Source organism: Delphinus delphis, chromosome 4 (genome assembly GCF_949987515.2).
Source record: "Delphinus delphis chromosome 4, mDelDel1.2, whole genome shotgun sequence".
NCBI classification, from domain to species: domain Eukaryota; kingdom Metazoa; phylum Chordata; class Mammalia; order Artiodactyla; family Delphinidae; genus Delphinus; species Delphinus delphis.
This window is the reverse complement of record NC_082686.1, coordinates 121,827,626-121,971,804: the sequence shown is the minus strand read 5'-3', so window position 1 is coordinate 121,971,804 and position 144,179 is coordinate 121,827,626.

Here is a 144,179-nt window from a genome sequence, read left to right as displayed (position 1 = left end):
TGTTATTTTAAAAATTTGCTGTATTGTTGGTACTGCCTTTCATTCTGGTGATCGTATTTTTTCTTATTAGCTCCTCTCATCCATTAATTATTCTTCTTTCTGAAATTGTATTATGCAGATGTTCTATCTCTTGGTTCTATCTCCATGTGTCTCTTTATGTTTCTCTTACACTTTTTATCTCTTGCTATGCACAGCTGCATGAAAACTTCTTTTTCTTTCATTAATAGACACCTCCAATTTCACTTGCTTCGCTAATTCAGATTAGTCCATCATTTTCATGTTGTTTGATTTCTTCTAGTGTCTGGTATTAGGATGGTCTGGTTTTATTTAAGACTCTAAGACTACAGTATTTGTAGCTGGTGTGGATTTTCTTTGCAATTGTGTTGATTTGTTTCCCTTGAATGGGGATGACTCATTTTGGAATCTTGGACAGACACACATCCCTGCATGAAAAGCAGGCAGGTAGACAGAGTTCCTCAAAATTTCCAAGTAAAGAAAATTTAATATGCAGGTTACACTTCACTGATGCTGACATAGCTTAAATTTGGTTTGTCCTAGAAAAGATGAGGAACTAAGAAGACAAATTTTTCCCAGGCTTTGTCTTACAAAACAACTTGCCAATAGTTCAATGAAGAGGAGTGCAGGGAAATATGCATCCCTGGCAGTGACAGCAATGTGTGCAAAGGCATAGAGGCAAGGAGAATGTGGAACATGTATGGAGTTGAAGTACCTCAGTGTAGAGGAGCAGGGGGTGTGTTCTAGAGTGTTCCACATAACTAGCTTCACGATGGAGCAGAGATTTCTAAACCACATTCAGCCTTTTCCTCCCCTTTTAAATGGACTTCAATTTTTAAGAGCAGTTTTAGGTTCAAAGAAAAACTGAGCAGAAAGTACAGAGAGTTCTCATATATACCCTGTCTAAACTGAGCAGAAAGTACAGAGAGTTCTCATATATACCCTGTCTCCTTATGAGCACAGCCTCCCTACTGTCAACATCCCTCATTAGAGTGATGTTACAATTGACGAACCTACACTGACACATCATTATCATCTAAAGCCCATAGTTTACATTAGGGTTCACTCGATGTTGAACAGTCTATGGGTTTTAAGAAGTATATAGCAACATGTATCCAGAATTGTAGTATCATACAAAATAGTTTCATTATCCTAAAAATTTGCTTTGCTCTGGCTATTAACTTCTCCCTCCCCATAGCCCCTGCACTAATCTTTTTACTGTCTCAGTAGTTTTTTTTGTTTTGTTTTTTTTATCTCAGTAGTTTTGTCTTCTCCAGAATATCATATATTTGGAATCATATTTTTTTTTTACATCTTTATTGGAGTATAATTGCTTTACAATGGTGTGTTAGTTTCTGCTTTATAACAAAGTGAATCAGTTATACATATACATATGTTCCCATATCTCTTCCCTCTTGCGTCTCCCTCCCTCCCACCCTCCCTATCCCAGAATCCTATGTTTTATATTGGCTTCTTTCACTTAATAATATGAGTAATATGTATTTATGGGTCCTCCATTATAGCTTACTAGCTCATTTATTTTTAGCACTGAAGAATATCCCGTTGTCTGGGTGTACCACAGTTTATTTATCTATTCACCTAGTGAAGAATATCTTGGTTGATTCCTAGTTTTGGTGATGAGAAGTAAAGCTGATATGAAAATCCATGCATGGGCTCTTTGTGGACATTTTTTTTTTCTTTTAAGTCAGAAACAACCCATTATTTTCAGAAAGTGTGAGTTTTGGTGATTTTTTTGTTGTGCAGGCAGAAATAATTACCTCTGTTATTACAACTGACCATTAATTATGTTGAAAAATCTTTCCTAGGTACCTCAGTTTTTACTAAGGATTTCAATCTTACCAACTAATTAAATCTCCAACGTACAGGAACTTGATAATCATAGAGTTTTCTAATTATAAAATTCAATGATTTTATAAATTACCAAATTAAATAACTGCATTAGCAAAAGGTTTCTGAGATACAATAAAAACAAACTGTATGTACTTATTGTTTATAAACTGAATGATAAGATGGTCTCTACTCACCAAGTGGGTGGTTTGGATTCAGTTGAATTGACTTATTTTTATTGTAATAATGCAAAAAGTTATATATTTGTGTGTGTGTGTGAAAATGTTCAATAAGGTATGAGAACAGAGTTTAAAAAATACATTAGAAAATTATGCCAGTTACCAAACATAAAACATGAAGTTGTGTGACCTTCTACATTTGTAATGTAGTTAGTATCATTTTTTTGATAGCTGCTCCATATTCAAAAAATTAAACTCCTTCAGTATTGTCAGTCATTGTGCTTGATGTTAGAAGATAAGGATGAAAAACCTTGGACTCTGCATTCAAGTAATTCAATCTTGTAGGGAAAGCCCATATAAACAAAAAACACGGTGCTTGGTTACAAGGGCATCAATAAATGTCTTAAACATATTACAGCAACAGCACAGAGGAGAAATACAGGGTTACCAAGTGTATAATTCTTTCTAGTGATTGGAAGGCCAGGTGAAGATTCAAGGAAGCTAGGATATCTGATGAAAGGTTTGAATGATGAGAAGTAAAGGCCTTACATCCATAAGTATTTACAATTTAAGACATTACAACTTGCATGCTTACCTTGCCAAACCTTCCAAATATACACAGATAGATATTTTATTTATCAGGTGGATAAAATTATGAAGTTTTTGAGAAATGTACAATTTATAGCTGATATCTTTGGAATAGCAGTGTCTTCAAAATACCAACTAAGCAGAAGTACATGCTCCAGTTTCAATAATACCTGTAATAGCCTCTCCGATGGCTTGCTTCTCCATTTCTGATAATATGCCTTTAAAAACAATGTCCTTTAGGGTTCAGTGGACCATGAAATAGTCTCTGCTGAAGTAACCCTGGTGCCAGCACTGAGACAAACATTCATTTTGGCTGTCAGCTAAAAGAACTTGGAAGAAATGAAGCACATTTATTATGTACTGATATATTCTGACTAGATAATCCTTTTTAGTTGGAGGCACTATAAAAGCAAGTGCAGATTACTGTTGGCAAAATAGTAAAAAATAAAATTCAGTTGAGCTGCAAAAGTTTTGCCTCCAATTTCACAGGTGGGTAATTTTCTTTATAAATTTCTATTAAAAAGTTTTGCTGGGAATGAATATATTATTAAATAAACAATTTATAAAATAGTAAAGTCAGATGAATCAATAGACCTGCAGAATGATCATTTTTTTATATTTTAAAAATTTGATGCTTTTTTCATTGTTATAGGACCAGTGGTTCAGTTAAGTAACTCTGCTAATAAGAACTGGCATTATTATTAGCATGAAAATGTAGTTATAGTAGAATTTTTATAAACCTTTTTATTTTAGGAAATGATAAATAATATCCTTTGTGTTTATAACTGTGGAAAATTAATCTTAAATATTGGCTTCTTCATATTCTGAAATATTAAAATAATAAGCTGGTTCCTGTTTAGCCATAACCTTAAAAAAGTGGTAGCAAATATTTCTAGAAGGTAAATAAAACAAGATTAAATTACCTTTCAAGAGTAAAGAATAGGTATCTTAAACATGGTACAGCAACAGGTTGACCTGTTAGCCATCTTTCAAAGGAAAGAGACACATTTAATTGTATATTGCACCGTTAAGACGTCCCTTAGACCAGAGGTCCCCAATCTTTTTGGCACCAGGGACCAGTTTTGTGGAAGACAATTTTTTCACAGACCGGTGGGGGGAGGGTATGGTTTCGGGATGATTCAAGTACATTATGTTTATTGTGCGCTTTATTTCTATTATTATTACATTGTAATATATAATGAAATAATTATACAACTCACCATAACGCAGAATCAGTGGGAGCCCTGAGCTTGTTTTCACTTGCTACTCACTGATAGGGTTTTGATGTGAGTCTGCAAGCAATTGATCTATTATGGTGTCTGTGCAGTCAAACCTCTCTGCTAATGATACTCTGTATTTGCAGCCACTCCCCAGCGCTAGCATCACTGCGTCAGCTCCACCTCAGATAATCAGGCATTAAATTATCATAAGAAGCCTGCAACCAAGATCCCTCGCTGGCACAGTTCACGGTAGGGTTCCATCTCCTAAAAGAATCTAACGCAGCGGATCTGACAGGAGGTGGAGCCCAGGCGGTAATGCGAGCGACGGGGAACGCCTGTAAATACAGATGAAGCTTCGTTCGCTCACCTGCCGCTCACCTCCTGCTGTGCAGTACAGGTCCATGGCCCGGGGGTTGGGGACCCCTGCTTTAGACGGTTATCTAAAGTGTTATCTTTTTAAATGGCAACTTACTTCTTTGTAAGTGATTTAATCAAAGCCAGTATTTTGCCATCCCTTTCTGTGATTTAAAGCGTTTTAGAATCTCACCTTGTCCTACATTTATTCCAGTCATGAGTGAAATAGCAACAGCATTAATCTAAATCCAGTTGTTCTGATCTGGAATAAGTGAGGTGGATTTTCACACCTAGTGGTTCTGCCATTTTGATAGCAACTATCTCAGACTAGTTCTCAATTCACAATAGCCAGACTTACCCCTCATCCTGGTATATATCCTAAAGCACAGGGCAGTGATAATAGGTTCAGGGAGCAATGATGGCTTTATAGAACACGTCAAAATATTTTACCAGTTACAGTCAATAGAAAAATAATCTGTATGAGTAAAAGGACCTTTTTTTTTTTTTTTCTGATTGTCTTTATTTGTTATCACATTTTGGGAAAATTGCTGGATAAATTTTTACCAAATTTTGGAGAGTAAGTTTTGAGTAGTCCATTTGGAATACATGTTATGTGACACATTCAAAATTTACTTTGGAGGTTAAGATTGTACCTCAAAAATATAATTATTCCTCAAAGAAGCCTATTTTCACAGTCACAAGCATAGGTGTAAGAAGCTCCTCCAACGAGTAGTGGCAAAGATCTATTTATTTCAGAGGCTAACGATTTCCCCAGGCAGTGACAGTGAGGCCCAGTAGCCCAAATGAATTCACTTGCCATCATTTTCATAAACTATTTCATATCCTACAATTAATCTTATATAGGTTAAGCTTTTTGAACTAAGGAATGGGTTCTAATGGAAGAAAATAAATACACTTTCATTATGTTCATTATACAAAATCCAGCCACTACAGAAATACATTCCATATTTCACCAAAGGTAAGCTAATACAACTATTTTTACCTATCACTAAGTAAAAAGTGACTTTTAATTAATCAATAATATAATATTGTCTTATTTAAAAATTTAGTTTTATGTTTTTGGAAAAAAGATCTTTACAACTCAGTCAGACCTAGGTTTTTGTTTTTTTAATGCAGAGGAGGAAAAATTTCTCCTCTACTGTCTTAGCATTTCTGGCTGTGCCTAAGAATTACACGGACATAGGACAGATTAACAGGAGAAAAGCATACATGTTTTAGTATTTTTTTAACACGTATACAGGAGTCTTCATAAGAAAAATGAAAACCCAAAGTTTCAGTTAGAGTCAAATGTTTATATACAGAGTTTATATAAAGAGTAGTAAATTATGAAACCTTGACAAGTCAAAGGGGGGTGGGCTAGGGTAGTTAATCATGAAAAAGGGACTAAAAGGATAAGAATTGGTTTAACAAGCTTTATTTGTACAGATTTCTCTCCACCTCAACTTCCCATCTCTGGTGAGAATGTTTCTTTCCTCATGGTATAAAGAAAACATCTTTCCCATGACAGTGTTATCTCTTGCTTTCAGGGAAGAAAAAAAAAAAATAGAAGGTCAGAGTGTCCTTCTTGCATCTGCTCTTTTTCAAATGCCTTTAACTTAAAATAGTCAGTGTGTCCAGTGGCATATTTTGGGGTGACATGTTCTGAACTCCTTCATAAATCACCACCATTTTGCATATTATATTAATTTCCTATTGTTGTTGTAATAAATTACCACAAACTTAATGGTTTAAAACAATGCAGATTTATTGTCTTACAGATCTGGATATCAGAAGTCCAAAATGGGTCAGCAGGGGTGTGTTTCTTGTGGAGCAACAGGAGAAAATCCTTTTCGTTACTTCTTCCAGCTTCTAGAGGCTGCCTATCCTATATTCCTTGGCTAAGCCCACTTCTCCATCTTCAAAGTCAGCAGCAGAGTATCTTCAGATTTCTTTCCCTGTCCCTCCTTCCCTCCATTCTTCTCTTCTTTCTTCCCTCTCTCCATCCCCTGCCATCTCTCCCCAATTCTCACATCTGCTTCTGTAATCACATTAACTTCTCTGACTGTGAGCCTCCTGTTTCTCTCTTATAAGGACCTTTGTCCAGGGTAATCTTCCTATCTCAAAATCTTTAATTTAGTCACATTTGTAAAATCCCCTTTAGCATATAAGGTAACATAATCACAAATTTTGGGGATTTTAGGATGTGGATATCTCTGGAGGCCATTATTCTGCCTGCCATACATACATAAAAGAAAAAGAAATACAAGTGAAATAAATTAATTGTGGCTTATCTAAATTTTCATATCCAGAGTTCACTTTTAAAAATATTTATCTATAGAAATATAAAACTTACTAAGGAAGTATAAAAATCAAATATATAGAATTCAATAAAATATTGCAAAGTGAACACATGAAGCATGACAGATAAAAATAGAATATTGCTTGTACTCAAGAAGCTCGTGCCATCTCTGAATCTCTCCTTCCTCCCTCCATTCCAAAAGTAACCACTCTTATTCATGACACTTTTTTTTTTCTTAGTTTTGTCTATTCTGAACTTTATACAAATTGAATAACATAGCAAGGCTCTGTGGGTGTGTGTTAGCATGCATGCCCGTGTGTGTGTATGTAGCTTGTTTTGCTTAATATTTTACTTTTAAAATTAATACATTTTATTGTGTGGACTGTAGCTAATTATTTTCATCACTCTATAGTATTCCACTGATAGAATATACGGCAATTTACTTATTCATTGTGTAGTTGATGGACATTTTGGTTGTTTGTAGTTTAAGAATATTCTGAATAATGCTTTTTTGAATAATCAATTACTTGTGTCTTGGGGAATACAAGTACATGTTTTCATTGAAAATATACCTGGGTGTTAAATAGCATAGGCATTGGACATGTATGTATTCAGTTTTGGATGACATCACTATGCTAATCTCCAGAGTGATTAAGCTATGTTTTACTGTCATGAGTTCTGGTTGCTTGCTTTACATCCTTGCCAACAGTTTATTAGTGTTTCTCACTTGAAGCGTCCTGGTGAATATGCACCAGGATTTCACATTACACTCGTGTTATATCTTAAGTTGGCATTCTCTTGATTATTAATGAGGTTGAGCACTTAAGCATATTTTCATAATGCCTACTGGGCTTTTGGATATCTTCTTTTATGAAGTGTCTACTTAAGTATTTTGCTCATTTTTTCTGTTTGATTATCTGTCTTTTTCCTTATTATTTGCGAGAGTTCTTTATTCTGGATCCTAGCCCTTTGTTGATATTATGTTTCAAGCATCTTACACCATACTGTGGTTTGCCTTTGTATACTTTTAAGGGAATTTTTGATTAATAAATTTTTTATTTTTAAGGTCCAATTTATCAATATTTTTCTTTATGGAAAGTGATTTTGAGTTCCATTTGAGATTTTTTTCTTGCTACCTTTTTAGTAACAATATTCTCTACTGGGCTTATAATATATATGTAATGAATAAACATTTAAAGAATGAATGAATGAATAAAAGAATGATTGCTGAATGATTATCCCACCACCCTTTTACACTTATGTCTGTTATTAATTTACTTAAGCCCAATATATAAAGGACTTCTTTCTGTAGCGACTTCCTTTCAAAACTTCTCTGTCATATGTTTCTATGCTTCCCTCTAATAGAGAAAGAGAGCTAGGTAATCCATTTGCTCAGGCTGCTACAAAATTAAGATTTTTTAAAACTTCCTCATCAGGGGCTTCTTTAATATTTATGTATATATAATATAAAGAATATATATATTTTTTTCCTCTTTCTCTTTCTCTTCCCCCCCATGGCTTAACTGATTTGTCCTTTATGCAATATCAATGACTATTAGATTTTTGAGGTCACACATGTGGCATATATTATCTCCTGGTTCTGTTTACCCCTCTAGGTGATCACCTCTCTAGCATCAAGACAGTGACAGGGAGACCTGATTTGCAGCCTGATTTGCAGCCTGATTTGCTGCAATCCAAGTCCACTCTCAGGAGACATAAGGAAAGTGAATCTCCACCTTTTCCCAGGTATGGTTTGTATGAGGCAAAGATGTCAACTAGTTGATAGAACATGTGAGGGACCACATATATCACTATGTGGTTATCAGACCATAGGATTTACTGATTATGTTGACTGACCATGTGGGATAGACAGTAAGTGCGCTACTTCCCACAAGTTCTCAAATATATATTTTATATTTACATATTTACACAATAATTTTCCTTTGTTTTCATTCTGACAAGGTATTTTCCTGAAGTAATTTTACTTCCCAAGGAACCCAATAATGCAGCCTACTTCTATATTCAAACTGGGCATGTATATCCATCTCCTTAAGTGGCCAAATCACAATGATTTTGGGAGTGTATGCCCTTCTGGTCTACCTTGTTTGACATTAACATCATCTGTTCTAGTTTGTTTTCTTCTAAGCATGTGTTATCCATATAATGTTTAATGATCAAAAATATGCAAAGAAACAGACATTTACTAATGATTGTAATAGGCACCAGCTGGAGTTAACATCACATGTTTAAAAACTGTCTTTGCTCCTGTGTTTTGGTGAAACCATTTTGCTCGCCTTACTGAAGCACTCTTAGACTTATTTTTATAATTTATTTTACTACTAGCATAGTAATTTCCCTCAAATCAGTTTTGCAAATAATAAAGGTGCATAAAAACAAACAAACAAAATAACTGAATCATCCTTCCCAAACCATCTACTGATTTTTGTCTGAAATTAAATATACCAAAAGTTTTTCAGTTACCCAGATTAGAAAAGCCATACCCACATTGAATTCTCTATTTGGGAAGCTGTCAAACCTTGTAGATTCCGTTTCTGCAATACTTCCTCTTTTCCATTCTCTTTTCTGGGACCCAAATTCAAGATTGTAGTGTTCTTAAAGCACTTTCAAGTCAACTAACACACTGTTGCTAGATTGTCCTGCCTATTACATACATTTAATCGTAACTCCTTAGTTCTCAGAACACTAATAACTCCCCATCGCTAAAAAATTAATGACCATTGAGAACAATGTTGGCTGTGGGTTTGTCATATATGGCCTTTATTATGTTGAGGTAAGTTCTCTCTATGCCTACTTTCTGGAGAGTTGTTTATTATAAATCGGTGTTGAATTTTGTCAAAAGCTTTTTCTGCATCTATTGAGATTATCATATGTTTTTTATTCATCAATTTGTTAATATGGTTTATCACATTGACTGATTTGCATATATTGAAGAATACTTACATTCCTCCGATAGACCCCACTTTTTTTTTTTTTTTTGATAGACCCCACTTGATCATGGTGCATGATCCTTTTAATGTACTGTTGGATCTTGTTTGCTAGTATTTTGTTGAGGATTTTTGCAATATGTTCATCAGTGATATTGGCCTGTAGTTTTCTCTTGTTTTGATATCTTTGTCTGGTTTTGGTGTCAGTGTAATGGTGGCCTCGTAGAATGAGTTTGGGAGTGTTCCTCCCTCTGCTATATTTTGGAAGAGTTTGAGAACGATAGGTGTAAGCTCTTCTCTAAACGTTTGAAAGAATTTGCCTGTGAAGCCATCTGGTGCTGGACTTCTGTTTGTTACATTTCCAGCAAGATCAGGAACAAGACAAGGTTGCCCACTCTCACCAATATAATTCAACATAGTTTTGGAAGTTTTAGCCACAGCAGTCAGGGAAGAAAAAGAAATAAAAGGAATCCAAATTGGAAAAGAAGAAATAAAACTGTCACTTTTTGCAGATGACAGGATACTATACGTAGAGAATCCTAAAGATGCCACCAAAAAACTACTAGAGCTAATCAATGAATTTGGTAAAGTAGCAGGATACAAAATTAATGCACAGAAACCTCCTGCATTCCTATACACAAATGATGAAAAATCTGAAAGAGAAATTAAGGAAACACTCCCATTTACCATTGCAACAAAAAGAATAAAGTACCTAGGAGAATAAATAAACCTACATAAGGAGACAAAAGATCTGTATGCAGAAAACTATAAGGCACTGATGAAAGGAATTAAAGATGATACCAACAGATGGAGAGAAATACCATGTTCTTGGATTGGAAGAATTAACATTGTGAAAATGACTATACTACCCAAAGCAATCTACAGATTCAATGCAATCCCTATCAAACTACCACTGGCATTTTTCACAGAACTAGAACAAAAATTTTCACAATTTTTATGGAAACACAAAAGACCCTGAATAGCCAAAGCAATATTGAGAAAGAAAAACAGAGCTAGAGGAGTCAGGCTCCCTGACTTCAGACTATACTACAAAGCTACAGTAATCAACACAGTATGCTACTGGAACAAAAACAGAAACATAGATCAATGGAACAGAATAGCAAGCCCAGAGATAAACCCACACACATATGGCCACCTTATCTTTGATAAAGGAGGCAAGAATATACAATGGAGAAAAGACAGCCTCTTCAATATGTGATGCTGGGAAAACTGGACAGCTACATGGAAAAGAATGAAATTAGAACACTCCCTAACACCATACACAAAAATAAGCTCAAAATGGATTAAAGACCTAAATGTAAGGCTAGACACTATCAAACTCTTAGAGGAAAACATAGGCAGAACACTCTATGACAAAAATCACAGCAAGATCCTTTTTGACCCACCTCCTAGAGAAATGGAAATAAAAACAAAATAAACAAATGGGACCTAATGAAACTTAAAAGCTTTTGCACAGCAGAAGAAACCATAAACAAGACAAAAAGGCAACCCTCAGAATGGGAGAAAATGTTGCAAACGAAGCAGTTGACAAAGGATGAATCTCCAAAATATACAAGCAGCTCTGCAGCTCAATATCAAAAAACAAACAACCCAAACTAAAAATAGGCAGAAGACCTAAACTGACATTTCTCCAAAGAAGATATACAGATTGCCAACAAACACATGAAAGGATGCTCAACATCACTAATCATTAGAGAAATGCAAATCAAAACTGCAATGATGTATCACCTCACACCAGTCAGAATGGCCATCATCAAAAAATCTACAAACAATAAATGCTGGAGAGGGTGTGGAGAAAGTGGAACCTTCTTGCACTGTTGTTGGGAATGTAAATTGATACAGCCACTATGGAGAACAGTATGGAGTTTCCTTAAAAAACTAAAAATAGAACTACCATATGACCCAGCAATCCCACTACTGGGCACATACCCTGAGAAAACCAAAATTCAAAAAGAGTCATGTACCACAATGTTCATTGCAGCTCTATTTACAATAGCCAGGACATGGAAGCAACCTAAGTGTCCATTGACAGACGAATGGATAAAGAAGATGTGGCACATGTATACAGTGGAATATTACTCAGCCATAAAAAGAAATGAAATTGAGTTATTTGTAGTGAGGTGGATGGATCTAGAGTCTGTCATACAGAGTGAAGTAAGTCAGAAAGAGAAAAACAAATACTGTATGCTAACACATATATATGGAATCTGAAAAAAGAAAAAAGGTTCTGAAGAATCTAGGGGGAGAGGAATAAAGACGCAGAAGTAGAGAATGGACTTGAGGACACAGGGAGGGGGGAAGGGTAAGGTGGGACAAAGTGAGAGAGTGGCATTGACATATATACACTACCAAATGTAAAATAGATAGCTAGGGCTTCCCTGGTGGCGCAGTGGTTGAGAGTCCGCCTGCCGATGCAGGGGACACGGGTTCGTGTCCCGGTCTGGGAACATCCCACATGCCGTAGAGCAGCTGGGCCTGTGTGCCATGGCCGCTGGGCCTGCGCGTCCGGAGCCTGTGCTCTGCAACGGGAGAGGCCACAACAGTGAGAGGCCCGCGTACCGCAAAAAAAAAAAAAAAAGATAGCTAGTGGGAAGCAGCCACATAGCACAGGGAGATCAGTTTGGTGCTTTGTGACCACCTAGAGAGGTGCAATAGGGAGGGTGGGAGGGACACACAAGAGGGAGGAGATATAGGGATATATGTATATGTATAGCTGATTCACTTTGTTATACAGCAGAAACTAACACAACAATATAAAGCAATTATACTCCAATAAAGATGTTAAAAAAATAATAGAAAAAGCAATTATACTCCAATAAAGATGTTAAAAAAATAGAAAATAATTAATGACCATTGATTTTGATTAAAAAGTTTTCATAAAAAGGCTTATTCGGGCTTACCTGGTGGCGCAGTGGTTGGGAGTCCACTTGCCGATGTGGGGGACGCGGGTTCGTGCCCCGGTCCGGGACGATCCCACGTGCCGTGGAGCGGCTGGGCCCGTGAGCCATGGCCATTGGGCCTGCGAGTCCGGAGCCTGTGCTCCGCGACGGGAGAGGCCACAACGGTGAGAGGCCCGTGTACAGCAAGAAAAAAAATAAAAGGCTTATTCACTTTCCAAAGTCTATCACTCCCTACCTCCAATAGATAAGCCAGAATGCCTTATTCAGTGTATCTCAGGATTACCCTATATATTTTTAGTTCTGCAGTTTTGTTCATCCTACTTTTATTTCTAGAAGGCTATGTGACATATGCTCTTTTGAAAAAACACGTTCATCCTTCAGATGTCTCCTCTGTAATGAGAATTTTTCTGCCTGGGCTGTGCCTCAACTGGATATTGGTGCTCCTTTCTTCGGCTTTTCTCTTTGTGTCCCTCTTATAGTTTGAGTCTGTATGTTCCTGTAACAAAGTGGTGCAGCTATGCTGTACAACCATCCTTAAGGAATGGCCCCTATAGTGAAAACTGTTGATGTTCTCCTCACATTTCCTTGGATCGTTTTTACTGTTTCTTGTCCTCCCTTCTTTCCTCCCCTACTCCCACCTGGTACAGTTTCCCTTCCAACAGCCAGAGCCTGCATATCTTTATCAGAAGAAAACCCTTGGGCTACTGGAGCCTGCTGGCCCTAAGGTATAAGCCGTAAGACCTATAAGGTCCTGGGAGTTGTAGTTCCTGGGGGAAGCCTTTAGCCAATGACCAAACTGGTGCTAGAATGTAAGAGCCAAGCTCCCCTGCTCAGGATGACTCAGCAGTGACTTACCTTGCAGCTTCCCCCTGGGATCGGGCTGATGCTGCCTGCGATGGCAGGACTTTGCCTGAGATGGCATCTTGCTTGGCCACCACTTCTCTTCTCTTCTTCTTCCTCTGCTCCCTTACTAGTTTTTCCTGGGAGCCCTTCCTTCATATCGTGTACCCAAATGCTTATTTCAGGGTCTGCTTCTAGGGAATCTGATCTAAGACTGCATTCCAAATACCTCCAGTAGTTGTCCAGTTTAACTAGACATAACTTAGAGGGATAAGTCAAATTGCTTAAGTCCTCAAATAGCAAGTGCAGAATGCTGCCAGTATTCTGAACAGGTTCTAATGCATGGTTGCTTCTGGTCTAGCTTTTAAACCCCATGGGTGTTTAAGAGGAGGTGTTGAAGGAGAGAAGGTTAGCATTTATCATTATGTTTGTGAGGGAAGACATGCTTACCATATAAACATATTGTTACAATGACTCTGATGGAATTGGCTGTAGTTTGTGCCGCTGGCTTGAAGAGTTTGAACTCCCTTGGGCTATTAGAGTCTGGGATTTGATTAGTGTTGGCTGCAGTCTAGTCCCTTATCAGCTGTTTCTGCAACACATCAGTTCTCTGTCATTCAGCAATGTTTTTGCTGGGAAATAATTCTGACAATCTGGTCTATTTAAATTTATCAGATAATTGTATGCAGCCTAGTCTTAGTGGATTTTCCACTAAAATACTCCATATTTTCTTCTTGACAAACTTCATCTCACTGTTAAGCTATGATAAGCAGCCAGTGTCTGGCTAAGAGGCCACGGATTGCTGTATTTTCAGTTCTGAGGGCTGTATTGAAATAGCCAAAATAAGGGATGGGATTTATAGACCTTTAAACTCTGTCATTCTCAGAGATCATATAGATATTGCTAAATTGGCCTCTATCATTTTTAATAACCTTGAAATCAAGTATTTGCTACATCTGCTACATTTTTCTTTGAAATTCTTATCTTTTTGAAAATGTTTGGCTATAAGACATTTATGCAACATAGGAGAGCCATAATTCCAGGCATATCATTTTATCAGTTCTCTGTGTTACATTATATATTCACAGCACTGCAGTTTTTTGCCTCACAATTGTCATTTTATAGCATGCTTGGCAGATGGAGAGTTACTGTAGCTACTTTTTGTTATTTTTTAATTTCCAAATGATTTGAGCTCCTTTTCACTGTAGGAAATTATCTTCACTTCCAATAGGGATTCTACTTATGTTTAGAAACTGGCATTTTGAACTAGAAAAGTCAAGTACATGAATCAAAATCTTTACTCTTCATAAAAATACAAAATATACTGAAACGGAATATACCGAGTTGTGAACTTTCTGATTTATTGTAATTTATAAAAAATATGTTTTTAGGTACAAAAATGTACATCTGCCAGTTAAGAATCCTTTTTTTTGATAAATATTTTGATATATATTAGGGATAAATTTTGTATTCCTAATAAGGCATAACTGTTGAGCAAATATAATAATAAGAGTTCTCAGGGCTTTGTTTAGTCTTGGGAAGATGTAACCTAGAGAGAGATAAACTCTTGCTTCTGATATAGTGGCCTTGAGAGAAAGACGATAGATCAGTGAAAATCTGGTTTTGCTATAAAAGATCAGAGTGAGGGAAACACTTTAAACATTGAGCTCTGCTTATAGAGCTATATAGATACATAGTTCTGAGTAGACATTTCCACTAGGATGGCACACTGAAATCTGATCACATTGCTGTAGCTCTACCAATAGGAAGAGGATGAGAAGGATGAAGATCCATACAGTCCACTCAGAAGCTACAAGTGCCTCCAGGGAAGAAGGCCCAGACTCCTAAGATCCTTCTTCTGCATGCCAAGTGTGCCATTGCTACATTTCTGTGCCTTGTTTTTGAAGCTTCTCGCCCTGAGACCTTGCAACTTGTATTATTTCTGTCCGTATAAAACCTGAATGAAACTTGGCCCCCTTTACTATATTCCCTGAGAGATACAATCGTGCTCAGCAGTGTGGATATAGTGCCCTATTCTTAACGCTCAGTGTATAGAGCAGAATCATAGAGTACCCTGTGCAGCCTCAGTCACATCCACATCAATGCTATTGACCTTGATATTCCCCTGCCTTCTGAAGCCTACCCACTCCCTTCTAGTTATCCACCTGCCACATGGAGCAGCCTGGACAGTGGCTCCTTGTTCTCTACTCTACTTGCTGTTCTCATGAGACCCATCCTGCTACCCTACTCCCCCTTCTCCAGTGCCTCAGGAAGTCTGCCTGTCTAAAACCCTCTGAAATCCTGGTAAATATAATTTTTCTCTTACTTAATAATAATTCACTACCTAATAGTATGACACATGCTGGAAAAAGGTTATGAACAGAGTGGTATGGTAACACAACGGAAGCAACAGCTCCTTCTCAAGGATGGGAAAGATCAGGTGAGGTCTTCTAAGAGGAGATTACTTTTGAACTGGTACTAAAATAATTAGTAGCATATAGGAGGTCCAATTGGTGAACAGAGGGTAAGAGAGAGCATTTTATAAATTAAAAAAAAAACTTTCTAGATGTAAAGTGTTCTTAAAAATGAGACATTGTGACTCATTATCTTGGGTAGATTGCCATGAGAAACAGATTCTGAGTTGGAGATTTGCTGCAGAAGGTTGATTGGGAAGACATCTCGGGAACAACAGCACTAAAGGGGGAAGCAGGACTGGGCAGAGGGGAAAGTTTAACCATGATGCTATTGGAACAGAAGCCTTGGGAGATCTTCGGAAGCTCCAGAGCTGGACAGTCCCACAGAGTCGTCTCCAGTCAAGGTGAAAGGCTGAGCCTTACTCTCCCAACATTGCCCAGCTATTATATGTGGGCTGCCTCTGAGAAGAGTGCATAAATAGGAGCAGGTAGCTCTCTTCTGGAGGACAATGACCAGAGGCAGCTGGGGGAGTTAGTGCCAGACTCCTGAAAGGAATCTGGGAGGCACACCACACCAGGTACTGCACTCGTGAAATTTATGGATTCCTTAGTTATCGGCTTTGAGAGTAGATACCAGCTGTTCTCTTTTTGCACTGACTGGACAAGACGTAGCGTATAATGTAACTGTATACATTAGTAGAACTGATGGTCAGTTTTACTGAGTACTAGAAAATTAATCATTTTCTATTGTGTTAACTTTCCTGAGACATGTAGGCATAAATAATGTCTAAACCTTTTCTTGAAGTGTTTACCATGTTTGCCCTGGCTGACAATTATAGCATGTTTACCTTGGGTGACAATTTTGAAAGTTTATGACAGTTGGCTTGAGGATTTTAGACCCCCTGATTAGGCAGAGTTAGGATTAATCCTGTAGGGGTAGAAAAAATGATCTAGATGACTTATTTGGGACTAAGTAAGCCTAATTTTATTCTGATGTATAGTTAAATCTTATGATAATTGATTCAGTTCCTCATGAGAAATTCTAAATGCTAAATGTTGCTTTTCAAATATGCATGTTATATATGTTTAACATGGTAAGGTCACAGGTCTAAAATTATAGATAGGCCTATAATGGATTTATTAATGATGTGACACTATCAAAAGTTTAATATTTCTAAATACCTTGTATCACCACTTAATTTTTTATATCACTAAGCAGTAGATTGTTTTACATTAAAGATTTTCTATTACAGTGATTGCAGTAATTAAAATCATTGAAGCCTGACTCAGTATAAACTGTAAAGATGTATATTGGATTCATATATACATAGTCTTGTCATCTTTGTCACAGGAAGAATGCATGCACTTTATTTTCAAAGACTGGGACAGTTTATTAGAAATGATTTCATTTTTAAATGTGTATTTTTGATAGGCAGAAAAAGTAAAAGAGAGTTAACTGGTTGAATTGCAGTAGAAAATTACATTCATGATTCAAGAAAATTTGTATTATATGTATCTACATAAAGTAAGTTAGCAGGTGGCCTAAGGAGAATGTCAAGTATCATGTCATTAACTAGGAAATAAAGCATTTGGCAAAATGCAGCACCCATTAATGATAAAAACTGAGCAAACTAGGGCTTCCCTGGTGGTGCAGTGGTTGAGAGTCTGCCTGCCGATGCAGGGGACACGGGTTCGTGCCCCGGTCTGGGGAGATCCCGCATGCCGCGGAGCGGCTGGGCGCGTGAGCCATGGCTGCTGAGCCTGCGCATCCAGAGCCTGTGCTCCACAATGGAAAAACTGAGCAACCTAAGAGGGAAATGGAAGTTTCTCCATCTTTTTTTTTTTTTTTTGCGGTACGTGGGCCTCTCACTGCTGTGGCCTCTCCCGCTGCGGAGCACAGGCCCGGGACGCACAGGGTCAGCGGCCATGGCTCACGGGCCCAGCCGCTCCGCGGCATGTGGGATCTTCCCGGACCGGGGCACGAACCCGTGTCCCCTGCATCGGCAGGCGGACTCTCAACCACTGCGCCGCCAGGGAAGCCCAGTTTCTCCATCTTATAAAGGACAACTAAGGAAATCCTACATCAAATATAGTACTTAATAGTTATATGTTAAATGCTTCATCCAAGATGAGAAATCAGAAAAGGGTGACCATTCTCTTATCTTTTACTTAACATTGTACTGGAAGTCCTAGTCAGAGCAATAATGCAAGAAAATGAAATAGTGGCATATATCCTGGAACGGTAACTACTCAAATTAGCAAGTGAATTTAGTAAGGTAGGGCATATGGTCAATATATAAAAATCAAGTAAATATTAATATTCTAGCAATAGATAATTAGAAAATGAAAATAAAAAAAAATCCCTAAAACATATCAAGAAACAAAACAACTTAAGCTATGAAAAATCTCTTTATACTAAAAACTACGAAATGTTTCAGAGTCATTAAAGAAAACCTAAGTAAATAGGGTAACAATAACAGATTTATGAACTTATTGAGAAGACTGAATACTGTTAAGATGTCCTTTCTTTTTGTATTAGTTTTCTGAAGCTGCCATTGAAAAGTACCACAAACTGAGTAGTTAAATAATAGAAATTGACTGCTCACATTCTAGAGGCTAGAAGGCTGAGATTAAGATCTTTCTGTTGGCTGTGAGGGAACATCTATTCCATGCCTCTCTCTTATATTATGTTGTCTTGCTGGTAATCTTTTGTGTTCCTTGGCTTGTACAGGCATCACCCTAACTTCTAGTTTCATGTCACATGGCGTTCTTCTGGTGTGTATGTCTGTATCTAAATTTCCCCTTTTAATAAGGACACCAATCATGTTGGATTAGAAGGCCACTCTACTCCAGTATGGCTCCTTTTTAACTAATTACATCTGCAATGACCCTATTTTCAAATAAGAGTACATTCTTAAGTATTAGGGGTTATGAGGTCAACACATGAATTTTGGGGGGGGGGGGACACAATTCAATACATAATACCCTACAAATTTATTTATAGTTTTAATATGATTTCAACAGAAATCCCTAGTAGCGTTTTTTGTTCATTTGTTTTGGTAAAATTAACAATCTGATTCTAAACTTATGTGGACATTTCAAGGACCTAGAATATCCAAAACTTCTTGAACTGAAGATGAATATTAGAAGGCACATGCAACCTGCCTTCGAGACAATATAAATCTATAATACTCAAGATATGTGGTATTGGTTTAATCTTAGAAGAATAGATCAATAGGACAAAATAGAGGGTCTAGAAATAGCCCAAACATTTAAGGTCAATTGATTTTTTTCATAAAGTTGCTAAGGTAATTCAATGGGGGAAAGGATTGTCTTTTTAATGCAAAAGTGCTGAAACAACCAGAAAAATATTTGTTAAAAAAAAAAAACAAAACATCAACTCCTCCCTCATGCCATACATGAAAATTAATTTTTGGATCATACACCTAAAACAAAAAGTTAAAAATTTTTCTAGAAGAAAACAGAAGACAACATTTCTACACCACTGAGTAGAAAATATTTTTTAGGACACACAAATCACTAAGCATAAAAGCAAAACAAAACAAGAAATTACATGTGTGAGTACACATGCACACATACACACTACAAAAAATGGTAATATGAACATCATCAAAATTACAACTGCTTTTCAAGAGACTCTGAGAACACCAAGGTGTTAGGTGACACTAGCATGGGAAACCCTACAACAAGCAGTTCAACCTTGGAAATCTTTTTGTCCCTAGGCACCTGAGACTCCTTTCTCCTACCAAGAGACACTGGCCTGGACTGGGGGAACCCTTCTGCTCCCTCTGATACCATCAGCAGCTAGGTTTGGGCACCCCACTGGCATCAGATAAACCAAATAAACCGAAGTCTCTGAAAATTAAATTTATGGAGCCACAGAACAACAAGGTAGAATAGCAACAGTGCACATAACCTAAACAGAGTGACTGCTTGCTAAAATAAAAAATTTAAATAGGACTTAGGCTCTCCTAACACAGACAACATGTTCATCATACAAACCAACATCACCCATCTTACCAAGAATCAGAAAATAACACTTGAATGAGAATAGAAAATCAACTGATTCCAACATTGAGATGCTGGAGTTATCTGACAAAGACTTTAAGGCAGCCACCATAAAAATGTTTCAAAATCAATGAAAAATTCATTTAAGAAAAATGAAAATATAAAAGTTCTCAACAGTGAATAGAAGTAATAGTAAAGAATCAAATGAAGCTGATATAACTGAAAAATATTATAATGGAAATAAAAAATTAAAAACGAATCACTAGATGGACTCAATAGTAGAGTGAAAATGACAGAGAACAGATTCAGTGAATTTGAGAATGTATCAGTAGAATTTACCTAATCTAAACAGTAGAGAAAAAACAGAAATGAACAGAGTTTCAGGGACCTGTGAGACAATAACAAAAGATTCATGTTCATCTCCTCAGAGATAATTATTAAATATACAATAAGATCAAAGGATTCTCTATCTACCCCTATCTTCACCATATTTCTGAGGTGAAGTAAGTTATTTGAAAGTAGATATGTTTTCAACTTTCATATTCATTGAAATTCATAATTCATTAATTCAAGAAATAGTGAATATTTGCTCTGGGAAAGAGAGTTACTGTTAAGCACTTAGCAACATGGAGGATGTAGGGACCATCTGGAGATCCAGACCATATTAAATACACATCAAGAAAGAGCTGTAAACCTTTTAAATTATAAATTATAATTATTTGTTTTGGTAAAATTAACAATCTGAGGACAGGGTGAGGAACCAAAGGGTGGAACAGGGTGAGGACAGCGTGAGGGAACCAAAGGACAGGGTGAGGAACCAAAGGACAGGGTGAGGAACCAAAATGTCAAATATTTATTGTGTCTTTATGGCCCGTTATTACTGACTCTGTGAAGTGTGTTCTCCTTTAGTAGTTGTAAGCAAATGAATTGTGATGCATTTGTGATTATCATAGCTAATTGGCTTATTTAGATTTCTTCGTTTCTGGGTACAAGCACAAAGCTTGGCCTATAAGTGCATTTTCCTTTTCACTGTTAGTAAAAAACAATATTGAAAGCAACCAGATAACTTGCTATTTTCTGTCTTGACAAGATTGAATTCATCGCTTACATATTTTAATAGAAGCATTTTTCTGATTTGTCATTTTGTACAACAGCCTGCTTGAGAGTAACAGTGTCTTCCTGTGTAAAAAGTAAATAAATAAAAGATACTCTGAAGTATAACTTTCTCTGGACTGGGGCTAACCTAGGTCTGAATCAGAAACCAGAAGTGGGGGAAGAACACTTCCCCCACTTCACTATAAGGTCATTATACATTTGATTAGATTCCTTTGATTAGTTTCCTTCTACATGATCCGTTTAGGCTTGTCATTTTGTTTTTTCCTCACTTACACCTCTCTTCTGAAATGCACACGCACGCACACACACACACACACACACACACACACACACACACTGTTAAATAGAATTAAAACTATCTTTGACCCTGACTGGGAAAGAGTATTCACAATCAGTTTCATTGAGGTATTGATGAATAGGCTTTGAGAAAACAGTCTCTATTTTAAATTATTCTGACTTGATTATTTAGTAACTTTTTAGGTGACACTCTTCAAGTTCCATTAGCAAATGAGAGCTTTGCTCAGCAAGATTTAATTCCCAAATTCTAGAAAAAACACACTTATTTTCATATTTGAAAAAGAAAAACTCTTTTCAAAATGTTTCTGGAGGGCACTAATGGAAAATAAACCAGTTTAAATGCATAGTTAATCCCATTTGTAAATCTGGACCTACCTATTCTATTAAGTCACTAAATGCGATGCATTCCCCTTCACATTCAATTTGCCAATCACACTTGTCTCAATATTTCAATGAAGATAAATTATAACTGTTGGTAATTAGTTAATTGGTAATTTGCTCATTCATCTTCATATTGTGTTTTTTTTTCTCATCTTGTTTATTACATTATTCTTTCCTCTTTTTCATTTCTGAAGATAGGGAATAAATTAGAATAAATATCAGCCCTGAAATTCCCAAGTAACATAAACCAAGCAGCTTTTAGTGTTTAGGAAATTAGATTTAATTTAGAAGTGGGTAAGGAAAGACAGGAGGACATGAAATAAGATCCATCCAAAGTATAATGTAAAACTGCAATTCTGAAATAGTGCAAAAGTAAGAGTGAAAGTTATAGGAGCAGAATACATTTTGGCGTTAGAAGAATTATGTTCTTTCTGACCCTTCCTTCCACTATGGAGTGACCATGGGCAAGTAAGTTTGTGTCTCTAAATTTCTGCTACATTGTACCAGTTAAGGTTCCTAAATTCAAGCAGTGAAATCAGTGGTTAGTTAAAGAAGAAAAAACATTCATAATAGGATATCACACAGTCAATCAACACTCAGGAGGACCAGAGAATCTGATCTGGTGACTTTCCTGCAAGAACAAATGCCCATATCACACTGCACTCTCTGCTGTTAAGAAAGCCCACATGGCTGCTTCCCTAGGGCACAGACAACACAGCTCACACCATGATGCTGTGCATCAGATGTCAAAATCTCCACTCTGCAAAGCATGACACATCCTTTACCTCTCAATCAGATATTAGTTCCTGCAGGATACCTCCCTCCTCATGTAGCTTTTACAAATCAAGGTCTGAAGCAGTTACACTTCATTAGTAGAGCCTAGGTTACCTGCCCATGCGTTATGTTCAAGAAAGTTGAGAAAATAAATTTCTAGCTTTTCCCTTGGGCAAGTAGGACTTACTAATATAAATATCTTAATATGGGGTAGAGGAGTGTTCAAAAATTCTGGGTGACCACAAAATTCAATAAATGTACACTATCGTCTCCTCAATGTCAATATATAGCTTTTTTCTATCCTTAAATTTTCCAACAGAAAAGTAATCTCATACAAGCTGATGCAACTTTCCTCTGGAAAAAAAAAAAAAAAAAAAGAAGAAGATACATACTCACCTCCTGAAAAGGTTGACACCCTACGTCCCAGTAGTCAAGGCACATTGTACCAAGTCCAAGATACCTAGGTGATGTGCATCCCTACACCACCTCCTCAAAGCCCCTTCTTGACACTCCGTAACCTAGCATAATATGTAAAGTAAATCTCCAAAAGTTTACCTTGTATAAAATAGTACAGCAAATGTTAGAAGAGTAAGAAAAGAAGAATCAGTTAAAATATGAATATATATATATGTGTATATATATATATATATATATATATATATATATATATATATATATATATATAAAGAGAGAGAGAGAGAGAGAGAGAGACAGAGGGAAAGAAGATAGTATGTTTGCTATAAGAATAAATATATGTTCAGATGTTAGAGTCATTTTTGCAAATGGTCCTGAGATTGTAGGACCATTCTTCACTGTCTGCTCTATGTTCTGTTTACCTTCAGTCAGAACTTCAGCTTGTCCAGAACTTTTATGTGGCACCATATCCCAAACACTAATTCCATATCAAGTTGATGTCTCAGTCATCTTGCCTGTCAAAGTTTGCTGTAGTCTTCTCTTAATGTTTACATGGAAGCACTCACAGATCCCAAAGAACACCCTAAATTCCAAACATACCTCTCTCAGCAACCATTGGAAATCAATAACATTATTCCGTGTGATAATCAAGATCAATCTATACAGTCAACATCATAACTCATTTTTTTGTCCATTCTTCTGTGCCACAAGGAGTCCATTAATGGCATATTTTCAGCAATTTTGGCTTCCAGTTTAAAGGAATCAATGTTTTTTCACCATGTAGAAATATCCCTTTCTTGGGTTCTGTGATAGGAACTCTGCTACGTCTCTACCACATTGCTTTCTCTTTCAAGACCCAGAGGAAAACTTTTCCCATCCGTTTCTGCAGTTTGTTTGGGGCCGTGTGACTAAAGTTTAGTTAATGTGATATGGTCAGAAACAACATTAGCTGTTTCCAGATGTGGTCCTTAAAAGAACCCCATTTGAACCTATCGCCCTTTCTCCCCTTCTGCAATGGAATTGGAGGTCACATGTCCTAGTTGTTGTAGCTACCAGGTGGGAAATACTGACCAGTCTGCATCAGACTGTGAAAAGTATATGTGGAAAGAATGGTTTTTGTCATGCCAAAGAGATTTGTTTGCTTATTTCCTTATTTGCCATAGCATAACCTACCTTATCCCTACTTTTACTGGTACTAAGTCTTCCAACCCAGCAGAATTCAAAAGAATAAGAATGAAACATGTAGCTTTCAAATGTGCCAAACAAGTGACATTCCAATTTCAACTCCTTTGTTCCTAGACTCACAAATTTTGGCTATAGGGAAAAAAGTGGTACACTGTTCATTAGTTACTGTTCTCCCAGTAAGATGGTGGACATGGGGTGGGGATTACTTCTGCTGTTTTCTGTACATTCGAATAAAAAAAAGTAATCTAGCTCAGTTCTGACAGCTCAATCTCTAAGTTTTTAATGCTAAGAAAAGTAATGTTGTAGCTAGAGGGAAAAAAAAGTAACCTGAAATTAAATTATCTGAAGGTAAAGGTTTAAAATAATATTTTTGGTTATAATAAGTGGATTAGAGAAAGTGATGGTTTGATGTAGAAAGAATTAGAGTAATCAAGTTTAATCTAACGTCATCGAATGCTCACTTATGACTGCCCATGCATGTTATTTAAATTCTCCAAAAATGCAACCGTCTTATTTGTAAAATGGTTTTAATGCTAACAAATATTATAAATATTAAACGGTTCACTTATTTAAAAGTTATTGCACAATATGAGAGGTAAATGTTGACAGTCTTAACAATATTATCACTTTTGCTGTGTTTCTTCATTAATTTATATATTTTGAATATATAATGAGATTTTTTTCTCTTCCTTGACCCTAGCTAATATTCCTTGTGAGTAATATGTTAGTATATCCATTTATAGCTAAGCATGAAAGTAATGTTTCAGAAATTTCAGTATCCTGTTTCTTCACCTGTAATGCCAAGGTAGTAAATTGTTATGATAGCCAGAAACTAAGAATCTGATTGAACAAATTATTATTTTTAACATTTTTTAGAGGCTGAAACTGAAATAGTGGAGATGCAGGCAGTGAAGATGAGCCAGAAGTATTTCGTAATGAAAGATCAAAACATGTTTCTAGGGTTTCCCTGGTGGCACAATGGTTGAGAGTCCGCCTGCCGATGCAGGAGACACGGGTTTGTGCCCCGGTCCGGGAGGATCCCACATGCCGCGGAGCGGCTGGGCCCATGAGCCATGGCCGCTGAGCCTGCGCGTCCGGAGCCTGGGCTCTGCAATGGGAGAGGCCACAACAGTGAGAGGCCTGCGTACCGCAAAAAAAAACAAAAACAAAAACAAAAAAACATGTTTCTATCAGTTGGTACAAAAGAATAATAAAGAAGGTAAGCAATTACACAGGAAATAGCCACTCTCCAGATACATATACCTTGAAATCAGTGTGCAATTCCCTCTGTCCCAACTCTTCTCCTTAAGCCACATAAAATTCCTGTCAGCTTCAACTTCAAAATTATTTTAAATCTGGCATTTCTTTTCATCTGAAACTGTTGCCGTTTCAGACCATCATAATTTCTTGCTTGGATATACAATCAATGCTATTTTCTTCTCCTTTTATACTGAGGCACATGTGAAGTACAATGAACTGGCATTTTTAAGGTGTATAATTTGACTGGATTGGATATAAGTATACAACCATTAAACCATCACCTCAATCAAGGTAATGAACATATCTATCACCTCTGAGAATTTTCTCATGCACCTTTATAAATCTCTCTCCCTTCTCTCCACCCCTAGGCAGATTTGCTTCATGACACTAAAAGTTTGTTTGAATTTTCTGTATATAAAATGTATACCTTATCTCATCTTTTTTTCTGACTTCTTTCGCTTGACAATTATTTCGAGATTTTATTTGTTGCCTGCTAATATTGCATTTCATAGATACACTACAAAATTTTCTTTATCCATTCACTTGTTGATGGATATTTGATCGTTTCTAGTATTTTGGTTATTATAATTAAAGTTGCCATGAATATTTGTGTACAAGTGCTTATGTGGATATATGTTTTCTTTTCTCTTTGCTAAATGCCTACGAGTGTAATGGCAGTGTATGAGAGTTTCATTTACACCATCCTCGCCAACCTTTGATAAAGTGAGTCTTAATTTTAGCCATCATAACAGTATATGGACTAAGGATGTTGAACACCTTTTCATGTACTTATTCATCGTTCATAGGAGAATGAACTTGTCATTTTTCTTTTGCTATGCTTATTCAAACCTTCTGCCCGTTTTTAAAAGGGTTTGTCTGTTGAGTTGTAAAATTTCTTGACAGTCTTTTGTCTGTATGGCCAATATTTTCTGCCAGTTTTTTGTGCCGTGGACTCTTGACTGTCTTCCTGCTTTACTCTTATTATATTCTCAAAATATCAATAATTTCAGCTCTCATTCCTGCTTAAGACCCTCAAAAGTTTTCACTTTGCACTTAAAATAAATTCCAACCTCCTCACCATTCTCTCTAAGGCTTTATGTTATCTGACTTCTGGCCATGTTTCTGTTTTCATCTCCCCCTACTTTCTTCCTCACTCTCTGCCTCACCTACCGTCTTTTTTCTGTACCTGGTACACCACACTAGCTCCTGCCATTACTGTTCTCTCTGTCTGAAATTCTCAGTTCAGAGCTTTCCCTGCTTCCATCTTATCGTTCAGCATCGGCTTGAATGTGAGTATTCCCTACTTGCTTTAAACTAATGCAACTGTACCCTTGGTCACTCTATTCTACTGATTCTCAACATTTATAAAAAATCTGATATTATATACCTTTAAATTTTTGTTTTTTGCTTGCTCTATCTAGAATGTAAATCTCATAAAAATTAGAACCATTTCTGCTATGTTCAGTACATATCTTTAACACCTGAAACAATATCTGGTATAGGAAGACCTCACTAAACATTTTCTGAGGGAATGAAAATCGGTACCCTGTTGTATTAACAGTCATCAGTGTGCTGGAGCTGACTCAGACTGGCCCAGGGAGCTGTTCGTGTGCCTTTCTCCCCAACTCCATTCAGTGACATGACATTGTTAGCTTGAAGGAGATCTTGGTGGAAATATTCACGCCATATTAATCATCAATGCCACAAATAACGGCTTTTTTCCTTCTTTCTTAAGAGTTGGTTATTAAACATTTACTAGCATACCCTATGTTGTAAATATTCTACTGCATGGCTGTTAACTCATTTTTGATGAGTTCTACTCTGACTGTTGAGGGTGCTGGTTTTGATGGTAGGGGCTTGGAGTTTGTCACCAGTGACAATATGAGGACAGAGCTGCAAAGCTAGTGACAGTTCCTGTTCTATCAACTTCTGGTAGGTTTACCTCTAGTTCTGCGGGTTATGGTAGCTATCTGGGTGCAGAGCCTTTCTTTTTATGTCTCAGGGCTCACACTCACTGATTTAGCCTATGAGTAGGCAGGTGGTAATGGTTATCACAAACAAGAATGAAAGACAAAACAGTAGAATGAAACCTTTCTCCTAAATAGAAAATACAGTTGTATCTAGAGGGTGTCCTAAAATCATAGTTCAGTTTTGAGTCTCAACAACCTTGGAACTATAACGGCACAAACATAAAAAAGAATCATCTGAAAATTTAATTACTCTGACTTATTTCCTTTTGAATGTTTTGAATTTTATATATAACTTTAATAATTTTAAGCAGGCAAATCAAGGGTATAATAGTCAAATATAAGAAAACTATTTATATAATGAACAAACTTTATAGCATCCCCAAAGATGAGACAACCAAATCAGAGGTTAAGATAAACCTAGTAATTGTCTGATTTAAATATAGTCCCTCTAGGTCACTTTTATGCTATTGTTTACTTATTCTCAATGAGGAAAACTAATTAATTTTAAGCAATAGGTGTAAAACTTATAGGATTGGAATAAAATATTACCTGATTCAATTCAAGTATTCATATTTCTTCGAATTATTATTGTTTGAATCATATTTAAAATGAGCATTCTAGTGTTAAAATTCAACAGTTAAGACTAGATTTCATGTTTTATAATTTAACGCAATCAAAATTTAAAAAAATATATTATTAAAGCTTGCTGCACTGAATTTTAGTTAATCATTGAAAGATTAATCAGAAGTATATGAATTTATAATCAAGCACTACCTGCTCTTTGGGAACAGAATTAACAGATTTTGAAGAACTTGATAAAATTAAATGTCCACATGGCCAAACAAAAGAAAATATTCTTGAATGCCTTAGTTTATGAAAATTAAAAACAAAACCAATAAAACATTTCTGATATATTTTATATTTTTTGCTTAATAACTCAGTTAAATTAATAATGTAAAATGTATGGAATTTAGGGATCAGCTGATCCAAGTTTGAATGTAGGTTTCTGTTACTTTCTGGCTGAATGATCTCTATCAAATTAATTGAACATTCTGGCATTTATATAATTCACCTATTTTTCCTCACTTAGTGTCAAGAATGAAGACAAAAATCAAAAACAAAACAGGTTATATAAAAAAACCAACAGGATTAAACATGCCTCTTGTGCATCTCATCTCACTGTAATTGCATTATGTAAGATTTATTATCAGAATACCTAGTAAATAGTAAATGATCAGTATGTTAGAGTTGTTACAGGATTATTACTATTTCTGGTGCTTTGAGTACTGAAGACAGAGAATTTTCCTTATTCTGGACCTACTGAATTTCTTTAAAGCTTGAAGTTAATGTCTTAGCAGATACTTTGCCAAAGTAAAAACCCTTTACGAGAGTGCTTTTGCTACAAACTAGGAGGAAAATGGGGTATCACAATGACATTGCTAAAACACAGTCCAGCATAGCCTAGACTAGCAGCCTGCTCAAAGGAAAGAAACAATTCACTGGCTAAAAGGATAGTGCCTGGGTTTTCAATTATTTGATTGTAATGTGTCTTTTTCTGTCAGATCTTGGATTAACACCAAAACATTTATTTCACTGTCATCACAAAGTGACCCAAAAATTACTTTTTATTAAGTTGCTGCTTAATTACAGGGCCTCTAGTTACCTACCATTATCAGCAGAAACAGTCCATTCAATAGACAGAGTATCTTGCTTCCTCTGGCAAGGTAATCTGTATGTATGTTTAGTTGCTTAGGTAGATGTTTGCCCACAATAAATATCCTCACTATAAACCTTATTAAGGATTAATATCTCAACTTTTCCTGGTGTCCATTTGCTCTTTTTTTTCTTCTAGTTTAACCTTCATATTTGAAATGTTTAAAGTTATTTTCTGAGAACTGTAAGATCTCTTTCTATGTGTTTCTATTGTCTACCCATCTCATTTAAGAGCTTTTATAATTCTAGTTTATGTTCTTCTAACTTCTAACATTTTCGTCACATCTTTCAGCTCATTTGCTATAGTCTTTCTCTGCTTTTTGGTCATTGTTTTATGATGTATCTTAATTTTCTGTAAGTGCCTTTTCAGATGTTTATTACTCTCCATTATCCTCCTTTTCTTGCATTATATTCATATAAGGGTCAAAATAAAATCCCTTAGGGGATAGAGTGGGCCAGCTCCATGGTACTGGTTCTCTCTCTTCTCAACCAAGACCACTTCAGTTCTTTCTAAGTTCCAATAGTCTATTAGTCTGGGTTCTCCAGGGGATTGGGGTGTGCAGTGTGAGATGAGGTTGGAAGGAGTGACAGAAATCAGTCCTGCTTGGCTCTTTGGGCCTAAGAAAGACAACTATGTCGTCCTAACTACAGTGGGGAATGTTGGCAGATGTTCAGGTAGGTCAGTGAGATTATTCAATTTAAAATTTACTATTGAGTTTACATGTATTTAGAAATGCATTTTTAAACATGCCTATATTTCAGAATGTATAATCTAATAGCACCCAAAAAGAGAAAAAAAAAGTGCTAGGAGTAAAACACCAATTTTGAGGGATCTCTAAAAGATGGAATTGCCCATATATCAAAAAACCTCAGTCCAAAAGACAGAGGAAAAGTCTTTTTGAAAATGCTAGAAATGGTTCCACAGTGCTTGAAACTCAAAGACAAATGGTGGGTCCTGGAGCAATGGAACCGGTGACTGGTTGTAGAATAGTGATCAGCACATCTGTGAGTGATAAACCACTGTATCCCATATGCACGCCAAGTTCACCTTTTCTCTGTACTCTCCTCATTCTTTTCTTTTTGCCAAATTGAACTATGAGAAACAGAGGTTCTTAGGGCTTGGGGGGGGAACAGAGTGAGAGACAGAGAAACAGAAATACAGGTGACCCTTCAGCCAGATAGATGTGGTAGAACCTGAGTGAGGTTTTAACCATGAAGAGCAGGGACTCTCGAATCTCAGATGGGATACTAATTTATAATTCTCCCTTGGCATTCCTTGTGACTCCCTCATCATCAACAGATACACCTTAAAGTAGATAGGAAGGGGCTTCCCTGGTGGCGCAGTGGTTAGACAGAGATTTTAAAAACATTTTTATTGAAGCGATTTTATTTTTTGCAGAAATTTCAGAAAATATGCAAGATGTTTTATGTTCCTATCTTACTGAGTTTAGACTATCCAATGAAATGGGTGCATTTGTAATTGAGATTCCCTTTCAGCTTTCTAAGACTGTTCTTCCTATCTACTTTTTTTTTGCAGTACGCGGGCCTCTCATGGCTGTGGCCTCTGCCGTTGCGGAGCACAGGCTCCGGATGCGCAGGCTCAGCGGCCGTGGCTCACGGGTCCAGCTGCTCCACGGCATGTGGGATCTTCCCGGACCGGGGCACGAACCCGTGTCCCCTGCATCTGCAGGTGGACTCTCAACCACTGCGCCACCAGGGAAGCCCTTCTGCAAGATCTTTATACTGAATAACGGTCCAGTTTTTGCTTGGCCATCCTGTATTCTGTCTTGATAGATCTTGGTATATAAGTTCCACATAGTTCTTTTTTTAATTGAAGTATAGTTGATTTACAGTGTTGTGTTTGTTTCGTGTGTAAGCATAGGGATTTGGGTTTTTTTTTTTTTTTTTGCAGATTATATTCCATTATAGGTTATTACAAAATATTGGGTATAATTCCCTGTGCTGTGCAGTAGATCCTTGTTGCTTAAAAAAATAAACAAATAAAACAACATACACACACATAAGAGATAGAAGTTATCAACACTTATCGCCATGTTAAACTGAAAGCTAAGGAACTTGAAGAGTTATTATATGAGAAAGTAAAGGGCACTTCATAGGCTGTAGAGTGTGGGTTCTAGAATCAGGTTGCCCGAATTTTAACTTAAAAATGTTAAAGTAAATTTCTGAAGTTTCTGTAATCATGAGAAGTTTAGCATGTTCATCACTCAATTATTTCAACAAAAAAACTGGATAATTACAATAACTATATTATCAGATTAAATGTCATAATGCCTCTAAAGAGCTTAAAGCAGTGCCTTACACAGGGTAATCCCTCTGTACATGGTCCTACTGTCATTATTTATGTTCATATGAAATGTGTGGCAGAGTTTAGACATAGTGCTCATTAAAAAATGGTGAATGGATAACTTTCTCAATGATAATATGGTGTTACAATATGATACTGAATACCAGAAGGAAAAAATTACTATGCATTCATTAATTTTCAAATAGCATCCAATGTTCACTTCTCCTCGGGGTTCATCCTACATTGACTTTTTTTTGAGAGCAAGAATTACGTTTTTACTATTTTAAAAAATCATTATTTAAAAAATTCTAGATTAGAGGCTCCTTATACATAGTAGGTACTCTGCTCAAGTTTGCTAAAAACTTCCATGCCGTTAACTTTAAATAGAGTTGTCTTTCATCAAAGTAAATGAGACTTACTATGAAAAATTATTTTTTATAACTAAAGAAACACGACACATTTGATTCAAATTTCTTTTAAAGTAGCTGGATGTAATCAGGAGGAAAAATGGAAAAGTTAACGCTAATTCAGAATTCGCATTTACAACTATTTTATCCTGAGAAGAAAGTTCTTTGGTATTTATTAAGGAGCTTAAAGCTCCTTTGCCTGATTTATCTCTACCAAAGGAAAAATGCATAAGCTCAGGCATTACATGAAATAATAGTTTTATTTGACAGAACTAATTAATCTAGACAAAACTTAAAGTGATTATAAAATAAAATTTCCCCCTCTCCCCAGTACATTATGTGATGAAGTTGTAGATTTTTCAGTTCCAAGAGGATATGGAAACGCTGTCACTGGATTCAAAAAAAGATTAAACGATTGCTAAAAATAGCTCTAGTTTGTAAAGTAAGCATGGTAAAGATGTAGATAATTAAATTTGTGGCTTAGGGCATGAAATAACTACCTTTGGGGAATAAGGAAAAATAAGCTACATCCTCACTGCAGTTTCCTACTTCATCATTTAAAAAAAAAATCAGATATTTGATGTGCCTTAGGAGGTTACCTGTAGTAACAATACAAAAAATAGTTCTAACCAAATATATACATATATACATATGTGTGTGTACATATAAATAGTATGAGTATATATACTGTGCATGTATTGTGTATATGTGTTAGTGTATGAGCACTGAACCTTTAAATATGTATTCCTTAAAGTAAATTTTGAAAAGAGGCATTGACAGATATTGAGACCAAATCTATCTGTCATTTAAGCACAGAAAATTTCTATGAAAAAATTTCAGGTACACTGAATAATATATGACTACTCTGAAGACAGATTGAGCTTAAAAGTAAGTTTATGGAAAAAGCTATTTAGGAGTCAAATTCCTTATTTGCCATGTAGGTAAAATGTGGTAAATACTGGGTGAAACATCAGGAATAGAAAGCTAGAGTTCTCCCCTAAGTCTTCTGGTAACAGTGGAAGGAAATAATGATGCTGCTCCAGGATTTGATTCTGTCTGTTTAGGGAAAATGCTTTTGCCCTCCAGAGGAGGATTGTTTAGTGTGGAACAGAGGCTCTGCTGAAAACAGAGTAAATAGAATTTGATGGAATTATTTTGTTCTCTGTGTTCTCACTACTTAGACCATATTATCAACCCATACTGGGACAAACATTATATGAAAATGTAGTTTAAAATTGAATAGAGTAACATTCTAATCCCACTAATCTATTTTATATCTCAAATTCATTCTTTTGGCATGAGGAAAGCAATAAAAAACAAACCCACAGTTCTCCACCAAGCACAAATATCCTTGATTTTCTAATGAAGAAGCTGATGAAAAAGGCAGAAATGAAACAATATGATTTTTATTGTAAAACATACCCAAAATATTTGCTTCAAACCACTTTTCCTGTTACCTACCTGTGTCTATCTATATGTCTGTCTCTCTAAGGAGAGAGATTGATTTTCATTAATTATTTTTTGATTTTCAGTTGTTTATATAGTTGTCCGTCAGTATCCTTGAGGGATTTGTTCCAAGACTCCCCCGCCTTTCCCCATGGATACCAAAATCCAGGATGCTCAAGTCCCTTATATAAAACAGTGTAGTATTTGCATAAAACCTACACACATCTTCCTGTATATTTTAAATCATCTCTAGGTTACTTACAGTGCCAAATGCAATATAAATGCTAAGTATAATAAATTGTTGACAGTGCACAGCAAATTGTTTTGCTTTTTGGAATGTTCTGGAATTTTTTTCCCCAGAATATTTTTGATCAGCAGTTGATTGAATCCACAGATGTAGATCCAGTGGTACTGGGTAAGACTCAGTCATATGTACTTTTTAAAACTACTTCTTGAAAAGTCAACTTGAGGTAAGAAGTTATTTTTAGATTAAATTTTAAATATGTGAAAATGTATAATATAGTAAACCTAGCTCAGAGCTTGAGGCAATTGGCTATTTGAACTAGTGAGCATTTTCTACTTAAATAATGCTTGACTGTGCATATAAATTGACTGAGTATATGTCTGAAAAGATACATTAATTTTATGTTGAGTAATTTAAAATAAATTACTATCCTCCCCTACCTCTGTGGATGCAACACCTACCCAGTAGGATTTGCCCTGATGTAACTCTGCACAGTCAAGCTGAGTCTCAGAATTTCCACGAGCTCCAGATTTTGGTCCTCTGCGTTTGTGTCAGTCATCTGACCAATCGATCAAAAAAATAAAATCTGAAAAAGAGTCAAGGTTTAGTAATATATGTTTATAAATAAAGCAAAACTAGACAGTTTTAAATTTCACACACCTTAGAAGTGAAAACAATATTCTCACAATTCTGGAGGCTGGAAGTCCTAGATCAGGGTGCCAGCATAGTTGGGTGAAGCCTCTCTTCTGGGTTACAGACTTCTCTTGGGATCCTCATATGTTGAAAGGGGCTAGGGAGCTCTGTGGGATCTCTTTTACAAGAACGTTAATTCCACTCATGGGGGCTCCACCCTCACGATCTACTCACTTCCCAAAGCACCCACACCCTCCTAGCACCATCAGATCGAGAATTACGATCTCTACACATGAATTTTGGAGGGGATACAGACATTCAGACCATATCAGGCATATTTCATGTTTCTAAGAAAACTTTTCTGCATATTCAATATTGTATGATATATATCAATTTTTTATACATAATAGTCAAAATATATTTAAAAATCCAATAGCCAATTTAATGAATTCAGATATTCCCTATTATTGGTCATTTGTTTGGTTTCCAATGCTGCTTCTATAAATAATACAATGATTAAACTATTTTGTATGCATTTTTCCTCATTTTGGATTAATTTCTTAAGGAGATTTCTAGAATGAGAATGATTGGAACTAATATGCAAAAGCACTTATTATAGATTGTTAAATTATTTTCCAAAAATTTTTTGATCAGCATATTCACTAACAGTACTTGGTAATACCAATACCATCGGACAATCTCCAGTATTATATACAATTTAATTTTTAATAACTTAAATACACAAAATCGATATTTTACCAACTTTGTATTGTTTTGATGACTAATAAAGTTTAAGTTTTGAAATATATGTATTAGACATTTATATATTTTAATATATTTCTTGTGAAATAACACATACAGAGAATTCCAAAAGACAATTATAAGATTTAAGAAATTATTATAAAGAGAATACCCCATAACTACCAGTCAGGTCAAGAAAGAGAAATCACCAGTCCTCCAGAAGTTATCCTCCACAGCTCCCTCCGTACCACGTAACAACTTATCTGACTGTGAGGGCAATTAATTTTTTCCAGTTTTCTTCATATTGTTTTTACTATTGCATGGTGTGATATGTATCACAAAACCTAATGTTTAATTTATTATGTTTTGGATAGAACTCAGCGAACTGAGATTATATAGTATGTACTCTTTTGTATTTGAGCTTCTTTCATAATCATTGTGTTTGTGGGATTCATCCATGTTGTGTAATGCTGTAGTTTATTTTTATTTTTGTGTATTATTCTATTACATGTATACATTCTTTTTATCCCTTTCTACTGTTGATAATTATCTTTATAGTTCCCAGTTTTTGTCTGTTACAAATCATTGAGCTATGATTAGTCTTGTAAATGCCTCTTGGTATGGAAGCATACACGTTTTATTGATTTTATACCTAGGTGCAGCGTTGCTGAGTAGGAGTAGTTGTGTATGTTCATCTTTAGTAGATAATGCCAAACTTTACAAATTTCTCTGCCTCCTGCAATGTATAAGAGCTTTGCTTGGGCTACATCCTTACCATGCCTCGTCTTCTCAGCCTTTTTCTTTTACAACCATTCTTTGGCTATTAATGGTATTACATTGTTGCCCTAATATAGATTTCATGGCCTTATATTTATTGGTCACTTGGATATCCTTTTTATCCTCTTTTATGAAAACTGATATGTCGTTTTCTTATTTTTTTGTTGTTGACTGGTAAGAGCTTTTTATATAAAGTAAATATAAAATCTTTGTTGTATGTGATGCTGAGCTCTTCTCACATTCCACAACTTTTATTTTCTCTCTCTGCATGATGTCTTTTCATGTTATAACAGATCAAAAATACCAGATTTTCCCCTTAGGATCAGTATTTATTGTCTTGTCTTAAAAAAATATCCTACCAAAGATCATTTTCATATAAAATTGCACAAGTCTTATTGTTTTGCCATTCTGACTTATTTAAGAAAGTCTTTAAGTATTACACAGGCTATCTAGAGCCTGAATGCACTAATAGAACATTGGATTGCCTTATTTTGTACAAACCTTCTGCTAGTTCATTATTTGACAGCAATACATCAATCCATTAATTTTCAATTTCTACAATTAATTAATAAAAGTCCCTGCAGTGAACTTTGTTTTTTTTTTGAAGGGTGTGGTTAAATCTGAAACAGGAAGGGTTGATAGGATTTTATTTATGAAAAATTTTCTTAAGCAATAAGGACACACTGAGGTAAGCTAGACTACTTCACTTGTGCTATGGTCCCATGGAGGAATAAACCACTCAGTTATGTTGACACTCCTGCTGCATAATCAATGCAATCCATAATGAGCAGAGACAGCAGTGTAAATATCACACTGCAACACATGTCAGGGAAAACAATTCTTAAAAAAAACACCCATTTTCTCTAATGTGTTTCTATAGGAACTGAAACCGAGTGTCAGTCGAATGCCTGTAAATAAATTATTTTTGAATCTGAATTTCTACGCTGGAAGAAGCCATTTGTTCTCAATCCTGAACCAATCATGCTGGATCATGAATAGTGATCTCCTGATAAATTGATCTGTTTATTGTATTTTAGAGTCTAAAAACTATTGAAGCAATAGTTGTGATCAAGTTTGTAATTAAACATCTTTTTATTCAAGCACGTGGTGAAGAAGTCACTTTAGTTTTCAGGCAAGAATATAGATATGAATTCATTCATCATCAAACATTTATTGAATGCCAAGCCTGCATTTACTCACTGTGCTGTCCACAAGTGTTCCAGAAACACCTATTCCCAACCTTGAGTTCCTCTTAGTTTTCCATAAACGTATCTTCTATGCCAGAAAAATTGCATTCTCAATAATCTGCCAGCAATTGTGAGTGTGTGTGTGTGTGTGTCCTTCCTGATTGTGTGTGTTTCTCAAGATAACAACAAAAATTGAATGAATAACTGATTTTAAGGCTATGATGAACTTACAAAATGGAAGTCACTATAGGACTTCATTTATTTTGAAAGTAATTTTATAATATTTCAATTGTACAAGATAAACCACTAGCTGTCTGAAAACATATATGGAAAGACTATATTAAGTATTTTAGCAATTAGACAAACTGAGTATTTAAAACTTATCAAGGCATCATTTTCTAAACAGGCAAACTTATTCTTTCATATTTTTATAACACAATTATATTATACTAAATGACCTCTTGATAATCTGAAATATAAATTTTTTGTGAATTTGTGTGTGTGTATATAGCAGTAGTAGTAATTGTAGTAGTTGTGTAGTAGTAGTAAATCACCAGCAAAAGTGAAGAACATTAAATATAGATGTTCATTCAGATGATTGGTATTTAAAATATTGGTATTTAAAATTTTAAATACCAATATTTTATTTTTTTTCTAAAAGTGTTAATTCAATAAAAGGCTAGTAAGTAAAACTTTAAGTCAAGAAGTGACAGTTGGTTTAAAACAGTTGCAAATGTGTAATTTATACCAGGTACATATTAAGAGAACTTGGCTTGGAATCTTGGCTCTGTGAGCCTCACCTTTGGTTTCTAGTTTGCAAGAAACTCTTCTCTAAAAGAATAAGTAAACAGGGACCCCTTATGTTTGGTGAGATTATAGGCTTATGCAGTGTTTGGGATCATCACAAATTGAGGTACAAAGCCCTGGAAGAGGCAAATGAAAATGAGGGTCTCTGCAGTTTATCCTTCATGATCTTTATGGTAATCCTCTGATTATACATAAATGTATAGAGGGTGGTAAGCCTGGAAAGACAGAATCTGATTGTCCTTGTACTCGATTTCTAAGTATATCAGAGTATAAACTGGATGAATAAGAATTTGTTCATCATACCTTACGACATTAGCAAATGAGTGACCGACTTTCAGGTTATGTGTAAATTACCTGGGCTGTTGATTAAAACCGTTTTGTCTCATATACAGAGATTCTGATTCATTGCATCTGCAGTGAAGCTCAGAAATCTGCAGTATTAATAAGCAAGCCAAGTGACTGTTATAAATAGACAAGTTTTGGAGACAGTGCTTTACAGGAGGTTAGGAACTATCAGTAGAGACAGGCCAATAAATCCATTTGTAAAAGGCTTAAGCAAATTCTGTGATTATAGATTTGTTCTTGGCAACATAAGAAATTTAAGAAAAACATGACCAACAAGCTAAATTTTTAACATCAGCAACAACTAATCCTAAAAACTAACTGTCAGGGGTCAACACGAACTCATACAAAATCCTTTCTTTGAATACGGGCAATGAACAACAGTCTAATTTAGAAAATTGCTTTCCTTAAAATTTTTTGCAATTATTACAACTACCCTACTACTGCCTTCCAACTACCACCTCTACCCTGGGCCAAGCCATCAGCATATTTTGATGGATTATTGAAATATTCTATTGTTTTTCCTAGTTTTTTGTATTTATCTTCATCTTACATAATATATATTTCCTTACTTTTTTGATTTACTGTCAGCCTCCTAGTTCCCCCGATAGAATGTAAGCTTCACTGAAGTAGAGACTATTGTCTCTTAGTACACAGTTTTGTACTTATAAAATGTTTTTGTACTTATAAAAATACCTGGTATACAGTGAGAGCTTAAGCATGTTTGAATAAATACTTCTCAATGAATGTTTTTTTTTAAACAATGAATATTTTTAAGTGACTGAATAAAACAACCTAGAAAACATTTCCAGGGCAACAATAATTTTCTGATAGAGACACTGAATGTTTGCATGACAGTCATAATTTATTATTTAAAAATATCAATAAATAATTAACACCATGTGCTAAAGAGTAGACTCCTTCTCATCCTTGGGTCTGTTGTCCACTTCTCCCCACTACCAAGCTCCCTAGTTTCCCTCTTGTTTGACTCCTGCCTGACATTAGAAAACCCTATATCTTTATATTTTCTGGTTTGCACATAGACACACTGCAGCCTAAGTCCTGTTTCTACCATAAGTTATCTTCCTAGCTGTCTTGTGTAGTAGGAAGCAGGATAGGAATAACAGCTTTTTGGCAGTTTCCCCAACATTTTAGAGGGGCATACTCACTGTTACCGAATTATCCACAGGGTAAATAAAATGTATAGATCAAATAGAGAGGGATAAGTAATCTGGCCAAAGCTTTACCAAAGAAGCAAGCCAAGGAGCTATTTTATTGGCTACTACAATTTTTGACACATATACCAGAAATATTTGGTATAAATAAACTTTCTCATTCTAAGCATGGTCTATCATTCTATAGATAATTCAAGTGACAATATTTGAAGAGATAGAAGCCATCTGAGGCTCATGTCAGTCAGGATCCACTCTAGATTGGTGTGTCTTCAAATAATTACTACTTTGGGGTAACTAAGGCAGCATAAAACTGTCTTAGCCCCTGCTGTCACTTCTATCTTGCTCGTCTTTTAAAAATAGACTCATCAATTTTCTGCTTGATTTCCTTGGTAGGACCTACTATTAATTACCTTTTCATCATTGCACTAAAAGTCACCTATATTTTAATCATTAAGCTTGTGATTAACTGACAAAATTATTTTCACCAAGTTTGTATAATGTTTGGAACCAAAGAACCTAGATCTATGAAAAGCATTACGTAGCATGTGTCATCTTATGGTACTCATGTGACTAAATGACTTGGGAGTAGCTTTCAGAAGTGTGGTAAATTGTATACCTTCAGGAAATATGTTTTATTGACTTTTTGTTTTAGAGAGTATACGAATCTTTGTGCTTTTTTCCCCCCACCATTTTCTTTTTTTTTTAAATTGGGGTATAGTTGTTTTACAATGTTGTGTTAGTTGCTGCTGTACAGTGAAGTGGAGTTCCCTGTGCTATACAACAAGTTCTTATTAGTTATCTATTTTATGCATAGTGTGTATATGTCAATCCCAATCTCCCAATTCATCCCACCACAACTTCCCCCCCTTGGTGTCCATACATTTTTTCTCTACATCTGTGTCTCTATTTCTGCCTTACAAACCAGTTCATCTGTACCTTTTTTCTAGAATCCACATATATGCATTAATATATGATATTTGTTTTTCTCTTTCTGACTTACTTCACTCTATATGACAGTCTCTAGGTCCATCCATGTCTCTACAAATGACCCAACTTGATTCCTTTTTATGGCTGAGTAATATTCCATTGTATATATGTACCACATCTTACATATCCATTCGTCTGTCAATGGGCATTTAGGTGCTTCCATGACCTAGCTATTGTAAACAGTGCTTCAGTGAACATTGGGGTGCATGTATCTTTTTGAATTATGGTTTTCTCTGGGTATATGCCCAGTAGTGATATTCCTGGGTTATATGGTAATTCTATGTTTAGTTTTTTAAGGAACCTCCATAATGTTCTCCACAGTGGCTGTATCAATTTATGTTCCCACAAACAGTGCAAACAGCCTTTTCTCCACATCCTCTCCAGCATTTATTGTTTAAAGATTTTCTAATGATGCCCATTCTAACTAGTGTGAGGTGATACTTCATTGTAGTTTTGATTTGCATTTCTCTAATACTTAGTGATGTTGAGCAGCTTTGCATGTGCTTCTTGGCCATCTGTATGTCTTCTTTGGAAAAATGTCTATTTAGGTATTCTGCCCATTTTTTGATTGGGTTGTTTGTTTTTTTAATATTGAGCTTCATGAGCCGTTTATATATTTTGAAGATTAATCCTTTGTGGATTCGTTTGCAAATATTTTCTCCCATTCTGAGGGTTATCTTTTTGTCTTGTTTATAGTTTCCTTTGCTGTGCAGAACTTTGTGCTTTTCTAACTGCTTTGTTAGCATTATTTTGTTCAAGTAATTAAAGTCACAGTTAAACAAATGTTTTATCCAAACTGCACAAATCAATTCCAAAAGTTGATTGGAATTCTATGGCTCCAATTTATATAACATTTACTTGTGTTCCTTATTTTATTAAGAGGGGTAATTGGATTGTGTAGTACTCTGTGGAATTTTTATTTTGTTTAACTTTTATGTTTACCAAAGTATTGTCTGTACCTAGTTTAAAAACGCAGAATACTCAAAAGCCCAAAACAAAAAAACACAATCCTTTACATGAAATATAACACACTTATATCCTAAGCTCCTGAGGAAACCACTTTCAATTCTTTACCTCTTCTGATGCAAACATAGCAGTTTATAATTCTGTTTTTTCACTGCATACATTACCTATCGTCTTCTTCCGTGGAAGAGATAAATTCTCTTACATTTATTGCTGAGAATAGATGCTTTGGAGATAAGTTTTCCAGATCTTGCAAATCTGAAAACATGCTCTTTTTACTTTCACATTTGATTGGTAAATTGTTAGAATTCTCAGTTGCAAAGAAATTTTCCTGAGTTTTTTTTTAAGGCATTACTCATTGCTCTTATAGCACCTTGTACTGCTTTTGAGAAGTACAATGTCATTCTCATTCTGGTCCTTCATTTGAGGACTTGAACTTTTTTTTCCCTCACTTTGGAAGCCTTTAGGATATTCCTTTTATCTCTATTGTTTTACAGTCTCACAAATGTGAGATTTTGTGTGTGTGTATCTATCATGCTGAACATTTTGCACATTTTTCAATGTGAAAACTCATATTCCTTAGTTGTGGAATTTTATTTCTTGTGTAATTTTTAAGTAATTTCCTCAGTTCCATTTTTCTTCCTTTTTTTCCCTTTCGGTAACTTTTGTTGCTTGTATAAACTGTTGTCTCTAATTTTTTAATCATTTCTCTCTTATTCTCTGATTTTTATTCTTTTATATGTGATATTTTCTCAAATTTATTGTCATCTTTCTAATAATTTTTGTCTGTAATATTATTATTTTAATTTCCAAAGGCTTTTTGTTATCATCTAAATGTTTCTTTTTAAAAATAAACTGTTTTTAGGTTAGGGACAAAATCTTTTTTTCCTTCTCTGAGTTTATTAACTATAGTTTTTCTTATTGTTTATTCTTTGTTATCTTTTTTCTTTTGGTTTCTTCCTCCCATATTAGAAAATTTTGTCAAATATTTCTTGATCTTTTGTTTACTGAGGCATCTCAGTGTCTGGAATAGTACTTTTTGTTGGAAGAATGGATGATCATTTGGCAGTCTTTATTTTAAAAGCAGATACTGAAAATCTGTTATGAATGCCTGTGAGCAGGTTTGAGCTTGTCAGCATCTCAGTTTTACTGTGAAGTGGTCACAGGGAGAGAGCTGGACCATTTTCCTTGGTGACCTTCAAACATGGGTATCTATGGATTTTTTTCTCTTAGGCCTGTTCTTAAAAGGGTTCTCTAATTTCTGGCTTGATCCATTTGGGAGTAGGTAATTCTGTCTTCTAGAATCTATAACCTGAGTGGGGAAAGGATGCTAGAGGGTCTCACTCTTCCTTATCTAGACTTTTACTTAATACCAGTGTTTTCAGAATGATGACTCACCCTGATCTGCTGTACAGAGTACTTGCCCCTAAACCCAGTTTCTCTGGCTCATTTTCTGCAGAGAGCAAAGCCAATGTCTACCGGGCTTCAGGAGGTATCTTGTCCTCCATGGATGGGTGGGGTGGTGGGAGGAAATCTAGAGATGACACTGCTTCTTATACCTACTTTCAACTAATCCATATACAGCAACACTTCTCACCTACTCTCAGAGTAGGTGGAAAGATATATAAAATTAAAGGATTCTTAGTTACATTTGAATTTCAGAAAAACAGTAAATATATATTTTTGAATAAGTAGGGCCCGTGCATTGTTTGGGACATATTATGCTTCCAAAAGTTATAATTTTCAGGTTTAACTGAGTTTTCTATTTTACCTGGTAAGTCTACCAGAGATACCTGTTGCCATCAATTCCTAATCTTTTCTTGAGTATTTTGCTGTGCGTTGAATTAAGTTTTAGCTTTCTCTTCACTTGGCATCTAGATTTCAGGTTTTCTACCCTGAAAGTCAGGTAGTACTCATCCATACACTTTTCATCCTCCTAAACTGTGGTTGGTATATTTCACTTCTTTTCTTTCCCTCTCTTTTCTCTATGTATTAGAGAATATATCCCTTTTATTCATTTGCTGTCTTTTGTTGGAATTTTTAGAGAGAGTGGCAAGAAACAAATGTGTTTCATATGACGAGTTTAGCTGGAAGTCTCTGTGATTATTTTAAAATTTTGAGATTTAGTTTCTGAGATATGCTTTCACATAATATTTTGTATTTTTCTAAAATAATTGTCTAGGAGTGAATGAATAAACAGAACAACATTTTTGATGTTTTAAGAGATTTCTCTTGATTTTAAATACAAAATGTAAAATAACAAAAGCCTATAGAAAACTTTTGCTTTCATATTCAATTAAACTAATTAAGGTGAATAATTAAATACTTTGACTTGATGCTGTTATTTAAATAAATCTGATATGGATCACAATTATATGTTGTACGTGCGTGGAAAATAAGAATAACTTTGGTAGGCTTGCTTCTTGTCACACAAACACAGATGTGATCAGTAGTTTCAACCTTAAACAATAAAGTCAGGATCAAGCTCACACTGTTAAAGAAATCTTTAACAACAGAAAATGATTTTCCTATATTTGCATTTAGTAAACTCCAACATACATGAACATTTTTAGTAAATTAAATGGAAAGATTCTTTTATTTGCCTTAAGGAGACATTACTGTATATGCTCCAAAAGATAAATGAAGAGAGTCTAAATTCAGCACAAGATTGAGCATTTGTCAAATCAAAATTGAAGGCAGCAGGCAGTAAATTGGATTTTCTTTTACAATAACATGTGGTTCACCTTCTATCACTGTAACAAATATTATAATATATACTTTATGACATCATATCTTTCATCTATTGTTGTTGCTAAAATTTTAAGAATAAGGTGGGTCTTTACTGTTGCTGTGCCACAACTCACTGTTAAGCTTGCAAAATTTGTTTCCTTAAGGATGTTTTTCACACAGAGAAAATATTAGCCGCAATTGTCATCTCAGATATAGAATAGATAGAAATATCAGTACTCAATTCAGGTTCAAAGGAATCTGTGAATCGTGGTGTTGAGGCTGCTCAAGGTACTAATCATCTCTCAGAATCCAGCTGTTGTCAACTGCCAGGAAAAACACAACTTGGGTATTTTGTTGTCTTCTTTTTCCAGATGCTAAAGAATAAATGTAAGAATGAGGAAGAGAATAGCACTGCCTCTTTCATCAAATCACAGAAAGTATCTCCCAACCCAGGTGATGGGTAAGAATACATCACAACTAAGTGAAAAATCACTTTCCCCAGGAAGTTTATAAAATGTATGTTGTTATTTTTTTTCTGTTTGATAAAGAGATGCTAAGTGGTTTATAATCAGTGGTGGAAAATAGCTGAGGATTCTCACCTGCCCTTCAAGAGAGAGAAAATGCAGTTTCCTTGATACTGCATTCTTAAGCAAATATGAGTTGTTTGATGTGAAGAATTCTAAACCTTGAAATAGCACCCAGCGCTAAAAGCACAAATTTATATGGGGTTACTTGCCTTTTTAAAGAAGAGGCATAGTATATTTGTTGAGCTGGCACTATGCTCTGTCTAATCTGCTAGTTATTTCATATCGTTTTATGTAACTCTCACAATTCTCCACACATGGTATGTTTACTGCCATTTCACAGACCAGAACAATGAGTTTGAGAGAGGATAATTAACCTTTCAATGTTTACCGGTTAATAAATGCTGTAGAAGGAATTTGGGCCAAGACAGACTGATTTGAAATCCATGCTTGTCCACTACAATACCCTCATTCACACGCAGAACTCTGTTCTATCAATCATCCATTTATCCATTTTTGAAAAGGACAAATACTTGTAAGTATTTAAACACCCAACTGCCTGGTGATTGATAAGGATAGTTTTGTATTTATCTGAAGGTTTTGGGGGGATTATTTATTATAATTGGAATATTGCAGTATTTTAAATGACTCTAAAGAGACTAAATTTATCCATTCATTGAGGAGCTAAGTCACAACATGGAGGAGATAGATAGATAGATGATAGGTAGATAGATAGGTAGGTAGACAGGCAGGCATATATAGATAAATACAGAGAGAAATGATATTTGAAGTGATTGCCATGAGAACTCAAGAGACAGATGTATTCATGAAAATGAATTGCCCATATGGTGCCTCTTCCAAAGACTTCAGTAAAGATTTCAATTACTTTACAGTATTAGTTACTTATAACATTGCTTTTGACACCACTCTGTGATGAACTATAAGGAGGCACAGATTTCATTAGGGTAATATTGAGTGCTTATTAGATGCTAAGCACGATTTTAGATGTTAGGAATACAAAGATGAGAAAAACAACAAAAATAATGTAATCCCTGCCTTCATGAAGATTTCAGTTTAGTAAGGGAGAGGTATGTACAATAAACACATGATCATGCAAATAACAGTAGAGTCACAATTTTCATAAGGTTGTGGAGGAAAAATAATAGTATATTTCAAGTACAGGTGATGGAAGGAAAGATATTTTAGGTTAAGGAAGCAAATACCATGTTGAGGAAATGACATTTAAACGCAAAACTTAAAGAGTATAAAGAGTTAAAGATTCTGGGCAGAGAAAATTGCCTGTGAGAATGTCCCTGAAACAGGAGACTGAAGGGAAGGCAAATGTGGATAGACAGTGAAGGAGCAAGGGGGAGTGAGTCAATAAATGAGGCTGCTTAGATAGGTAGGAGTGAAATCCAGCAAAGCCTGGAATTTAATATCACAGCCTTTCCTCTTCTACCTACTATTTGCCAAGCACTGCTCTAGGTGCTAGAAATATAACACTGAACTTAAGAAGTCCCTGCTCTTACATGATAAGTGGTGTGATGAAAAGTAGAGCCAGGGCATGGACCGGACCTAAGCAGGGGTGGCCAAATTATAGCCAATGGGTCAAAAGTGGCCCGTGGCCTGACTTTGTACAGCCTGCAAGCTAAGAATGGTTTCTATATTTTAAAATTTTATATTGTAAAAATAAACCAAAAAAAGCAACAGAGACTATATGTGGCTTGTGATACCTAAAATATTTACTACATTGCTGTTTACAGAAAATATTTACCAACCCGACCCCTGAATTAGAGAAAGGAAGGGGATGATATTTTTGTTCCACGGGAGGGGAAGTCCTCCCTGATGTTTGAGCAAAGACCTCTTTGAGGTGAGAGAGTATCCTTTCTCCTAAGTGGGGTGATCTGTTTTAGAGTCAGAAAGCAGTGCAAAGATGCTGAGATGGAGGGCTGTGTGTACCAGAAAAATTAATAAACCAATGCTATTGGAGCAGTGAATGATAGATGATTTCAGAGATGAAGCCAGGAGCAATATTGTTTGGGGCTTTATCAGGATTTTGGATATTATTCCAAGTGTGAGGGGAAGCCTTTGGATGGTTGACGACAGGGAAGTCATATGATCTAATTAAAGTTTTAAATGAATAACTGTGTGGAAAGAGGATCTAGGGGCCAGGGTAGAAGTAAGGAGAGTGGCCATGAGGCTATTATGATTGTGGAGAGAGAGGTGATGGTGGCTGGTCCTAAGGTGGTGACAGTAGAAGTTGGGAAGTGAGAAGTGGTTGGATTCATGATATATATTTTAATTAGACCTGATAGAATTTTATTATGAATTAAATGTGGGGCATGAGAAAAAGTGTAGTAAACATCAAAGGAGTTTTTGTTGTTAAAGGGAACAGAAAAAATATGGTAGTAGCTATAAGGAGATGTGTGATCATGGGTAATTTTTTATTTTATTTTATTTTAATTTTAGAAGAAAGCTACTACATATGTTTGAAACTGGTGAGAATGATTCTGATTAATTAAAGAAAAAATTATTTTAAGGAGAGAGGGGAGATAATTATTGAGAGTTGAATTCTTCCAGAAGCAGGAGGAGATAGGACCTATTAAAAAATTGGTGAAGTTTATCTTAAATAATGACACAGGCAGTTCCTTTTAATTGAAGAGAAGTAGGATGCATATGTACATGTGCTTATTGATAGTAGGAGGATGGAGAACATATTGATTATTTCATTTCTGTGAATTTCTAAGCAATGTCATTAGCTGAATGAGGGAGTACATGAGGTGTTAGCAGTAAAGAGCAAGAGAATTCATGGCCCGTGAGCCATGGCCGCTGAGCCTGTGCATCCAGAGCCTGTGCTCTGCAACGGGAGAGGCCACAACGGTGAGAGGCCCGCGTACCGCTAAAAAAAAAAAAAAAGCACAAGAAAACTTCACTTAAGGAGCATACAACCAATAAAGTGGCAAATCCAAGATTCAAAACCCGTGTGCCTTGCTGTAAAGACTGTACGCCTTACAACTATTTCATACCACAACATTATTATTTTCCATAAAGACAAGTGTTTCTAGAAGCAGAGTCTCCCCCAAATCCAGGGTCTCCCATCCATCAGGAGCATTGGTCTCACATGGGTCCCCCAAAGTCTTGCTTGTATTACTCAATCCCACTTTTTCTTATGACCTCTACTAAAAAGTTAAGAAAATGCAAGACCTAATTTCAGAGTTGATACACGTGCAAAACAAATGAATAGCATTGAGGGCAGAGGGGAAAAGTCTTGTTAGAACTATTCTGATTTCTTGGGTGTGGGCTTCCTTGGATGACTGGATCATGGACTAGGCCAAGCCCACACACTGAGTTCAAAACAACTGTTCCTTGAAGCTGTGTGTTTTCAGAAACATTTCTTTCTTCCTTTATAAGTCTACAGGGATGAAAATCTGTTGACAACGTAACCTGCCCTTTCAAAACTCCTCAAGGACTTTGGGGATTTTGCAACCATCTAGAATTTGCTGTCATCCTGTGATTTCTGCAGGTTTAACTTTTAATATCTCCAGTCACATCTTTTATTATTCGTGCTATGCATAATTTTTGCATTATCTAGTCTTTTTTAAAAAAAAAAAACAGTGAGCTGAAATTGCTCAATTTACTCACAAATATGACTCTGAAAGAACTCAGAGTCTTAAAAGTTATTTCCCTCGTTCTTTACATTTAAAAAAAAGTATTCTGGCTGCAACAGACTTTTGGGTTCAGAGATTAAATCCATCCTCCTCCAAAGGTATGCAGTATAGAGCAGGCTCGAATGAGGGCTAGATATTTTTAGGATTCATTATGAGCAACTAAGAGAACGTTAATTTCTCTGTTTACTTGGTGTTAATGCTTGGATTTCAGCTGTTTCTCCTGTTTCTAAACCATAGAATGTTAATACCAAAAGGGAATTGCTGATTATATAATTACAGACAGGACATGTACCCTAAAAATGAGTTTGCTAAAGATTAATTCACAACCACATAATCTGTTTGACTAAAACTCATCGGTTTTTGAATGCTGTGGCATCTTTTTTCTTTTTTCTTCATAATTTTCACTTTAATAATTTTAATTCTAAAGGTACTTTCCATTTTTTTTTCACAGAGGTCCCAGTGGTCCCTTGACAACCCCACTACCATTTGGGGGGCCCTGCATGTAATACAGCTAATTTTTGCTCTTTTGTTTTACTTTTGTTGTTGTATTTTGTATCCTATTATATAAATACATCACAAAATATATAGCACTCTATTTTGGATGGACATTTGGGCTATTTCTAGTTTATACTATTGTGAAAACTGATGCCATGAACTATGGTATATATTCTGGTTCATATGTGAAGTTTCTCTAGGATGTAGTCCTTCCAGTGGAGTTGGGACATGTGTGTCTTCAACATATCAACTAATGCCCGTTTCCCCAAATGGGTGGAACCAGTTACATTTTGGTGCATGTGCATCAGATTTAAAACACTCCCACCATCAGTGTCAAAATTTCTCATGTTTCCCATCCTCATCAATACTTGGAACCGTTAAACTTCAAAATTTTTATCCAATCAGTGTGTCTCTAGAGGCGTTTCATTGTCATTTTAGTTTGCACTTCTGTGATTACTAATGAGGTTGAATACAATTTTGTATGTTTTTCGGCTGTTTGGGTCATCCTGTTCGTGAACTAGGTATTTTTTTTGAGATTTTGCCGGTGTTTTTTAGGTTATTCTGTCTTCTTTTATCAAGTGGAATCAAAAGCAAAATGTGAAAAGTAACACTTAAATTTTTAGAAGAAAACGTAGAAGCATGTCCTCCTGACCTAAGGGAAGGGAAGACTTGCTGAACAATATACAAAATATTTGATGTAAAGGAAAAGACTGATCCATTAAACTTAAAATTAGAAATTTTACCAAAGGCACTTTAAGTGGGGTGTGATATTTGTAACTCAAATAACAAATAAATGAAGAACTCCCGCTTTTAGTAATTTAGCGGGCTACCTCCAACCAATTGAAAAATGTCAAAGTCCAAGAGATGTTAGATTTTCTGGGGTGGGAGAAGGAGAAAGAAGGAGGATAGGGGCTGTGACTCTGCCTGATGACCCTCATGGAAATGAGACTGACCTTGGGTGGCCTCAGCCTGCAGGGGCTTTAAGCAGGATATCTGATTCCTGGCCAGAGATTGAAGTCAGGCCATAGCAGTGAGAGCGCTGAATCCTAGCCACTCGACCAGTGGCCAGTGACAAGGCCCTGGCCTGTCAGCTGTGTAGAAATGAATTTCCACATAGAGATGGAAAGTAGTGAAGCAAGTAAAGTGTTTATTAGGAGGAAAAAGGGTACATGTGGATAGACACATGGGCTGGCTCAGAGAGTCATGCCCTCGTGGTAGTTCGAATCACTTTTACTGGGCATTTCTTCTGGGTTTCTTTTGGCCGGTCATCTTGCTTTGCCTGGTTCTGAGTCCGTATTTGGTATATCTCAGGGTCCTCCCATGTGTGTGTGTGCATCTCTTAGCCAAGATGGATTCTAGCAAAGAGGCCTACGGGAAGGTTGGCATCACTTACTATAGGTGACGCCCCCTCGCTTTTGACCTCTGAGGAGCCTTTCTGTGCATGTGTAGTCGGGGAGGTCTCCTTGACTTCAAGAATGAGGGATATTTGGTCTTTTATCTCTTTTCTGGGCAGAGCTCAGCTTCTCCTCTCTCCTGCTATTTTGGAGCATCTGTCCATAGGGGACAAATTCCGGCTGTTCAGACTGGGGCCTATCTCCTGCCTGAAGACCAGAGGGATAGAAGTTATTTTCTAAGGTTCCCTGGGTTCTTTTCTTTTCTTTCCTTTCTTTTTTTCTATCAGCCAATTGGATTTAACCTTTACTTCTCTAGTTATCCTTGAAAATCACAGCCTTTTTTGGGGGAGGAGATGACTGATCTATTAGGAAATCTCGACTTCCGCTTTCATGAAGGTAGTCCACGAAAGTTTCTCTTTTCCTTTTCCGTTTTCTTTAGTTTGTATGCATTTTGAGTCATAACTAGAAATATTTCCCCATTATTTATGTTTTTCATTCATACGTGTATGATTTGTATTTTACATCTAGAATTGAGATATTTATCACGGTACATAGTAAATAATGAATCTAATTCTATCTTGTTTCCCATACAAAATCCAGGTGTCCTAGCATCACTCGTTACATTGTTTTAATTACAGGTATCTTATAACATGTCTAACAGAGCTGTTTAGCACCTGATGTCCCTTAAAAGCCAAAATCCCTGGTTGCCATTGCCTCAGGCCCATAGATTCGGCACTGCTCATTTTTGTTCCAATGGTATTTCATAGAGATGGTGTGATAGGCGCTACGGACTGAATGCCTGTGTCACCCCCAAATTCATGTGTCAAACCTCCAATGGCCAATGTGATGGTATTTGGTGGTGGGGCCTTTGAAAGGTAATTAGGTCATGATGGTAGAACTCTCGTGATACGATTAATGCCTTTGTAAGCAGAGACACAGATGATCTCTCTCTGCCATGTGAGGATATAGCAAGAAGACAGCTGTCTGTAAACCAGGAAGAGAGCCCTCACCAAGGGCCTGGATGTGCTAACACCCTGATCTCAGATTTTCAGCCGCCAGAACTATGAGAAGTTAATGTATGTTGTTTAAGCCACCCAGTCTATGGTGTTTTGTTAGAATAGTCTGAATTGAACTAAGTCCACCGAAGATGTCCACATTCTAATCCCTGGAATTTGTTAATATGTTATAATATATGGCAAAGGGAAATTAAGGTTGCAGATATTATTAAAATTGCCAATCATCTGAACTTGTAATGGAGAAATTATCCTAAATTTTCTAAGTGGGCCCAATGCAATGACAAGGGTACTTAAAAGTGGAAGAGGGAAGCAGAAGAGAAGGTGAGAGCAATGCGAGGTGAGAAAGACTCAACTCACTACAGATGGATATGAAGCTTGAAGAAGGAGCTAGAAGTTTGAAAGGGCAAAGAAATGGATTTTCCCTGAGAACATCCAGAAAGAAACACAAGACTTCTGACACCTTGATTTTTATGCCAGTGAGACTTGTGTTGGACTTCTTAACATACAAAAAGTAAGAAAATAAATTTATGTTATTTCAAGCAATTAGGTTGTGGTAATTTGTTACAATAGCAATAGAAAACAAATACAGATAGTCCTTTCTTTTTGAGCTGGATATCTCTTTCTGTTTTTTCCTTTCATTGTTCCACTAAATCTTCTGCAGTTGTGAGATATGTAACTAGGGTGTTTTCCCCTCGGATGCACTCCTTGCAAAAAGGCATACATCTGCATTTTTAACACGTGACTTGACTGTTATGTTGGGCTTTTTGCTTCTGTGCAACTAGCATTGGGTGGAAGGTCTTCCCTCCTTCCTTTAACTTTGCTTTTGCTTTCAGGCTCAGACATTTATTTTCTGACATCTTCTCTAGATTGTTTTTCTTTTGAGTTCACTCTGAGTAAGAAACCTGAGTTCGGTCACTTCTAAGTGAGCAAAACATACCTGCTATTTAAAATTAATCTTGTCTCCATTTACTTCCCTGAGCTGTACAGTAGCACACAGGCGGTGTTTTGTAATTAGGCTAACAAGTAATCCAAGAAACCATTCAATCTATTATGGTCCTGCCAAAATCCAAATTTTAGTGTATCTTATATTCCATATTCAGTATATATTACTTCCCTTAGAGTTGTGTTTTTAAAATTTATATTGTATGTTCCCTTGGGGTACAGGTAATACCTGCATCTCCAACCACAGTAATTATGTTGTGTGAAACTCTCTTAATAGCATTTGAATACTTTTTTTTTGATATTCCTATTTTTGGCCACTTAAATTTGTCCATCTTTAATGAAACCACTTGGCAAAGCTGTCTCAGTCTACAAGGGCTTGTTCCCCAATTGCTCTCATTACAGAGTCTATGCATGAACAATATGACTCCAAACACTGAATTGGATCTGGGATCCCTCTGAATGACTCTCTTCATTTTTCTTTAAGTAATCATTTCTCTCCTGGCTCTAGCAACACCTAAAACATCTTCCTTTTGAAGTTTTCGCTTCAAAAGCAGCTAGACTCAGGCTCATTTCTTTTTCTCTTTCTACTCAGTTTTCTAAGCTCTCAAATATTCTCCTAAGGAGTTTGCTCTCTTCTTCCAGTTTAACAAGCTTGTTTTCCTTTATATTTCTTTTATACTATTTCACACTTCTGTTTTAAAGGTAAAACTAAAGAAGCATGTCTTTAAAGCAAATTCAGTTATTCTTTGATTTATGAAAATCTGCTTTATGGAAAGAGAGTCAACCAGGCACATATGTTTCAAATTCTTTTATAGCCTTTGGTTTGCAATAGCTTCAAGAATTTTTTTTTCTTTACTGTATTCAAGAAATTGGCATGTTCCCTTCATAATTAGGACCCCTGTACTACTCTCCTGTTTTCTTTTATACATTCTACCATTGTACATGGTAGCCACAGTCTAGGTCTCTGACATCTAAACCCAAAGGTAGAGCTTATCTGATTACTACATTCAGAGCCAACTGAGATCCATGTGGTGGATGGCAAATATTTAGTCATGGACCAGCTACATGAATCCCACAGTTTAGTCCACACAGTTTAGTTTCCTTACGCTGCCATGAATGGAGTAAAAACAGGCAAAAAGAAAGTGTAAATTTAGACAGTGAACCTAACGTGTCTTACTAATCATAGCACCTTTTATTTAGAGACATGGGCATTATTAATTCATAGCACTTTCTATTTCAAGGCATTAAATCCATGCGGAATTTAGATTGTGTAAAGTCCTGATCTCCTACCTGGCTGAAAAAATGCAATGAAGACATCAAAAAATCATTCTCCTTGCCAATGTCTAAGAAGCCTGAGGTGAATGAAAACAGAAATTAACCAGAGGTTAGGAAAGCTGAATATAAGATTGTGTTTGCATCAGAGAAATGGCATGTGCCAAGTTGCTGAATGTGAAGAAGCATAATTCCTCCAACAGTGCAGCATAACTGCCCCATGGGTTACATGTGAGGAAACGAAGTTGAGCAAGGAGAGAAGACAGCAGAGGAAACCTCCCATAGGTTTTATTAATCAAGTTAAAGAATTTGTTCTTTGCTCCAGTATTAATGGGATGGCCACTGAAATACTTTAAACAAGGAAGTGCTGCACCATGAGAAGTGGATTCAACACATGCAATCCACGAGTCAGGAAGTTTCACTAAGGAAATGTCAGAGTCATCCGGGCAAGAGATGCCTGTGGTCAACTCCTTAAAACATGGAGGAAAGATGGAAAATAAAGGGATGAATTTGGGAGATAGTAAGTGAGTAGAATCCACAGGATCTGAGAAAGTGCTGGCGGCCGATCACAGCACTAAACCACACTGTAATCTAATTATTTCCCATCCTGTGTCCCTCACTCGACTGAACACTATGACAGGAAAGGAGCAGTTAGCAAAGGGCGATTTTGTCTGAATGAAATTTAAGAACAGATTTAATGTAAGTAAAGTCAGTGAGAGAGGTAGCTTGTGGTCAGAGTATGCAATATTTCTGATTTCAGAGATGGGATCTTTTTTTTTGTGATAAATTCTAGATTAGGATCCTCTTTATAGTTTATTGATACCAACTATAGTCGAGAATTATTGGAGTTAAGAAGCTAAATAATTTTGATTGTTTTGCTGGATAACGTGTACAGATTGAGATATATATATGTATGTGTATATATATATATATATATACACACCAATATATGTATATGTATGTCTTTTATGGTAATGGCAAGAATTAGTGTGACGTGGAGAACTTCAAGTTCATCACACAATTCCTCAGTGAATGAACAGTTAGACTGAGAGTTGGTGAGTCGGCAGCAATGAAGAGTACTGTGATATGCATGGTACGAGAAATAAAGATCCACAATATTGGAAAAGTAATGGTATAAAGTGGAATGGTATGAAGTGGAAAAGTAATGGTATAAAAATCACAAGAAACACTGAAACAACAGACTATGATAGATGATCTTGGGAGAATAACCAATCAGTACATTAGAGAATTTCTGGGGAGAGGTTTTCTCAGTATAGAACTAGATATCAGATAGAACCTTAACAATTTTTCAGATAAAGCTCTGAAGACTCTGAAGATGTTGCTGCAGATAAATGAAGGACCACGGATAAGCAAGCAGTATTACTTGGATTAGCAAAATAGTAATAGACAGTAACAGTTAAGAGGCATGAAAGTATAAAGAAAAGGAGCTATAAAGCTGGACCAGAGAAAAATGTTATTAGAAACAGTTCATATCTCCAGGGAATAATTCTTGCTGGATTTATCTAAAAATATTTCAAGTAGAAACTCTGATTGAAGACCTTCCAAGAGCAGTAAAATACATATGGATATTTATCTTATAGAATGTGTACCTGAAACAATAGACTAAATGTTTCCAAGTTTGTTCTGTCCCCACACAAACCAACCACCGGAGACACAGACAAGCATGCATACAAGCACAGACAGAACCAAATGATACACAAGTACCTCAGAATAAGGAAGGCTAGTTTCCTCTCATTCAAGTTCTTTGAATAATTACTTTAAGAACATTTAATAAAATGAAAAATACTCTTTTACTTCCAACTTTATCATGAAGCATTTAGTTCTTATGATACTATTTTGGTCATTTGAATATAATTTACCTATGCTAATTGAGGAAACAGTCCTTCTGCCAACAGTCTAGGGGTACACTTATTCATTTTTATTTTTGCACCATTTCTGATGACAGCCGACATCAAGCTTGCTTTAGTTTAAAGAGGACCCAAGATAGAGTCTATTTCCACAAGCAAATGAACTAGCTTCCCTGGTATGTGTCAAAGTGTGCTTCTTCTAAATGACTTTTAAAAACTAGTTCATTAACTTGTTTTTGGAAATTGTGTGCTGAATGAAGTGACATCAACCAATGCTCACATGGTTCATTAGCATATCATCTGGGAAAGCTGAATTGTCTTAAATGAAATGACTTTTTGTTCAGCTATCCTCAGGGCTCAGTATGTGAGTGTCGGTGTCTGTGTGTGTATGTGAACGTATATGCGTGTGTGTGTGTGAAAGTGTATGTTTGTGTAAGCACATTCATTTTAATCTTGCCAATATCTTGAGACAATGGTATTGTGTTTCTTCTCATATGATTTTTTGATACAGTATTTTTGGTTGGCTACAATGATTCTAAAGGACAAGGGAGACATAAATAAAAGCAATTCCTGAAGTATGGAAGATAAGAAGAAGGGGTAATTAAGCAGGGAATGAGTGGAATTGTTTAGTACTATATTCATGATGGGTCTCAGCAGATAAGTGTCAGAATTATTCTTGGATAAACTCTTTAGTTTTATTCATAATGAGTAAAAATGAGTGCTATAGTCTGAATGTTTGTGCCCACTCCTCCCCAAAATACATATGTTGAAACCCTAATACCCAAGGTGATGTTATTAGGAGGTGAAGCCTTTGGGGAGGGTGAATATGCAGCCCTCAAGATTGGGATTAGTGCCCTTATGAAAAAAGCTCCATAGAGCTCTCTAGCCCTTCTGCAACATGAGGGCACGGTGAGAAGACAGCTCTCAATGAAGAAGCAGGCCCTCACCAGACACCTAATTTGATGCTGTGTTCTTGGACTTCCCATACTCCAGAACTGTGAGGGATTTGGCTTATGGAGACACATCCTTTTTGTTCTAATCAGGCCCTTAACAATTGGATGATGCCCACACACATTGGGGAAGACTATCGACTTCACTGAATCCGCTGATCTAAAGGCTAATTTCATCCAGAAACACTCTCATAGACATAACCAGAAATAATATTTAATCATGGCCCAGTCAAATTGACACATACAATTAATCATTACAGACAGCTTCTGTATTATTTGCTAAATAGATATGCTTAATTGCTATCTTCATTTTAGAATGTGGCTTTTAACATTATAAAGTATTTTTTTTTTGTCTCATTTAATGCCTTTTGGCTTGAAGTCTACCTTGGTATCAGATTTGCAAGCTCTGTTTTCTTTCTGTTTGGTAAATCTTTATGCATTTTGTTATCTTCAACCTATTTGAATTATGCATTTTAAGTGTGTCTCTCTTACACAGCATAGAGTTTGATTTTGTTTCAGGAGCCAGTTTTAAAATCGTTTTCTTTAAATAGGCATGCAGAATGGTGACTCTCAAGAAGAAAGTCAGAACATTGGAATAGAAATAATACTTAAAAGAGTAAAAGGAAAAATTCCAGAAATAAAAGACAATGTGAATTTCCACTTTGGAAGAGCCTACTGGTTACCAGGGGAAATTGACCAAGAACAAACAACTATAAGATATATTCTAGTAAAATTATAAAACTATAAAGTCCACAGGGCCTCAAGCAAAGAGATAAAATAGAATAAAATCATTAAAGAATCAGAATATCGTCAAATTCCTCTATAAAAAAAAACATGTAATGAAAGGCAATATGAAGTGGAATTTTCAAGAAACTTAAGGAAACAAAATGAAAACCAAAAAATCTTAAAGTGCAGACCAAGCTGTCGCAATTTCAAGAGCCTAGGAAAACAGTTTTGAATGTGCCAGAATTCAGGCAGCCCTTTACAAGTGTTTCCAAGGACTTGACTTAAGGATGAGCTTCAGCTGTCTTCCTTTCCACCCGTTTTTTCTTTGGATTGTTTTCTTTCTTTACCTCATTTTTATTTTCAAATATCTGATTTCCTATTCTTCTTCTCCCTTAGGAACTTTGTAATTTAGTCTTTATTTCTGATATGATTTTGCCTGGTTCTCATATTCCTTTGCTAAACCCATTCAACTCTCATTTTAATTGTTTCTAGATTTTGCCCATGTTTTTTTTAACTTTTATATTTCTGATTTGAAGTTCTTTTTTTCATATTCTCAAAACTTTAAATATTCTCAAAATCTTACTTAAGATAGTTATTTTACCTTGGAATGTTGAGTTACAGTTATCTTCAGCTCCATAGATTGCATTTGGCCAAGACTTTTCATCAACAGGGAAACTTTCATTTGTATTTTAAGGCTTTTTTTTTTTCAGGATTGTTTGTTAAAGGATGTGGTCTGCTTTTTTTCTACTTCTATTCATTTTGAGGTCAGGATCTCTGGTTTGGGAGTGCTCTTTTCTATTAGCTCCATGCTCTTCTGTGCAGGTTCTTTTTGGAAAGTGTTATTGCTTGTGGGAGGGGATGAGAACAGGTTGGTATATCTTGTTTCGCTTTCATTTCTGCCAGATCTTTAATTTCCCCCTCTGATTTCCTTCTTTACCTCATCTTTAAGAAGTACTGCTTTCTGTTTTCTATTAGCCTCTTTACATCTCATTCTTTTCCAGAGCTATAATTCTCTGAGGCTGACACTTCAGTCCCACACACTTTCATGCTTTCCTTTAGTCAATTTGGACCAAATTACAAGGCCTAATCATCATTCATTTGCAGTTTGCCATCTCTTGTTGTGGTGGTTTTGGCTATGCTTTCTACAGGTCCTTTCTTTCAGCATTATTTCACAGAGTTTTATAAAAGTCTTCTCTCCCTTGCTCTCTGAACTCACAGGTTTACAATGAAGAGCAGACAAAGGGGTGTAGGGTATGCTGGAATTTATTTCGTTCTATATTTACAATTAATCTGAAGATTATGATGTTCTCTAGCTCCTGGCAATGATGAAGTTGTTGCCTAGGATGTAATTTGTTCTAGATTTTACATTTTGGGGGAGAGAGTGTAAAGAGGATATTGAAAATTGGATTTTAACCGATTTTATTCAAACCCACAAGTCCTTGTAATATAAATGTTTAAACATTACAAAGAAGGCAGTTTCATTTGTGTCCCCATTGTTAATTCTTTTCCCTTGCACTCCCTAAGCAGATGTAACTGCTGTAATTAGGTTTGTACATTCTAGACCATAACTATGTTTTAAAATGTAGAAAAATATGTACTATTTCAAAATACATAATATGCTATACTTGAAATATGTTTATACCATTAGCTTTTTTCACTAAACAATATCTCTTGAAGAACTCTGCTGTTAATATATATGGATCTATATCAGTCTTTCAAAATGTGCCATGCTATTCCATTGTGTTTAATAGTATAATCTAGATATGTTCCTATAAGTTGGCATTTAATTTTTTTCAAAAATTTCACTACTACAAAAATTCAGTAAAGATTATCTAAATATTTAAGAGCATAATACAAATGGTTCAGATATATGAGTAAGTCTCTGGGGTACATAATAAAAACAGTAGGATTGCTGAGGTATAAAGAACGTCTCTTCCTAAATTTAACAGATGTAACCAAATTGCACTAGGAAGTAGCTGTATCAGTGTGCAGTCTCTCTATCAGTACACTTGCCACACACTTGCAAACATCTGATATTATTCATTTAGAATTATTCATCAATCTGATGGGTGATATCTGACCTACACGTTGTTTAATTTTTATCTCCCAGATTACTACTTTAGATATGTTCTTTTTGTATGTTATTTCCAATTTTATCTCCTTTCTGTAGTATTGCTGTTGTATTCTTTTCCACTTTCTATTTTTAAAATCTTTTGCTTTGGTTTGAAAGTATTCCGTATATATTCAGAGTAGTAATTCTTTGTTATATCAGTTGACATATTTCCTCATTCTGCTATTTGTCTTTCAACTTTGTTTACATTGCTTTCATCATAGATCAGTTTAAAATACAGTGTTAATGAAGTTTATCAAATTTTCCTATTTTTATATTTATTGTGTGTGTATATGTGTGTGTATGTGTGGGGTCCTCAAGGAGACCTTTCAGTATTGAAGTTCATAAGCATAGAATCCTATTTAAAAAAATAATTTCTTAGCCTTGTTTTACATATAGAAGTCTTTAGTCCAGGTAGATACTTATTATTAATGTGTAATTGATATGAAATAATGGTTCTGAGATTTCTTTCTTCCCTTTTGTTTTTGGTGGCCAAATTCTCCTCTTTCTTCTCCAACATACTTTGAATATCCTTACTCCTTCATTTTTCTATATTAGTATTACAAATTTCAAGACTAATTTTGTTGAGATTTTGATTCAGATGCATCAAATTTATAGATTATTTTAAGGGGAAAACTGACTTCTTTATAATATTTATTCTATTTTTGAACATAAATCTTTATTACATTCTTATATACCATTTCTTAAATGTATACACTTGCTTTTTGATGTTTTATGTATTTTATTAGGTTTAATGATAAATATTTAATAGTTTTGTTGTTACCTTGAATGCATTTTTCTCCTATGGCAAGTTATGTTTGTTCCTTTGCTGGTGTGTAGGAAAACTGTTGATTTTTATGAACTATTATATTTAAATGCAATTACCAAATTCTTTTAAAATTTCTAATACTTTGACAATTGAATCTCTTAAAATTTATATGTATTTTCTATTATATCTTCAGCCAGGAACATCAATCTTGTCTCTTCTTTTTCAATTGTATTTCTTTAATTGATACATAATAGGCATGGTTCTCGAATTATTTTGTCATGCCAATAGATGAGGAGAACACAAGGATTTTTTTCTCTGTTCTACTCTTAGTAAATATTGAAAGATGTGATTGAGGTTCGTTACATCTCAACTTATATAGCCTAGGAGTAATTATACTTATTTTTCCATCTTATGTTAGGAGTAATTCGTATCAAACATGGCCCCAAAGCATCCATGTTTTCTGACCTGGATCTCAACCACTAGCGACTTAATCTGTCAATAAATTTAACATGGGTTAAATGAATACAAAGCATTTAGTGGATGTAAAATATAATATAAAAAGACTAATTACACAATGTCCTTGATCTCAAGGAAATCACAGGCTTAATTATTTTGATTTTTTTTTTCTCTTTGATTTCTTTACCATTCCATCTATTTGAAACCAGTGTCATGTACAGTAATCAGAGGACTCTGGTGAGAATGCACTGAAAATTACCTCATTTAATTTCCCCTGCCAATACATAATCAAGAATGTAAAGTTATTATAAGTTACTCTTCCTAGGTTAAATTTATTATTTCCATAGATAAGAACCCAAAATATAATATTCCCTCTCAGAAAGCAGCAGCATTTTACCCTCTAGATTAACCCTTAGATGAACATGTTAAAGAGGTTTCCTTTGAATACTCCTGCAAGTAAAACAGCTGCTTTTCTCTCCTATTTTGAGATTCTTTGATGATTTCTTGCTGTCTTCTTAGGACACTATACATTATAAGTTGTTGGAAAAATTATAATAATGGTTGTATATAGATTATGTTAAAATGTAGCCTTTAAAAATAACCTGGTCCATGTAGCTCCCTTTTTTCTGACTTAAAAGTTTAATTTCATAGCACTTAGGAAAATAGGGCAAACTTTTCCCCTAGAAGAAAAAAAAAGTTCTGCCACTTTCATATTTATCCAAAAGTACTTAAATAATGGTCATTCAATTCCCAGAAAAGTAGCAATCTTAACTTTCAATAATCATTGCACAGAACAAGACTTGTATTTTTTTAATGAGGAATCTTTAGAAAGTACCACTATATGTGGAAACTGATGAGTATTTTTCCCCTAATATTTCATGAAAGTGGATTACAGATGTGAGAAAATCAGATAGTACATAGTGACTTTTCAAGGTGAATTATTGGAGTTCAAGTACAGAGGCAGAAAGAAATTTTTAAATGAATAATATTCTTTAAAACAACACAAAGTTTGAGCCTGGAGATTCCTTGAAATTGTGTCTTGATACCTTGGGACCTTAAGTGACTCTATAAATGAGTTAGAATTATCTTTAAAGCAAATGCCATTTTACAATCAGAAGTGACACTGACAGAGCGGCACTTATAAGAATAAATGTCCCAAAGAAGGGCACATACAGGAAAATCTTAGTATGCCATCTGTTTTATCAATTAGATCATGGTCTTCACTTGTCAAGGACAAATATGAGACTTTATGAAATAGCAAACCTGCAACTCTACATCATATAATGATTTTTCCTAGTGAAAATAACAACCAATCATTCATCAAACATATCAGGCAAGATAAATTCACTATAATTGTCTTGTGAGTAGAAAGTGCTTCTCCCAAACATCTGACCTTTATAATCATGAGAATATCTACAAAGTGAAGAAAATCCATGACTCTGGCAAGTGTAGTAATGGTTTCATCTAGAGTTTAAATCTTCATATTCAGTGGAGAAACCACATAGGAGAAGAATCTTTTTGTAAATGGTACCAGCTTCAGAAACACCATGGCTTAATAGGCACAAAAGAATTCCTGAAGGAGAGAAACTTTATACATATTAGGTCCTATAGGCTTCATATGTTCACGTTCATTTGAGAGTTCAAAGGGTAAGCCCACTAATTAGCAATTGTAATAATGTCTTCTACTATAGCTTAACACTTTGTTGTACCACCAGAGTCCACCCAAGAAGAAAACTGTGCCAAAATTATGAATATGATAAGGTGTTCCAGGAGAGATCAACATTTGGATCCATTGGAGTGTCTATATACTTTAGATGAAAATTAGTTATAAAAGTAAAAACTTCAAATATATCAGTGCACAGGAAAGAAATATTGTACATAACCCTTAGTGTGCTAAGAAAAATTTACCACCATCTCTTCTAAAGAGTTTACTTTTAGATCAGTAAGCTATTCTGCCTTCTTGTCACTGAATAGAAAATCCTTTTAAACATATGTCAACAGCTAAATGTCAGATTTTATTCATGGAGGTTTATATTTCTCGTTATACCTTCCTATGTCTTTCTAATTGAAAATGTCACTTGTAGAGTCTGAGGTTCTGAGTCTCCTTTTATATAAACTTTTATTGCATAGTTTTCTGTAAAAGACAGTAAAACTTGAAATATAGTTAGTGGATTGATTGATTTGGTAAAGATGGGTTTCAGACTTCTGTTGATATCTATGAATGTCAAAAATTTACATTTTTCCTTTTGATCTGAGAATAGTAGCCTATGGATTTGAAAAGAGAGAGTTTACTTTTTGACATAACTCATATTTATTTCAACTCCTGTTGAGCTTTCCATTTAACCTGCAAGTGTTTCTGAGATCAGTCTGCTTGAATGGTCTCGGAATTCCACCCCAGATAGTATTAAAAGTCCTTTATGTCTAGAATCGTATAAAAATCTGATAGCCAAAAGATAAATCTTTCATGGTGATACACAGTTAGAAAGATCTCATGAACACAATTTTTAAGCAAAATGTGCAGTGCTTTGTGCCTTTCAGATTTACCATCTAATGGCTGTAATGTACATAGTAAAAAATATTTCTTGGGAATTTGAAAGTGGCTAAATGTACATAGTAGGAGTTGATAATAAATAAAGTTTTCTCTATACAATACTGCTTATTATATTAGTGCACAAAAGATTGAAATGGATCATGACATTTAGTCATTAGCATACCAAGATTTTGTTGATAAGTTCATCAAAAGAACTGAATTTTAGTACAGACCTCCCTGTTAAAAAGTTTATTTTACATGTGATTTAATATGCAAACTCTTGATTTTGATTGCCTTCCATAAAACTGCAAAGGATAAAAATAAATATCAAGTTTTAAAGCCCAATTTACAAATTGTCTTTCATATCATTATTCTGGAACACTGCAGAAAGATTTTCTACATTTTAGTAGAAAAGAAATTGAAATATAAGTAGTAGATTTGTTGATTCAGTAAAGATAGGTTTCACTGACGGCCCTGTTCATATCTGTGGGTGCCAGTATTGGCCAACCCCTTGACAACTCTGAGCCTCAGTTTCCTTTTTTTTTTTCTTTATTGGGGTATAGTTGCTTTACAACGTTGTGTTAGTTTATGTTGTACAACGAAGTGAATCAGCTATATGTATACAGATATCCCCTCCCTCCTCCCATCCCTAAGTTTTCTATTTATAAAATTGTGATTTTGTGATTTAATATAATCAGAAACCACCCAGGGTTCTTGGCTCACAGCTCCTAAAACCCTTAGAATTTCCTAAGTAATGAGATCTCAAAGGTGTCTATTATGTTATGCTAATGAGGTGACTTTTGGAAAGCACCTAAGGATGGGTTCTGGTTGGCAGTGGAGCCGACCATGAGATTAAAGGATTGGAACTTTCAGTCCCACCTGCACCCCCCTAACTCTGGGGAGGAGAGAGGCACAGGAGAAGGGAAAATGACTTAATCAGTCATGCCTATGTAATGAAGCCTCCATAAACCCTCCCAAAAAAGGAAACGGTTTGGAGAGTTGGTGAACACCTGGAGATGCTGGGAGAATGTCATGCCTGGAGAGGGCATGGAAGCTCCATGTCTTTTCCCCATACATTGCCCTGTGCATCTCTTCCATTTGGCTGTTTCTGAATTATATCTTTTTATAATAAATTGGTAATCTACTAAGTAAAATGTTTCTCTGAGTTCTATGATCCACTCTAGCAAATTAGTCAGCCTCAAGAAGGAGGTCATGGGAACCTCTGATTTATAGCCAGTCTGTCAGAAGTAGAAATAACAACTTAGATTTGTGATGGAAATCCTGGGGTTTAGAGGGGGTCATTGAAACCTCCAATTTGTAGCTGGTGGGTCAGAAGCACAGGTAACAGCCTGGGCTTGTAATTGGTGGCTGAGGTGGCGGGGGGGAGTGGTAAATTGTCTTGTAGGACTGAATCATCAACCTGTGGAATATGATGCTGTCTCCTGACAGTGTCAGAACTGAGTCCAATTCTTGGACACAGGTGTCCAAGAACTCCTTGCTGGTATGTGGAGAAGTCCCCCCCTCCTCCACACACACATGCATACACCTTGGAATCAGGTCTAAGAACTTAAAAAAGAAAAATTAAGTCATTACACATAATAATCTCCCAATATTCTTTCCAGTTCTATCATTCAACTTTCTTTAGAAAAAGAAGTATCATTTTATCATATTCCTTTGGGAAAATAAGACTAATACTCATATGACTATATTACTATTGTCATGAGTGAATGGTATGGGATTGTCTTAGAAAAATTCCACAAAGTGTGTCTCCTTGGGGATGCAGATTGACTTTTCCCCCCAGGAAATAAAATTATTATTATTTAGTGCTTGATGATTACTGGAGAAAGGAGTGAAGGATGGAACTTACGATGGTCAGGATACTTGCAGAGAGATAACTGTCTAAGACTTCAACCATGTTCTCCATTATATTTTAAATTACATAATTTTACTGCTTTTGTTGGATAGGCCATTTGAGTGGCATAAAAGGGCGAGAAACAGCAATTAAAACCCTGAATAAAATCTCCATGGATGGAGAGGGCAAAACCTGGCTTTGACACCTATTTCAGAGTATGAATGTTTCTATAAAGTGTCAGGCTTCCTCCTTGAGGGAATAATTGCAAATTAATTAAAAGAAGTGCCTTAACTGGTATAATATTTGGATTTGAAAGTAGTGCGTTGTCTAATGGTGCCATACAAGGGTACCTAAGATATCAGATCATAGTCATCTTTATTGTTTTGAATATTTATATGCATAGATTATATATATGTAAATATGTATTTAAAGTTGTTAATTCCAAAGATAAACAATTTTACAGTTCTCTGATAGATGACAATAACAGGTTTTAAAAAGGTCAATTTACTATGACAATCTTCCAACAGATTATAAAGTACAGTTTAATCTGTTCTGACGTAATGAGGAAGAAGAAAGGTGATAATCCAACATCCTTGTTGATTTATATCTAAAATAAACTATTCTTGGGGTAATGTATACAAAATCCTAATGTGCTCAGGAATTCCTAGTGCATAGTAAATGTTATGTCTTCCTATTTATTAGGAGATGAATTTTGGACAGATTATCTGATGGTTGACTATCTCTAAATTAAGGGAAAAAATCTGTTGGCAATAATACACTGGTTAAATTTGATACTCATATTGTCTGCCATTTGTTAAAAATAACAACACAACTGTTTTCAGTTTAAAACAATAAGTTCTTTATGACACAATTTACTGTGAATAATAAATATTCATTTATCACTAATAATTCACCCAGTAAGTATTACATGTGTGCATAATGGACCCACTTCTTTCCTTGTAGGTATATAATCTTTTTAGCTTGTGGATTACCCTTGCTGTAATTCTTTTTTTACCAATGATTAGATATATCTCTGTTTTTCTCTATCCCCATCATTTTTATATGACAAATAGTATTTTACAGTTTTTTTCTCATTTTAGTTGCTTCATTTAACAGTATATTCTGAAAATCACTTCAAATCAATGCAGAGAGATTGTTCTCATTTTTTTTTAAGTCTACATACTACTCCATTATGAGGATGTAGGATACTTTCTTCAATATTCTTCTACTTCAGGGTATTTAAGCTAGACAGAATATTTTGCAATTATATACAGTGCTAAATAAATAACTTGGTTCATATGTATTTTTGTACTCTTGGAGGTGTGTCTTTAGGGTAGAGTCTTAGAAGTGTGATTGCTGGGTCAAAAGATAAGCACATATATAGATTTGTTACTGACAAATTCTCCTCCAAAAAAGTTGTATTGATTTGTATTCCCACCTGCACTGTATAAGAATGACTGTTTCCTCATTGCTTTGCCAACAGAATTTACCGTAATACTTTTTGTTTTCACAATCTGATGATGAGAAAGGGTATTTCAGAGTTATTTTAATTTGCATCTCTTTAACTATGAGTGAGATTGAATGTTTTTTGTATGCTTTATATATACGCGCGCACGTGTGTGTACACATACATACATACACATATATGACTGTTCACATATTTTTCCCATTGTTCTATTGGGAAATGGTAGAAATTTGGGAAAAAGAGATGAAATTAGAGCTACGCATCATACCATACATACTAATAAATTCCAAATTGATTGTAGACCTAAATTTAAAAAAATAAAGCTGTAACAAATACTAGAAAAAAGTATGACTAAATTCTTTAATCTTGTTGTAGGAAAAGGCATTCTGATTCAAAATTCAGAGGAAATAAAATATTTGATAAATTTGACTACATAAAAAAACACTTTTGCATAGCAATAGCAAATAAAAAAAATCAAAGGACAACTGATAAAGTAGGAGAACATATTTGCAAAATATATCCGATAATTTTGCAGGTTTGTTTGCTTTTCTGTTTGTTTTGATGGTGAAGAAGAGTTGTGAATCCTCCTACTTAATGGTTCCCTTTTGCCTTGTAGGACCCTAAGATTTTCCCCTCTTTTTACCTTCACCACCCAATTGCCAAACACTTTTCCCCTCTTTATGTCAAATGGACATAAAGCTTCTCCACCAAAAGCTATGCATTTCAAAAACTGCTCCTTTATATGTGCTTGTCCCTTTAAGTCATGCCTGTCTTTACATTGCGTCTGCTTCTTTAAATAGCACCTGCTCCTTTAAACCACACATACTTTGAAATACTCTGATCTGTCTGAAAACATTTCCAACAATTATAGGAAGGGGATGGATTTACTATTTCTGACAATCATGCCATATCACTCTTAGGCCCCTTTGCTAGTTTTCATCTTCCATCTTCCCCATAGTTTTTCTCATTATGGTTTTGCTCTCCATGTAGCCTTGTGGCTGGGTAAGGCTAAGGCAGTAGCATGAGAGATTTCATGCTGAGACTGGTGTTTCTCTCTTCACTCACAGTTAGTTTGTATTTTCAGCTTTCTCTTTCTTACAGTTGTGCCAAAGGCATGATTTTGTGTAGAAGCTATTTATGCCTTCTTATTTTCTCATGTCTTCGGAGAGGAAATTTAGGGATGTAGATAGCTATGCTGCTGTGTTTATCCTCAGCTACCTCTATGCCTGATAATTCTTATTGGTTTTTAATCAAAGAAAACCAGAGCAGACAGAAATTAAAGGGATGAAGATAACTTTTATTATATATTAAAAATGATTGTTGGCTCGGTGCTTTGTGACAGCCTGGAGGGGTGGGATGGGGAGGGTGGGAGGGAGGGAGACGCAACAGGGAAGACATATGGGAACATATGTTTATGTATGACTAATTCACTTTGTTATAAAGCAGAAACTAACACACCATTGTAAAGCAATTATACCCCAATAAAGATGTTAAAAAAAAAAAATGATTGTAATGGGAAAAAAGAGAGCTCATTGTAGAACTGGGCTCAATTCTGAAAACAAAAAGGAAAAGTGGATGTCAGTGGATAGAAAATTACTAGAGGAAAAACTAAGGGTGTGTGGGGAATTCTGGATAAACCAATTTGACAAAATTCTTGCTGAAGTCAGGCCAGGATAATCAGGTACCAAAGGTATGGGGTGAGGAATTTCATATATCAAGGGGGCAGGTAAGGGTTCTTGCTAGACTGACTTAGCAGGATTCTTATTAGAACTGAACTCTATAAGGAAGGACACAGAAGCTCTGAATTTAAATGAGAACTCAGATGAGCCTGATCAAAGTTTGGTCAGGGAGAGAATTTTGTCGGTTTCCAAATATTACTAAAAAGGGGAAAATTTTGTTATATTCCTTTAAATAATGTGGAACTTTGTTCTTTCATGCAGGTAAGTTATTTGGGATCAGTTTGATCCTTTAAAAGCTTGCTTGATTAGTCTATGATTAATTTTTTACCCTCTAGTAAAGGTGAGGCTATTCCGAAACCTCTACGCTATATCTTGTGTATAACTAGGTCTTACAACTCTTTCGACTCAGATTTCTGTCTCCTTAACTGCTGGACTGTTTTTATTACCCTTCCTAAACTAAAGCTTGACATTTGCCTCCAGGAAGTAAAATGGAGCAGTCATAACATTCACCTTGTTTGTTTCCTTCTTTCAGGAAAGAAACCCTGTGCTGCCCATTGCCCCGTATCTGAAAACAGTTGTTTCACGTGTTTGGTTTGGTTTTCTAGTCATTTATAGTGAGAGGGCAATTTTGTAGCAGTTAATCCTTCAATAACAGATGTGGGCATCTTAATTCCTACCATAATATTTATTTCGATAATATGCATTGTTGTTCGAAGTTTATGACAATAGTTAACATGGCTGAGGAAAATATAAAAGAAACTCATGTATCTTTAATTCACAACTTCCTTTTGTATTTTTTCTAAGCAGGATACCTGCTTCATATCCAGCTATCCCAAAATTCTTCAAAGTAATCCATGTGTAATATAAGAAAATGGCTTAGTCTATCTTATATAAGGAAGAACAAATAACTTATTTTTCTTTGCCTAATTTGAAAATAGATGACTATAATTTCAAATATTGTTGATTTTTTTTCAAAAGGCTAAAAGTTTAAAAGAATCCAAGAAAAACTAAAGCAAATTTTCTTTGCCAATAATTAAATTAAAAGTTACCCCTTGGAAAATCTAGGTTTTAGAATATATAAAATACATACACTGTAATATGTAATTTATAGAATATAAAACAGGTACATTTTAGAATATACAAAACAAAGCATGCCTCATTTCTTTCCCCCAAAATGATCATAACTTTAATGACATGTATTTGGAATATGTTAACTGAATTTTCAAGTGTAGCAAAATATGTGAAATAACATGTCCATGAAGAGATATGATGCTTCTAGTCAAACAGATGGAATTAGTATGCATCATTAAAAACATATGAGGTATAAAATGTAATAACATTTTGCCAAAAGGATTTAGTAAGCCTCAAAAACGCCTATTTGTTGAAAGATATCACTGATTTCTGAGTTCTTTTCTTAATTTCTATAGTTTGAAATTTTGCAAGAACCAACTTAATGTCTTTTATTTTGATGCCTTAATTAGCCCAGCCTTTCATTATCTTAAAAACAAAAAAATGAAAATAGGACTGGCAAAATGACCATGAAAGCACTTAGTCTATGCATGAAAATTTGACTTCTGTGTGATACTAGTTCCAAATTCCATAATGAGAGGGGAGATATCACTACCAATTTTACAGAGATGATTAGGATAACAAGTGAATGTTATTAACAACTTCATGCCAGTAAATGTGTCAATTTTGGTGAAATAAATTACTTAAATGCCACAAACTCCTAAAGATCATTCAAGAAAAAAAAAAGATTATCAGAATAGTACTTATATCTATTAGAGAGATTAAATTTGTAGTTACAAACTTCCCACAAGGAAACTCCAGATTATTCATGAGGAGTTTTTTTTTACTTTACATATTCATAAGAAATATGTAAAGAAATACTGTCAGGTTTTTTTGTTTTTTTCTTCATTTATTACCAACTCTCTTTCATCCTTTATTTCTAAATTTTTTGGTGATACTTTCCCCAATATTTCCAAATTTGAAACAGAAGAAATGATTTTGTATATCAGGCTTTAAAGATTCATAGTAGTCTATTATCAAGCTGAGATCACAATAAGCAGTCAATATAAATAATGTAAGTATAATTATGTATAGCTCTAAATATCAGTTCACTGAAAAATGATGTAATATTTATCTCCTCTTCTGCAATTTCTCATAAATATAGTTTGCTCCCATGAGAATCAATATAGCAATTTTAAGGAAGTATTGCTCTGTTATATAAACCCCAGTAACAATTACAATGATTCTTTTCATTTTATCTCTTCTTTGTAATTTTGCAAAGATGTATAAATTCTGGTCATTGAAAAAACGTATGATTGATATCCTGTACATTCCTAATTTTCCAGCTCATTAACAATTTTTTTCAACACCATTTTCAACAGTAGTTCTTTTGGCTGGCCAATGAATTATTCTTATATTTTGACATGTATATACACACAGGCAACTTTCTGTTTCATATGAAAACATTTTAAAAAGAAACACAATGTTATTTTCTTTATTTTTAAAGAACTAATAATATTAAATATCCCAGATTCTGCTATGACATTTGTCTCCTTAAATGTTTGTTATTCGGCTGTTGTTGGGAACTTTTCTTTATGTTACATAATTATGATTATGCATTTGAAGATATACAAGCCGAACATATATGCATGCATTATGTTAAGGAACTATTAGTTCTGTGCTATTTTGAAACTGCTTTAGCTTCTAAATATTCTATATCTCTTTAGTTTATGTTTTAATAATGGAATTATTATTATAAACTATACATTTATTGAAAAGATACATAAATATTATAAGTGCACTAAACTGCCAGAAAAACTGAGATAAATGTTTTTAAATCTGTTGTGTACGTAGACAATATGATTATTGTTACAAATCTGAAGGATCAAGCCTTCACTTAGCCACTAGTCCTAAAAACAAACTTATATTCTCTGAAAAAACAAAACAAAAATAGAGTTGCTCAGAAGACCTTTTATTATATACACAATATTAATATACAGTTAAAATTTATAAGAAATTTGAAGAAGCAATAAATAGGATGCATGAGATGGGGATAAAATTAGCAGAAACAAATTCCTCAGCTAACCCAGATATTAGAACTAGTATAAAAGAACTTTAAAATAATCATTATATATGTATGATCAAAGATTCACAGGAAAAATGGAAAGAATGAGAGAAAATGCAGAAAAATCTCAGCAATGAAATTAGAACTATAAAAACAAAATTTATTCTAATATAGAAAAACAATTTCTGAAATCAGAAATACATACAAAATACAAAATGAACACTGTAAAGGAATTAATCATTGAACTAGAAAAATATCAATTGAAATTATCTAAAATGAAGCACAAAAAAGAGAAAAAGAACAGTAACAGACAAAAACTAATAAAGATGTTATTGGAGTCTTAAAAGGGGGGAGGATTGAGCAGAAATGTTATCTAATGAAATAATGGATGGAATTTTAAAAAATTAATTAAAATGATCAATCCTTAAATACAAGTAGCTCAGAAAACCAAACATAAGTACGCGATAGTCCAATAACTGAGTATTAAGTGAAGGAGAAAATCCTAAAATCACTCAATAAACACACACACACACACACACACACACACACAAAAGGGACCAATCATAATAATGACAGTGATGACTTCACATCAACAATAAATGCAAAATAGAGGGCAATGGAATTACAATTTTTTTTTTTTTTTTTTTTTTTTGCGGTACGCGGGCCTCTCACTGCTGTGGCCTCTCCCGTTGCGGAGCACAGGCTCTGGACACGCAGGCTCAGCGGCCATGGCTCACGGGCCCAGCCACTCCGCGGCATGTTGGATCCTCCCGGACCGGGGCACGAACCCATGTCCCCTGCATCAGCAGGCAGACTCTCAACCACTGCGCCACCAGGGAAGCCCTGGAATTACATTTTTAAAGTACACACAAAAGTAATACCAGAAATCTCTATCCAGTTAAAATAGTCCAAATTATATTTTCTGACAAATTAAAGCCAAGGGACTTTGTCATCAGCAGACTAACTAGCACTGTAAGAAATGCCACATAAGTTTCATCAGCATGAGACCAGTTGAATGGTTCCATTTAGAGAAAGAATTGAAATGGTAAATAAGTGGTGAAAAGTAGAAATTATCGATTATAATGTACTCCTCAGATCAACAAATAAAAGAAAAAGAGAGAGAGAAGGACAGAGAGAATATCAAGAAATACAGTTGAATATTATGCAATAATATTTAGTCTCAAAGAAAGCAGGAAAGCAGAATCGAAAGAACAAGAAAGAGAGGGAATGCTTACAATAATAGCAAGAGGATAGTCTTAAACACAACTATGTCATAATTGCATTAAAATAAATGGATTTAATTAACCCTATTAAAAGGCAAACTCTGCCACAATCGATTAAAAAAAAACCCCCAGGACCTAACTGTATGCTATTTATAAGAGATCAGCTGTATACTCTGAAATTTACATATGTAGCTTAAAGTTAGAACTGCTCACTTCACTCCTGTATTCAACTCTCCACAAAAAATTAAATTTCTTTGTAGTTTATAACTGGTCTCATTTTATTCTGATGACAGAAGGAACCATAAAATAAATTTAACATTAAAAAATAAATGTGGCTCTACTGTTTAAAACAAAGAGCTTCATTGTGCATATTATTCTGAAAATTTAAAATTCATGTTCTACATCATGGTTGATTTTCTCCTTTTCTCTTTCCTTCCAAAAAGGTGCATCATCACCTTCTTCCTCCCATGCTGATATCTGGGTACAGAGAGAAGCTCATACCATCAACACTACCTTTATCCCCAATATACCCATACACACAACAACACACTGGTTTATAATCTAAAATTGATACATTCGTTACCAACTGAAACTGCCAAGATAGCATACCATTCAGATGGAATGTGTCAAGGTTGACATACACTGGATGAGTTGATCCTGCTTAATAATTAAGTTTAATACTTAGAGTAGTACGAACTGGACATATTATACATTATATTAATTTTAGGTTTGATACAGTTGCATAAGTCAGTCTGAGAGGAACACAGTACTCTCTGCAATTAATTGAGAGTACTATTTTCAGCTATAATAGAGAGTGTAGAAATAAACTTATGACAGTTGATAATACATTTTTATTCTAAAAAAAGAATACAAATTTTAATACCACATATATACATTTAGTTTCATAAAATAATTTGGTGCTTCTGGTAATTCAGCTCTTTCAAAGAATAATTGCTTCAAAATTACTTTAATGTTGAATTTCTTATCAATTAATTAAATTTGTTAATTTTCAAAAAAGAAATGTAAAATTTCTCTCTCATAACTACTATCATGTGACTCCCAGGCTTGCAAATCAAAATAATTCTCGTACATACAAGTTAGTTGCTCATCATTATGTGTGAATACAATCGTCTCTTTAATATCTACCTAGTTATCTATCCATCCACACACATACATAAACATATCCATGAAAATATATCCAACTTTTGCTTTTTTCCTAGATTTAAAAAATTCTGATTATTTTAGCTGGTTTAAAGTAGTTCACAGTTTAATAGCTGAGGTTCAGCTATTTGTTGTATTGTTTGAGAATATTTGATTCTTGCAAGGAAAAATGGGTGAAACTCATAAGCTGTATTAAGTATAGATAAGAAGTTAGTAAGTAGAGCATGTATGAGTTAAAAAGAGAGAGGATGGGATGACTAAGAACACTGATTATTCATGAGGTACCAGAAGCACTAAATAACGAATATATTAAATAAACATGAGACATATGCACCACTCATTACGCATGAGGTCTTAATTCAGCCACCCACTGATGACACCCATTTTGGCCCTAACAGTTCTATGCCCAAGAAACTCACATAAAACCCATGGCTGTTCAGCAAGTTAATTGGCAAGCCACAGCTATTAGCCAGACAAACATGTTCTGTGTATCTGTGATAAAGCAAGAGTGTGTCATTTGCCCTGGGCATCTTCCCCAGGTGGGCTCCCTTGCTTGAACCTCGATGCTCATTCTGGTAACCATATCATCACAGGATAGGCAGATAGACAGGACAATTTTGTGTACTAGGGATTGTGTACTATGCATTCAGGTAGTAGAGTCCTTCCAAAGCACTTGCATTCTATCCTAAATGTGTTAACTTACTCCAGCTCTTTCCCCTTGCTTTATGCTACGTGTGGTATTAATGTCAATCACATTAACATTGTGGTTCAGGCAATTTAATTTGGTCTGTGAACCTTTCTGTTCCATGACCACTGACTGGAAAACTTCTTTGTTGGTGTACTTGGAGTTTACTATTCCATCCAGGTAATTCCCCACACAGCAAGGATACCAAGCCTTACTGGTCTAATCAGTATTATCCTCTTAGTTATTTTGTTGACAGAGAATGGAATCAGTATTACTTTTGGGTGAATATATGCTGCAGTTCTTAGTTCTTTTCATCTTAACAGAAGATTGACTGAATTTTCAAATACAAATAATTTTGTTAGCACAGGCATACACAGATACATATCTCTCTGTACAATGAGTGTGTAAACAGCTTACACTCCAGGATTAAACACACACAAATACGTACACACAGAGAAAACAGTAACTACTACACCTGGTCATTGTAGCAAATGCGTAAATTTGTGTGTGTAGGAGATGACCATAGTTAATACTCATTTGTTGATGTGAATTAATCATGATTATTCTTTTCAAATGATCCCTTGATGTTAAGTAAAATTGCAGATGTTAGCTTTGTTGGCTTTGGAACAGAAGGTTGCTCCTCACTCTGTCAGAACACAGCACTCCAGTCTGTTCCGCTACATTGGGTGGATGAGCTCCTGTTGAGACATTACCATTTTCATTGAGGCCAGTGGACTCCTCACCAGGGAGTCAAAGTTTTCTAGGTTGAACTAACCAGTCAGAATTGGTGTCAAATGCATGACCTTGACCCCTTGAGCAACATGAAAATACTCTTTATTGTAACTGCTTTTGAAAAGTTTAGAGTAAACTAAGATTAAATACAAGGTCTAATTTATAAAAAAAATAATGTTGAAATAACTGAGAAGTCCATTAAAATGTGGTGTGGCTTATATTTGCTTCTCTTGAAATGCTAGTTTGCAGACGTTTCAACCCCTCCTTCCTTCAGCATGTGTCTTGTAACTGTTTTGTGATGGTGTCTCAGTATCCCAACTGCCCACCATAATATTATCTATTTCTACGTTTTTTTCTTCAGAATTTTCTTTTGAAATCTAAACATTTCCCATAAGTAACACAAACTAAAAATAAGTGTAAATATCAATATCAACTAAGCAGCTGGATAACTGTTATTTAGTGATGATTTTAAGAAACACAATAAAGTATTTCTCATGTTAACAATTTAGACCTGACAGTCTGTGAACAAAAGGAAAACAGTCTTTTCCACCATATTTCACTTTTTTATCTTTTGGAATCTATTGTAAATTCTGAGTTTGGTTTTAACTTTTTCAAATTTACACATATAGATTTATGAGTATATATATATATATATATATACACACACACACACACACATACATATAATATGCATTATGTTATTTTGTTAGATATATTTTATAATACTGAATATAAAATAAAATATAATTTATATAGCTCTATAATATATATTTACACTAATTTATAGAGTAATTTACCTTATAATGCATGTTTACTTAAATTAATGTAATAGAGTGATAGATTGCCTCCATAATGCATCAAAATTATCCATAAAGGGCTTCCCTGGTGGCGCAGTGGTTGAGAGTCTGCCTGCCGATGCAGGGGACGCGGGTTCGTGCCCCGGTCCGGGAAGATCCCACGTGCCGCGGAGCGGCTGGACCCATGAGCCGTGGCCGCTGAGCCTGCGCATCCGGAGCCTGTGCTCCACAACGGGAGAGGCCATGACAGTGAGAGGCCCGCATACCACACAAAAAAAAAAAAAAATTATCCGTAAAAGTTTTTTCTCAGAATATTGCATTTTTCTGTAATCTTTTACTTTATTGGACAGATTCGTAAAAAATGGCAAGTTTTATAATATTAACTAATCTGGTTGTCAACAATAAATAATTTCATTAAATGTGTTATGGGATCTAAGTTTAGGTTTGTGTTTATTAAAAAGAAAGTTTAGTGATAAAGAAATAACTCTTGTATTTTTAAAGACCTTGTTTTGAGTATCTACTCTGTGCCAGGAGTTGTGTTATATTTTGGATATACAAAGACAAGTATTGAATATGCCTTGCTCTCAAGGTATGGTGTGGCCATATGTACTTTGGAGGGATGGGAATAATTTGAAACTAGATAGAGGAGATGGTTGCACAGCAGTGTGAATGTACCAAGTGTCATCAAATTGTTCACTTTTAGTTACTTTATGTGTGAATTTCACCTCAAATTATTATTATTATTATTATTTTGCGGTACGCGGGCCTCTCACTGTTGTGGCCTCTCCCGTTGCGGAGCACAGGCTCCGGACACACAGGCTCAGCGGCCATGGCTCACGAGCCCAGCCGCTCCGTGGCATGTGGGATCTTCCCGGACCGGGGCACGAACCCGTGTCCCCTGCATCGGCAGGCGGACTCTCAACCACTGCGCCACCAGGGAAGCCCTAACCTCAAATTATTAACGAAGAAAAAATGCTGGTACAGAGAGAGAGAAAAGGAGAGGAAGTGCATCACAGGTACCAATTGATCTGAATGACCCTTTGATTTCACTTGAATGAACTTTCATTTAGACTGAACCATAAGGAAGTTGGGTTTCATAGTGATTAGAAATAGAAATGCACCTCTGTATCACAGGGTGACAAGTAGGATACCTTCAGCCACAAATAACAGAAAAGCTCATCTCAAATGGTTTAAGCATAGGAAATTTGTTATCATATGTAGCCTGAAATTTATTGGTACAGTGTCCCCAGGTCTTGTTGTTCAATCAAGAACCCCTGAGTTTTTATTTTTTCTGCTCCACCAAACTCAGTGTGTTAGAAGCTCTTCTTCCAGGCTTCTTACAGCAGCAAGAGTTCTGTGTACCATGTTCAGACATAGCAAAGTCACATAGAAGAAGAAAGACTATTTCTTCCTCAAAGTTCATTTTAAATAATACGGATTTTTTCCTAAAAGTCCCTGAAGACATTTTTTCACATCTTATTGGCCAGAACTGAATCAAATGACCATGAACTAATCACTGAAAAGAAGAATACAATTGCCACAACTGAACTTCAGACAAATTTAGATATACTCCTTGAGCAGGAAATAGTTATCTTCCCATAAGATGGGAACAAATTAGGGTCTGTAAGCAAAGGAGAAAGTAATGTTATTTTAGTGGACTGTCACCAGAGGCCACTAAAGATGACAGTATAAAAATGCATACATATTAAATGAAATATATGAGAACTAAAACAATAATTGTCTTGATATGGTAGAATTTTGTAATTGATATATCAGGTATACAATATATAGTTTTGGCATGATTACTCAAAAATTAGTGCAAATTCTTGCATAAGACAAACGAGAAAAATCTTTCTTACTATTTTCTAATCCTAGTATTTAAACTTAAAGCTAAATTTCAGTTCAAATTTAGAAGCTTTATAGTATAATAAAAAGAGTAAAATATTTGTTGCCAGAAAAACTTAGGTTCAATTTCTTTTCTACAATTTTTTAAATGATTAGCCTTGAGCAAAATGTTTTACCTCTCTAACTAAGCCTCAACTTCCTCATCTAGAAAATGAAGATAATGACGTTATACTCTCAGAATTATTTTTAAAGATAAAAAATCTGTGCTTGAGACATAGTATGTTACCTATTTTTATTGTTTTATAAATAAAACAAAATATGTATGGCAAGCCAACCTCCTCATTAGACTTTCCCTTTTAATTGTTTTGTTTTAGTAATTGGCATTGAGTACAGAGGCTAAACCAAATAAATGTATTATTAATTATAATATATGACGTGAAGATGAGTATTTCCAACTTTCAAACATTAAGACAAATTAGAATGCTAGAATCAGGATAAACCCAATGATAACATTTATTGAGATATTTTCCATATATAGTAATTTATTTGGTTTCATTACTTGATCAACTAGTGCTATGCCTGGTTTAAATGATAAAGCAAATTATATATTTGAGTCAAACTGAAAGCAGCTCTTAGTCCTTTTCCTGTTTATCCATTTCTGTTCCCCTCTAACCTTAAAAATCTAATTATAGGAATGAGATCACTAAGTAATTGAAACTACTCCTGACTTATGCTCTCTCCTGAATGCACACCATACCTTGTCTAACCTGTTGATTCTTTTCCTAGATAAAAAGAAGTAAGAATGAAGAATTAAGTAGTTAAAAATGCTTAGCTCTCATACCCTCTTGCCTCCATGATTCACTGAGATTCTTCCCCTTCCATTTCTCCCTTTAAAAACTCTCATGACCGAGCAGAATCTTCAGAGTTGGTCTCTGGACATGAGTCCACCATCTCCCCAGATTGCCAGCTTTTCTGATTAAAGCACCTTTCCTTTCTACTGACACTTGCCTCTTGAATTATAGGCTTATAAGCAGTAAGCAGCCAAACCTGAGTTCAGTAACAAAACTCATACAAAGAAAATCAAGGCAATGAGTAATTAACTGTAATTATTTTCCCTTAATAGAAATTTTGATGATAAATACCCACATGGAATCCCAAGTCTTCTGTAATTTTCTCAAGCCATCTGTTTTCTCTCTCTCCTTGTTTAGCAAGGTGTAACTATAGATGATCCACACAGAAAAAGGACCTTCTTTCTCCATTAATTTTCATGCCCGTGTGTACCCAGAAGCAAATTTATTTTATTTGTTACTTAGAAGGTCTTCATCAGAACAATAATGACTATGTGAATGGGGTCCTTATGAGAAGCTGTCATGTGATTGGACATTGGGGACAGCACTCTAAAGGGAAAAGGATACTTCTGTATATTTGAAAGTTCAGCTTAGTAAATAACACCTGGAGGTGGTCAGCTCCTTTCACCATGAATTGTTTTTTGTTTTCAAAGGAAATTATCCACTTCAGTGACCTACATGATACTGCCTCTAATATACCTGTGAGCAGTTGGGTCATTTACATTGATTGTAGGGTGGTCAGATTCTAGATATATTTTTGAAGGTACAGCCAACAGGTTTTCCTGATGAACTGGATGTGGGGTGTGAGAAAAAGAAAATCAAACTGTCCTTAAATTTTTTGGTCTGAGCAAATGAAACAATGAGTTTCCCATCAAATGTTATGTGAAAGGCTGTGCTTGTAGCAGTTTGGGATGTGGGAAGATCAGGAGGGCAGCTCTGGACAAACTGAGTTTTGATATTTGTTAGGAATTTGAGTGGAAATAACAAGTAAAATTTGGGCTCAGGTTTAAAGTTTGAGAGAAACTTCTCTGACATAAATACATATTCTGTATCATCAGGTTATAATGATATTTAAAGTCAGGAATGTGATGAGATCACTAAGTGAGTGAGTATAGACAGAGAAAATGATCAGGGACTGAGCCCTTGGGCACACCAACTTTGAGAGTAAATATATACATATTAATATATGAATTTTTTGTCCAAATCCTAGTTATTTTTATTGTCACTGTGCTCAGAATATAGAATTTAGTAATAAATATATTTAAAGAATTATGGATACTGTCTCATCATGTATTTCCTTGATGTTTAGATAAAGTTTAGTGATGGCTTTCAGCAGAAATAAATCAAATTAAAAACAGGATTTCCCATTCTGCTTACTGGGTTTCTTTTTGGATACATTTGTCTGACACTAATGTATTCTTTACTAAGATTTTCAAAACAAGATGAGTCTATAAAATGACATTTGCAGAAAGTCTAAAGTCTATGATTAGACTGAAAAGAAAGTGAAAATACAAAATCAAAGATACATAATTATCTTTAGTAAGAAAATGGAATAAATGCATTTTCTTCAAGCTAATTTTGTTTTGACTGGTGCATTTGCTATTTTTTTCCCTAGATAATACATGGGGCATTTGCTATTATATTATACACACTTTTCAAATCCTAATTATAAACTTCTGTTTTTAATCTTTCCTTACAGTATAGCATTATGATTATTTAAGAGTGATTAGAATTTTAACTTTAAGCACTGGAATCGCACCTAAATTTCCTTTCAAAATGATTCACCGCATGTTAAATTCAAGTTTGTTTTGTAATACAAACAAGTTTGTTTTGTTTCAATGTGTTCAGCATGCATTGTAAAGTTGATAGAAGGTAATATTTATTTGTTTCCAGTGTTCTTCTATAGCACATGATTACACCCATCTATTTTTCTTAAACATACCAGAATATACATAAGGGGGCAAGGGGGGACTCACTGAGAAAACTGCTAATATTGTTTATTCAAAGATATAAATATTTGTGAATTTTCTATATTAAATTCTAGCAATTTCTTTAGCCAGATTCTTAAGCTCCACAGGTACATTTCTATATTCCAAGTTGCCATAGGCAGCAGTTTTAACAATTTTTCCAACAGCGTATAATACAGGTTGCCATTTTTCCAGCCTGATATAGCAGTTTTATGCCACTTTTCCAAGTTCCACAATTTCCTTGATGCTTCTCCAGATTTCACTTATTCCAGACACAAAATTAATACATGTTTTAGGTTTTTGTTACAGCAGCACCCCATTTCTAGATAATAGTTCATGTATCAGTTAGATTTTGCTGTGTAACAACAACAAAACATCTGAAACTTAAATCTTGAAAATCTATTTGGTTTCATAAACATATTGCCTTAAAAGGCTAATTATTTCATTTAGCTCATGATTTTTTTAGTGTCTAGGTAGTTCTCCTGGTCTGAGGGAGTTCAAATGATTTCTGATGGGCTCTATCATATGCCTATTGACAGCTGGCCAGTAGTGAGATGATCTGAAATGACCTTCTTATCTCTGGAAGTTAGTAAATTGTGACACAGGGCACTCCCTTCTCTTCCGCGTGTCCCCTCATCTTCTAGTGCACTATTATGGTTCACTTGGTTCATGTTGGTGGTTTCAAGTCTCTGCTTGCATCGCATTTCCCACCATCCCATTGGTAAAACCAATCCCAGGCCAAGTCCAAATTCAAAGATCCCACCTCCTAAGGGAGCAGAAACCTCTGCCAGCTCACATCATACATGCCATAAGAATTAGAAATAGATATGTTGTTTTAAGCCTTTGGAATTTTGGTGTTACTATAGCATATCCATCCTATGCTATCCAATCCTATCCTAATATAAATAATGGTATAGTTATTGGAAGTGAGGTTGTCCTATCAGAAGCCTAAAATAGCTGGCGTTATTTTAAGGACCAGGTGATGGGCAATTAAGAAATTGATTCCTGAGAATGGAAGGACAGCCTTCTATGCCATGAAGTGGCAAAACGTTTGGTAAAACTCATCAGATATAGCTCAGAAGCTAGATCGTTTGCCTACTGAACTTTTTTAGATCGTGGAGAAGATATTCTACAATTGAATTATAATACTGTGTATTGATCACTACTGACCGGATATGACCAGGTATTACATGAAAATGATGAACTCAGAAAATAGATTGTTTTCAAGCCAAAATAAAAAGTAATGAAGAAATCTGGAAAATTCAGGGTATACAAATAATGAAGCAGTAAAATGCTTTTTAATCTTTACAGCAGGAGATAAAATCATGAAAATATGGTAGCAACAAAGGCCTCTGAAATTCAGCCTGGAAGAAAAAGCCAGACTAAGAGTGTAGCTTGCTTTCTTATTATTAAAATTTCTCACCTGATTAAGGTAATTCAGGAAAATATAGCAGTACAATGGTATGAAAACTAGTAATATCTGTCAGTGCATAAAATGATTCAGGACATGAATCAGAGTAGGGGTATAGCTTTTGCCAGAGGACTATGAAAGCTTAATTTGAGAGACAGACATTTGGCAAAAAGTAAAGAAAGATAGCAGATCTGAAAACTATTTTCCAAAAATAGCTGGCACATGGAATTGATTAGATTCGAGTGGATGTGAATAGAGACTGAAGTGCTGCTAAACAAACCATGAGTCTAGACTTGAAAATTCCCGTGACTCTTTGAAAGCAAACAGCCCTTGGGACCCCAGTCTGCAGTGAGTACGAAGAGAACTGTGAAAGCTGGGCATATTCTTCAATAGCCACCGAGGATGAGGGCACATGAAATGCCCTGTCTTAGTCAACTCACTGACATTAACAAAATACCATAGACTGGGTGGCTTAAACAATAGAAATGTATTATGTCATAGCCCTGGAGGACAGAAGTTCAAGATCCCATTTGCCCTGAATGAGTGTGTAGAACTGAGCCTCCACAGCTACCCAAAAAGGGTAAGAAGAAATGTTTACATGCCAAGTCACTGAGGCCCTGGGGTTATATAATCCGAGTACAAACCCACTTGGCCTGTCTAATGTGACTAACTTTTACTGAAAAATTTTAAAAATACATTTTTCAAAATAAAAGAAGTCATGCAAGTCTTTTGTTCTTACTGCAGTGAAATAAAGCTGGTAACTAACAAGAAAAGCAAAAATTTTAAGTTACAGAAATTAAAAAGAAAATTCTACCCTAGAAATAAAGGAAATCAAGCTAAATCTGCAAGTTAAACAACATAAATGAAGGAAAGGAATAAGTGAAAACTATATATTGAAATGTGTCAGATAGCAAGTTGCCTTCAGGAGAAGTACAAGGACTTCAACAAACTTAACAGAGACCGATATAAGAGAAAACAAATCAGTGAACAATAAACTGGCAATTTATAGAATATATATATGTATGTAAGCAGTAATCTTTTGAAAATATTATGTCCAATCTCACTTATAAGCAGGAAATGCTAATGGACAAAACAATGTGATATTTTTAGTTTATTTTATTAGCAAATATTATAGAGATTTTCAGTGTGGGTAGGAGCATGAGGATGTTAATTCAATAAACATTCCTTGAGGCTGCCATATGCCTGGCAATTAGGATGCAGCAGTAAAAACACAGGAAAACCTTCCACCCTTATCAAGTTAATGTAATTATGATTATTTTTGATCATTTATTAGAAGATGAAAAATGTTATGAAGACAAGTAATATAAGAAGGTAGGAGAAAGAATGACCGATGGCAAAATGACAGGGGCTTCCGTGGTGGCGCAGTGGTTGAGAGTCCGCTTGCTGATGTAGGGGACACGGGTTCGTGCCCCGGTCCGGGAAGATCCCACATGCCGCGGAGCGGCTGGGCCTGTGAGCTGTGGCCGCTGAGCCTGCGCGTCCGGAGCCTGTGCTCTGCAACGGGAGAGGCCACAGCAGTGAGAGGCCCGCAAACCGCAAAAAAAAAAAGGCAAATTATGTTTTGATATATCCTGGGGCGATACTGATAATAATTAACTTCTTTGGCCATTCAGAATAATTGTTGGCTGCCCTGGGCTCTGGAGCAAGGTTTGAAGGACTTCTGCTAGCCAAGTGTCAAGCTGATTGCTGGGGCATGGAGCTCCTTGGGAGAGGCAAGGTGGCTGGGGGAACTAGGAAGTCCTGGGGTAAATGCTAGTTACTACATAGGTATAGAATTATTTCCACATTTTAGGAACCAGTCTGATCATATCCTAACGTACTAGCTTAATATCAGCTTACTACTGAACTTTAAAAAGTTTGAAGGAGATCTTTATATTTGAGAAATAACACGATGCACACAGAAGTAAACACATTACAACTCAATAATTTATATCTTGAATACAATATACATACACAAATACAAACATATTTACACTTACACACAATATATATCTACATAAACTTTATACGTGGAGAGGCATATAAACATATAACATTACTTGTAAACATTTACACAAAACTAAAACCAGTAACTGATTCTGGGAGAGAAACATGAAATGAATGTTGAAAGACAATTTTAATATGAAAATGAAAGATAATTTTATTTTTAACTTCTTTATCATTACAAGTCTTGCATTTTTATAAGGAGAATGCAGTAATTTTTGTATTGTATCATTGAAAATAAAAATCTTGGTTGCATGTATTTAATTTGCTGTTTCCCATGTTGAGAGGAAAAATGAATTAAGCAAATCCATAATTTAAAATCAAGAAAAAGGAATAAATATTTTCTTGATATTTTGTTACCAGAATCTCACAAACTACTCAAGGAAGGTAAAAGTGGCTGAATATAAACTTGTTGCAAAGTGGCTGCTTTTGCTGCACCTCAATGTCACTTCACTCCTGATTGTTTCGTTTTCAATGCAGGCAGTGGTTCTGCAGCTCATCAAATACAATGAGCATCTGTTCTTTCAAGTGTAGAGAATCCTGCAGAGATTGAAGAGCATTTTGCTGATAACTATTTCATGCAATACATCTTACATACTGTCTTGACTATGACGTGACATATTTTCCAGGGCACTTCTAAATTTATCTAATTTTTTCATTCTATAACCATCATTTGCCTCTAAGAGCCCAGTATGTGATAGGCAAATGGAGATTTGAAGAAGAAAACAGATCACTTGGCCTTTTTAAGACAGATTCTGTTTTTGTAGTTGCGATTATTATTACTACTCCTTTGCTTTTGTTCTGGGGGATTTGCTGTGTGTATTTGAAATAAAATATATGTAAGCTGAGGTATATAAATAGTGTAATAGATTTCAAATTGATCATGAACATGTACTGTGAAATTCGTTGTCACCTAACCTTTCTGTGTACTAAATTTCTTATGTCTTGTCTGTAAAGTAGAAGCAAATGTCAAGCAAGAAGGGAAGGCCCCTTTAAAACCTTCTAGGATTTTATTGATAAGAAAGTTGAAGATCTTTGAGATTGACTTTATGCCTGGGAAAATGGAAGATCTTAGAGACAGGATGATTTTCTCCTAATTACATAATGGGTCTTTGGCCATAGGATAAGAACCCAGACTTAAATCTGCGTGTGCTAAAAGAATTAATACCCCTCTTTTACAGAAATAAGTTTAATCCTTTTGTGTCAAAGATGATATTATGATAAAATAAAACAAAAGGTATTAATTCTTTAAAATATGTTAGTCATAAATGCTATTCAGCAAAAATTTGTGGTCATTTCTCCTCTAGACAGAGAATTGCAATTCATTGCTCTTAAAGCTAGCTGTGCTTTGATGAAAAAAAAAAAGGTCCATGAAAACATGCAATTTCCATACTTCTGGCTGAAAATCTGGAGCTTGAGAACAGTTTACCACGTGCACTCCTTCCCACCTCAACAAATGTGGAAACCCAAAAATGGAACGTGTATAGTCTGGACTCTCGGGTGAAGACAAAGCAAAGTAGAGCCCCAGCTGACCCTTGATGGACATTTACCATGTGAGGTAATGATAATGCTTTTGTCAACCACTGTGGATGGGTGGTAGCATATCACATATATATGCTGTATGCATACACCTAGGTTTGCTTCCTTCAATGTGCCCTGGAAGATAAATGATTGAATATATGATTTTAGGAATAGATTTCATCAGTTATGCAGTAAAATTGTACAGGGTCATGAGTGACTTCTCATCACTTCACTAGTAGTTCTCATATGTTCTCCTAACATAATTTGGGCCCATAGACTGTTGGGCCGGCTGCTCCTGCCTAATGGCACATTTATCCATCGCACTCCCAGATTAGATGTAGAGCACATCTTCCTCCTTTACATTTTCTAGTGCACTTCATCAAGTCATTTTTGTTTTCGTAACGGATATTTTTGTTAGTTTTGTTAGCAAATGTCAAGCAGAAATGGCCCATTGGAAACCATCCAGAATTTATTGATTAGGAAAATGAAGATCTGAAAAACTCATTTCATTGATGAAAAAAATTGCTGTTTTTTAGAAAGACTATCAGGAAGATAAGGTTTTGGGGTTGTTACATATGTGAAAATATTTTCATTTTGCCCTCACATTTTACTGTTTTTGTCATGTATAATTCTAGGATCAATGGTAATCAAAACTTTGAAGAGACAAAGGACTTGCTGCTTGTCAGTCACTTTGCATCAAATATTATTCATGACATATCTCGTGCCAGTCTTATTCTTGCAACTGTGGAGGTAAAGTTATTATTATAATTATTAAAAATTTCAGCATTTTAAATTATTTTTTGTGAAACATTATGAGTTATATCTACATATATTTAAAATAATTTTCTGCCAAACATTAGTAGACTATCTAAATGTAAAGATAAGTAGGTATATTTTCAGCTCTTAGTTATAGCCCTAAATTGTTTTCTCTTGTTGATTCTCTTTCAATAGGGATGCTTGAACATATGGCTTTGGGCTCTATATCTCTAAACTTTTCTATTACATTTTATATCTCTTTTACTTATTGTTGAACCTTCAGGAGAATTTTACATTTTAAATTGAAGGTCACTTACATGTGCATTATCTTTTCTAGACATTCTATTGAAATAGAATAGAAATTGTGTTTTAACATAATTATTTCTTATTTTCTGATTGCTCTCCTTCTAGAGAAGTTAGTTTTTAGTTTTTTCTGAATATAACATGCTCTTGATTCTTGCTATAATATTTATTTCATAGTGTTATGTTTTTGTCCTGAGACTCATAGACACAGCTTTTGGCTCGACTAATTGTCCTCATTGCTCATAGTACATTTTTCTTTAATATTTTTTATATTTCTCAAATATTTGTTTGTATTTTGTTGTGCTTTTATATTTGAGAGTGTCAACCAAAAAAAAAGAAATACACAGAAGTTTGCAAATAAGAAGAGAGTTTATTTGGGGTCTTATTAATTGCACTTCAGGAGACTCAGATTTGAGTTAAATCAAAAGAGGATTCTGGGGAAGAGAAGTGGTCCAGGACTTATAAAGACAAAAGCCACGAGGCTGTACTCTGACACCAGAAGGGAAATATTTGTCTTTAAGGGATGTCTGTCATGAGTTGTTTTAGAGTAAGGGTCCCAAAAGTATCTTGAGTTTCTGGCAGATGTTCTGGATGCCTTCATTAGGACAATAAGTGGTCAAAAGGTCAGATTCCATCCAGGCTGAGATGTGCATAAGTCACACGTCCTCAATGCCCTCTCAGCCTCATTTTAGAGAGCTCTCTTAGCAATACCTACTCCCTTTTGATTTTCCTTCCACAAGAACAGCGCTCTGAGATGTAGTATATTTTTCTTGTAGTTGTGCTAGTCTGTTTATTCTTCTGAATTAGCTTCCTCTGAGCATAGTCTGTCATGAGCAGACTAAAATAAGGATGCTCCTATTTTGAAATGCTGTAGGGTAATGTTACATTATTGAATGGAGGAATGTTCAGATTTTTTCTTTTTCATCTGTGTCCCCTACAGAGGTCTGCAGTGAAACTTAACTATGTTCGGCTTTTCAGCCATATGAGCTCCCCATGAAATATTTTGCTGTGGTTAGAAAGTAATTCTCACAGCTTGGACTTGGAAGCAAGTGCTGCTTTTCATGCTGGAGGGAAGGGGTGGTTCTAGCTCCAATCTTGGTAGGTGGCCCATTATTTATTTAACTACACTAGCAGTTCTCCAACTTTTTGGTCTTAGGACTTATTTCTATACTTTTATTTATGTGAGTTATCTCTTCTAATGTCTACCACATTAATAGTTAAAACCAAAAACCATTTAAAACCCAAGAATATAGAAACACACATTTCATTAATCTTCAGAGGGATGATGTCAGCATATCACGTAGTCTCTGAGAAGTTTTCCACTATACATCGGGAGAGAATGAGAGTGAAAAAGACAACGACATTACTAAGAGTTTATATTATTGCAAAAATAACCCCTAGACCACAGTTTGAAAACCACTGAGATCTGTTATTCAGTGGTTTAGGTAGGGTAAATCATGCTTGGAAGTAATATAATGTTTTTTGCACATTTTCTTTCCTTGTTGCCTTTTCTAGAATTTATTCTGGATCTTTGTAAGTTACTACTGAATGGCATGTAGAGACATAAGTGACCTCTCTCTATCCTGCTTTGCTTTATCCATGACGTAAAAGCTGGTAGATACACTGCTCATTCCTGCATCTCCTATCAGTTTATTCTGAGCTTAGACTCTGTTGGAAAATGATGGTTAACTCTGCAGCAACCATCTTTATTTGGGTTTGATTTTTCACTTCTCTACATGTTCCAGCAGTTTCATCCCATCTGCTTTGTGTTCCTTTGTAGTCAGTCTCTTTTTCTCATCCCCAGCCCCTTGCAACCACAGATCTACCATCACTATTGTTTTGCCTTTTTTAGAACTTAAAAAGATGCAGTCGTATAGTATGAAGTTGTTTGTGACCAGCTTATTTCATTTAGCACAATGCCTGTGGGGTTCATCCATGTTGTGTATATGGGTAATTTTTTGCTTGTTATTGCTTAGTAGTTGGATCCATTTTATTGATTACTCATAGACATTTTGGTTGTTTTTCAATTTTTGCTATTCTGAATAAAGCTGTAATGAATATTTTGTACAAGTCTTAATGGTGACAGGTTTTCATTTAAACTAATTTGTTTTTAAATATAGTACTTTATTATTATTTTGATCTTGAAGTGATTTGCCATATGCTGCAAACATAAATCAGTTTTTTCATTTCAATAACGGGGCAGAAGATGAAATAGAGATATTATATATATTGATCTGAAACAGAAAGTTTTGATACAAGGTCAGTTACAATGGAGGAATTATACTTCAGGGCATTTTGAAAAATTTCAAAGGTATTGGGAACATTTTATTATAAAGGGTCATTACAAAAACCAGAACTTTTAAATAAATTGATTTAAGTACTTGTGACCTAAAATTGGTGCTAGACTAAAATAATCAACGTTTATGATTTTTTAAAAATGTCATGGGTCTTAGAGAATATTTTAAAAGGTTTACCTTTGGTATAGAATCATTACCAAATGTTTTGGAGAATATTAGGTTTTATTAAGACTAGTGAATTTCTTGGTCTTTAAAACTCATGTTTTTATTTTTTATTTATTTATTTTTTGCGGTATGCGGGCCTCTCACCGTTGTGGCCTCTCCCGCTGCGGAGCAGAGGCTCCGGACGCACAGGCTCAGCGGCCATGGCTCACGGGCCCAGCCGCTCCGCGTCATGTGGGATCCTCCCGGACCGGGGCACGAACCCGTGTCCCCTGCATTGGCAGGCGGACTCTCAACCACTGCGCCACCAGGGAAGCCCTAAAACTTATATTTTTAATTTTCGTGGCATTTCTCATTTAACAAAGTATTTACTTTATTTTACCCATTCAACGAACACTTACTGAGCAACATTATGTGTTAGGTAATATCATAGATTCAAAAGTCAGAGAGAAAAGATGTAAATATACACAAAATATTTCATAGTCTGCTAAAGACACAGCTTCAACTGTGTCCCTGTAACCATGGACATAATGACACAGAAGAGAGACAAATTTTTGAGTGTCCAGCCTTAATTCTAATCATTTTGCTTCCTAGCCAGTTTTGGGGTTCTCCACTCTCCACTTGCATCTTGCCTCACCAGTGGAATTTCACACCTGTAACTCTATCCTCTGAGTGAAATACACTACCTTGTGGAGGGTTAACAAAATTCTTCATTAGTGCTGAGGACTCTGAACTCTGATTGGAATTCTTCAGTCATAACCTGTTCTTTCCAAGTTTAAAGATGTTTTTAACAACTACTCACTTAATAGAGACAACCTATCCACAAATTAAAATCAGGGAAGGTCCTTAATTTTTGTACCAATACATCAACCATGAATCTCTAAAAAGTAGAAAATGGTGAGTGTGGATTAAGTTAATGAATGAATGAATGAATGAATGAAAAACTATTGTTTATACTTAGGAGCAGAATTGCTCTTTCCATTAATCCTACAGGCTACTATTTCCTCATTAAAATATTTTCATTATATAACTTTAAGAAACTTAAAGTAAAACATGTACAAATAGAAGATGAATTCACAGAAGCAATTTCAATAATAGACTAGCTCTAATGTCACTGGAATGATAGAACGCTGTGGGCTGCCCAAGGAAGTTGATACTGGCTGGGGAAACAAGTTCTTATTTGCTTAATAATGTAATTCTCCAAAAAACTAAAATTTATCTTTCACTGAAAATCTGAAGTCTGGTGCTATATTTATACCAATTTATTCTACAGATATTCAGAAGTTTTCATGGACTTAGATACTGAATTAGTTGTTCAGTTCTATTCAACAATGTATGATTACACTAGTAAGATCTACTGTGATTCTAAATATATTCCATGAAATGATTTTGGAATGGACATATTATATACAAAATGTTTATTGAAAAGACTAACAAATTTATCTAATGCCTTAAAAACCCTAGAAAAAGAAAGATAACAAGGCTAACCCCTTTTCCCCTAAAATGTGTACAGTATTATAAAAATCACATTCAAATATGTCATATAACAACTTCTTCCCACCGCTTGTTTTGGTATTAATGCTGTTTGATTGGAAATCATTGGAAGCCATTTTAATGGAAATGTTACCAGTGCTTATTATTAAAATATCTTATTGAAAATAAAACAAATGAACCAACCAAACAACAACAAAAACACTCCTTACTTTGATTCCTATTTTTTTCACCATCCTTTCTCAAATTCATCTTATAACTTCTCCTAGATAAGAAAAACATGTATGTCACTATTTTCAACTTGATAAAAGGCAATTGACTGTTGAAGGTAATTTTTCCTTTGTTGGCTTGAAGCAGAAGCCAAAGATTTAATAGATGCATGTATGCATTTTTGTAAGCCTGATCTCTAAGCCTAAAGCCTTTGATTTCAAGGTTACAATGTTGTACCAATAATGGCACAAGCCCTTTCTATTACTGTAATAGAAAATTACATAAACTGGGATAAATCCAGATAGTTAGGAGGTCTTTTTGTGATTTTACGGTGAAATGAAACAAAAGCTTAGACTGATATCAGCCTTTATCAGCTTCCCTGATCCAGAAAACCCTTTTTCCTGAAGCACCGCTTTTGCTGTATCTCACAGACATTGATAAGTTGTGTTTTCATTTTCATTCAGTTCAAAATAGTTTAAAATTTCTCTTGTGATTTCTTCTTTTACTCGTGTGTTATTTAGAAATATATTGTTTAATTTCCACATATTTGGGGATTTTAATGTTATCTTCCTGTTACTGATGTCTAGTTTAATTCCATTGTGATCTGAGAACAGACATTATATAATTTATATTGTTTTAAATTCATTAAGGTGTGTTTTATGGTGCAGAATGTGGTCTATCTTGAATGTTCCATGTGAGCCTATGAAAAATGTGTATTCTGCTGTTGTTGGATGATACAGGCTATAGATGTCAGTTATATTCACTTGATATTGAGTTTGACACTTGTTATTCAGTTCAACTGTCCTTACTGAAGTTCTGTTTGATGGATCTGTCCATTTTTGAGAGAGGTGTGTTGAAATCTCCAACTATGATAGTGGGTTTACCTATTTACTCTTGTAGTTCTATCTGTTTTCACCTCACTTCTTTGATACTCTGTTGTCATTAGCATACATGTTAAGAATTGTTATGGCTTCTTGGAGAACTGAGCCCTTTTTCATTATGCAATGCCCTTCTTCCAAATAATTTTTCTTACTTTGAAGTTAGCTCTGTCTGAAATTAATACAGCTACTTTTGCTTTCTTATGATTAGTGTTAGCATGGTGTATTTTTTTCCATCCACTTATGTTTTATCTATACGTGTCTACATACTTAAAGTGGGTTTTTTATAGATAACATATAGTTGGGCCATGTTTTATGATTCACTCTAACAATCTCTGTCTTTTAATTGGTGCATTTAGACCACTAATATTCAAAGTGATTATCCATATAGTTGGATTAATATCTACTATATTCATTAGAGCTTTCAATTTGCAGCCCTTGCTCTTTGTTCCTGTTTTTGTCTTCCAGTTTTTTTCTGCCTTTTGTGGTTTTAATTGAGCACTTTATATGATTCTATTTTCTCTCCTTTATTAGTATATCAGTTATACATTTTTTAAACTTTTCTTAGTGGTTTCCCTAGAGCTTGCAATATACATTTACAACTAATTCAAGTCCACTTTCAAGTAACACTATATTGCTCACAAGTAGTATATACCTTATAGTAACAAAATAATTCTAATTCCTCCCTCCAATCATGCAGCCACTCATTTCACTTATATATAAGTATATAAAGCTTATACATAAGCATACCTTATGTATAAGATTATACATAAGGATACATAACTTAATATATTGTTGCTATTATTATTTTGAGCAAACTGTTATCTCTTACACCAATTAAGAATAAGAAAAATAAGTTATTTTACCTTCACTTATTTCTTCTTCAGTGTGCTTCCTTTCTAATGTAGATTTGAGTTTCTAATCTATGTTATATTCCTTTTCACTAAAGAACTTTTTTTTTAAATTATAGTTCATTCATAATGCTGTGTTAGTTTATATATATATATTCTTTTCCGTTACATTTTATTATACGATATTGAATACAGTTCTCTATCCTATACAGTAGGACCTTGTTGTTTATCTGTTTTATATATAGTAGTTTGTATCTGCTAATCCCAAACCTCTAATTTATCCCTCCCTCCTTTCCCCTTTGGTAACCATAAGTTTGTTTTCTATGTCTGTGAGTCTGTTTCTCTTTTGTAAATAAGTTCATTTGTATCATATTTTAGATTCCACATATAAGTGATATCATATGATATTAGTCTTTGTCTGACTTACTTCACTTGATATGATAACCTCTAGGTCCATCCATGTTACTGCAAATGGCGTTATTTCATTCTTTTTTATGGCTACTAGTATTCCACTGGGTACATATATATATTTACACACACACATTGTGTACATATATATATTTACACACCTTGTGTGTGTATATATATATATATATACACACACACAGATATATATATACACAGATATATATCTATCTATATATTTATCTATATATATATATCTATATATACACACACCACTTCTTTATCCATTCATCTGTCAACGGGCATGTAGGTTGCTTCAATGTCTTGGCAATTGTAAATAGTGCTGCTATGAACATTGGGGTGCATGTATCTTTTTGAATGAGTTTTCTCCAGATATATGTCCAGGAATGGGACTGCTGGATCATATGGTAACTCTATTCTTAGTTTTTTAAGGAACCTCCATACTGTTATCCATAGTGGTTGCACCAATTTACATTCCCACCAACAGTGCAAGAGGGTTCCCTTTTTTCCTCACCCTCTCCAGCATTTATTATTTATAGACTTTTTGATGATGGCCATTCTGACGGGTGTGAGGTGGTACCTCATGGTAGTTTTGATTTGCATTTCTCTAATAATGAGCAATGCTGAACATTTTTTCGGGTGCTTATTGGCCATCTGTATGTCTTCTTTGGAGAAATGTCTATTTAGGTCTTCTGCCCAATTTTTTTTTTTACTTTTGTTTTTATTGAGTTGTATGAGCTGTTTGTATTTTTTGGAAATTAAGTCCTTGTCAGTTGCATCATTTGCAAATATATTCTCCCATTTTGTAGGTTGTCTTTTCATTTTGTTTATGGTTTCCTTTGCTGTGCAAAAGCTTATACGTTTGATTAGGTCCCATTTATTTATTTTTGCTTTTATTTCTGTTACCCTGGGAGACTGACCTAAGAAAACTTTGGTAGGATTTATATTAGAGAATGTTTTATCTATGTTCTCTTCTAGGAGTCTTATGGTGTCATGTCTTATATTTAAGTCTTTAAGCCATTTGGAGTTTATTTTCGTGTACGGTGTGAGGGACTGAAGAACTTTTTATTTTTTTAACATATCCTGTAAATCAGGTCTACTGGCAACTGATTACAGATTTTCTTTGTCTGAGAGAGTTTATTGTTCCTTCACTTTTGAAGGATTATTTCACAGGATACACAATTCCAGGTTCGTGGGTTTTTTGTTTGTTTTTTTTCTCTCAACACTTAACATATTTCATTCTACTCTTTCTTGTTTGCATGGTTTCTGAAGAATTGAATGTAACTCTTAGCTCTGGCTTCTTTCAGAGGAGAAAGAATCTCTGGATTTTTTCTTTATCTTTGATTTTCTGTAGTTTGAAGATCAGATGCCTGGGTACAGTTTTTCTAGCATGTGTCCTGCTTGATTTTCTCTAAGCTTCCTGGATATGTAGTTTGGTGTCTAATGTTAATATGGGGAAATTCTCAGTTATTATTGCTTCAAATATTCTTCTGTTCCTTTCTTTCTTCTCCTTTTTATATTCATATTACATATATTTTACACCTTCTGTAGTTCTTCCACAGTCCTTGGATATCCTATTGTGTTTTTTTTTCTTTCTTTCTTTCTTTTTATTTTTAAGGATTCTATTGATATATCCTCTAGGTCAGACATTCTTTCCTGAGTCATGTCCAGTTTACTGATAAGCCCATCAAAGGCATTCTTCACTTCTATTTCAGTGCTTTTGATCTTTAGCATTTTGTTTTGGTTCTTTCTTAGGATTTCCATCTTTCTGCTTGCATTGTCCATCTGTTCTTGCATGGAGTCTGCTTTATCCATTAGAGCCCTTAGCATACTAATCCTACTTGTTTTAAATTTGCTGGTATGATAATTCTAACATTCTGTCATGTGTAGTTCTGATCCTTGTTATGTCTCTTCAAATTGTGTTTTTTGCCTCTTGGTGTGCCTTGTAATTTTTTCCTGACAGCCAGATTTGATGTACTGGGTAAAAGGAACTGCTGTAAATAGGTCTTTGTTAATGTGGTGGTGAGGTGTTGGGTTGGAAGTATTGTACAGTCTTATGATTAGGGCTGAGTCTTTTAGTGAACCTATGCTTGTAGATTGTGAATTTCACAAATGTTTCTCAGCTCTTTTCTCTCCACTTGGCTGGGACAGGATGGCTTGAGTAGCTGAAGTTGTGCGTTTCCCTTCTCCCATGTAGAAGGTGAGAGCTGGCTGGAATTGGGTGTTTCCCTCTCAAAGGTCAGTGAGGCTCTCCTTAACTAGTTTCCCCTAAGGACCAGCATGGTTAAGATGAGCAGAGTACTCTGACATTTCAAAATGGTCCCCTTTCCCTTTCCTCCGGTTGAAGGCTGAGGAGATTTTTCTCCTATATTTACTGTGGGCATCTGGTTGAGCTCCTGGAGGTGAATTTTACGATATTGCTGGGGGTACACGTATGACAAGGTCCCTCTGGAGTGTTTCACTCTCAAAGTTGCCCACACTGAGCCTCCAGCAAATTTGTCAATTGCAGTTCGGGTTTTCCTGCCGGAGCACTGGTTCTCTGAGCAGTTTCCACGCATGAGTGAGTCTCTGCTCCAAAAAGCCATGTACCTCTCTGTTTGCCTGTCTGTCTCTCCAGGGGGCAGCTGTTTGCCCTGTGTCCTCCCTGCTATTACAGGTCCAAGAATAGTTGTTGACTTTTCAGTCTGTTTAGCTTTCTACTTGTTTTAGGACTGCTGGAGATTTCCAAGCTCCTTACACACAACTGAAATTTGGAAGTCCCACTCATATATAAAACATTTAAAAACAAGATAGGAAAACAGGTAACAAGATAATAAATGAAGTCAAGGAATGATAAATTAAATGTATTGAAAATGAATTACTGAGTGAGTTCGATAGCTAACTCTTTAAAAAGCTTTTAAAGGAATACATTTTTAAAATAGTTCATTGCCATATTTATTAGTCTAACCCATTGTATCGACAAGAAAAAGCAGCAAACAAATGTACTATAACAACAAAAACTGAAAGGTATTCAATAAGACCCAGTTACTATTTCTAATAGAAATCTTAAATGACAAAATAATTAAACATTCTAAGTATAATAATCACTGAAAATATCCTGATGAAATATTGAAACCATTTTTAATTAAAAGCAGGGCTAGACAGGATACTTGTACTAAGATTGTTTCATATTACATTAGAACGTCTAACAAATTGAACAGCACACATACACAAAATAAGAACAAAATCATAGCTTTCAGGTATTCTATTTTTTTATTCTAATTTTTCTGGAATGGCAAAGTTTGACTTCATCACTCCTTGCACTTATCTTTCTCTGATTGAACTGGAAGTACCTATTTTTATAACTTTTATAACATTAAAATTCTACTTATAAAGTTAGGAGCCAAGTTACCACAGTCAAGAAGCCCTTTTAGCTACCTCATATCTCAAGCTTCTGAATATCATGTTTCAGGACAAAGTTACTACTTTTCTTTGATGGTGTTATACTTTTTCTCACCATATTTAGAAAGACAACACTTCTCCACAATTTTGGAGGAATTCACTAGGATTGACAAGATCAGTAACTATTAAATAATCAAATTGGAATAATGTGACAATACTAACATTTATTCCAATTTTATGTTAGTCCTACTTTGCATCCTATAAAATGAAAAGGTCCTAAATGTACTTCAACCTTGTTTACACTCTATGGAAATTGGATATATGTTATGTACTGATGATGCTATAAACATTTTATGCTATGAACTAACATAAAAAATTTAAAACATCGCAGTTGTGTCAGGTTTGCTCCTTGAGTGTAGCAAATATTTTATTATGTCTCTATGATTTTCCAGTTAGTTTTCTCTTAGACGTCTAAATAAATCTGTACCTTTAAAGGAAATGATTTGGAAAAAGGTTTTAATTGGTTTCTCTATGGTTCTGAACCAAAGTTTTAATACCATGCAATTTACATTATAATTTAGAGAAATTCTTATTTATTTAAATCTTACTTAAAACAGTGCCTTTTTTTTTTTTTTGCGGTACGCGGGCCCCTCACAGTTGCAACCTCTCCCATTGCAGAGCACAGGCTCCGGACGCGCAGGCTCAGCGGCCATGGCTCACAGGCCCAGCCACTCCGCGGCATGTGGGATCTTCCTGGACCGGGGCACGAATCTGCGTCCCCTACATCGGCAGGCGGACTCTCAACAACTGCGCCACCAGGGAAGCCCAAAAACAGTGCTTTTTAAATTTGGGGTTTATACCTTTGTTCTTTTTATTGTGGGTTGGTTCATCTTTGTTTTCTAACTTGCAAATTTTTACTAGGCCAGACTATTTATTTAAAATAAACACTTGAAGATTTGTAGTCTATCTTTTAATAATATACATGTCGATAGAAGGATAGACAGATTAAAAAAATATAGGGTTTAGCCATTACTGCATAAAATTTGATATAAAACTCAATTTAGAAAGATATGCTGTGGAAATTTAGCCTATGTTCAGTTCTGGTCTCCAGCAATAGTTCACAGTCCCCAAAAATACGTACATTTAAAAAACTGTTTCATGTCAGGGGTATTAGATATACCATTTCATTTAATTCTTCATCAAAGAAGCTGGAAGTTAATTTTTATTATTCTTATTTTAAAGACTGATTGGGTTTAAATTGTTCAGTAAGGTATAGTTAGTACTACAGAGTGAGTAATAGAATAGAGATTCAAAAGCTCATCTGCCTGGTTGCAAATCCTCTTCTCATTTAAGCTCACTAACTTCCAGTCATTGGTGGAGGGTTTCTAGACTCAGAGGTCATTATTGCTTCTCTTCTTCCTCAAGCAGAAAGCAGAAAACACACTGAGGTATTTCCCTTTGTGTAAACTTGGTGTTTTTTGAGGGAAAATCAAGTGTCAGATGGTTTATTTCCTTCCTCCCTTCCTTCCTCCCCTCCTCTCTTTTCTGTCTTTCTTTCTTGGGCTTAATCCATTCTGTTTGATTCTGCTTGATCAATGTTTAATAATTAAGTACGTATTATACATACAAAATGTATTTCCCATTTCTACCTTGGGCATAGGGCACACCAATGTCTTAAAATTTTAGCTAGCAAAAGTATAATGACAATAAGAGTATTTGAGCTAAATTAGAAGAAAATACTCTGGTAAATATTGTTCCAGATTACACAGGCTTGAAAACTCCTGCACCAATTTATTCTTAAAACTCATGTCCTCTGATTTTGAAAAAAAAAATCCGTTTTTTTCCCCCAAATCTCTCAGATCATTTAGGAAGAAATATAAAGTGTTTATAGTTTACACACAGAATGGAGATAATCCCTTTGGAGGCTCTGCAGAGTCTGTGTAGGGTTGTAAAGCAAGAAGCAATCCAGTAGGAATGTGGATGTATGTGTATACTTATATATGTATTTATATCTAATTATATGAATATATAATGCTCTTCCTGTCAAGTATCTGTATGATATGACTGGATATTTTTCCACAGCCACAAGCTCTGTCCTTATCAAGCAGAGATAGGAATGGGGAGGAAATAGAGTGGACCTCTCTCTTTTGAGTGTTAAACACCATACAACACACTTGACTGATGGCCACTTTGCCTACATCTCTGGCTGTGTATGGTAACTAGTCAGCGTGAGATAGATAATTTTAAACAAATGTTACAAAAATGTGATATTACTTTTTGCAAATTGACTTGCTTGGCAGTAACAATTTTACAATGTCACCTAAATGGTTATTTTTTCCTGTAAATTCCACCTTATTAACTGGAAGCAAGTGTCCGGCACATGTAGTTCAATGTTTTGCACATTAAGCTTAATGAAAGTGTGTTCTTCATGTTGGTGATTAACCAACTCAAGAATAAAACCAATGATAGCACAATAGCCTTTACTACTTTCTCCTATATAATGTATTCAAGTGTTCTCCTTAGTTTATTATATTAATATAATAATATAATTGAAAATCCCATTGTCATTTTCTTCCAGATATTAAAACTATTGATAATTTATGTTGAACTAATAAAGAATAGCTCAATTTAGAAAGCAGCATCTCTATTAAATTACTACATAATTAACCACCTTAAGCAATAATTTTTAAATTTGTTTACTTAGGGATGATTGATTCAAAAATTAACCTGGATTACTGATTCAAAAATTAACCTGGATTACTGAAGTAAAAATTTTCAAAATTTCAAAACAGAGTTCAGTTAGTGAATTTTGTCCTTATTTGTTCTTTAGGAGTATGACTTTTTCACCATATATATGAGAAATAGCTCAGCTTGAAAAGGAAGAATTATTTAAGGAACAATTAGTCATTTGGGGAGTTGGAAGGCAGACACAAGTTATACAAAGTGAAAGCTTCTAATAGTCATAGTGTATTAATGCATAAGTATTCCCAATATACAGTAGATTAAAGGAACAATAAAATGACAAAACCAAAGAGATAAACCCTGACGCTAGTCCTAGGATTTGCTCTCTACAACAAATAAAATATACAATAGATGAAAAAATGTTTTATTTATGAGAGTAAAATGAATAGCACCATAGGAAGTAAGTTGTTTGCTGTAGTAAACATCAAAAGGGCAAGAATGGCAATTTGATATGTCTCCCAAGGAGTGTGAAGCTCAGATAAAGATGTGAGTCTAAAACTGGAGAAGTACATATTTAATATTAATAGAAGTCTCCACTTTGTATAAAGACCTTGAAGTGATACATATCTTCCATGCTATGCCTTAGGATGACTATTTCATCTGTTAGAGACTATCACTGCCTATCTTTATAAAGCTTGGTTTGTTTATAGCAAGAGTACAAAATGCACTATGATTCTGTGAAACAAGAAAAAAGTGGAACTGAAAGCAAGTTCTAGAAATATTCTATGAGAAAAAAATAGTAACAGTATTATTTTGGAAAACAAAGCCTGAAGTATTAGAATTCAGTCAAATGTGATATGTCGTATAGTCAAACTTAAACAACTAGCCCTTTCACAAAAATGACTTTTTGTAGAGGTTAGGTGTTTACTATGTACCAGGTACTTTTCTAGTCACTATATGTATGTTATTTAATTTAAATTTCACACACCTCAACAATGTAATAACTATGCTATTTTATAGATTAGGGAAATGAACATATGAAAATAAGCAACTTGCCCAAGGTCACAGAGTAAGTGGCAATTCAGCCTTCAAGTAAAACTTTAAACATAAAAACTTTGTTTATAGTTTGCCTTAGTTATTTATTGCTGTAATAAAAATTGTCTTAAAATATAGTTAAAATAACAAGGAAATTTAATTTCTCACATTTGGACAGATCAGAAATTGGGAGCCACTTAGCTAAGCAGTTCTTCCTTGGGGAACTTTCATGAGATTTCAGTCACAATGTCAGCCAGGGCTGCAATCATCTGAAGGCTTGACTAGGACTGGAAGATACACTTCCAGAGTGGGTCGCTCACATGGCCAGCTTGTTGTGGACAGGAGGCCTCTGTCCTCCACCTAATTCTCTATAGTTCTCTCCACAGGACTGCTTGTGTTCTCATGACAAGGCAGCTGGCTTCCCCAAATGTGAGCGAGCCAAGAGACAAAAAAGCAGAAGTCAGTATGCCTTTTCTTATCTAGCCTCAGAAATTATATACTTTCACCTCCCTAATATCCTCTGATCATACAAGTCTACCCTATTCAACGTGAGAGGAGACCACACAAGTTCATGAGTACTCGGAAGTCTGGGTCACTGAGGGTCATCTTGGAGACTGGCTTCCATAAAGCTATAGGGCAAACAAGAATACACTGTTCTCCAGTGGACGTTAATTCTACTTTATTTTTACTATATTAGATATAATTCTATTTCATCACCAACAATATATTGGATATAGTTTTCTTTAGATAAGAATAGATAATGTGGGCATTGGAAGCTTCTCCCTAGTGAAGGGTTCATATCTTCCTGATTTTACTGTAATGTTTTGAATAATTACTGAAATACACACACATTCTAAAAGCAATCAATTTTGCAATCAATTATGCAAAAATTATAGGCTGTGTTGTTATGTAGTTTAACTTCCAAGGTATTTCAGGTAACAGCTTTACAGATGTTTTGTCATTCCCTAACTTACATCCTTAGCTTTCCAGCCTGTTCTAATTTTATCCTTGCTGCCTGCTCTGAATGTAGGTAATTTCTATGACAGCAACCCATTTCTTGGTACCACTTTTCTGTAATAGTTAGGACATAGGCTAAAATGGTTGCATCAGTAACATTTTGCCTCATAACAAGCCACCCTGAAACTCAGCAGCTTGAAAAACAAGCATTCTGTTTAGTTCACTACTCTGCTGAGTAGTTCTCTGAGTCTGGACTGGCTCCGCTCATCTCAGTGTGTGCTCTCTCATCTGGCTATGTTATTTTTGGAGTTTGATGGTGGCTAAATGATCGAGGTTAGAGGATCCCCAGAGAAAGAGAACCAGGCATGCCTTTCTTCACATAAGAGAAGCCATTTTGGCTGAAGGTATTTTGTGATCTAAGCCTGGCCACAATGCTTGTCTTTGAGCAGGTGTCAGTAATTTATAATGTTAAGTAAGAAAAGAATGCAGGATAAAGGACTGTTATCAGGCAAGAGAAGTAGCGATAGCAAAGATAATATATTAGTTGTAGACTCCCAGTTGTTTTTATGGTAAAGATTAGCCTGAAGTGCTCAACCACCAAATCAACTGGAACCTAAGAGATGATGATGTTAACTTTTTCTGACCCTCATGACTTCAATCAACTAAAGCTTGGACTTGGCCAAAATTTGTCCCAATTCTATGTTGAATTCTCCTCTGCTCAAGCCTCTTCATGAATATGCACATACCCTTAGCTTTAAACTTTCCCAATTTTGCTGTTGGGGAGACAATGCTTTGGGCAAGATCCCGGCTGTTCTTCTTACTTGCTGCATAAATAAATACGTTCTTCTCCCACTCTTTGGTTTGGTTGTGTCTTTTGACTCAACACCCACCAAGAGGCAAATCCAGTTTTTCAGGTAACACTGCCAGCTTCCACTAAAAGTAAGGTCCTTTCAAATTCTAACCTAGTTTCAAAGCCAATGCCACATGTTCTGGATTTTTATTATGGTAGCAAACAACTACCAGTTACCAAATTTTATTCTGGTATCTACTGCTGCCTAACAAACTACTTCAAAGCTTAGTAACTTTAAACAACCACAATTTAATCATATTTCATAACTTTGGAATCAGTGATTCAGGTGCAACTTGCTGTTGGATACGTCTGCTCCATGTGGCATCAACTGGAGTCACTAGGTGGTATTCAACTGGCAGCTCTAGTCTGGAGAACTGGTGGTGACAGCTGGAAGAAAGGAATCATCTGGTCCCCTTTCTCTCTCCAGGTAGCCTTAGGGCTACCCTATGTGGTCTCTTCAGCGTATAGTTAAGTTCATACATGGCAGCTCAGGGTTCCTCAGGAATGCTAAGAGCCTAAAGAGGCTAGAGGCAGTACTGACATAGTGTCATCTCCTCCATGCTCTATTACTTCAAGCAGTCACAGGTCAGCTCATATTCAAAGGGATTGAAAAAAGACCTGCCTTTCAATAAGAGGAGTGTCAAAGATTCTACAGCTACCTTTAATCTGCAAAGAGGTTAAATTACATGGAACACTTGAAATTCCCTTGCTTCATAACATTAGTTTAGAAATCCTGCCTGCTTATTCTTTTGTCATTTACGCCCTTATAAGTAAACTGGGAGAAAGCATATTCCTTTGCATAAAGTAAAACAAAATTGTAGAGATGTTAACGTGAGTCCACAAATTATGTCCAAGGAAAGAAACTGTAGCCTAGTTGTTTACAATGTTTGGAGATAGGCTTTGGGAGAAATTTCTCTGTTCTACATTTATAATTATAATGATAAAATAACTAACTGTCAATGCTTCGTGAGGCCTGTCTGGTCTTAGGTCCAGAAATTTTATATCAAAGAATCCTATCTTATTTAACGCAAAACCAGAGTGAGTAATGCTTGGAATTTTATATAATAAGAAATAAGATAATAACGAATCATTCGAATTAACCTGTATGTTTTTTTATTGTCCTCACTTTTCTTCTCATTCAGGTCAAAATGATTATAGCAAGGACTGTGCCGAAGAGAGAAGGCATTGCTAAATTTGCAAGACTTATAACCAGGACACTCTGACATTTGGAAACATAAACAAGCAAAGGAAAGCAAGAAAGGTTGCCCTGTCTGACTAAAAAAAGAGCTAGATAATTTTATTTCAATTAGAAAACAGTGCACATTTATAATATTTCAGAAAAATTTAGTAAGATTAACAGTGTCTATTGGATTTTTGAGTGTGGAATTTATTGGTAACCTTTACAAAACCAGTTTAAATATAGTGATGGTGCAGGAAGCCAAACTGGAAAGTCTTGAAGAGTGAATAGTAATGGGAGGAGAGAATCAGAAGAGAGTACTTAATCAAGGTTTATACTTGATTATACTGAAGGATAGTCAAGAAAATTGTTTGGAGTATGAGGAGCATGAAAATCAGAGGAGGTTCTTAAATTATTTTATGGCAATCTTCTTTGGAAAACTACCATGATACAAATTAATTCAGTAAAATGATGTATTTGGGGAGGAGGGGCAAATAGTATTTATAAAAATTATTGCTTGCCAATCTTTTTATAGAAAAATATATCTTATAGAAAGTTAAATTTCTGAAAAATCAGAAGATCTGCACCCACCACCCTCTGTATGACCCCATTGGCCTCAGCTCAACTTCCTTCTCTTTGTTATTCCCTGCTTTCTTGGCGGAGCTGGGTTCATTCAACTGACAGTAAGAAATCTATTTTATGTCAGAGCTAGGTGCACACATATGCATGTATGTCTCAAAGTATATATTATAAAACAATACACATCCTTGTATATATAATAAATTTGAGTATTTTAATTTTAGTCCTGCAGTAGTAAAGGAAGAATCTGTAACCCGCTCTGGGAGTTGGCAAGATCAAACTGCATTCATAATAATACTAAATCATTATTGTTCTTGTTCACTTTCAATCTCTCATGAGTGTGCAGAGAAGTATTTGTTTTTGTTTTCCAGAAGCTACATGCTGTATAATGATGTCAGCACTCTTTTGAATAATTGAGAGTATAGTTGTGTATTGGTTTTCTAGAACTTTCTAAGTGAGTAGGTTTAGTATATAAATATGTACATGTTCAAACATTAAATCATACTCTTCTGGATACGTCTGTTCTTACTGCTATCTTCAGTTACATCTGTTATAATCTTCCCAATTTCACATTTATCCGATAAATGTTAGAACATAGTGTTAGGGCTTCCCTGGTGGCACAGTGGTTAAGAATCCGCCTGCCAATGCAGGGGACACGGGTTCGAGCCCTGGTCCGGGAAGATCCCACATGCCATGGAGCAACTAAGCCCGTGTACCACAACTACTGAGCCTGCACTGTAGAGCACTCGAGCTACAACTACTGAGCCCTCAAGCCACAACTACTGATCCCACGTGCCACAACTGCTGAAGCCCATGCACTTAGAGCCCGTGCTCCACAACAAGAGAAGCCACCACAATCAGAAGCCTGCACACAGCAACGAAGAGTAGCCCCCCCTCGCTGCAACTAGAGAAAGCCCGCAAGCAGCAGCAGAGACCCAACACAGCCAAAAATAAATAAATAAATAAATTCTATTAAAACAAAGAACATAGTATTAGTCTATTATAAAATAAAGTGTATTTGTTATGTATTTTTCTAATATTTCAAAGTGGACTATGAGTTTAAAAGGCAGAGATGGAAGACTTGCCTTTCAGCCCACATAATCTATGTCTAATGATGCTGAAAAAACATGAAACAGACGTATCATAGTTTTCTGATGCATGAAAAGGAATCTACTCCAAAGAAAATGGACAAAATGTAAAGTGGTGAGCACAGATATGGCAAACTTTATCCTTCTTTAGGCTTTATAGATGTTAATAATTTAATTTATGTCTTATGTAACAGATTTTCCCATAATTTTATGCTGCCAGCTAAGTTGTAGCATCATTTTAAGACTAACTGCCTAGATTTTAAAAGAAAACTGAATTAAATATTGTAAACGTAGACTTGATGAGCTCTTCAGGAGCCCTGCATTTTTTAAAAATAATTTTTCAAAGTGAAAATGAAATAGCCACTGGAGCAGCTTATTAGGGTATGCCATCACACTATGTTGGTTTGAGAAATGCACATAGTAACTAAATGATTAATAAAACTTTATGACGTTGACATTGCTGAATACCTGCCTGATGAAAAGTCAGTAATAGACATCACGATATTGCCATTTTCCAAAAATACAGTAGCTTGCCAAATTAAAGATTTATCTGCAAGCATGAATTCATACTGTATGTTATCGGCAGAATTGTAACTATGCTTTACAAAGAGATGAATCTATAAATAATAGGTAGACCTGTTCTGTGCTTTTTTGTTGGATCAATACCACTTATCATCAAAGAAAATATTCTTTTATAGGAATGCTTGGAAATGAATAGAAATGGTGCTAAAATATTCAGAGTTGAATAACCAATTTAAATCTCAGGGTTTATTCAGAAACATTTTTGTTGTCATTTACATGATGATTTAAATTCCCATTGCCTTAACACAAATCAAGTCAGTGGTACCAAGCTGTATGAATAGTTATGTTATTTTTTCCACCATGCACTCAGAAGAGAAAAACAAGTTGCAGTGAAGATTGTCTTTCTGATATCAGGAAAAAGTATCAATTTTTGGGCTTCCCTGGTGGCGCAGTGGTTGAGAGTCCGCCTGCCGATGCAGGGGACAAGGGTTCGTGCCCCGGTCTGGGAAGATCCCACATGCCGCGGAGCGGCTGCGCCCGTGAGCCATGGCCGCTGAGCCTGCGCGTCTGGAGCCTGTGCTCCGCAACCGGAGAGGCCACAACAGTGAGAGGCCCGCGTACCACAAAAAAAAAAAAAAAAAAGTATCAATTTTATGAAAACTCATTCTTAAGTACATGTTTTAAAAATCTTCTGTATGATGAAACCAGAACATACAAAGCCTTGCTGCTGCATACTGACATATGATGGTTATCTAAAAGCACGTATGCAATTCTTTTGAGTTGATGGTAAAGTAACTTTTTCACCATGAAAGAGTATTTTTACTTGATGAAACAACTGACAGACAAATTATGCTTATTCAGACTTGAGTATTTAACAAATATTTTCTTGAACATAGATAAAGTAAGCCAGTCATTTCAAAGAAAACAAAATAACAGAATTTGTTGCCAATAATAACAATTGAACTTTTAACTTATATAAACTGTACATCAACTATATCTCAATTAAAAATAGAAACAAAAAAATTGTTTTTGAATAAAAACTAAAATTTTAGAAAACTCATATCTGCCACCATGAGCTTGACAGCTTCTTAAAACTTAAAGGCTTTTCTGATAAAACTGTTGATTATATTAATAAATGTGCCTCTTTGAATGATGTGTAAAAATGTACTAGTATTTGGAAGAATCTGATTCTAGAATTTGGAAGAGTCATCCAACTCAAAAAAAATTTCCTCAGATAATGGAAAATAACTTAAATACTTACTTTCTATGTCTGGAATGTTTGCGAAGTTTTTAAAAAAAGGAATTTCAGATATCTAAGAAACTAAGAAGAAACAAAACTCTAGCTACTTAGAATGTATGAGGCAACTGCAAAATTTCAAAATAAAAACTTTGGGGATAAAAGGAAGGAAACTACTACACAGAACATCAGGGCACTCAACATGTAAAATAAAATTTTATCACTTAAACTTGGCTCGAATATCCTAAATCACTATTCCTGGAACGCTTTATTATTAAATAATTATACAATTGGATTGCAGCACTGAATATTCTTTCAAGAATTACTTACAGTTGATGTCTATTTGCTTCAACCAACTAAGAATCATGGAAAAAAGAGGAGTTAGATTTTATGTCCTTTTTTTTGTTCTTATATTGCTGATTATTTTCTAAAAAACCTGTAAGTTTTGTGAAGCACTATTCATAGTTTCCTTGGAGTCTCAATGTCACTGATAAGGCAAGTATTAGGATCTAATTAAGAGACATTTTCCTGAGTGAAAGAAGATTCAATACTAGACTGTCAAGTTTATTTTCTCTCCATGCTCACAAAGGATACTTGTTAAAACTGCTAAAAAAGCATTTGTGACTGCCAGCTTAGATATTATCAGGGGAGGCCCTCTGCTGCTCTGTTGTTGAGTTCCAAAATAATAGTCCATGGAAATAAACCAAATATAGGAAGAGATTAAATATTATAGTTGATCACCTATCTCAGTAGATCATTGAGGTCTCTGTTTTGAGTTGTGTAGAATCTGGCACCCAGTGGCTGCATAACGGTAGTTAGTTCCATGTGCTATGCTTAGAAATCCTTGAACATACTGAATGTCCAGGAGTAACAGACACAATTTTCTTCTCATTTCTCATTTAAGTATGACTTGAATAGTAAAAGATAAGGAATTATCAAATTCAAAAGTGGCTTTAAGAGAAATTCCAGAACAGAAGCAATTTACTTATGCTAATGTCAGCTAACATATACATAAGAAATTTCAAATAACTTTATTACCATAAATCCTTCCTAAGGCATTTATGCTGCTTAGAAATGTTTAAACTTACTATATTAACTCTATTTAGTTAAAAAAGGATTAACATATAAATATTTAATGCAACTCATATCTATATTTATTGCTTTAAGTATTTTTTATATCACTCTCATCTTCCAACTTCTCTTTTCCCATTCTGTATCTTCATTGTCACCATATACACATGATCTTAAAGGTAATGTGGGAGGTTTTTCACCCCAACTTGAAATAAATGTGAAAACACTACTAAGACATCTGACATATCTGTCCTAATTCATGTACTGTTTTCTGGTTCTTCCACTGAATAAATGTTTAACTTGAGTCAATTACCTATTTTCCATAAATACCTAGTTTTCTTATGATTAATTGGGATTAGTTCATGGAATAGATTAAAACATTGCTAATATGTAAAATATAAATTATGGACATATCTATGAATACTGTGTATAATTGCTTTTTAATATTTACATTCTTCAGTGCCAATGTCTGCATATGCTTTAAATAAAGCAAGAGAGAGAGGAATTAAAAGCACATGACAGGATAAGAGTCAGAGACATCAATATAAATTTATACTTAGCCTAAAATATATTCAGATGATTAGACACAGAAACAATGATAAATGTGTTTATGCATATGTATACATACATATATTACACAGCTCTGTCCATGAGAAGGCCTCAAAGCAATGACACCTCAAGAGCAGTGAGCATACCCTCCATCAGATCTTGGTTTCTAAATATCATTGTCCAAGAAAATTGCTCAGAGAAATCACTGATTCTAGCCCTTGGAAAGGAAAATACAGGATGAGCCTGGAGTACTTTGTAGTACCAGAAAGTTAAGAAGAACTCAAAAAACAAGAGGACGGGGGCATGTGGGACCAAAGCTAAAAAACTTAAAAACAATGTAAATAACATAAACCCAAATTATAAAATAAATACCCTTGAGTCTATACATATATAAATTTAAAATTTGCATAAATAAAGATCAAAAAAAGAACAAATCTTCATTACAGAAGATTTCCAAATGATATATGTAGATTCCTCGCCAGTGGATGAAGTTTGATCCTCCCATCCCTTGAAGTGGGCTAGACTTAGTGACGTGTTTACAAAGAATAGAGTGAGGAAAGAGAAAAATAATAACTTTACACCAGAGAAACTGCCAAATGCTACCTTAAACAAGTGATAAAATTTACAAACATGAGTGCTGTCCTGTGGCTATTATGTTCTCCTTGATATGATGTGATACAAAGGACATTTCACTCTGTTGAATCTTTCTGAAAACCCATCGGTCCAGTATAATCATGAGATAGAACACCAGACAGACCTAAATTGAGAATATTGCAAAATACCTGTCTAGTATGTCTCAAAAGTATCAAGGTCATGAAAAATAAGGAATGACTGAGAAACTTTCATAGACCAGAGGAGACTAAGAGACATAACAACAAAGTGATATGTGATATCATGGATGGATCTTGGAACAGAAAAAGGACATAAATGGAAGAACTGGTGAAATCCAAATCAAGTGTAGAATTTAGTTAATAGTTATGTACCGGATTTGGCGGAAGATGGCGGAAGAGTAAGACGCGGAGATCACCTTCCTCCCCACAGATACACCAGAAATACATCTACACGTGGAACAACTCCTACAGAACACCTACTGAACCCTGGCAGAAGACCTCAGACCTCCCAAAAGGCAAGAAACTCCCCACGTACCTGGGTAGGGCAAAAGAAAAAACAGAGACAAAAGAATAGGGACGGCACCTGCACCAGTGGGAGGGAGCTGTGAAGGAGGAAAAGTTTCCACACACTAGGAAGCCTCTTCGCGGGCGGAGACTGCGGGAGTCGGAGGGGGGAAGCTTCGGGGCCGCGGAGGAGTGCACAGCAACGGGTGCGGAGGGCAAAGCGGGGAGATTCCCGCACAGAGGATCGGTGCCGACCGGCACTCACCAGCCCGAGAGGCTTGTCTGCTCACCCGCCGGGGCGGGCGGGGCTGCGAGCTGAGGCCGGAGCGCAGGGAGAGGACTGGGGTTGGCGGCTTGAACATAGCCTGAAGGGGTTAGTGCACCACAGCTAGCCGGGAGGGAGTCCGGGGAAAAGTCTGCACCTGCCGAAGAGGCAGGAGACTTTTCCTTCCCTCTTTGTTTCCTGGGGCGTGAGGAGAGGGGTTTAAGAACGCTGCTTAAAGGAACTCCAGAGACGGGCGTGAGCCGCGGCTGAGGACCCCAGAGACGGGCGCGAGCCGCGGCTAAAAGCGTGGACCCCAGAGGCGGGCGGGAGACGTTAAGGCTGCTGCTGCCGCTACCAAGGGGCCTGTGTGCGAGCACAGGTCACTCTCCACACCCTTCTTCCGCGGAGCCTGTGCAGTCCGCCACTGCCAGGTTCCCGGGATCCAGGGACAAATTCCCCGGGAGAACGCACAGTGCACCTCAGGCTGGTGCAAAGTCACGCCGGCCTTTGCCACCGCAGGCCCGCCCCGCACTCCGTGCCCCTCCCTCCCCGCAGGCCCGAGTGCGCCAGAGCCCCCGAATCAGCGGCTCTTTTAACCCCATCCTGTCTGAGCAAAAAACAGACGCCCTCCAGCGACCTACACGCAGTGGCAGGGCCAAATCCAAAGCTGAGCCCTGGGAGCTGTGAGAACAAAGAAGAGAAAGGGAAATCTCTCCCAGCAGCCTCAGAAACAGCGGATTAAAGCTCCACAATCAACTTGATGTGCCCTGCATCTGTGGAATACCTGAATAGACAACCAATCATCCCAAATTAAGGAAGTGGACTTTAGGAGCAAGATCTATGATTTTTTCCCTTTTCCTCTTTTTGTGAATGTGTATGTGTATGCTTCTGTGTGAGATCTTGTCTGTATAGTCTTGCTTCCACCATTTGTCCTAGGGTTCTATCCGTCCATGTTTTTTTTTTTTAAATTTTTTTTCTTAATAATTAATTTTAATAACGTTATTATACTTTACCTTCGTTCTTTCTTTCTTTCTTTCCTTCCTTCCTTCCCTCCTTTAGACAACGAATCATCCCAAATTGAGGAGGTGGTCTCTGACAGCAAGATTTATGATTTTTCCCCATTTACCTCTTTTAGTGAGGGTGTATGTGTATGCTTCTGTGTAAGATTTTGTCAGTATAGCTTTGCTTCCAACATTTGTCCTAAGGTTCTATCCGTCCCTTTTTTTTTTCTAAATAAGAATTTTTTAATTCAATAACTTTATTATACTTTATTTTATTTTTACTGTATCTTCTTTCTTTCTGTCTTTTTTCCTTCTTTCCCTCCTTCCTTCCTTCCTCCCTCCCTCCCTCCCTCCTTTCTTTCCTTCTTTGCTTCTTTCTTTCTTCCTTCCTTCCTACCCTCCTTTCCTTCTTTCTTTCCTCATACTTCTACTAATTCCCTCTACTTTTTCTCCCTTTTATCCTGAGTCGTGTGGATGAAAAGCTCTTGGTGCTCCAGCCAGGAGGCAGGGCTCTGCCTCTGAGGTAGGAGAGCCAACTTCAGGACACTGGTCAACAAGAGACCTCCCAGCTCCACATAATATCAAACGGTGAAAATCTCCCAGAGACCTCCATCTTAACACCAGCACCCAGCTTCACTCAACGACCAGCAAGCCACAGTGCTGGAAAACCTATGCCAAACAACTAGCAAAACAGGAACACAACCCCACCCATTAGCAGAGAGGCTGCCTAAAATCATAATAAGGCCACAGACACCCCAAAACACACCACCAGACGTGAACCTGCCCACTAGAGAGACAAGATCCAGCCTCATCCACCACAACACAGGGACTAGCCCCTCCACCAGGAAGCCTACACAACTCACTGAACCAACCTTAGCCACTGGAGACAGACATCAAAAACAGGAGGAACTACGAACCTGCAGCCTGCAAAAAGGAGACCCCAAACACAGTAAGATAAGCAAAATGAGAAGACAGAAAAACACACAGCAGATAAAGGAGCAAGATAAAAATGCACCAGACCTAACAAATGAAGAGGAAATAGGCAGTCTACCTGAAAAAGAATTCAGAATAATGATAGTAAGGTTGATCCGAAATCTTGGAGATAGAATGGACAATAGAATGGACAAAATGCAAGAATCAGTTAACAAGGACCTAGAAGAACTAAAGATGAAACAAGCAACGATGAACAACACAATAAATGAAATTAAAAGTACTCTAGATGGGATCAATAGCAGAATAACTGAGGCAGAAGAGCGGATAAGTGACCTGGAAGATAAAATAGTGGAAATAACTACTGCAGAGCAGAATAAAGAAAAAAGAATGAAAAGAACTGAGGACAGTCTCAGAGACCTCTGGGACAACATTAAACGCACCAACATTCGAATTATAGGTGTTCCTGAAGAAGAAGAGAAAAAGAAAGGGACTGAGAAAATATTTGAAGAGATTATAGTTGAAAACTTCCCTAATATGGGAAAGGAAATAGTTAATCAAGCCCAAGAAGCACAGAGAGTCCCATACAGGATAAATACAAGGAGAAATACGCCAAGACACATATTAATCAAACTGTCAAAAATTAAATACAAAGAAAGCATATTAAAAGCAGCAAGGGAAAAACAACAAATAACACATAAGGGAATCCCCATAAGGTTAACAGCTGATCTCTCAGCAGAAACCCTACAAGCCAGAAGGGAGTGGCAGGACATACTGAAAGTGATGAAGGAGAAAAACCTGCAGCCAAGACTACTCTACCCAGCAAGGATCTCATTCAGATTTGATGGAGAAATTAAAACCTTTACAGACAAGCAAAAGCTGAGAGAGTTCAGCACCACCAAACCAGCTTTACAACATGCTAAAGGATCTTCTCTAGGCAAGAAACACAAGAGAAGGAAAAGACCTATAATAACGAACCCAAAACAATTTAGAAAATGGGAATAGGAAGATACATATCGATAATTACCTTAAATGTAAATGGACTAAATGCTCCCACCAAAAGACACAGATTAGCTGAATGGATACAAAAACAAGACCCTTATATATGCTGTCTACAAGAGACCCACTTCAGACCTAGAGACACATACAGACTGAAAGTAAGGGGATGGAAAAAGATATTCCATGCAAATGGAAACCAAAAGAAAGCTGGAGTAGCAATTCTCATATCAGACAAAATAGACTTTAAAATAAGGACTATTAAAAGAGACAAAGAAGGACAGTACATAATTATCAAGGGATCGATCCAAGAAGAAGATATAACAATTGTAAATATTTATGCACCCAACATAGGAGCACCTCAATACATAAGGCAAATACTAACAGCCATAAAAGGGGAAATCGACAGTAACACATTCATAGTAGGGGACTTAAACACCCCACTTTCACCCATGGACAGATCATCCAAAATGAAAATAAATAAGGAAACACAAGCTTTAAATGATACATTAAACATGATGGACTTAATTGATATTTATAGGACACTCCATCCAAAAACAACAGAATACACATTTTTCTCAAGTGCTCATGGAACATTCTCCAGGATAGATCATATCCTAGGTCACAAATCAAGCCTTGGTAAATTTAAGAAAATTGAAATTGTATCAAGTATCTTTTCTGACCACAATGCCATGAGACTAGATATCAATTACAGGAAAAGATCTGTAAAAAATACAAACACATGGAGGCTAAACAATACACTACTTAATAATGAAGTGATCACTGAAGAAATCAAAGAGGAAATCAAAAAATACCTAGAAACAAATGACAATGGAGACACAACGACCCAAAACCTCTGGGATGCAGCAAAAGCAGTTCTAAGGGGGAAGTTTATAGCAATACAAGCCCACCTTAAGAAGCAGGAAACATCTCGAATAAACAACCTAACCTTGCACCTCAAGCAATTAGAGAAAGAAGAACAGAAAAACCCCAAAGCTAACAGAAGGAAAGAAATCATAAAAATCAGATCAGAAATAAATGAAAAAGAAATGAAGGAAACAATAGCAAAGATCAATAAAACTAAAAGCTGGTTCTTTGAGAAAATAAACAAAATAGATAAACCACTAGCCAGACTCATCAAGAAAAAAAGGGAGAAGACTCAAATCAATAGAATTAGAAATGAAAAAGGAGAGATAACAACTGACACTGCAGAAATAAAAGAGATCATGAGAGATTACTACAAGCAACTCTATGCCAATAAAATGGACAATCTGGAAGAAATGGACAAATTCTTAGAAATGCACAACCTGCCAAGACTGAATCAGGAAGAAATAGAAAATATGAACAGACCAATCACAAGCACTGAAATTGAAACTGTGATTAAAAATCTTCCAACAAAGAAAAGCCCAGGACCAGATGGCTTCACAGGCGAATTCTATCAAACATTTAGAGAAGAGCTAACACCTATCCTTCTCAAACTCTTCCAAAATATGGCAGATGGAGGAACACTCCCAAACTCCTTATACGAGGCCACCATCACCTTGATACCAAAACCAGACAAGGATGTCACAAAGAAAGAAAACTACAGGCCAATATCACTGTTGAACATAGATGCAAAAATCCTCAACAAAATACTAGCAAACAGAATTCAACAGCACATTAAAAGGATCATACACCATGATCAAGTGGGGTTTATTCCAGGAATGCAAGGATTCTTCAATATACGCAAATCTATCAATGTGATAAACCATATTAACAAATTGAAGGAGAAAAACCATATGATCATTTCAATAGATGCAGAGAAAGCTTTTGACAAAATTCAACACCCATTTATGATAAAAACCCTGCAGAAAGTAGGCATAGAGGGAACTTTCCTCAACATAATAAAGGCCATATATGACAAGCCCACAGCAAACATCATCCTCAATGGTGAAAAACTGAAAGCATTTCCACTAAGATCAGGATCAAGACAAGGTTGCCCACTCTCACCACTCTTATTCAACATAGTTTTGGAAGTTTTAGCCACAGCAATCAGAGAAGAAAGGGAAATAAAAGGAATCCAAATCGGAAAAGAAGAAGTAAAGCTGTCACTGTTTGCAGATGACATGATCCTATACATAGAGAACTCTAAAGATGCTACCAGAAAACTACTAGAGCTAATCAATGAATTTGGTAAAGTGGCAGGATACAAAATTAATGCACAGAAATCTCTGGCATTCCTATACACTAATGATGAAAAATCTGAAAGTGAAATCAAGAAAACACTCCCATTTACCATTGCAACAAAAAGAATAAAATATCTAGGAACAAACCTACCTAAGGAGACAAAAGACCTGTATGCAGAAAATTATAAGACACTGATGAAAGAAATTAAAGGTGATACAAATAGATGGAGAGATATACCATGTTCTTGGATTGGAAGAATCAACATTGTGAAAATGACTCTACTACCCAAAGCAATCTATAGATTCAATGCAATCCGTATCAAACTACCACTGGCATTTTTCACAGAACTAGAACAAAAAATTTTGCAATTTGTATGGAAACACAAAAGACCCCGAATAGCCAAAGCAATCTTGAGAACGAAAGAAGGAACTGGAGGAATCAGGCTCCCTGACTTCAGACTATACTACAAAGCTACAGTTATCAAGACGGTATGGTACTGGCACAAAAACAGAAAGATAGATCAATGGAACAGGATAGAAAGCCCAGAGATAAACCCATGCACATATGGACACCTTATCTTTGATAAAGGTGGCAGTAATGTACAGTGGAGAAAGGACAGCCTCTTCAATAAGTGGTGCTGGGAAAACTGGACAGGTACATGTAAAAGTATGAGATTAGATCACTCCCTAACACCATATACAAAAATAAGCTCAAAATGGATTAAAGACCTAAATGTAAGGCCAGAAACTATCAAACTCTTAGAGGAAAACATAGGCAGAACACTCTATGACATAAATCACAGCAAGATCCTTTCTGACCCACCTCCTAGAGTAATGGAAATAAAAACAAAAATAAACAAATGGGACCTAATGAAACTTCAAAGCTTTTGCACAGCAAAGGAAACCATAAACAAGACCAAAAGACAACCCTCAGAATGGGAGAAAAGATTTGCAAATGAAGCAACCGACAAAGGATTAATCTCCAAAATTTACAAGCAGCTCATGCAGCTCAATAACAAGAAAACAAACAACCCAATCCAAAAATGGGCAGAAGACCTAAATAGACATTTCTCCAAAGAAGATATACAGACTGCCAACAAACACATGAAGGAATGCTCAACATCATTAATCATTAGAGAAATGCAAATCAAAACTACAATGAGATATCATCTCACACCAGTCAGAATGGCCATCATCAAAAAATCTAGAAACAATAAATGCTGGAGAGGGTGTGGAGAAAAGGGAACACTCTTGCACTGCTGGTGGGAATGTGAATTGGTTCAGCCACTATGGAGAACAGTATGGAGGTTCCTTAAAAAACTACAGATAGAACTACCATATGACCCAGCAATCCCACTACTGGGCATATACCCTGAGAAAACCAAAATTCAAAAAGAGTCATGTACCAAAATGTTCATTGCAGCTCTATTTACAATAGCCCAGAGATGGAAACAAGCTAAGTGCCCATCATCGGTGAATGGATAAAGAAGATGTGGCACATATATACAATGGAATATTACTCAGCCATAAAAAGAAATGAAATTGAGCTATTTGTAATGAGGTGGATAGACCTAGAGTCTGTCATACAGAGTGAAGTAAGTCAGAAAGAAAAAGACAAATACCGTATGCTAACACATATATATGGAATTTAAGGGAAAAAACGTCATGAAGAACCTAGGGGTAAAGCAGGAATAAAGACGCAGACCTCCTAGAGAACGGACTTGAGGTTATGGGGAGGGGGAAGGGTGAGCTGTGACAGGGCGAGAGAGAGTCATGGGCATATACACACTAACAAACGTAGTAAGGTAGATAGCTAGTGGGAAGCAGCCGCATGGCACAGGGATATTGGCTCGGTGCTTTGTGACAGCCTGGAGGGGTGGGATAGGGAGTGTGGGAGGGAGGGAGACGCAAGAGGGAAGACATATGGGGACATATGTTTATGTATGACTGATTCACTTTGTTATAAAGCAGAAACTAACACACCATTGTAAAGCAATTATACCCCAATAAAGATGTTAAAAAAAAATCATATAATTTCATTACACTGTACTTGACTGACTATAATAAAATGTTGAAGCTAAAAAAAAAAATAGTTATGTACCAATGTTTGGTTTCTTAGTTTTGAAAAATGTATCTTAGTTATTAACATTAGAGGGAATTGGTGAAGTGTACATGGGAATTTTCTTTACTATCTTTGCAACTTTTCTACAATTCTAAAATTTCCCCCAAAGAAAACATTTTTAAAAGGGTATATGACAGAACACTTAAGGGTTCTTGTTAGAAATATCATTCCTGAATGGACCTATACACATGATTGATAATCGCTACCAAAGGATTTTCATCATCAATTTCCTTATGTACGTTACTCACCTTCCATGACATGTTGTGGTATGGTAATTATTCACAAAGCTTACAATTTTGGGGGAGTTAGTGAGTTAAAATATAAATATAGTGACTATGCCGAGCAATTTATCTGTGACTTATAAAACTGAAATTTTCAGACACTTTGACCCAGATATGACACTTTGGGGATTTATTCTAAAGAAAATCTTTATATGTTCACAAGGAGACATCTATGCATGGCTGAATCACACTGAGTCCACTTTTGTCAGCTCCATCTTAGTCCTAAAGTCCTACCCTTCCCTTTTCTGCATGACTGAGCTTTAGCCTGCTCACAATGAATGCACCCAAGTCAGAAAAGTTCCCTCTCAACTTTTACTCTTGCTTTCATCTGATATTAAAAACTGGAAGAGGGTCTTATTCTGATGCATATAGTTTATGGTCATGAGACCCCTGTGGGGAGGAAAAAACCCCAGTACTGGTCTGTGAGAAAGTGCTTCTCCCTTAGTAGTCAGATTTTGTCTTCAGCTCTGTCTCCTTTAAGCGCCCCTGTACCCCTTTTGGTGGTGCAGAGTGCAGCTGCTAATGCCTCTGGATCTTCTTCTGCTCAATTCTCCCTGTATGTAAGTTGCCACAATAAACTTTATAATTGCACTTCATGGAGTTGCCTGCTTTGTTTTCCGGTCTTAAAGTTCCTTCTCAGATGAGAGGATATTATTCAATATTCACCTTCCAGCACATCTGTAATGATGATTTGTTGCACAATTTTTACTTTTGAAAAAATAAATGCCTATCAATAAGGGAATTGATAAATAAAATATATGTTGAACACCAAAATAAATTTAGAAATTTCCTGTAATAGCATTTATCACTCACTAACTTTAGCAATACCTTTGTTGGAAATTGAGCTTTTATTTATTACTTTTTTAAAATTATTAAAAAATGTAAGTAATAGGAAAAGAAGACATGCTTATGGTAAAGGAGAAACTGATTTACAAAAAACCTTAAAATTTTTAATATTAAATATAATATCAAATATTAATAAAATATAAATATTAATAAATATATAAAATATAGTATTAAATATCAAATATAAATTAATTTTTTTAAATTAAAAATTTAAATTTGATCTTTAGTTATTCTAACAGGCAGAAAGATACAAAGCATTTTTATGTAAATAATTATATTACTGCAAGTGTATTTTTTTTCTGTTAACTGTTAATAAAATTATATAAAGTAAGTTTTATTGTTTGGTTTCACCCTTAGCAGGTTTCAGAGCCACAGGTGAACTCTGACCTATCATTGCTGAAACCCAAGAGGAAGTGGCATTGGTTGGAGACAGCACTTTGATACTAAAACTCTAGAATGCATAATACTAAATAAAGCAGAGAGGAGAGAGTAAAAGATTACTGTTTATTTCACCACAGGTGGTACAATCCTACTGAACTGATGGTTAACGTCTTTTGATATTCCTTTCAAGCTGCATTTTTTATATTGTTTCTAAGTAAATATGCATTTACTACTAGTGGTTCTTTAATTTCTTGATATATCAGACATCAAACAGAGATCAAATCATGATCAAAAAAAAGTACTGGAGAAATAAGCACTTGGCTGAAATAGGAGTATAAACATATAATCCTTTTTAATTAAACACACATACATACACATGCACACTTCCTACAGGAAGAAGATACATTTTTGGAAGCTAGGTATAATTCATTTCATAAACATTTCAATTAATAAAACTTGAAAATCTAAGAATATGATTAGCAGTTATAAAAACAAAATGTATATAAATAATTTTTTTAAAGTTCTAAGCATAATGGAATATATATATAATTTATCATAAAATATTGCTCATCTTTTATTTTGAATTGGATACATTTCTAAATTCAAAAGTAAAACCAAAGATTATCAGTAATTAGTTGTTAATTTTGTGGAGGAAGAAATTTTCCTCTATCCTAGTTTCTTCTGGCTGGTCTAAGAATTAAATTGACAGAAGATATGTTAAAAGGAGAAAATGAAACAAAAATTTAATAACATGTGTGCATACGAGAGACCCAGAAATACTGAGTAACTCACTGAAATGGCCAAAACTCTCACCTTAAATACCATCTTAAAGACAAAAGAGGATGTTGGGGGAAGTTGTTTGGTACTTCAAAAGGGAAGAGGGCAATTCACACGGAGATGGAAAAGCAAATGTTTGGTAAACAAATGTTTCCTGGGCCCTGCAGAGACAGTGGGACACAGAGTCTGATCTCTAGGCCCTGCTGAGTTTCCCCAACCACACCTAGCGCATAGTCTTTGCAGAGATTTCTAGTAATAGCTCTATTCTGGGAGCAGGCCCGTTAACTAAATTCTTTTATGCAGTTAAGGGGGAAAGTCGAAGTTTCTTCCTGGGTCTTTTGGACCTTGATCTTTTTCAGGTTGAAACAATACAAGTGTCAAAGAAACATTTTGGGATGGCAAGTTTTGCTCTCCTACAGAAGCTTCCTCTGCAATGTACAGTTGCATGAAGAGTTTATTTGGCTCATCACAAGTTATCTGCCAAACTGAAAACAGATCAAAACAACTTATGCAATTAGTAAAGTAAAAAAAAAAAAAAAAAAAGGAGTCATTAAATGCCAGAGAAGAAATATACTAAGAAAATTATATGAGTATATTTATATTTCCCGGGACATAGATACCAGGAATATCAAAATGTCCCTATGGGAACCAAAATTACTTAATCAGCAGCTATAACTTTAATATTATTTCATGATTAAGTAACATAAAAAAAAACAGATCAGTATTAACCTTTAGCATTTTGTTTTATCACAGTATTGAAGTCAAGCAGAATCCTGTGGGCCTCCTGGGTATGGAAGTCTCTTTGTGTTCCCTACTCCTTGTTTGTAGGGAATAGACTCCAGCCTCCATGACCTTCCCTGAGCTCCAAAGGGCAGATTTGAACAGCTGCTAGTCAGGGAAGGGAGGGGATGCAGAGACAAGAGAGGGACAGCCAAGAAACAATAGTGCAGCCTTGAGGCAGGATCTTGGTTCCACCTCAAGGGATACATATAACAACATCTTTGAGTTCTTTACAGATCTAAAACCCAACAAATGGAAGACATTGGCATTCTTCATTCCAGAGAAGACCACCTGAAGCCAGGTTAAAGGAACCAGAGAAGCACATCAAGAGATTACTTGAGACCAGATTAAAGGAGTGAAGGCCCTGCACACACCCTAATCTTGTCAGCAACCCCACCCTTGAACTATTGCTATAAAACTCCTCACCAGACCCTCCTGGGTGGGGACACAAAGTTTTTGAGGGGCATGAACCTGCTGTGTTCCCCTTTGCCTGGCAAAGCAACAAAGCTCTTCTTTTCTACCTCACCCAAAACTCTGTCTCTGAGATTCGATTTGGCACTGATGAACAGAGGCTGAGTTTTCAGCATCACTATCAGAGTTTCTGCCTATGAAAATAGGAACAAGCTATCCTAATGGGTAGTGGCAAAAGCAACTCAAAGAGTTCTTCAATTTAGATATAACTAAATAAACCAGAACTTGAATTGAGATAGCAAATGCTCCATTTCAGCAGCATGATAAATAATGAATAGGTTATTAAAGGAGCACTGATCACACCTCTTCATCTGGCTCCATTAACACAAGAGCAAAGGGACACATAATGTTAACAACTTATAGGAAATTTAAAACTCCTAAAAGGAAATCGAGCGTATGAATGAGCACAGTGTTATAAATCTGTAGAGCTTACGGCCATGTAGGAAATCACTGAGATCAGTTGTTTAGAGAGATTTAAAGGGGGCCTGCAAGGTCTCTGTGGGCAGCTAGAGTTAATGAGGGATTCGAGTAAAGGTATCACAAAACTAACTCCTGTCCTCAAGCTTCAGTATATCACCTGATAAGGAGAAGAGGGCAAAGGGAGGGTGAATCCCCTACTCAACTGGAAATGAGAAGAATTAAAAGTGAGAAGACAATGAGTTCTCGAAAGCTTCATATTTAATTCAAAACTGAATGTATTGATTTTTTTCTCCAGTAAGTTCTTTAAAATTTCTAATTTATTTTTTATGGGCTCACAAGAGATATTACTTTGGCATCAAGGTATTTTCCGTGGAATTTGCTTTAATCTTTTATTTAAATCCAAAATACAAAGTACAATCCAGCAGATATAAACATCTAAAATAGAAAAAAAAATACTTTGTGTCAAAGGAATAATGAAAGAAATTTAGTTTCATGAAGTTTTGTTTTGCCTTAAAGTTTGACCAATAGAAAGCAAGGGTTTAAAGACAATGAATTATCAGGAGGGATTTACAAATAAGTCTGGATTTTAAATGCCTGGGAAAAGGATGATGTGGGAGTAAAAACTGCATTTTGAACAAAAAGATAAAATAACATGATTGTATTTGAAACATTTGAGAAAATATTAATAAAATATATGAATAGGGTACTTATTTAAATTTTACAGACAAGAAATAAGCATGTACATATTTTTTTTTATTTTTCCAGGCTAGAACTCATTAATTAATTAATTAATTAATCTCATTTTATTGAGATAATTGTCACACAGCACTGTATAAGTTTAAGGTATAAAGTATCCATGTAATTTAAAATAATTATCTGGTTTCTCTTGTATTTTCTTTATTTTAATTAAATAGTTATGGTTAGAATATTTCCTTACTATAGTATGCATCTGCACAAATACAATTGTACATTTGTGGAATATGAATCTTTTATTCAAAAAGTTTCACGAGTCATATTTTTGTCACCAGATGTAAACTATTTTCCTTAACTTGGGACAGTCTCTTCCACACAAACTCTTACAAAATGGAAGATTAAAACTGTGAAAGCTGTGTTACTAGGCAATTATTTCAAAACAGAAATACACATATTTGTTTTGTAAATCTCAAATAGAAAATGTATAACTTTGAATATGCTAAAAATAAAAGTTCCCTTCAAGGTAACGAGTTTAGGTAATAGATTAATGTAGGGGAACAAAATTTGCCACCTCAAAAATGTGTCTCTTTGTCATGAAGATTAATTTTGGCTGATTACTTTTAAGAAACAGAAGAATCGGGAAGTTCCTGTTACCACCCATTCCTGAGTCTCTCCCATGTGTACAGGTTATTAAATTGTTGTTTGATTTTCTCCTATTAATCTATCTCATGTCAATTTAATTCTTAATCCAGCCAGAAGAACCTAGAAGGGTAGAGGAAAATTTCTTCCTCCCTGACACTGCTGATATTAAAGATAGCTGACTGAAGTTTACTTACACTGTCACAGATGCTTTGGAAATTAAAACATCTAATCCTTCATTATTGCTTTTGTGAGGGAGGAAAACTAGGAATTTCTAGAGTTAGTCATCCTTCTCTTCTTGTTACAGAAAGACACTTACAAATGGAGATTTTCTTATAAATGTAAGGCTACTTCTACTTTGTTTTCAGAGATTCCTCTGTTTGTGGCCTCTCAAAAGTAAACAGCCCCAAATAATCCTTATGCCAAAGAGGCATATTTGGGGGTGGCATATTCGGCTCCTCTTCATTTTATAAAGAAAGCACTCCCAAAACAATCTGGAGTATTTTATAGTGAGATAGATACAAAGATCTGAGTTAAAATATTTAAGGCTGGAAAAATTTATTATCATCTCCATTCACTATATTTGTATCACCCACAATCCTGATGCCCAGGTTTTTTATTACACTTTGGTAATCTATCCGTATTACTGATTTTTCACTCGACTGCAGAGCCAGGAGTATGACTGACTCCCCTTTTCTGAATCTAGTAATGGCCACTCCATCATTTCAAACTGACAATTACTAATTAATGCTCTACATGGCATAAAGTACTTAAAAGCACATCTGAATCATCCTGAATCAGACAGAAATTAATCAATAAGTGTCTAGAGGAACAAATTTACAAGATTGTATACAATGAGAAAATTGTTATTATATTAGAATGTAGGCTTTCAGAACAAGCCTCCCCAAAATGTGTCACTTTTGCTGCAGGATTATTTTGAGCTAAAGTCAAGACAAACTATCCCCCCTCCCTTAACTACCAAGAATTTAAATTGGGATTTTTTCCCAGAAAAAGAGTCCTTATGGTTACCAGAGACAGATTTTATCTAAGCAGCCCCATCTGTAAGGCAGGGAAAATATCTAATTACCAAACATCTGCTCTTCTCATCATCCTGTGAATGACCCTCTAGTTCTTGGAAGCTCCAGGTCCCCTGTCCCATTTCTTAGCTCAGAATGGCATATACTTTTCATTTGACTTTTCTCTCTTTGAACCTCTCAGATATGTGGGTGATCTCTGATCCTCATTCCTTTGCATACAAAATTAAATTTGATTTTCTCCTGTTAAGCGGCCTCATGTCAATTTAATTCTTTGACCAACCAGAAGGACATAGAAGGACAGAGGGAAGCTTTCTTCCTCCCCAATAAGAGCAAATTAAGAATTTCAAAATCACATCATATTTAGTTTTTAATCAGGCTACTGATAGTTAATGAGATTACTACAGACTTAGTTTTAATTCTTCTAAAATATGAAGTCATGTAACATGTCCCTTTTATGTCTGGTCTGTAAAATGGAAGAAGAGAGAATTTCTTCAAAAATCAACCACAGGGCTTCCCTGGTGGCGCAGTGGTTGAGTGTCCACCTGCCGATGCAGGGGACACGGGTTCGTGCCCCGGTCCGGGAAGATCCCACATGCCGCGGAGCGGCTGGGCCCGTGAGCCATGGCCACTGAGCCTGCGCGTCCTGTGCTCCGCAACGGGAGAGGCCACAGCAGTGAGAGGCCCGCGTACCGCAAAAAAAAAAAAAAAAAAAAAAAAAATCAACCACAAGCAACCAGAATATTGTATCCTTAGTCTGAAGAGAATAATTTAAGACCTATGCTGTGAAACGTTGTTCTTAGAAAGCATTAATCATAAGTACTGATGCCTTATGTTCAAAATTGCCGTTGGTTACTCATTTAAGTATATTTTACATAGCCGTAAGAAAATTTGAAACATAACATAAGCATAATAGCTGATAATTATACTGTGAAAAAATACATTAGTCCTCTCATGTGGCAAATAGGTTTAAATATTTGAGCACAATTGACAGAAAAACTGAGAACCCGCAAAATTAATATTAAATAAGATACAATACTGCCGTGATTTAGAGATCACTACCCTTTTAACTGGAATAGTTAAGAGTAAAGATTGTTAAATTAATTAAACAAGGAGACCATTGGACTGAGGTGACTAATGCCGTGGTGGCCCATGTAAGCCAACTATCGTCTAAACCTGTAAATGCCTCAAAGCTACGAGATCAGAATGCTAAGGACAGCCAGTCACAAACAGCCAACCAAGCTTTAAGCCAGAGCCAGTCGATAATCTCTTTTCTTTGCTCCTGCTCTTTCTCTATGTCTTTCCTCTGATGTCATTCCCCCAGCAGAATGGTCCGAACAACTTCTGGTTTGGCACTGGCCCGTTTGATGAATAAATGAGCTCTTAAAATGTTGAGTATGCCTCAGTTTATCTTTTAACACTAGTTAGCTACCCTTCTTCACAGGAGAAGGGGATGAGTAGGAGATATGAAGTAGAAGGTAAAATACTCGTGCTTTGTTTAGATCTTAAAAGTTCTACACTTTTTCACAAGAAAAAAAAGATGGCAACTATGTGAAGTGATGGATGTTAACTAAATTTATTGGGGTAATAATTTCACAATATATACATAACTTAAATTATTATGTTGTACTCCTTAGCTAATACAATATTATATATCAATTATATTGCAAGAAAACTGGAAAACTTATTTTCACTCAATAGGATGCTCATACAATTAACTAGAGATACTTATCTACATTTTCTCTATGTATAGTTCTAGAAAATAAATTTTAATAGTCTGAACTAATTTAGTTTTATAGTCAATTTATTCAAGAGTAACTAATGCTATTGGATTCCTGATTTAATTTTTGCAGTGGCTTTTCTCTTTGAGGTACACATTTGTTCAATTTGCATACCCAGTTGTTATTTCTACTGCCCCACATCCAATAAATTAGTGAGAGAAATCATGTTCCATGTGTTTAGTTAAATGTAAACACTGTGACTGATGTATGCTTAGATCGAATGAAGAATATTTCTTCTTATTTGTATCTTCCTCAAGAAAACAAATTAATATACTTGTCTATGTTCTGAGAAGCGTATTATGTAAAACGTGCTCTTCCATGTTATATATCCTCATTTGTCTTTTTTCTTGTTTTACTTGTGGGTCACAGCATAGATAAAGATCCTTTATATGATTAACCTTCAAACTGACAGATTCATAATAAATCAGTATTCTTTTTAAAACATTCTGGATTAGGAGTCCAAACAATAAAAGGGAATTAATGATTTACACTAAATAATTCCTTGAATAACTGAATTGATTTTGTTTCTTCTTTTCATCTGAGAATGGTATGAAACATTGGGTTCAATGATCAATTCATGTAGTTAGGGAAAAACGTAAGGGAACCTAGTGTATAAGACAGACAAACAGGATGCTGAGTACTCTGGAACCTCTTCACTTAACATGACTTTTGAGGCATCCAGTCAAAACTTTAGAATGTATTTCTCAGTATCAGGATGGCCAACCTACTGCTGAATGCCCAAGATCTCCTATTTAAAATTCATACAACTGTGCATATTTTTAGAACTATTCAGTCAGCATGTTGGGATTGGGAAGAAGAGTTCCAGGAATCCACATGCTTTCCAGATGATGCTTACGTACTGTGGCCAAGAAATGTTATACGATTTCTTCAAAGCTAAATAGTCAATGGTAGAGATAGAATTTTAAAAATTGAGCATTCTTGCTTGTATTCTAGTGTTCTACCTCTTATACCACACACTCAAAATTTTCCCATTAGATTTCATTAGTATTCCCACTAGAACTCACATATAAGTTTGCCAAATTCAATTTGTAATGTAAGATACATCAATATTAAAAAACAAGAATTGCATACATAATAAGTTTAAAAAAGAAATAGGAATAATGTAGAAAGAAATAACCTAATTTAAAATTAATTTTCAATGGAATATTTCTAGTACAGCCTTGGTGGTATAGCGGTTAGCATAGCTGCCTTCCAATGGAATATTCTGTGCTTGATCTGACAATTCTGGAAACCATAACAAGACTATGACTTTCAAAGAGTATGCAACCAGTCCATACATTTGTCTATACTAAACAGTACCTGAGAACTCCATATAGGTCACAAAATTATAAATCGAAAAGGACTAATCTGTTTTTGTTTTATAAAAATAAGAACTACTGCATGCTAAGATAAAGTGACTATGGGACTTTTTTGTTTTTTGGGGTTTTTTTTGCCTCTGCTCTCATATTGTTTTTTAAAAAAATTAATCATGTCTCTGTTCCACTATTTTTGAGAAAAGAATTGTTAGTGTAATTAGTGAGTAGTGTAATTCAACTGAGCAAAAGGTGACTTTGATGTTTTAGTGCAAAAGCCTACAAAAGGAGGTCCAGTTGGAAATTCTGAAAATCACAATTATTCTAAGGCCTTTGACTTTCCTCTGAAAGTGGTAGGTCAAAGCTGCTATTTTCTCCCCCATCCCAGCCTTCTCTTTCTCAGAGATCACTCTATTATTCTAGTAGCAATATATAGAGTGGATTTGGAAACACAGATTGTGAAAATTTAAATACATTAGTAGAAATTATATATAAATAAATCTTATTCTCACATTCCCATGAGAATTATGGTCAAGATTCCCTATGAGAAAATGAAGAATTTAAAAGATATAAATTGTGAAGAATTTGAAGAAGGTCGGAATAGCAAACTCATTCTTACAAGTCATAGACAGTCATAGCAAAGTACTTAAATTTTCACTTGTCTTCCACTGGAGATTGTGCTCTTCAACAATACTTAAATACATGTGGTCACCAAAAATACGTAATCTGACTATTTAAAAACACATGAAACAGAAATGAACTCACTGTGATGATTGTCTTTATACTCCACAGTTGTTAATCTATAAATCACATTTTCAGTAAAATGTGTTTGAAGTCTATTTTTAAAAACATAAAATCTGTTTTGCCATAAATGTATTTCCTCCTGCCCATTCTCGCCTTATTCTCCTATGGCAGCTCTCTTTGGCTTACATTGGAACACTGTTACTATATTATATGTAAGTTAAATTATAAAGTATATGACTATGTCTGACAAAAGAAAAATACTAATACCGAAAATAATGTCCAAAACAAACTTTTATGGAAAACTTTAAATATCAGGCAATATACTACCCAATTTACCTGCGTTCTTTCATCCAGTGTATTAGCAGAGTAGAACAGAACAGATATTTTAATTTCAAAAATTAAGCATGAAAGTTGGTGCCATTGCTTGAAATCAATGCTATAACAATTGTGACAGTTGACTGAAATGTTTAACATTTACTGTAAGGAAATATTCAAAAGTCTTCAATTTTTCTTTATAATTAAGACTTTATTTTTTATTACAAGTGAAAGTTTTTAAAAGCTGTGTCATTTAGATCCTTTGTCATCTATAAGTGACTGTAATTACTTATGTATTACTGTCATATTACATTTATATGACGACTTAAGTGCTATTTTATTCAGGTACCTTAAGGAGAAGCATTCCTGAATAAAAGGTAAGTTTGAACACACATTCACTTGAAAACCAATAATTAGTACACTAGATGTTTTCTTCCATGCTATGCCTTTCTGGAGTGGAGAGTTCACTGCACGCCAGTAACACTTTCTTGAAGCAAGAAGATATTCTAGAGCCTGGTGCCTCAATTACTTCTCTCTCGGGCTATATCTGGTTCACTTTCCCTTTATGCCTGCGGAATGACAAGTGACTACCAGAAAGTTTAATTAACAAACACAAAGACACAAGAATGTGAAGAGGTGCCAGAGTCGAACATTAGACTCCATAAGGAAAGAGAGCAAGGACAAAAGGCTGTTAATGTTTTGTATTTGCAGCTAACTCTTAATTACCTCTGCTAATGAATGGGAACACGGTGGTAAGAAGCATATCAAAAATCATTCATAATTGGCTTTGGAATGCCATTTCTTATAGCAAGTTAGCATTCCTAATTATGTTTCAGTAAGTATGACTTAAGAATTCATTGGTAATCTGTGACATTACAAATCAGTTTGTAGTGTAAGGAGACAGAGGCTGAGAAACATCTTGAAGGACAGGAAGTTGATAACCTAAACTCCAACTTCTGCTGTGAGCAGTTCACATAGGGAAAGATTGTCTGACTGTTATCTCTGGGCCACACAGATTCCCATGATAATCAGTAATAGGGTGTGTAAGCATATGGAGTTTTATTTTATTTTAAAAAATACTCTGCACAATTATTGTTAAATTTATTCCTAAGTACTATAGCTTTTATGCTGCTATTTTAAATGGGGTCTCTTCTTTCATTACACTTTTTAAAATTTGTAATTTTTATGCAGAAAAGTTCTTTATTATTTACTAATTTTGTCCTCAGCCTGATTACTGCATGATTTTTATTACTCCCAGTTGTTTTTCCAATGAATTTTCTGTTTCTAAGGATAAAATAACATCAATTACAAATCATGATCCTGTTGTCTTCTCCCTTCTAATATTTCACATTATTGATTCTCTAATTGCATGACTGCTCTTTCCATAAAATTATAATATGATGTGGATAAGAGAAGCCATTATTTAATTGCTTTAAAGTCAATGGGAATATTTCATTATAAAACTTTAATTCAAGTAAACTTTTTATTAAATTACAACCTACATACAGAAAGGTGCAGGAATCAAAAGTGATGGATTTTCCAGACAAGTCCCATGTCAAGGAATCACTATCCTAACGTTATTGGCAAAGAGTAGAGTCTTGTTTTTCACTTTTCTGTAAATGAGACATGTTGCTTATAGTGTCTGGCTTCTTTTGCCAAACATTATAAATTTCTTAAACGTTTTTTTTGAACAAGTATAGTTTTAAAAAATGTTCCTTGTTTAGTATTCCAATATGTGGATATAGCCACCTGGTTTGTTGAGCTATTATGAATAAAGAATTTAGGGACATTCCAGCATTATCTTTTTGATAAATATATATGCATGTACATGATCATATAGTGTGAATAGTGAGTGTTATTTCATCCTTTTCTTTTTTTATCCTTTTAAAAAAATTTAACCTCTTCTTTCCTTGCTGATTTGCACTTCTATAACTATGTTGCATATTACTATGTGATAGTGGGTACTGTTGAGTCATTCATGTTTTCAGGATGGAAACTTTCAGCAATTCCCCATTTTGCATGATGCTTGATGAAGGACTTCATTAGATACACTTTATCAGTGTAAAGAAGTTGCCTTCCATCCCTAATTCGCTAACTGTTTTATCATGAAATGATATGGAAGTTATGAAATATTTTCTGCAGCTATCAATATATGATTTTCCAACTCTTTTTGCTAATGTAGTGAATTAAATCACTCTTTCATTCCTAGAATAAACCACATTTTAAAAATACATTGCTGAATTCAATTTGCTAATATTTGTTTAGGATTTTTGCAGCTTTATGAGAAAGATTGTTGTCATATTTTGTTGTTATAATATTCTCATCAGGTTTTGGTACCAAGTGTATGCTGGTCTCATAAAATGAGTAGAACTTCCTATTATTCTATTCTCCAGAAGAATTTGTGTGAATATGGTTTTATATCTTTCTTAAATATATGAAAAAAATCACCCATCAATCCATCTGGACTTCCAATTTTCATTGGTGTAATTTTTAAATAACAGATTCAGTTACTTTAATAGATAAAGGATTATTTAGATACTCTAGATCTTTTTGTGACAAAATTGTAAGTTTTTTTGTTTTTTTGCGGTACGCGGGCCTCTCACTGTTGTGGCCTCTCCCGTTGCGGAGCACAGGCTCCGGACGCGCAGGCTCAGCGGCCATGGCTCACGGGCCCAGTCGCTCCGCGGCATGTGGGATCTTCCCGGACCGGGGCACGAACCCGTGTCCCCTGCATCGGCAGGCAGACTCTCAACCACTGCGCCACCAGGGAAGCCCAATTGTAAGTTTTATGAATAAAGAAATTGGTCTGTTCATATTGTCAAATTTACTACTGCTTGATATTTCATAACTTTTGTAATCTTTGAATTGTATTGAGGATCTGTAGTTATGTCTCCTTTTTAATTCCTAATATTGGTAGCTTGATTTTTATTTCCTTATTGTCTTGAACAATCTTGCTGAATACTTAATAATTTTTATACTTTCACAATTTTTGGCTTTCTCATTTTACTCTATTGTATATTCATTTTCTATTTATTATTATTATTATTTACTTTCTTCCATATCTTGAATGAGATTTACTGTTCTTTTTCTAGAATTCTTTTAGATCAAGTATTAGATTATTGATTCTTTTACTTTCTCCTTATCTAAAATAGTTATTTAATGATATTCATTCCCTCTAAGCACTTCTCTAGTTGCTTTGCATAGAATATGATATGCTATATCATCTAAATTCCAGACAAAAACATTTAAAAAATTCTGCTATGTTGTCTTTTTAAAATATGAATTATTTAAAAGTTAATATGCTTAATTTCTAATACTATTAAATTAATCAGCTCTTATTTGAAAGTCAATTGTGATAAATGTTCTATGGCACATAAAGTGCATTTTGCCATCATTTTAGTAGGTGCAATGCTCTCTCTCCCTCTCTCGATATATATATATATATATATATATATATATATAAATTGAGTCAAGTTTTTATTTGTATTTTTTTGTATTTTTCAATTATTTTATATGTATTGTTTTCTCTTTGTGGCTTATTTTTTCAGCTTTCACGAAAGTAGTGTTAAAAGCTCCCCTATAATTGTGAGTTTAATTTTTTATTTTAGTCTTGTCCATTTTGTTTTTATATATATTTGAAGCCATATAGTATATCTGTAATAAGTCCGCATTGTAATATCTTCCTGTTGGACAGACCTCTTTCATAATAATGAAATGTGTCTCCAATAAGTTGCTTTTTTTACTTTGCCTGTTATTAGCATAAACACATTGGCTTTTTTTGGTTAATGTTACATTTTTTTTTTCAAAATTTTAGTTTCAAACTTTTGATGTCTCCTTGTTTAAGGTTTATATCTTGGAAGCAGAATGAATTTTTAAAAATTCATATGTAGGGCTTCCCTGGTGGCGCAGCGGTTGAGAGTCCGCCTACCGATGCAGGGGACACGGGTTCGTGCCCCGGTCCAGGAAGATCCCACATGTCGCGGAGCGGCTGGGTCCGTGAGCCATGGCCGCTGAGCCTGCGCCTCCGGAGCCTGTGCTCCGCAACGGGAGAGGCCACAACAGTGAGAGGCCTGCGTACCACAAACACACAAAAAAATTCATATGTAAATTCTTATCCCTTAATTAATGTGTTTCATTCATTTACATTTAATATAATGATTGACATAATTAGAATTATATCTGCCATCTAATTTTTTTTCCTTTTTCATCTTTATTTTTAATCCTTATTGTTTTCCTTTTTCTTTTATTCCAGTTTTCCTTCCATTAAGTACTTAATCATTTTTATGATTATGTTTGTGGTTAATCTTGAGAGTATAATATTTATTTTTGAATTTAATATTTTCAAACATAAACACTTCCTTTTACCATTTCAGTAATTTTTCCAGAAATTTTGAATTATAATTTTCTATATTTTAATTCAACATATATTTTAAAACTCAAGATGTCAATTTAATTGCATTTACAGTCAATATTTATTTATATCACCCTCATCTTTACCCTTTCATTACTGTTCTTTCTTTCCTTCATTTCCATGATTTCCTTTTTGGGTTATCTTCCTCCCATTGAGGCACTTCCTTTACTATTTTCTTTTAGTACAAGATTCCTGGTGAAATATTCTCAGTTTTTATTTATCATCCTTATTTTTTTCATATTTGAAATATGTGTACATTTCTTACATAGTGAATTTTATTTTGGTGATTAATGTATTTCACAGATTACATATGTCATTTTATTTTCTTCTGGCTTCCCTTGTTTCTGCTGGAAACTTAACTGTCATTCTCATTGTTGTATAACAAACCAACTATTGAAAGCATCAATTTTGTTTTGTTTATTTCTATGTATATCTTAATTCCTACATTCTACTTCCTCTACTTTTATTTTGATATTTTACTAATTTATTTTAAGCTCATGGATTGACTTTTTATTATAACAGTTTTTTCTTTAAAAATGTTGATATTGGGCTTCCCTTGTGGTGCAGTGGTTGAGAGTCCGCCTGCCAATGCAGGGGACACGGGTTCGTGCCCTGGTCCCGGAAGATCCCACACGCCACGGAGTGGCTGGGCCCGTGAGCCATGGCTGCTGAGCCTGCACGTCCGGAGCCTGTGCTCCGCAACAGGAGAGGCCACGACAGTGAGAGGCCCGCGTACCACACACACACACAAAAAAATAGTTGATATTTATTAAAATTTCCTCTGCTCACAAATTTACTTCTGTATACCAAAGTAGAAGGTAGGTATTAGGATAATATAGAAACAACTCATAAGGTATACCTATAAGGTATGTATTGGTTTCTTTATTTTGAGAAAATAAAACTTTAGAGTTTCTCTTTAGGCAATAAAGAAATCTCCAACAAATTGAAAAGCCACTACTACAATTATTTTATGCGTTAGGTATTTTAACATTATATTTATCACTAATTTTTTTTTCTTTTTTGCAGTACGCGGGCCTCACCGCTGTGGCCTCCCCCGTCGCGGAGCACAGGCCCCGGACACCCAGGCTCAGCGGCCATGGCCCACGGGTCCAGCCGCTCCGCGGCATGCGGGATCCTCCCAGACCGGGGCACGAACCCGCGTCCCCTGCATCGGCAGGCGGACTCTCAACCACTGCGCCACCAGGGAAGCCCTATCACTAAATTATTTATGACTTCTGCTGACTTATTTAGACTCTGAATTTATTATTATAAAATGCTCCTCTTGGTCAGTGTTTTTACAGTTCACTCATTACTTTAGATGTGCCTTTTGGATAAGACAAAGACAGAATCCTATTTCTTTTTATTTATATAACTGACATGTGAAGTTTTTTCTGTAATTTCATTTCATCTTATTTTAAATTATCCTATGTTTAATACATGTTTATTGGAGTACAACTGCTTTACAATGGTGTGTTAGTTTCTGCTTTATAACGAAGTGAATCAGCTATACATATACATATGTTCCCATATCTCTTCCCTCTTGCGTCTCCCTCCCTCCCATCCTCCCTATCCCACCCCTCTAGGTGGTCACAAAGCACCGAGCTGATCTCCCTGTGCTATGCGGCTGCTTCCCACTAGCTATCTATTTTACATTTGGTAGTGTATATATGTCAGGGCTACTCTCCCACTGCATCCCAGCCTCCGCTTCCCCGCTGTGTCCTCAATAATTTATTCTTAATGCCTCCATTATTTTCTCTCATGTCATACTGATAATCTCTTTGCTGTGTATGTGTGTGTGTGCATGTGTGTGTTTATGCATGTGTGTGAGGCATTTCTCCTAGACACTGGAAAGTTAATAGTCAAAATAGTTGTAATTCTGTTGCTTTCTATGTTTTATATGCAAAATTAAGTTGATTTATCAACTTTAAACAGTGTAAGAATAGCAAACATTCATCGTATAATGGGACTTTTTCTATGTGCTTTGCATAAATTAATTAAACCATGTGAAGCAGGCGTTGCTATTACTCTTATTTTATAGATGAAGAAAGTGAGATATGTAGAAATTTAGTAACTTTGTCAAATTTGCATTCCCAATAAGTAGTAGAGCTGGGTTTTGAACCAAGGTGGCTGATTCTAGAAAACTGTGTGTTAGTATAAGTTACTTTGCCTCTGGAATTTTACTGAGAAAGAAGATGAAATAACTAGAGATATTGTATTTCCTTCTGCCCATCTTATACTTCCTGAAGTCTCCTTCACTTCCAACTTTTCTTACATACATTGTTATATTTAGATGTGTTGGGAGTAAATGTCATAACTTTCTGTAACTAAGCTTTCAAATCTAGAGTGATCATTTGCAGTCTTTTCTGTTAATGCCCTTTAAAAGATGAAATTCAGTCATTTACATTTCCCACCATGTGCCTCTACCCACGATAGCATAATATTTAATGTCTACTCTTGTGGTTATCCTACTATAATATTTCTTAAAGTTTCCTTAACTGAGTGTACTTCTCAGTGATTAGCCACCTGACCATTTTCTACTGTTTTAGGCATTCTGTTCTCTTGGCTTTCATTTTGGTACTTCCCCAAAGTTTTCCCATCATGTAATTTCTTGGTTTTTATGCTTAACTCTTGCTATTTCTTCCATTTAAATTGAATCCTTTTCCTTGTTATTCTTAGACTAAACCTTGGATTTTAGTGTCATTTTTATGTCAGATATGTCAATTATATCTTTATCCCCAAACTATCGTCCAAACAGAGACTGGTATATTGAGCTGCCTTTATAATAGCTCTTAATTATCTACAGTGAACTGCCTTTTCAATCTCCCCTTAAATGTTCCAAAATTAACTCTTGAGTCTCCTCACCTCAAAACTGCCATCTAAAAAATAAAAAAAAAAACAAAACTGCCCTCTACTCCTCTCCAATTTCCCTCATCTGAGTCAAATGAAATTTCCTCAGTGCAGACACTGGATGCTCAGGCCAGAAACTTAAAAGTGCTGTTCAGATCCTCCTTTTTTCTCATTATTCACTTCAAATCCTTCAACATACTTGACTATTTTGTGTCCAAAATAAAACAGAAATGTTAACTTCTGTTAACAAATTCTAACATCATCAAAGTGAAGTGTCATTATCATATGAAACATGCAAATGTCACCTAACTATTCTACCCACTTCTATGCTAGACACTTCTGATTCAATGAACACATAATATAAACATGCGATTTCCTTAAATAAAAGGAATCGTGTCAGTTGCTACTTAAAACATTTAATGATTTTCAATTTCAAGTAGAAAAGAATCCTATTCAATAATTCCAATCTTTTTTCACCGAACATTCTCCTATTCCACACTAATCTGCCTACCTTTTGAAAAAGTTAATCCTTTATTTTTCCAGTCTGTGAAGACACAGCAAAAGATGACTGTCTATGAACCAGGAAGTGGGACCTCATCAGACACTGAAGACGCTGCTGCCTTGATCTTGGACTTTCCAGCCTTCAGAATTGTTCAATGTGTGCTCACTGTTTCCTTCAGTGCTTAGCAGGCCACTGTGAAGGTGGCCGCCTTCCTTTTTTCTGACATGGCCCAAGATTCAGTAGGCCTTGCTTCTGATTATCTGTTTTGGTAAGCAAGTTTTCTATATGGGAACAGGAAACTCGGCAAGATACCTGCATTTACTTGCCTTGGTTCCAGCAGTTCCTGAGGCAGATGTGTGAAGCCTTGAAAGAGATGGATTCTAATACAATCATTGAAAGATTCCCCACAACTGGTCAACTGTTGGCAAACACTTGCCGATATCCTTTTATCTTAGCATATGATGAAAGCCAAAACTTTCTAATATGATGTTTATGTTGTCTTAATAAAAAGAACTGCAGAATTCTGGAGAATTGAAACTTAACTCCTGGACATAGGGGTTTAATCTTATATACTTTGGGCATTTAGAATTGATATAAAAGAAGTCAGTCCTTTTACTAAAGGTCTTGAGTATGCACCTGCAGATTACTATTCTGGTTTGCTTAAAAATACAGTTTGTCCTTAGTGTCTGAACTCAGAGAGAATTATGTTAATGGATTTGACACTTCGAGGATGGAAAACACAAACTACAACATCAGTGAGACACTCATCTGATTATGAGGAAAAGAGAACTGGATGTTGCAGATGGGAATACAAGAAGGCACAACTACTTTGAAGTACTATTTAGTAACATCCTGCTACTATTTCTTCTTATAGGTTAAGGAGACTGCAACAGAACCGTCTGTAAAAGGTAGATTCAATCTTGCTGTACATTTATAAAGACATAAAAAATAAAGTAATCATAATTTATTTACAGGTTGGACTGCAAAAAAAGCCAACTCCTTTCTGCTTAAGGAAATTTGTACCTTTTTTTTTTTTTTTAATTTGTACCTTTTGTTTCTTCCCTAGAAACATTTCTCTTCCCATAGATGGATCATTCTTATATTTTTAATAGTTTTACTTTCTACTCTTTCTAAAGTCACTCTGCAATAACTCTGTTTATTATCCCAGCAGCTTATGTTTTCTTACTCACATTTACCAAAGTTTATAGTTATTTGAGTTACTTCTTAATGCTTGGTTTTCAGCAGGGTACCATATTGGAAGGTAAACTCCATTAAACCAGAATCCATGTAGTCTTCTGCATTTTATTCCAGTGTCATGGAGAAGAAACTCCATAATTATTATTCAGTGAACATATAGATGACTAAATATTTATTTTTCCTAAAATATGATTTAAACATTTATCAGCATTTACTTCATTTCTGGAACCTATTTATTCAATGGTAATTTGAATGCATTTTCTTTAATATTTGTATATTCTACTTTAAATGCATCAGTCCTCCTGAAATAAGTTCTATTTTCAGTAGCCATTATCATCTCACTACTTCTTTAAGAATTTGTTTTTTTCTTCTGCAGTCATTTTAATCATTTGTAGCTTTTGTCCATGTAAAAAAAAAGTTGGCAACAGCTATATCTATTCTATTCTTTGTTTTTCACAGCTATGATATATTTATCTTCAATCTGTTTCACTCCATCTTAAGTCTCCCATTTTATCTCATTTTTTTGTTATATCAATTTGGCTCCATTATATTGAATTTATGAAAAATTCTAAATTTTCCTATAGCTTAAAACATTTGCGGACTTTCTTTCCCACATCTCATTTCAAAATGGGTCTTAAACATTCTTTTACTATGTCCTTCTCTTTTGACTTGCTTATGATATCTTTGTGTAGGTGTCTTGTGATTTCTGTAACTTACTTGCATCTGATATGAGTAACTCAAACACCTTTAATCAGTTTCCTATGTAATGTGGAGGAAACAATTTTGCTCCTTTTGACAGCAAAGGAAACTTGTTTTCATCACGTTTCTTTTCTTTTTTGGACTCCATATTTTATGTTCTATTTATTTTTCTTTTTCCTGAAGAAGGTGTGGTTGAATATGGGAATGTTTGAAGGGCTATCTCAGATTGCATTCTGGTAAGTTTCAGCTGTCAAACAGGATTCTTTTCTTGTGCTCTTTTATGAAGTCCTTTAGAGTGTTTGAGGGTACCTGAGGGCTTAGGAATATTTGACCAATTTTGAATGATACCCTTTGATATCAATAAGCCCTGAATATTCAAATGTTTTAATTTACTCTAATTCTCAGAGTCTGGTCCACTTTTATCCCAGCTTGCAATGAAAAACTATCAGAGGAATAATATCTTCATTGCTATTAGCATCAGAGAACAGAATTCCCTCTGGGGCTTTTTCTCTGTATATTTCCCCATCTGGCTGCTACTTTAAGGGATTTATTACCTCTAAATCTGTCTTTTCTTTTGCTAAAACCTGGCTAAGCATGTAGTTAGTTCTGAGTAATTTTTATTACCCTACCCTTACTTTACAGATTTGATTTCACTCAAAACATAAAAATCTGTAAGGCTTGCCTGAGACAAGGTAGACCAAGGGTAGACTCATGTAGACAAGTAAAGATGTAACAACCAGCCTGTTTGACTCCACAATCCAATTCTACAAATTACTAACTATTCAAATAAAATAACTAGCCCTCTCATTGTTAATAAGGTATGGGCAGAACACCTACCCACACATATTTTTGAGCATGTCATGAATAAATATGTATACAGTGAGTATACTTGGATTTGTGACAATGCCATGCTCCTAAACACCATGTTGAAGAAACTGATTACAGCAACTATTTATCATAAGGACAGAAACAGAAGAAACCAGGAGTGTTCCTAGGAAGTCAATTATGTAACTTCAATGGTGGAGGAGGTGGTTCTGCAGAAGAAAACTCTATATTCTAGACTTTACTTCCTCACACCTAGGAAATGTTGCAATAGTGTGTGAAGAATAGACAACTAGATGAACCCAAGATTTGAATGCCAAAAACTTAAAAGAGAAGTGTGACCAAGCAAAGGAAATAACCAAATTGATCAAAGGTTTCTGGAGATGATAAACCTTCAGAAGATTGCACACTGTTTCCATTTATTTTCCATCATACTCCAAAGCACATCCCTAGAAATTTTAGTTGGTTCTTTCCAAAAATATGAGCAACAATCAGAAATAAACACAAATGGACATTAGGTAAAAAGAAGCAAACACAGAAAATAAATAAATAAAAGATAAAAAATGGAAACAATAGAAGAGATGACCAGACAACAAAAGGTGATGGCTAGACGGTAGAGTAAGAAGTTAAACCAGAGCTGACAGAATTCAGGAAGGAAATAAAAAAGAGGCTTTCAGGGAAAGTAAAGGCTAAATTAGTTACAGTACTATGGAGAATAAACTGTGTGAAAAGCACAATACAGTACATAAAGAAGAGACATATGACAGCTATCACTCAAACTAAAAGGAAACAGAAACAAAGAAATTAAACGTATTAGGGAGAAAGTGATAGGCATAGATTACAAGAAGATCCATCAAATACTTACTTGGAGTGCCTAAAAAGAAAACTAAAACAATGAATCTAAACATATACTTTAAGATACAATTCAAACAAAACTTTTCTCAAAAAAAGAACAATTAAAACTACATATTTATGTGGCAGAGATGTACCAGGGAAAATTAAAATAGAATAGTAAGAATAAGACAAGATTAATAATGAATAAATTTATTAATCTATTTAAACATTAAAAACAAAAAAATCTTTGGGGCAACAAAGTTAAAAAAAAGAAGTCCCTCTAACTAGAAGGATAATCAAGATGCTATAGATTTCTTCCTAGTACCATTCAGTGCAAAAAGACAATGGAGCCAAACCTAGTAGCACTCAAGGAAACAAAGTCTGAGACAGAGAATTTACATCAGTAAGTACAACTGTAGTAAACACACTTAACTTTATAGTTTTACAACATTTGCTTTAGAATACAAATGTAAGGATAAGAGAGACAAAAGAGAATGTAAATAAAAAGAGGAGGAAAGAAGGTGGAAAGTAGAATAAGGTCACTGTCCTATATAAGCCTAAATTTTAGAAGACTCTACTAAGGTACACAGGAAAAATATAGTAGTATTATTTTCCAGATTGCATAAGGAGAAGAAGGAATAGGGAAGGAAGATTACTCAAGTTCTTTATATCATAGTTCAGAGTATATATCTAATGAATACTAACAAAAACAAACAAACAACAATAAAGAGGACTTATAGAGTAATAAATATAAAGGCATATTTAGAATTAAAATATAAGCCTACTTAAATATCAGAAAAGATACAAACAAATGCAAAGAAAATGGACCACATAGTAAAGGACATGGAAGTGAGAAAATAAAATAGCTCTTAACTTGAACTTTTAAGGAAATATCCTATAAATATCAATACAACAGGTATTTTTCAACTAAAAATATAAACTTTAGTTTCCTTTCAATGCTCAAGTTAAGTTCTGATTAATATATGAATACATATTTGATAATTGTGCTGTCTCATATTCTATTTATGAAGCATTCTGATTAACTGATGGTCTGTTTTTCAGCAGAAGAATATATTCAGCTATTTTATTGGCCTTTAACTTAAATAACAGATGCCCAGCTAATATGACTTGTTTTCTCAATGATTTATGCACTATCATTCACATCTTTAAAAAAGACTTGGGAAAAAAAGAATACAAAATTTCGGACCATAAAAATGAGTAGGCCCATACTTATAAATATGATTTGCTGGAAACAAATATCTCTCCTCCAGGCTTTGGATTCTAAAAGGCATGAAAAGACCTCCTTTTCTTCTATAATTAAAAAAAGTAATAAAGTCAGAAGAGAGTGGAGACTTATGAAGAGGGGGTTCCAATGAAGGGTGGTAATTATCACTAGAAAATTTTTTCTCTGCACTGTTTAATTTTTAATAAATATTTATGTATCATAATGCAATTAATTACCATTAGTATTTTAAAGAGTTATGTAAAAAACATGAAAGTTTGAGGAAAACATGAAAGTTTGAAGGAAAAAACATGAAAGTTTGAAGGAAAATCTTATTTCTGAAACACTGTGTCACAAAAGTCAGCAGCCTATTCAAATAGACATAAGATAATGAGATGGTTTAATTTAGAACTGTGCTATATTTTTTCTATTCCTGAAAAAGATTTTAGGGATATAATGCATTCCTTCCTGTTATCAAAATGATAGCCACTTCTCTTTTTTCTTTTGATTTTTACATTTTTCTTTAACCATACTTATGTGTTTTAGTTTCCCCAAATTATCTTCAGAAGCACTTGGAGAAAAATTTTATCTTCGTGTATATCTACATATCTATCTGCATCTTTTTCTCATTCTTTGTCATCATGTGTACTTTATCTAGCTGGAGTGTACACATGTCTGTTCCTTTTAAAAGAATGATTGTAATAAACTAAGATTAGAGATATTGAATTTTTTAAAATGGTATTCGAATTGGATAGACATCTATTATGATGATGAAAGTAGAATTTCAGCAGCAAATGTAATCTTCACCTATAAAATATCACTGGGAGTGGATAGAAAGGATTACTATGTAAGAGAAATGAAAAAGAAAATTCTTTCAGAAGAGCGATGGTCAATCTGAAATATTACCTCAATTATGTAGCAAATTTTTCTGGTAAATCTCAGCTCTTAGACTCCCAGTTCTGCTTTTTACCCACTTTACTTAATTAAACATAATGACATGATTTTCTATTTCAGGTTTCAGGTACTATTACCAAATTGTGTAGAAGAGGAAATTGAGGGGTACAGGGTTATATAACTTAACCAAGCTCCAGCCATCTCAGTGGCAGGGCATGAAACTTTAGGTCCATTATTCCAAATTCCTTTTAGAAACTTAGAAGACTAATAGATACTCTTTAAATAATTTGGCTGACTTGAATTTTATGAAGCTTAAAACAAAATAATAGATTGTATCTTTCTAATTATAAGTGGAACATATGGCAATATTTTTTTGAAACACAAAAAGAAAATGAGAAATTTTAAAATAAACCACTAATTCCATGTTATTCATGTCACCATGTTCTTTATATTCAAGGTAAACAAAGAAAAAATGGATAAAACACTTAAAATAAACCTTGTATTATTCTTTAACTCATATCAATGCTTTAAATTAATTATGTGCCCCATATTAGCCAAGATTTGTATTCCATAGCTTTATCCTAGTGGATTCTATCTTCGTTTAGATTCAAGATGGCTCAAACAAAAATAAGTCTTGAGCACACAATGTGGTTCTCTGCACCAAAGAAAGAGTTCTCAAACTTCAGCATGCATGATAATGAATTGGAAGCCCCACCTCCAAGGTTTCTGATTTTTAGGTCTGGGGTAGGGCAGGAAATTTGCATTTCTAACAATTTCCCAGATGATGCTAATGCCAAGTGCCATAATTTGAATACTACTATATGAAATGGTAACAAAGTTCCCCCAAACCCCAACCAGTTTTCATGCCCACTGACCCACTCAACCTAGTTGAAAGCAGATTAAACCAAAGCAGAACAGGGTATATTTCATCACATGATGGAAAATGTCACCCCCATTGTGGGCAGGAGTGACACTGGAGGTTTAGTTGTATATTTTGGAAATCTTTATCTTCCTTACTATGGATCTGGAATAGACTCTGCCATTATAGAATACTTTTGTATTCTTTTGAGGTGTATGGATATATGTGTATGGGAAAGAGAGAAAGATCCAAAACCATTGGCAAGGTTACCAAGAATTTAGGAAAGGAATATTTAATTCTCACACCGGCAAAAAGACAGTGAATGAGTTTTCATCGGCCTGAAATCACCCAGGAATATTCAACAGAATTCACCCATGGCTGCCTTTTAATGCTGCTCTTTGGGCAAATCAAAAAAGTCCTCATCATGAGAACAACTGGAAGCCAGTGCTCAGCCCATACTCTGCTCTATGAGTCATGCACTCTAGCTGGGCTGTGTCCATCCTGGAAAGGAGGGCATTTTATTTTTATATAAACAGGAACCTTATATTACATTGGTAGCACCGAATTTATCACCTTCTTCTTACATCTGTAACCTTGTGTTCTTTTTGTAGACTGATCACCTAAATGGGGAGGGACATGGACTTTAAGGCTAAGCCAAACTCTGTCCAAGGGAAAAGTTTTCCTAATAAGATGGAGGTGATCTCTGTGAAAAAGTGAATAAGGAAGACTCTGGGTCTAGATCTCTAGTGCTCTAGATGGAGGAGAAATGCCAGGAACATAGATATGCCTAGGAGATGAACCCATTTAAGCGTTTGACTTGTACTGACATTCTTTTCTGTTCAATATGAGGTCATGCATTATTAGAATGAATTTAAATTATCTTAGCTTAACAAAAATTAAATTCATGTTTTAAAATTGATTATTTTTTTATATACCTCAACACCCAAATAGTAACCCAGCTCTTTGTCTCATGCTCTCACAAAGTAATAGCTATCTGTTCTGATACTGAGGGAAAATTGATTAGGTTGGCTTCGCTGAGAGAAAGTACACAACCTGTTTGCCTCTTGAAGATGTTGTTCAAGGGAGATGTTGGCTTTACTCAACTTTGCATTATACGCTGGCTTCAAACTAAATTCTTGTTTACAAGTTTACAATGAAATTCTACTCTATATAGGGTACTATTTACATCAATTGCAATTTGCCTTAGTTATTTGAAACTCTTCAATAAACTTTGTTATAGGAAGCCTCAGTGTAGGTTTTTTCTTCTTTTTTTTGTGTGTGTGTATGTGTAGTGAGTAGTTGTCAAGTGGAGAAGAAAAAACAAGTAAACTCCCTGATTTCCAAATATTTTTTAAAAAGTAAAGTTTAAAGTGGGGAAGCCAGCATGCCAATGACTTATTTAAAGTCCCAATATTTATTTGAGGAGGAAGGATTGTGTAGAAATAGAAAGCATGGACTTTTTGAAATCAAATTGATTCAGATATGATCTGTGATAATTTAGTTCTGTGAAATTGCCCAACTTTTCAATGAATGTTTTAGCATCCATTGATAATTCTTGACCAAATATATTCTTTCATTGATAAGTTGTGAAGTGATCATTTTTCTAAATAGATAATTAGGTTATTACCAGGGTTTCTCTTATTTTCTTATAAAGACATCTTAGATTTTATCCTATAAAATGTCCAAAATAGTTTGAAATTATAATACTGCTCTTTTTGCTAGTATTAAAATTATTGAAAGAAGTTTAAACATATTTTGTAGGTCTTCTAAAAATGTTTGTTTATAGGCAGCATAAAGTGTACATTTGGATTGTTTTCAATTTTTAATAATGAATATGCAGAATGGTGCATATTTAGTTTCTTAATTTTGAAAGGGAATCTTCAGAGTTGAGTCTCAGAAGTTTAACTGACAGGCAAAAGGTAACATATAATATAATATAAAAAATTAATAAAATTTCCCTTTATTTTCACTCTCCAGTGTTGAAAACAAAACATCTTCTGGAAGTGAAATTTTATTGAAATTATCTGCATTCATCCAATATCAGGACCTCACCACACTCCTCTTTTTGCACAGTCCTTGCTTTTTTTGCTATAATGTATTCCCTGCATGTGGATTATTTATCTCCTCACTTCCACGTAAATTAAAATGTACAGTATATGCTCTCATAGGCTGCTGGTGTGGGCTCTGGATGATTTTTCTTTCTATACTTATCTGTATGTTTTTTGGAAAGATTTAAATTGTTAGATGCTATTAAACTGGAAGTTGTCCTCATTTTAAACATCAATATTTTTAAACACAACTGTGAACTAAAACTCACACTTGGTATATTGTCCTTAACTTGTTTGTCAATATGTCTGTGTACCCTGATTCAACTCTGCTTTCCTTTTGTCACTAATCTTTCATGTAGTTCTAGTTCCTTGACCCAATGTTGGATATATTTATTTGAAAAATTTGAAATAATAAAATCAATTAAATTTCCTTTCAAATATACTTTCAGCTGACCCATTTTCTAGCCTTGATCTAGGTGAGTTTAGTCATAAAATAGTAGTTAGGCCTTCCTGGCCTATAAGTCATAAATGTTAGTTTATTGGGCCGTGAATATACTTTTTTTGCAGTATCCTCTTAGATAATCCTTCAAAGTCTGTTGTTTATAATATTACCTGTGGACAGTGAATAATAGATAAGATACTTAGGATTTAGGAATGGTAAGCATACTTGCTGTTTTAGAAGTTAATTAGAAAAAATAACAAAGATTGTGGGATTGATCAGATTACTTTCTATCCGTTAATACTACCTACAATAACATTTTGAAAGTCAGGAGAGAGAAGGAAAAAAAAGCAAAGATTATTAAAGAATATAGAAAATTATGACAGACATTTAAAACAATACAAAGCTTTCATAGAATTCAGTGTTACAAACAAATGCAATGCAAAGACTACTGAGAGAACACTTGAAAACAAATGAAGGTTAAGGAAATGGATGAAAGGTACAAAGTATGAATGCCACAGAATATTTTTAAGATAAATATCTATGTTAGTCTCATGTTTAGACAGTTAGTTTTATCTTACCTTAGATGGAATTCAAGTAAATATTGATAGCTGTTTGGTTGATGCTGAGTTTCAATAATTATGAAACTGTGTAACTCACACTGGGACTTGAACCCATGGTCTTTTACCTGAGATCACACACCTGGTCTCAGGATTTAATGAAGCTCAGGTTCTTGATGTCTCATCAAAGAAAGAATTTAGTGAGAGACAAAGTGATAGGTAAGAAGTGGATTTATTTATAGAGAAACACACTCCTCAGACAGAGTGTGGGCCATCACAGAAGGTGAGAGCAGCACCAGGGTATGGGGTTGTCAGTTTTTAGAGGGGTGGGTAATTTCATAGGCTAATGAGTGGGAGGAGTATTCCAGGTATTTGAGGAAGGGGTGAGGATTTCCAGGAATTGGGCCACCGCCCCCTTTTTGACCTTTTGTGGTCAGCCTTGGAACTGTCATCGTGCCTGTGACTGTGTCATTTAACAGGCTCAAAGTCTAGTGACAGTAAATCATGCGCCATCTTGGGCCCAGTTGGTTCTAACCAGTTTATGTAGTGTTCTCAGGCTATGTCATTCTTTTAAAGGTTGTGCCCTGCCCCCTTCCCTCCTATTTAAATTACATGAACTTTGCCAATTTTTGATTTTAACACAGAGTGGTAAATAGATAACCAAAATTCAAACAGTTTGTCTTATAAGTTTATTTAATATTGTTAGAATTTAAATTAAAAGACAAGGTAGAGGGCTTGATTCTTTTTCTAGCAAGTGACTAATAATTATAGCATCATATGACTCA